This window comes from Acipenser ruthenus, chromosome 1, assembly GCF_902713425.1.
Source record: "Acipenser ruthenus chromosome 1, fAciRut3.2 maternal haplotype, whole genome shotgun sequence".
NCBI classification, from domain to species: Eukaryota; Metazoa; Chordata; class Actinopteri; order Acipenseriformes; family Acipenseridae; genus Acipenser; species Acipenser ruthenus.
Window position 1 is genome coordinate 63,495,563 of NC_081189.1, and position 132,136 is coordinate 63,627,698.

The 132,136-nt window shown below is 37.8% G+C and overlaps 1 protein-coding gene across 4 annotated transcripts; it reads right to left on the reverse strand.

Moving 5' to 3' along the window:
- Window positions 1–7,525: 7,525 nt before the first annotated feature.
- Window positions 7,526–109,224, reverse strand: LOC117421433 (storkhead-box protein 2-like). Of its 4 annotated transcripts, none has more exons than XM_034035864.3 (4): window positions 108,134–109,224; window positions 32,243–32,395; window positions 15,193–17,482; window positions 7,526–9,538 (listed from the first exon to the last, which is right to left on the reverse strand). In XM_034035864.3, the coding sequence occupies exons 1-4, from the start codon at window positions 108,474–108,476 to the stop codon at window positions 9,340–9,342; spliced, it is 2,985 nt and encodes a 994-aa protein (XP_033891755.3). In that variant the 5' UTR covers window positions 108,477–109,224; the 3' UTR covers window positions 7,526–9,339. The 4 variants fall into 4 exon arrangements, with proteins under 4 accessions (XP_033891755.3, XP_033891756.3, XP_058883378.1 ...); XM_034035865.3 differs by lacking the exon at window positions 108,134–109,224 and adding an exon at window positions 68,593–70,286; XM_059027395.1 differs by lacking the exon at window positions 108,134–109,224 and adding an exon at window positions 41,500–41,631.
- Window positions 109,225–132,136: the final 22,912 nt, after the last annotated feature.

The following is a 132,136-nucleotide window of genomic DNA, read 5'->3' on the forward strand; positions in this document are numbered from 1 at the left end:
ATTATTTACCGGGACAGGCCTCCACCCTGCCACAGTCACCTTCTTGTTTTAATAGTGTGTTGTTTGATAATTTGAACCAGCTTTGTGATTGTATGTGATGTGAAATGAATACAGTAATAAACAGACTAGAATTGTGTGCTTACTACATACTTGTATGTAATTGTAACTTTCCCCTGCCTTCCTCCTGAGACACCTTTGCAAACAAGCTGTCTGTAGCTCATATGGCTTTTCCAGTGAATACAATTTAAAATAAATAAATACATTTTTAAAAAGTGTGGTTTCAAACAGTACCCGGGCTCATTTTAACCCTCTGTTGTGCTCCTTATAATACAACATACAGGCTACATGCATCTCCCTGCTCTCTCCATGTAAACAGCACACTAGCATTTGTGATCATGACTGCTGAAGGAGCAGTTTGTGTCAAGATTCAATGACTTGTCAGTATGTGGCTCCCATAGTGTATTGTTCTTAATTGTTATTTTATTATATAACAATGTCGACCCAGGGGACTTTTTCGACCAGAAAAAAGAAACAAGGACCAGGGGTCACAAATGGAGATTAGATAAAGGGGCATTCAGAACAGAAAATAGGAGGCACTTTTTTACACAGAGAATTGTGAGGGTCTGGAACCAACTGCCCAGTAATGTTGTTGAAGCTGAAACCCTGGGATCATTCAAGAAGCTGCTTGATGAGATTCTGGGATCAATAAGCTACTAACAACCAAATGAGCAAGATGGGCCGAATGGCCTCCTCTCGTTTGTAAACTTTCTTATGTTATAATGTGTTTAAGACACTCCCAAAGATACCAAGATGTTTTTGAAAATGTGTGGTTATTTGTTGCCTCAGGGCAATGCCATGCTGTGTAGAGGATAAAGCCGTCGTCTTCTGCAGTGTTGCTTAGCGCTCTCATTAGCGCTGTTTTTTGCTAAACCCACAACTTTTTGTCCCAACAGCTTTTTTCTCCCCAAAATGTCACAGAGTTAGCCGTATTAATGGTGCAACAGGGGTTATCAGTTGCTGCTGAACAGCTTGGTGCTCAGTCTCCTTGACAAGCATATCTTGCTCTTCAGTATTTCTTTTTTGGCTTTATCAGCCTTATTCTTTTCAGTAGATCAGTTTTGACAATGTGCTTCCTTTGTCAACTAACACATACAGGGATTAGAAGATAAACTCATAATATCTATGACATGACAAGAAACCCTTGGGTCGAGTATCTTAAGTCTGATGACTAGTTTCACAGACCACGATTAGAACTAATTTGACCTAAAATAACATTTTTAGGTAATCCAAGAATAGTGCTAACCATACCTCTGTTCTCAGAACAAGTTAGAGTCCAAAGTGTATATTTAACCAAACAAACTATAACATACATTTGTGAGACAGTACTTTATCCACTTTTTACCTTAACATGATGTGTTAAATATATAACATAGCTTATGTATAATGTTGAAAAGTGTATGTGTGTGTGTGTGTGTATATATATATATGGATGCAAGTATAGCCTTTACTATATATATATATATATATATATATATATATATATATATATATATATATGGATGAAGGCTATACTTGCATCCTGAGTCATTAAAAAAAGTCATAATACCACAGTAGTGACGTAAAAAAGTGATAATTCCTCTAGAGGAAATATACTTCAACTTTGACCCATTCGACTCCTCGAGACCATCACTTTCAATTCAAACACAAAATGTCTCGTTTTCAATCATTCGACAACACCCACAGTACAGAAATGTTAATTAATGATCAACAAAATGAGAATATGTTACAAAAATGATGTAAAGCTGGTACATTTGTATCTCAGAGAATCTGGAGAGGAACGGGAAATTAAAACAAGGTAAAGGCAATCATCCAAGTAAAGCTGAAGCTCTAACGGATAACGACATAGAACGTCTGTACAGCACTGAAACACTACGTTTAAAAAAACAAAAACAAATGTACTGCTGAAGCTTCTTTAATATTAGGATCACAAGGGTATCCATGTATTATAAAAAATAATAGATGGGCCCCTTCAGTGAGTTACAGGAAAATAATTCCATCTCGGGTTTCTGTGACCTTCGGTCTCGTAATTTATGACGTCACAGAAACCCTAGATGAAATTATTTTCCTGTAACTCACTGAAGCACTTCTATTATATATATATATATATATATTGGGACTGCATGAGTTATGTAGTAATAACACATATGTTTAATTCAAAAAGCAAAAATGTACATGTTTCACTGTAATGTATCAGTTAATTGATTTTGCTTTCACCCTTAAATATTGCACTCTCATTCGTGACAGATTATCTTTTGTGATGCCCTGTGACAAAGACGGCCGGAGTGGGTGGCGTCAGACCAGAGCCAGGAAATAAAACGACAGAGAGGTGTGGTTTGGTGGAGCTGAGCGAATGGTTTCGCTCAGCATTTAATAAACAGAACAGAAAATAAAAAGGTTGTACAAACAACACAGGACACGGCACTTGAGCCAAAATAAATAGACGAACAAAACGATAAAGCAGTAAACGAACAGACAAACAAACATGGTGAGTGAAATAATACTTCTTCTTCTTCTTATTATCTTGGTTTATTTTCCTTTCTCCTCTCCACACCCGTTCTCCACTCACCGAACACACAACCCCGAGTGAGTGCTACGTGTCTCTATATATACTGTTGTGCTGGGATTCAATTACTAATTAATTATTCACTTGAATCCCAGCACGTGAATTCATTACGTGCAACCCCGTGCTCACATCTTGTTACATACTTTAAATGCACGTGAAGTGATGTGCAATCCCGTGCCTAAATACAATTACATTTTAAATCACACGTGAAACACAGACCCGTTTATATCCCGTGTACCAACTACAATACACCAACATTAACACAGCACACGCAACATACACAGAAACGCACACAGGGGCGGAGCACATTGCCACATGCCCCTATTTATTCCCTAAGGTTTCCTAATAAAGTGGAAACGCCCTATAATTTGTATTCAATTTTAATCCAGAAAGTTAACTAAGCTATTTCAGTTCATTTTTCTCTTACAGCTAACTAGGTAATCTTGCATCTTCGCTGTAGAAGATGTGTTTTTTTTAAAATGTACTATCAGGTACAACTACAATAGCAATGACCTTGATTTTAGAGAGTGCATTTCATGACAGGGTCATCACAAAGAGCTGTTCACCTTCAGTAAAGGCTGATCAGTGTGGCTGACATCAGCAAGGCACAGCACTAGTTCAACAGGAGAGCAGAAGGAAGAACAGATGACTGATGTGTTAGACAAAGAAAAAAAGGTATTGTATTGCATTAGATTTTCAAAAAGCACTTGACTTGAGATTAGTGGCTTAAATTTAAACGGAACAAGTTTATAAAGTGGTTCTAGCTAACAAAAGATTTCCACAAATCTTACCTATCCTGCACTTTCATTCAGTAAGAAGGTCTCATGTGTAATTGACTGTTGTAGGAAACATATATTTTAAGAAAATGGTTTTTGGTACTACAGCAGGTTAAAGAAATTACAACATTTGCTTTACTTAGTTTCGAGTTTTGTGTTAGGGGAAGCAACTGGTTGGTTACAGAAAATATGTAGTCGCAGGTGTACAATTCGGAGAGCATGGCAAGTAGGATAGCTACAGCTACTTTAAAAATCAGGAAACAGCCCAGCTAACACACAACGTTGTCACAACTTTGCAGTAAGGTTGTGCGTTGGCTGGGGCCAATGCAACATTGTGACAACATTAGAGATGTACTTGGTCCAAAATAAATGTTGTGGCAACGTTGCTAAAACTACACTTGATAACGTTGTAGAAACGTCATGTATCAACTAATACAAAACATTGTGGTTTGGTTGTGAAAAACGCAACGTTGTGACAACGTTAGATAAGAAACACAATTGTTTGCCTATCCCAGCGGCTAATAAAACTTTGTCGGGAAGCTGTGCATTATGAAAATAGCCTAATACATGGACAAGCCAAGCTGCAAGAGTAAGTCATATATATATATATAATTATACTGTTTTGTTTTTTTATAGAGGAGATTGAACTGCAGTGTACATGCATACTGCAGATTACTAACATGTATGTAACACGGCTGTCTGATACTTAAAAAAAAAAAAAAAGAGAATAGTGTGGACTGTTTCATTTTGGCACATGGGGCTATTCAACAATGCATTATACAATTCTGGTAATACTATATAATATATTGCCCGGATGCACTTGGAGTGATCATGGTTATGTGAATATGTGCACAATATCTGATCTGTTACTGAAACCCAAACATTTCTACAAATAACTCACATAATTTGAAACATATAACCAAACATGTTATTTTATTGTCTTAAAAAGTAACACAATCCCAAATAGGTATTTCACATACACTGCAACAACAGTAAACACAATTATTACCACACAAAAGGGACTTTCAAATATTATAGACATTACAAAAAAAAAAATCCCTGTTTTTTTTTTTTTTGTTTGTTTGTTTTTTGTTATGCTAAGCATGACAGATAAACATCATTTACAGTATGGTACATGGCCACAATTAAAAACAATGTTATTGTATGCAGTTATAAATCGGTTATGTTAAGGGAAGACATTTCATGGAGTGTCATTATTTCATATGAAATATTATACAATATAAACAAAGCATCCATCTGGATGGACTTTACAGCAACCAGAGACCAGGCTATTCAGTGCAAACATGTTTATACAAGGCAGTCTTGGCTGCAATACTCCCTTCTGACAGACCAAAAATCTGTTCGGATTTTGAACTCATTTGCAAACGCAAGAGGTAAAGGCAATCACTCCAAGCGTCTTTATTACAAGCAGGATCAAGATCCCTTGATTATGGTGTTACATAGAATTAAGAAAAATAAAACGAGAAATAAAATTGTTTTACTCGAACAAGAAATGAAAAGAATTATAGCATAGTAAAACAAGTGCTGTACTGTTTCTCCTTTCCGTCCACTGAAACATAATAAAGGACGAATGGTTGTGGAAAACTGTGTTCTCACTGCACTTTCAGCCAACCCACTTGTGACTGTGTCTAGCAATAAACAGTAAATCTCAATCAAATGCCAAGTATATAATTCTTCTCTTATCGTGATTTCAATCATTCCCAGTGAATCTGTGTTCTGCTACTTCGATATTGAGTTTTAATAATTTTCTGTACAGCAGTACAATATTTGAGTAGCTTTCAGGTTGTCTGACTTCTGACAGCTAAGTGACTGACCAGTCATGTGATGTTTTCACCTTTCCCCTCTATTGGTTCTTTCAGCACAGGTTACAGAACAATTTGAGTTGAAAAATTAGAGTTGCTTAATAGTCTTAAGATTGTTAAGCTTATTAAAGACCAGTAGAGTCCTCCCCCTTTAACACTCTGGGTAACAGTAAACAAAAAATGTGGTGGTTTTGCAAAGGGTGGTGGTTTATAGGAGAATTCTTAGAATGGGAGCACCATATATAGAGAAAATGAATCAAACCCTATATTAGTGCAACAAACCTCAGAACCACACAGAATGATTCTATACATTATAAATAATGGATAATGTTACCATGGTGAGGCCCACAGATGTGACATAATAACAGCAGACATATAGTGCACACGTTTAAAAATAATAATTATAATAATAATTGTGTGTGTGTGTGTGCCTTGGCTGGTGTGGATAGTAACAGAATGGAATTATTTGGTGCACCCGGAAAGTAGAGAGTCTAGTTAACAGTCTGGTTCCCAGCTGTCCAATTCTCAAATGTTTTACTGACAATTTTATTTTCAACAGTAAAGGATAACAACCTTTTTTATCACTGTAAATAAAAAGGGTATGTATTTATTTTTATATATATATATATATATATATATATATATACAGTACTGTGCAAAAGTTTTAGGCAGGTGTGAAAAAATGCTGTAAAGTAAGAATGCTTTCAAAAATAGACATGCTAACAGTTTATATTTATCAATTAACAAAATGCAAAGTGAGTGAACAGAAGAAAAATCTACATCAAATCAATATTTGGTGTGACCACCCTTTGCCTTCAAAACAGCATCAATTCTTCTAGGTACACTTGCACACAGTTTTTGAAGGAACTCGGCAGGTAGGTTGGCCCAAACATCTTGGAGAACTAACCACAGTTCTTCTGTGGATTTAGGCAGCCTCAGTTGCTTCTCTCTCTTCATGTAATCCCAGACAGACTCGATGATGTTGAGATCAGGGCTCTGTGGGGGCCATACCATCACTTCCAGGACTCCTTGTTCTTCTTTACGCTGAAGATAGTTCTAATGACTTTCGCTGTATGTTTGGGGTCGTTGTCATGCTGCAGAATAAATTTGGGGCCAATCAGATGCCTCCCTGATGGTATTGCATGATGGATAAGTATCTGCCTGTACTTCTCAGCATTGAGGAGACCATTGATTCTGACCAAATCCCCAACTCCATTTGCAGAAATGCAGCCCCAAACTTGCAAGGAACCTCCACCATGCTTCACTGTTGCCTGCAGACACTCATTCGTGTACCGCTCTCCAGCCGTTCGGCGAACAAACTGCCTTCTGCTACAGCCAGATATTTCAAATTTTGACTCTCAGTCCAGAGCACCTGCTGCCATTTTTCTGCACCCCAGTTCCTGTGTTTTCGTGCATAGTTGAGTCGCTTGGCCTTGTTTCCACGTCGGAGGTATGGCTTTTTGGCCGCAAGTCTTCCATGAGGCCACTTCTGACCAGACTTCTCCGGACAGTAGATGGGTGTACCAGGGTCCCACTGTTTTCTGCCAATTCTGAGCTGATGGCACTGCTGGACATCTTCCGTTTGCGAAGGGAACTAAGCATGTTGTGTCTTTCATCTGCTGCAGTAAGTTTCCTTGGCCGACCACTGCGTCTACGGTCCTCAACGTTGCCCATTTCTTTGTGCTTCTTCAAAAGAACTTGGACAGCACATCTGGAACCCCTGTCTGCCTTGAAATTTCTGCCTGGGAGAGACCTTGCTGATGCAGTATAACTATCTTGTGTCTTGTTGCTGTGCTCAGTCTTGCCATGGTGTATGACTTTTGACAGTAAACTGTCTTCAGCAACCTCACCTTGTTAGCTGAGTTTGGCTGTTCCTCACCCAGTTTTATTCCTCCTACACAGCTGTTTCTGTTTCAGTTAATGATTGTGTTTCAACCTACATATTGAACTGATGATCATTAGCACCTGTTTGTTTAATCATACACCTGACTATATGCCTACAAAATCCCTGACTTTGTGCAAGTGTACCTAGAAGAATTGATGCTGTTTTGAAGGCAAAGGGTGGTCACACCAAATATGGATTTGATTTAGATTTTTCTTCTGTTCACTCACTTTGCATTTAATTGATAAATATAATCTATTAACATGTCTATTTTTGAAAGCATTCTTACTTTACAGCATTTTTTCACACCTGCCTAAAACTTTTGCACAGTACTATATATATATATATATATATATATATATATATATATATATATATATATATATATATATATATATATATATATATATATATTTTTTTTTAAGGAAAACAAACAGGACACTACATCTTTATAGAGATGTACAGGGTGAGATATTTACTTATTTGTACACCAGTTCAAGTAGTTGCTGTGAGAATACAGCAAAACCTGACCCATAGTTTAGAGTTTATAACATGATTTAATTAAAACCTGTAGAATTCTCAACAAAACAAAGTTGTCACATACAGCACTGATTTAATGCTTTTGTTGAATAAGTCATCTGAAAAGATCAATCTCAAAACGCCAACATTCAGGAAGGAAACAGGCTGATATGGACATCTAGTTTTTTTAGACAAAGAACCTCATCTAGTTACAATATTACAAAAGCTGTGGAGGTAGTTATGTATGTATGTAATATAATACTACTAATAATAATGTAAAATCAGAACTGATTTGTAGTGTACCTTGTGTTTTGAATCTATACGGACCTGACACGCTCATCTCGAAGACAAATAGTTTTTGGACATTTCATAAACCAGTTGTAGACAACAGATGAAAACAGATAAGAGGATGACAATAGACATTTAGCACCTGAATGAAATGTAAATTCGTAAATCTGTCTCAGAGAAAAAGGTCTTGCTTTACTGTTATACATTGCCATGGCCAAAAGCCAACAGTAGCTATGATTGTCCAAAAATACAGATTTCCTTGTTTCCTTAGTTGTGATTGAAAAAAAAAAAAAACAGAGTTAGGTCAGGGGAAGTAATTTAATTTATAACATGCTGTGTGCTTTCGTAAATTAAGCCTTATTCCCTTCCAAAACAAAATAAAGAGGCCTGTCATAGAGATTACAGCCATTTTCATCTGTATAACAGCAGATAGGCACCCTGGAGCCCTGCAGCTGTCACAAGTCGTAATTGTAGGCTGGTTTGCCACCAGTTGTCATTTTGATTGGGTTGCTAGAGACAGCGAGTGGCGTTTTATATGGGGGAAAAGGGTTAATTATTTTGTAAAAGTCCCATAAAGTCAACTACCAAATAACTAGCTGTTTAGATACCAACCCGTCATTTACTGGCTTTGAACTCATTGTGAAGTCAGTAGACCAGTTGTCTAATGTTTATTTACATCAAAAGGAAGTGCCAAAATACCAGAATCCTATGTAAACATAACTTCTTAGAACCCAGTTCATTCAGCTGGATTTATATCAAGTAATTCAGACAACCTAAGCAGCAGCTGGGCTGCTTTTAGTAACATGCATATAAGCAAACCACTGATCAAACAAAAATGCCCCAGGGAGCTCATTTTAACTTTCAATGATGCATACAGATCTGTAATTTTGAGACAGCTATCTATGGGTGCTTTAACAACAGTGAAACCTCAGGAACAAAAATTCAGTGTTAAAGACGCATTTGCCTATACTGGTCAGGGACAGTACAGTATACACAGTTGGTGTATCTTGGTCAAACTAAACTGCTACATATAGTAACTATTTGAGACCTGAGATTGTTTTTCGTTTCCAACTGCAATTTAAAAAAGTATAATAAAATAAAAAGGAAGCTGATTTCAGGTCCCAAAAGGTTGTTGTACATCTGTTGTACATATAAAAAAAAAAAATGTTGGATCACAGTGGGTAGTGAATAAGAACATTTTTACATCAGCGTAAATGAGGCATGGTTTGTGAAAAACAGCTATGCTTCCATTTTATTTTTTGCTAAACCTAGGAACCACCATCAGTTTTAGTGAGTTTTAAGATTTTACCTATAACATGCTTTTCCCATACAAAAGACTTGAAGTCCTTAGTCATCTCTGGAGTAACAGTCTGAGCATTGTGCATGACTTAGCTTGGGTGCAACATGAATCTTGGCTGCTGTCAGCTTTTAAACACTGGTAATAGAAGCTAAACAGTTTGAAGGTTTCTGCAGTTTCTCAGGTTCAGTGGTGGGAGGGTCTGCAGTGGATCGGAAGTTAAAAGCTTTAGTGCTGCTGCTTACACCGTGACCAGGGCTCAAAGCTGGATTCTGACGCCTGTTGCTTTCGACAATACTTGAGGTGTTGGAAGCCAGACTTTCACGAGTGCTATAGGGAGATAGAAAGAAAGAAATAAAGAAAAAAAAACTAAAGAAACAACATATTTTATAATGGGCTTCCTGAATATGTACGCCATGTCATATCAGCAAAGCTTCTCAGTTCTGATTGTTCACATATGTTCCATGTAATGCTTTCCAGACAAAAGGGAGGTTTAAGTATTCTACTCATGCACAACAGAAACCTAACTCTTCCCTTCTGGCCAAAAATGTAATAATTACAGATTAGTGAAAATAAGAAACAGTAATAACCACAGTCAGACAGTCTGTATCTTTCAATCTCACAATCTGATTACTACCATAATAGGACATAATAGAGACTTTAAATGTTTTGACCTCTGTATTAATTGTAGGCTGAAACACCACAACGGCCTGTGGTATGAGGATCTGACTAGGCCAGAGATGAGTTCTGGGAGTCTGCAATGTGTGTGTGGAATGCTCTCTCCCTGGTTAATGTATGAGGTCGTCACCTTCTCCAAGGGAGCGTCCACGAGGCACTGCCATCTCTCTCTCTCTCAGCAGGACTGGGAATTACAAGCTGCGCAGTTTTGATAATTTACAACTGTATATTTGTGTGGTATTGCCGACTAAAACCCTGTTTCTTTAATTCTGAGAGGCAGAAGTCTGGCTACAGAACAGAATGAATTTGGAAATGCATTCAGTGACTTCAACCACGTGGCAAATCAAAACCGCTGCCAATGTCAGCAAATTTGGTTGTTTTGCCTTTAACCATAACTGTGCCTAACAAAACAGTTGTTTAGTCTTTTTGTTTACATTGGTCTTGAAGTCAATGTCAATAAATATAATACCACAGCTCATATTGGCTTGCATTCAATGTATTCTGTAATGTTCATACCTTAATTAAAAAATCTTTACACAAAAAATAACTTGGTTTACATACAAGCCAAAATTTGGTCAACTAAATTGGTCCAGATCATTTACATGTATTTGTTATAGACTGAGCCACTGACTATATAAAAAAAAAAATCATATCCCTAGTCTCCCCTATTAGAATTAAGCAGAATCTAATAATTTGATGATCAGAACTTTTCTGCACAGAAACTCAGTACTCCAGTTACACTACCTGCCCAGTTGCCTCATTTGTGACATTCAAGTCAGAAGACAGGATATTGTGTTTAACTACTGTATTATATGTGCTTCAACCAGACCAACCTGAAAAGTTTTCAGAGGCACTGTGATTTTCTGCCATGCCATACCAATACCTAGAGCTGTTTTTGGCTAATATAAAGCAGAACACAACAGCTTTTGTTAGTTTTTTGTCTGCATGGATGCAAGATAAACATGTTAGCATACACACTTGTTTGCAGAAGTGACCATGTTTTTTTGCATAGGAGAAACTAAAGCCTACACATTCTGCCATCTGTTACAGTCAATAAACTTTTTTTTTTTCTCATAAAAGAGCCTCGTTATTTTGATGGCTTCAATACATTTGTAATATATAATACCTAAGCTACACTGAAGAGCTACACTCATTTCCAGTGGGGTTCTGTATCCCCAAGTTTCATTTGTTTTGAGAAGTAAAGTACTGGTACTTCTCAAAACAAATGTACATTCTTACCTAAATAGTAAAGGCACTTTCCAACCAGCAAATGAACCAACTGAAGTGGTGTGTGAAACTATTAAAACCAGTGACGGATTTAAGATGGATGCACAAACTATGGCAGTGCATAAGTTCATTTTGAAATGCCTCACTCCCACCCAGTGGTAATTCAACAGGACCCTGCTAGAAATAAGTAGACTTTTGGGCTGTCTGAAACAGACAAAGGGAATCAAAGAAGGAGCAAAAAAAATAAGCATATGCAGTCTCACTTGATATAAAGCAAAGTAATGTACAAAAGTTGATGGGTTTAAGCTATGAAAAGCCAAAGCACACAAACTGTAAGCTCCCCCCCCCCCCCCCCCCCAAAAAAAAAAACGACACAGTGGTGATCTTCAGGTAGTAACATAGCAATGCAAAGGTAAGAGAAACCTACCGCAATCTAGAAATTAAATGATATCAAATTGAAGTCTAAGATTATTTTGCCAGGCAAAAATGGAAAAAGGCTACACTATGTTACCAACCAATTGGTAATTTTTATAAACATGGGTGGAAATAATACAAATGTGATAAATATAGCAAAATAAACATTTAAAAACATGATTATTACGCATTTATACTGAAGCCAACCGGGTGATCACTGAACACAAGACACCGAAAAATCCAATTAACCTGTAAGAGAAATAAACAGTTTACAAGCCAAACATTTAACATCTTAAAAGGTGCAAATATAAACCTTTAAAACACCCAGTATGTTTGAATCTCCATTCAAGATAAGACTAAATTGGAACATTTCTAGAAACCAAGCAATGACATCATCATTAGTGTCATGCGTCACCTGGGAAATAATGAACAGTTATGTGGAAGTTAAAATTAGAAGCTTATTTAGATATGTTCAGAAGTCATCTCAGTTTATAAATGAGATAATAGAATCACATACTACAATCTGGGAAATTTGTGAAGCTTTTTTGAGAATAGAGAAACATCCAAATAAAAATGAACATATCCAATAGACATGTATACATACTATATACTAGCTGCTTAAGGTCATATTGCTAAACCAACATTACAACCTATTGAAGTGGTCACTGCCCCTGGTACTAACCACTATAGCTTTGACTTTGGGATGATAAAGAAGGTCCTTTTCAGAGTTTAGAGCCTGGTTTAGAAATTGACCAAACCCAGACACACTTCAAAATGCAGATAAATTCAAGGAAAAAAAAAAAAAAAAAGATAATAACTATAACATTGGATTGGATTGAGTATCTACCTGCGGTAAAACATTGCTATTCGTGCTTTTTACATTCCTTGAAAGTTTGTGTGTTTAAACAGTATCTGTGAGTCAACCCTCATTCGAATGTACCTCTCAACCTCCTGACCGGGCAGAATAGCACACCCAGAATACAATGAGCTCCCAGAATAGAACGACAGAACTGATTTCTAGACACACCCAGCGGACACGCCACTGGACAGAAGGTGAGGCTTAGAAAATACCTTGTTTTTCATGTGTCAAAGATTCAAACAAATACATGACGGATTCCTAAATTATCTGCAGAAGGCAGTTTTTGTCACTGCTCCAACATGAATGTATGCAACATGCAATTCTCAAATGGAGGGAGATGATGATGGAAAATGTTCTGTGGTGGGGTGGGGGGTGGGGGTTGATGATGGAACTGGTCTTATCCTTCAGATGCAATAAGCTGAATAAAGGACTAAAGGCTGACTAATGTGATTCAGTAAATGTCGATACAACTCCAAACCTCCTACCGCCTCACCCTGCACACACATCTATATACTTGCATCTATATAGTCATGCATACAATTGCCACAAATAGCATTTACTACTGTTCCAGAGTGAATAACATTTGAGGTTAATTATAGTTTCACAGTAGTTTGTTTTATGGGGAGGAAAAACAACAACAAGTTTTAGTATTTACTGAACTATTTTAAAAGAAATATTTATTTTGCAAAGCACACAATTTAGGAATCATTTTTACTATGAGTGTAGTTTAGAATGGAAAAAGTTCAGGGGTTTTTAATATAGTGCCGCTTAATGTGAAATTATAGGTCTTCTGATGTGACCGCAGCAAAATTGCTCCCTGAAAACACTTATATATATATATTTAGTTTCGATTTCCTCAGTCTGACTTTAGGGTATTGAGTTACACAAGAGCCTGCATATTTAAACCATTCCATACTGGTTTTTAGTTAGTTTTCTTTTGGCTATACATCTATATTCTTCATTGTGAGGGGTGAAATCTTTAGTCACAGAGCCTTTTAGTTTGAATGAAAAAAAGGATAAACCTGCAAATAAATGGGGCAGTGGTTCTTTTATTCATGTACAGAGACATGAATAAAAATGCATCAGTAACACAAAACAAAATGTTGTTGCAATGTCCGACAAGGGATTTTCAAAGCTGAGGGACTTCAGTTATGGATAATGCTGAATACTGAGGTTTTAGAAACCTGGAATGTATTTTATTTTTATTAGCTGCAGCAGACAGAATGTGTTTTTACCATCTTGAAGGCAGATTTAAATATCTTCCTTGGTCTGCTGTGCTGAAATGCACTATGGAACCCACTAGAAATGTTCAGCTACATTTTTTTTTTTTTTACTGTGTTCAGAATTACCAGAGCCTTGGTTCAGATACCCCTTCTGTATTTTGGTTGTGGTTCATTGTTAATGCTAGTGCTCTATTCATAATTAAAGAGTCCTGTAATTCGTGAGCATCAAAAATCATAACAGAACAAGAATAAATGTATTTGGGGGTTTGTATAGCACACAGTGCTAATGTATCTACTTTATACTGTGTGATATTCCAAATGCTAGAATTGAAACAGAAAAAAAGTCCTCTGTACTACTTTAAAAACTAAACCCTCGGGCACTGCTTGGGTTAATATTTGCAAAGGAAGTAACCACTGGGCATGAAAAGAGAACAGCTCATGCAGGGAATAGTTGTTTCTAGAGGGAAGTGTAGTACATTATGGAAAGGTGTTTATCAGGTTTACTATAAATAGGTGAGACAAACACTGTACAGGTAATTGCTAAATGTAAAAACATAGTTTTAATAGGCAGCAATCAAACACACACTTCAAACATGTAACAGTTCACACAATCACAAACGACATGAATATGATTCTTAGATACATGCTAGTACTAGCAAAGTAATTACAGGTTTTTTTTTGTTTACATTTTCGGACAAATGTTAGTAGTTTCCTTTTACTTCCTTTTAAATAATAATAAAAAAGGTTTGGAGTCTCACTCCAAATGCATTTTCTTCACTAACAAACTGATCTGAGATCAATTTCCTCATACAACTATTCTTCACACAATATATGCCACACAGAACTGAAAGCATCTGCTGAGTTTTTTTCCCCCAGCACAACAATGCATATTTCATTGAATTAGAGCAGCCTGATGGGCAGGTCACAAAAACCTGATAATTTTTGTAATGCCACAACTTCTGTTAACTTTTCACTTTTTCTCCATAGCAAATAATGTGTTTATCTAGTTTGCTGTGAATGGTCTGCCATCAAAGATTTTATGCAATAGCATAAATACGTACTGTATGGAACCTATGCCATTCTGTATTGCAGCAGGAAGGGCACTGAATAAAATAAAAAAATACTAGGTTTACATGAATGGTTGAGTTGCTTTGGGTTCTATCTATAAAATGAATAATTAAAAAAATAATACAGTAAAAATGACCTTTTCCTCCTTATTAATGTACGTGACAACCAGAAATTGGGCTGCAGGGGATTGTATAGGGGGCTAGGGGTGTGGGTGCAAAGGAACCACCCATTTAAAAAATGGGATGTTCAACAATCTACATCAACATCTGTGCAGGGCACTTAATTCCTAACGCAGCAGCACTAATTAAAGGAGTTAGATTGTGGAGCTTACCACTTTATATAGGGCTATTTTAAATGTGCCCTATAGGGATAGCGCAGCCACTATAATTCTTCGAGTCCAACTGTTTTGTTTTATATAGAACATGAATTTTGAAGTGAAGCAGTTTCTAAGGAGGAAAGCGTTTTAGTGACAGACCCCCCTTTCATGTAAACATAGTTGACTGTACTCGTCTTACCGTGGAGAGTTAAATCCACTGTCTACCGTAATGCTGCTGCTGTCCATGCTGTCTAGACGGGCAGAATGTGCAGACTTTTGGCTGTTATTGTTGTCACTTTCCTTTGGGCTTAAAAGGGTGAGGTTCTTCTCAAACTTCCGCTGTAAATCTCTCTCTTTTTCTCGCTCAAGTAACCACTGCATTGTCCCGCCATCCTCCCTGGTCTTCTCCTCCTCTGTGTTTTTGTGTGTCGCCTCATCTGAGTCATCATCGTCCGACACGTTGTAATAGTCAAAATTGGCTTCCTGGCCCCCAGGTGGCTGCTTGGGTTCCTGTGGTGCTGAGGTGCTGGGTGAAACAGAGAGCTGACTAGGCTGCTCAAAGTGTTCACAGTTGTTGAGAACCTCTGCTGATTTCATGAGCTTGGATTTCCGCAATGTACCAGATTTCTGGTAGCTGCTTTCTACAAAACCGACACTCAATACATTGTGGGGAGGTTTGAACAAAGTGTCCTTGCTAAAAATCTCTTTCCTTTTGTCACTGGTGGTAGGATCAGCATTGTGTTGGTGTATCAAACGGCCATTTGGTATTGGTTCTGGCATCGGGCTGGGCACCGGTAAACTGATGCCGTTTTGTCCCTTTGTAGTAGTGACATCTTGGAACTCACAAGAGTCTCTGGGGGGGATGGGGGTCTGACGGTCAATTGGATAAACTTTTTTGACTCCATCTGACAAGGTCAAGGTGTCATGGTCATGTTTCCTTAAAGGAGAGGGAGCGGTGAGGACAGTTTCATTTGATGTATTGCACTGAAAGGAATTGTCTGCTGCTGGCTTTGGGGAGCAAGGTTTGAGCTTGCTGTTGGCCGGTAAACTGTCTCTGGTTTTGCTGTGTTCCAGCGGACTATAGACGGCAGGGTCTTCCATGTTCCCCTTAACTATATCAGGCACACATGCCTCAGCATTAATGTTAACAGCAGAAAGCAAAATTCTTTGATAGTGGTGAGCCTGGGAAGGTCTCAATGTGCCATCATCAACATGGTAATGATCCTGTCCCCGGTCATCTGGGCTGCAGCCTTCTAGGTCCTCTGCTGTGTCTACAGAAGCAGCCCCAAGCGGGCCCTTGGAGTTGTCCATCGAGCGCGACCTTTCCTTGGCTTTGCCAGACCTTTCATTCCGAGACTTTCTGTCCTGGGTGTGACTGTGGCTGCGATGGACCTTGGAGTGCGAGGTTCCCCTGGATGGTTCAGGGAAGGGCATTTCAGTCCTCCTTTTTGCAAGCTCTCCTGACACATCCCATTCAGGTGTGACTGGGAAGTGAGACTCAACAATATTGGGGTTGCTGTGCACAATAACATTCTCCCTGTTACGCTCCACTGAAAAACATCCTTCACGCGGGGACCTGACGAGGGAGGAGCTGTAAAATTCATAATCCCGTTCACCTGCTAGGTCCCAATGAGAGCCCTCTGAGGGATCTCCTTTGGATGCCCGGGTTTTACTGTGTGACCGGGATTTACCGTGGGCTTTCCGGTGGCCCCGGCTTCTCTTGCTTCTGCCGCTATGCTGAGCTGAGGATCCTGCTTTGCTTCTCTGCGCCTTCTCCTCCTCCAGTCTCTTCATCAGCGCTGTGTGCCTCATGACATTCTCCACAGTTAGGTCTGGGTTGATGCGACGGATGATCTCCATCTCCACATCCCTGGGAACTGTGGTAGGTGTATCCTCGTCTCTCAGGGGCCACTCCTCTGGGGGGAACTGCGCCGAAAAGGTGGCCAGGTGTTTCGTCTTGTCTTTTTTGAAACTCATCCTGAACAACTTTAGACCAAACTTCTTGGACTGCTTCTCCCCGCTGCTGCCGCCTTCCTTGTGTTTTCTCAGAGTGTCAGTCTTATACGAGAAGTTCATCGTGCTCTTGCTCTTTTCCGTAGCAGGTGGTTGATACACGGATGGGGGGCAGTAAGAGTCTTTGCAGTCCTTGGGGGACTTTCTCTGGAGGGTGGAGGCATGCATACTGTTCATGTCGTCCCGGTAACAGTTGTAGGAGTCGCAGAGGTTTTTGTGGTGGACCCGCTCCCTCACACAGCCTGAGGTGGATGGTGTAACGGTTCCAGATTGGGGAGAGGTACATTGTTGCGGTCGGTCAGGTATCCGCTCGTCCAAATGGTACCATTTACTATTGGTTCTTATAAGAGAAGGCGTTATAAAATAAGTCTGTGGAGTAACAATGAAGTAACCTTCTGGAGTCGGGTAAATCTTTCTTTCCCTGACTAGCATGTTCAGCGTATGTCGTAGAATTTCTGGGCTGGGCGTGGGTACACCTGAAACAAAGGGCAAAGTTGTTAGTCTAGTAATAATACAGTACAATACAGTAAATTTTAAATACCACCTTTGTACAAGTAACACAAGTCATTCATTAGCAATAACGATAAAAAAAATATATAATCCTAAAGTACTGAATAGCTTACTAGTATATATATTGATATAAAATGTGCCAACTTCTTTACAAGAATAAATGTAGCAGTGAACTTGTACTTTAACATATATCACAAACTGCAAAATGCCTGGACTTGGTAGCGAAATATGTGATTTGTGTTGTGACTATACTAACTGTTGGATAGTAGGCCATTAAAAAAAACAAGAGCAAAAATGTACAAATTAATTGCATGTCTAGTTTTACAGCCAAGATAAATAATGAAAATAGAACTGAGAAGTGATGGGATACAAGTATTTTTTTCTGTTATGTCAATGCTTTCGAGACAATATGTACCACACTATTTATAACATACAAATGTGAGCAGTAGTACAATTATGTACCTGAATTGACGGTTTGTAAAAATCTGTTCTGCGAACATAACGTTTTAATAAGCCACCGATACCGGCTTCCAGTTGATGTTTAGGAGCAGGGTTGGTTCAGATGTCTGTCAGTTGACTTTTAGTACATACTTAATTTTTTTGTGGCAATTCAGGATATGTGATAGATGCCTTTATTTTATCAAGGGATCGGGTGGGATTCATAAAGCCAGGCCACTCAGTGAGATTAACTTTGTTTAATTCAATTTAGAATATATCAAATTCTCTTTTGGCAGCTTAGTGTAATTAAGAATCCTGAACAGTCATGTTGTAGGGAATGAACAGACTCACTGCTACTACCATTCTTATAGATTTTGCCTCAGACCAATTCAAACCCCCCCTTAAACATTCCATTGTCCACTCTTGCCCAAACAAGCATGGGTGTAGTATTACTTGCCATTACATCATAATGTCCTACTAGCTATACAAGCATGATGCAACGCTGAAAATTAGACAGCGGCTTTTAGCAGACTGCTGTGGTAACTGTACGTATTATGTGTGAAGAGCAGTCTCAAAAGCGATGAACCAACTCTGATGTAGATTTTGATCACCCCAAACTTCCCTGGAGGAATTAGAGACCAAAATCATTGAGTAATGCTATGGCCCCCCAGAACAATGTGAACTTCTTAAAATGGCCATGGAGCTCTACATCCTATTAACAATGTTATGGCAGGTGCTCCTATTTTTTTTATTGTCCAACCTATTATTGTATAACTTGCTGATTAATGTAAGCACTTTGATCCTGCTCAAAATGTGTAGTTTTATCTTTATTATGACATATCCAAATTGAATGCACTTACTACATCGCTGTACCTAGCATGTGAAGATAGTGAAGTCACTGTAGTGTATAATAACCATTAGCATAGAATATGTGTTAATAGATGCAATAGATCTGCCATTTGCGGATTTTGCTGGTACTAATTTGACGAGTATACCGTTTTCAGAAAAATAAAAACACATTCAGAGTTTTCTATAATGTATACACAGATTAGGCTTAATAGAGAATTACCATGGGACTAGTCAGAAATTATGACAATAAGCAGAGTTGTCTCGTTCACTATCAACCTGGCAAAATAAGTATTTCTGGTAAAATAGTAAAAATAAATAAATAAATTCACTTTTTTATTATTGTTTGGTGTGCATATATTTAATTTCACTGATTCTTGAGAGTTTGGACAAAACATGCTTGGCAAATTTAAGTATCAATTATTCTTACAAGAATAATACTTGCTGCAGATAATTGTATTTAAGTTATAAATTGAAGTGTGCTCAACACAGTAATTAATGAATATTTACTGCTATATACACACACACACACACACACACACATATATAAACACACACACAGCTGTGCAAGTCTTTTTTGCATGTTTCTACTCTTTGCATTTGGCACGTCTCAGTCGCGCATTGTTTCTGACCCTGCCATGCCTTACATCAATTTAAAGGATTTTTAATGGCATTTCTATTGATATATATATATATATATATATATATATATATATATATATATATATATATATATATATATATATATATATATATATATCCAAAAACGTTTAAATTTTTTATGCTTCTCGTGCCCCACCTTGGATTGCTTCGCTCCCCCCCCCCCCCTAGGGGGCGTGCCTCCTCTGTTGAGAACCACTGGGTAAATATGATGTACTAGCCACCACAACACCTCACACCAGCTGCCCATGTATAGTTCACCCTGAGTTGCCATGATCACAAGTTCTTGAAGACCCTAATGAACGTGAACTAAATACAGCTAAACGACAAGCCTGGCCTCCCCCCACCCAAACCAAGCAGCATCAACAACAGTCAAATCTGCACAACAGCAGAAAACACCAGTGGAGGTCCGGAGTAAACCGCTGATGCTCACAATATCAATACACATTGTAACTCCTGAATGTGTCGAAGACTTTTGCACAGCAGTGCATTTATTTTTTACACTAGTTTGTCTCCACCAGAAAACCCCATTGTCCGGGTTAAAAACGGTATAATTAAGTGTTAAATACTTTATTACCATAGTTTTAAAAAAAGGAATAAATATAGCTGTTTTTAAAGGAAAACAACAACCATTTATCATTAGTATATCTTCAGTTTTACTAGATATTTTTTGCAACTTTCAAAAAATAACCTCATAACTAGGATCTGTGTCAACTCCATCAGATTAAAAAAAAAAAAATCTGTTTAAGATCAGACATAAATAGAGATAGATATGTTCCAAGGGTCCTTTCTGCACTTCCTGTGTTTTCTTTATACGACAGGACAGCACATGACCTTTTAAGTATTTTATTTATCTTTAAAAATAAACCATTTTTTTGTCAACATTGTCACAACCATAATATGTCAACATCTTTTCTACTAAAACATGATTTAAGATAAAAAATATATCATTTTATTTGCACTTTGTGTTACCTTGAAACTTTGATCAAACAAGATGGCTGCTTTGTCTGGTACTTTGATAAGATGTACAAATGTTTTATTTTGTCTACTCCGTAAGACATCAACTCCATCAGATTCCCAATGTACAAATGGCCTGACGGAGTTGGCATCTATATTTACTGAATTGATAAACACTTCCTGTAATCTATCCTTAATTTTAGTCATTTATTTACTTTAGCAGGTACAATACTGGAAATATACACTATTTAAATTATTTCAGTGAAATAACCCCTTTTTTGCAAATCTCTTATTTTTGTAATATTTGTATCTGGACCATCTCAAACCTGCACACAGAATTCCTTATAGAAAACCCAACTGTAAGACTCAGTTGATCTTCATTCTGTGCTCTAAAGTCCTTTTATGTAACAGCACTCAAAACCACAGACCGCCACACATTTTTGTGTCCGTACCATGAAAATGCAGCTTTAATGATCGAGGACCTCAAATCATCTGGATCTGTGCAATCAACTAGACTAGAAGACAGCTTTCATTTAGCGTGTTGCTCTCCAGCAAGTGAAGCATATCATCTTCAAACATGTCAATGTTACTTAAACAAAGAGACTATTGAAGACCCAGAATGTGACATAACACAAGTGACATGGAAACAGTGGGAGAATTGAGGGAATGACACCAGAAAGTGTATCGGTTAAACTCATTAAAATGGTGACACACAAGGGAAGCCTTTCAAAACATATCAGGGGGTATGAGAATAGCCTGAAAAATGAAACACCACACTCTCAGTGTAAAGAATACAGAAATTTGGTGCAAGACTGCAATGAAGATACTGTAATGATACATGTTGACTTTTCAGAATCATGGCAATGTAAATATAAATCTGAGATTTAGGCTGCTCATTTTGGACAAAACCTGCCTCAATTAAACTTGCACACAGGGATGTATTACACAAAGAATGAAAAGTCAGGTTTTTGTACAGTGAATCCAAACGTCAGGATGCAGCATCAATCTGGATGTATATGGAACTGGTATTGAAAAGCATCTGCGGTAAACATCCAAATATTGAAAACGGTACATTTCTGGTCATATGGTCCAAGTAAGCAATATAAGAATAAGAACAATGTCTGTCTTCTTTCTCTTGTTCCACCTACATTGGGATTTACAACAGCCACTTGGAATTTGTTCCAACCCCAAAAAGGAAAGGGAGTGCCCAATATATTTGGAGGAACCGTGAAAAGGACAGCTGACAGCCTTGTTCTTAAGAAGAATGCTGTGCCAAGAGGTAAAGTCTTCTTTGAAAAGGTCTTGATCAGTCTGCGATCTATCCAACTCTACTATGTTAAGGAAAGTCCCATTGATACCTTTGATTGGCTTCTGCCTTCAAATCTTAAAACTTTGCCATCAACCAAGAAAGTTCACCAAGTTGTTCCTGATGGAAATCTGTTACACCGCAGAATACTGTCATGTTTCTGCCACAAGCAATTTCTCTGCCATTGTTTCAATCCAGGTTGCACAAGTTTGCAAGCATACTCAGAGGACATCAGAATTAAACCAAGTGCTGGCACTCATTTATGTCAATCACTGGTGATTAACTAAAGTCATCATGGTAGATGTTGAACATCAAGACCTGAAAGTGGAATTTCTACACCCCCATGGCCCACATCTTACCTTTCAGCAAAGGAAAGGTAGAAGATGTTGTTTCTGTCCTCTCATAGACGTGCTTGTTGACTGGAAATGCCTCTCCTATTCTTGCAAGCAGCTTAAGAGAGATATATAGCATATCTACAGAAGTAATTGATTTTATAGAAGATGAACATCTTAATAGACTGCTACCTAGCTCTTAAATTTCACATTTTATACATTGTGTCTGCCACGTTCCTGGTCGAGCGTGCTTGTCACGTCAGGAACTTTCTCATGATCAGCACGGATAGTAACTACACAGAACCAAGGTTATCGATTTGAAACAGGACAGTACCTGTACTTTCATTACAAATTTTGTTTTCACAGGTATTATCGTGATCTTGTTCACAATGAAAATAATATCACACACAAACAAACAAAACAACACCTATCTCCCTTCAGAGAGCTTACTTCACTGTATGCAGCTTCCCTCTCTCATCCACTGGGTACCTAAGCTACTTACAAGTTTTTTAATCTTTTTTACCAATACTCTGTCTATTTTTCCAACTCGCAAGATTTTTTTATTTTTCCAACTCGCAAGAGTATTTTACCAATACTCTGTCTATCTTTCACCCTCCAAGTCTAACCGCCAACACCATGAGCCTCCCCCAGACAGACCCCGAACAAAATAATTAGTTTCCTTTTACTGTCAACCAGCACAGCCACTTACAAAACTAACACCTGTTAATCACTTGCAGCTGTGCTGGTTTACCTTAATTGAATCCCTAGCGCTCCTGGCACTTGTAGTTTTACCTGGCGGCAGCCATTTTTGTATGCCCTATTAACTACAACTCCTGCATGGTCCCTTGGGAGATGCAGTCTTTTGACGTTCAGTCCGGCACTTTCCAGTGCCCTGTTCTTTTATACCATAGTATGCTGGGACCCACATATTTACCGTTTGTGACCAGACCACGTCTATGGTCACAACACCTGGAACATGGCTTTGAGAGGTTTGTCCAGTTTTTGAGCTGTCATGTTTTTTTTTCCTCGTCTTTTGAGTTGTACAAGCCAGCAGAGACCAACACACTGATCTAGATCCATTGATGGATTTTTTTTTTCTCTGGAATTTTTGGGATACACCAAAGTTGATGCCTAGTTTAGCATTTTTCAAAAATGTATTCTTTTCTCTGTAGAAACAATAACTTTACTCTTCTTCCAAAACTAAAGCTTACCTTATTAAATATAAAGAAGTTTCTGAATCATAGTTGTGACCTTATGGAAGAAGAAATAACACTATTTGTAATGTCTGATTTTCTGTTTTCTTCATCTCATTTTTATAATCTTTATCTAAACTTTCTGAATAAACTACTGTTTTAAGTTTTAATGAGAAAGTCTTTGTGTTCCTGCATAGTCACCTCCATCAGACATTGTGTCAACTCCGTCAAGTACATGTCAACACAGTCATACTGATATTAAGCAGATTTTTAGACAAAATAGTTTTAAAATGTTCATTAAAATTCTGATGAACTGTTAAAATGGTTCTTTTTTTATATGTATTTTTCTGATATGATATAAAAAATAAAAAAAATAAAAAATATATTTATATCTTAAAGATAGAGTTTTGGATTCCATAAAAATTCAATACTGGGTGTATTTCGTATACATTTCTACAAGAAATATCCCACTTTTTTCCAGCTAAAAAAAGAAAAAAGCCCTCAAACTAACTGATTTAAATAAATAATAAAATGGCATGCTTTTTATATTGTCTGAAGGAGTTGACAAAATCTCTGTTATCAATTACATTAACCTTTTTTTATGAAAAAATACCATGGTCAGTTGGTTGAACTTTTACATAAATTATTAATTCATACTATTGTCTACTTAAAAAGCATGATCAAATTTGATAAATCTAAACTTGTTTTTAAGAAAAAAAACAAATCCCATTTTGTCCCTACTTTCAAGAATCACTGATTTATTACCATAAATCAGCACAAAACTATGTAAGCAAGAACCGGACTAAACCATGAGTTGATCTCGAGTCCGATTCTCCAGTACGGTATTAAACGCTACGTTATGTGGGCGCTAACTGTATACAGCACCTTTAAGCCTGTTTAAAGTGAACTAATACGGTTTAAAGGCATAGTGTGGACAGGGCCTTATATGCAACTTCAAAACCAGGATATGATTTGATGCAAAGAATGCTTATGATCTTTTCATAACAAAAAATAATAGCCTATAAGTATCCATTGCATTTTTGCAAACGATTTCTGAATGTTCAATTTCAAAGTAAATGGACGCACGACTAAAATACCATTGTTATTTTTCACAATCTAAATAGCGTATAGCACAGTTTTGCCATCCAAAGGAATATCACTGCGCTTACAAGCATCAGACATATCAGAGGTGCAAATAGTTTTGAAAATTGGTGCTACATTTTTTAAAGTTTATCACCAGACAGTCTACTGATGCAAAATGATCAAACCCAATGTTTTGTGGATGATTGTGGGTCATGTGCAGGAGCGCCCCCCTAAATATTTCACGTTACACAAAACTGAACCACACCAACATCCCATCTCATGCTGATAAGGACTCTGCATCACCACGCTGTGTTTCAGCCTATCAGAGTGCTGCATTTTTGTTCTTAAACTAGGGGGAAAACTAGCTCACAAATCATTTATGCTGGTTCTGTTCTAATCATTTTACTCTCACAATCACTACAACTAATCATTACTCATCCCCTAAGCATGGCATAAACATAAACTGACAAACCAGGCAGCTAAAAAAAAAATAATACATCAATAATAATAATAATAATAATAATAATAATAATAATAATACGCCTGTAATCGTATCAAGGGCTTCTGGTGGCAAGATTAATGACTAGACTGAAGGTACGATTACATGTTTTTTATTGTACACTTTGGTATACTTATTTGTTATAATTAGTTGTAGCTGTTTACAATAGGTTAAAAAAGTAGAACATGCTGTATGACCATTTCCCCAATTTGTTTTTAATGCTTTTGTTTTGTCCCTAAACTTTCTTTTGTTTTTGTGAAGTGCGTTTGGTTACTCTGGTAAATTGAACTTTCATATTTGTGTCGCGTTAAATACCTGTCTGTTCTTCCCACCACGGAGGGTGTGCGGATCAAATTGACAGGATACATTTGGCCAGTAATACTGTCGAGTTGCTGTAACGGTATTTGATGGATTTTCCTGTTTTCACCATTTTCTTCTAGGTACGCGTTTATATCGCATCTTTTTTTCTTGTGGCAGCATTTTCCAGATTTTCAACAAACACGTCTCTACTTCGCCAGTAATATTTTGAAAACTGGTCATCATTTTCAGTTAAGATGCCCACGCGACCTATACATAATAAACCTTATACTAACAGTACAATTCTAGATGCTTAAAATGTATTTTTCGCTTCAACCGATTGCACGAAATTACATGCAAGTCAAGACATTTTGCAAACCAAAGGTATGCACAGTGCATAACGTGCGTACGGCTGCGGACACTAATGGTCATTTGAGTAGTCCAGACCCAATTGTTGCTAAGAATAAAATAATAATTAAACATGTCTATTGGTGCCAGAATTTAATGTTGCTGGTGCTATATGAGGTTCCTTGGTGCTAGAATCTAGAGCCATAGCGCTAAATTTGCACCTCTGCACATGTATCCCTGTTTAAAACGGAAAATGTAGGAAGAGTAAGGCAGATACACAGCCGGAAGTATGACGTAATCCTCATAGTGTGTTTTTTTTATTTTTCCGTCTAAGTCATTCTGAAGAATATCACCAATATTCAGTGAATAACAATATCAAAAGAACTGATATTATGTTGAAAAATATAATTCAGCAATACGTTTAGCACAGGAGTCAACAATGGTAAGTAGTGTGTTTGTTGTAAACACTAAAGGGTGCCCTGTAACAGTTTAAGACTCACTTCATTTAACTTCCATTACTAAGAATGCTGTGTACTTATCTGCAGGTAACATTTTTTTTTTACCCAGGCATTTAGGATTACATCAAGTAACAAATAGCTCCTCTGCCCATTTAAAACACGTACATTCCTGATAGAATTCAAATAAAAATACACAGCTGAAATACATTACAATTTAACATCAGTATCAACCAAAGCTGTATTGCATCAGCCATTCAAATTGACTGTCAGTGAAGCACATCCATGCTTTTTTTGCTACATGACAGTTCATGAAAATCCCTCTCCACCAGTCCCCCTGCCACAGACAGGCTTCTCCTGCTGGAACAAGAAAAACCCAGACTGTGCTAGTCCTGGTTAAGCATCCTGGTTGGTTAAATGTTACTTGCCATTACATCATACTGTTGTAGTTGCCATGCCCATATGATGCCAGTCTACAATTTGTACTGCACTTAACAACATGATGTTTTATTTTCACCAGTAGTTTACATATTACTTTTATACACATGCTGAAATATTACACATTTCATCATGTAGATTTGCCATAAGACCACACCTGTTATTAAAATCAATATGATAAAGCATTTTAAGTTAAGTTAAGGTTGGTATTGTCCTGGAGAAAACACAAGGCACCAGTTTTTTTGTGAGCATGGCGCCAGAGTGGGGTTCTACATTTACTGATCAATGTTCATGGTTGTTCTTTTTAGTATCACTGTCTTGGGTAATGTTGTATATTGCGTGGCATTAATTAATATTAAATAGATGTGCAATTGCATATTAAATTAATGTTAAATTAATATCTAATAAATATGCAATAGCTGGTTTCTTGCTAAATGTTACCCAAAATGTAATTGCATATCACGTCCATTTATATTACGTTTTGTTACCCTTGAAAAAATGTAATCATTTCCCATTGTTTACATGTCCGTATTGAAAATACAGTTAATCTGACTTAAATATTAATAGAAAGTAACATGGAATAATTGAATGTAAATTTAACATCAATTATAATATCTATTAAATATTAATTTAACATTAATTTAATATGCAATTGCATATCTATTTAATATTAATTATGCCACACAATATAAAGCATTACCCTGTTTTGTTAAAATCTGATATTAGAATGTTCTATTCCTAATTAAATTTGTATTTTAATCAATATCATTAATGTTTAATAGAAAGAAATAAAAAATACACACACTCTTGATTTTCAATACAAATTGATTATAATCATTATTTATTTCACTTTCCATGCTTTCAGAGTATTACGGTATACTGTGTTACCCCACAGGCAAATTAAATTACCAGTGTACCATTTGGGTTTAAAAATATAGTTATCATTTTCTCCCACAATAAACTGTAAAAACAAACCATAGATATTTCCATATAAAAAATATATATGATTATGACAACTGGCAACATTTTTAACATATAATAATTTGTTTATCCACAAGATTATATAAATTAGAGACTTAACAAAAACATGACAACAGCGCTTGCTGACTAAAAAAACACCCTGTTGCGAGGTATTACAATTTATTGAACAACATACTTAATTAGAAAAATATCTGTTAAAAAATTGAAAGAATTGCATGTCCACATAGACAGGTTATGATGTATAATATAAAAAGCTTTGGACCCAGGCCTGGAGATCTTCTGCAACACCCTGACTGAACTAACAAGGATCACCCAGGACATAAACACGCCAGCTATCAGTATAGGGTCGCAATGTGCACAGGAAGCTGAGCGGACATGCTTACTAGGACAGGACAGCTGGGTTTCTAATAAAACATGCAGGCGCATCACTCACTCCAAGAAAGGCTTTACTGATGTATAACTCTTGTACTCTGTTTCATTGTTTAATGTAACTTATTAATATTTGATGCATTACACGAATATCCTCTTGGATTTTAAATGTAGAGCTACTGATTTTCCATTCTGGGGAATAGCAAATTCCGTTTTTCAAAAATGACCAATTCCTTTTTTCCCATTTTTTTAACAATGTATTGATATTTAAACATGGAATTTGAGCATAAATATAATGTGATAGTTAAAGTTAGTACATTTAGAAATATTACCACCATTGTTTTTTATTTTATTAAAGCCAAGATTTCCAATCAGACTCTTGTTGCTGTAATAGTAAGTAAAGCACCTGAAGACACTTACATGTCATAATGTTTATAAACATCACTTGGCTCATTGCTGGCATTAAAATAAGCAGGAATACTTAATAATATTACAACAGTTCAGAAAACAAATGTCCAGCTCTACTCCTATGTATAGTACCTATTTACACTAGGCATGTGGACTTACTCATTGCTACACAAGTTAATTGCTGTGTATCACTCGATTGTAATTTAAATAGTTCTGCCTTGTTATTTGCGAAATTTAACAAGATGGTGTCTCCAGACAGAATAGCCCTGAATATCAAAGTTTTTCTGACCGTCAAGGAGGGCTTTTGTGGCCAGGTTTTAACTTTCCGACTGTTTTTCTCGTTCAAAACAAAAATAAAATGTCCAGGAAGGATGAGAACAGTTACAAAACCCCAGTTCCGACAGTATGAGGAATGTTATGCAAATTAAGTGGGTATCTAATTAACATACCTCCCGTGCAAAAATCGAAAGTGTTGATGTGGTTGGAGTGAGGTTTTTTCCGTCTAAAATGGTTCCGCCTTTTTCAAAGAGTCCTAATGAAGATGGGAACCTATTTCAAACAGGCTCCATCTAAAATAAAAAGGCTCTGATGTGAGTGTAGTTACTCTAACTACTATGGTGATAGAGCCCAAAGTGCTGCTAGAGATTGCTGTGATTTTAGAGGATAACAGGGATAATGTAGCTGCTATGCCAAAAAGAAAAAAAACAAAAATTAATGAATACATAAATTAATTAATAAACAAATATATAAATATATTTCTATATATTTATTTATTTCTATATTTATTTATGTATTAATTTATTTATTTTTCATTTTGAAAAATGAGCTCTCTAACTTAAATGCTCTCTTTGTCCTGATGTACTTGCTTTATTATTATTTTCTATTAAATGTATTGTTAGGTTACGGATGTAACCCTGGTTCCCTGAAAGAGAAGACGACTACCAACAATACTTTTGGGATATGCCTGCCACAGGTCAGGTATTCACTGAGCATGTTATGTTAGAGCTGCCGACAGCCCCCTCCGGAGAGTGACGTCCTTGGTCTCGCCTCCCGAGGGAACAAATAGTCACTCCACGGAGCTCACTTCCTCTTTTGCATCAAACCCGCAGAGGCAACCGTTGCGACCTCGTAGGTTGGTGGTCGCCTTCTCTTTCAGGGAACCAGGGTTACATCCGTAACCTAATGTTCCCTTTCAATTTGAAGACGACTACCAACAATACTTTTGGGAAAAGAATACCAAAGCCATCACGAGGGAGCATGAGCGGAGACAGCAGATGAGGGACGTTTCAAGACCACAGATCCATGGTTAGCAGTACAAGCGTGCAACTTCAAGGACCCTTGTGCCTAATGAAGGCATAGAGGGATATACCACATTAAGTCGGTATCCTGGTGAAAGTATGTGGGGTAGCTCAGCTAGCTGCAGTACATATGTCGGGCCCATGTAGCCACTCCTCTGGTAGAGTGTGCGGCCACCTGCCCAGGTGGGGGTAGGCCAGCATTAGTATATGCAGTATGCCAACCAGGTAAGCCATAAGAAGCCTGCCGTGTCCTACTGGAGGGGCTCACACCAGGGCCGCAATGGTCGAGTCCACTGGTGGGAATTCTGCCAAACCCAGCGCCCCCACACCTTCTAAAGATGCCAGCAGGGTTGCTTGTTTCACCACAGTCGGCGCCAAGGCCAGGTGGTTCCAAAAGGACCATACCTCTTCCAGGGAAAAGACTTAGAGCAGCTGCAAAAACAAGGCGCTGGAGCCTAAGCGCAGGGAATGCTCTGCGAGGGTCGCTGGGATAGATGGAGGATGGAGGAGACCAGGGCTCCCAGCGCCACGGACGGTTCAGTCGAGCTAGCTGGAGAAGATGCACCGATGAACCTGGCGAGTCTACTGCGTAGGACCCGAGGCTAGAATGCCACACAGAAAGTTGAATCTCCCAAGGCAGAGGAGGCGTGCTGCATGCCCAGGCACCGGACGCAGAGGAGGTGCTTGTCCACTGGAGGAAGCTTCCCTCCGCAGGACGTGCAAGCATGAAACTTAGGCATGCTTGTCGTCAAGATCACACCACGTGCACGAGGTGTCAAGCACCGAGGCACGAGTGACTGAAAACACTGGAGCGCTCGGGCACAAAGGATGCCAGAGCACCGAGGTCACTGAGTGCAGCAAGGCTATGAGACCCAGAGGGCGTAGAAGCACCGAGGGGCAACAACCCCTGATGGTGTCTAAACTCTGGAGCGGCGAGGCACCGAGGGTGCCGAAGCACCGAAAGCACCATGTGCATCAAGGCTCTGAGGCCCCGAGGGTGCCGAGGCACAGAGGGCACGCAACACCGGGGCACAAGGTCCCGTGGGTGCCGAAGCACCGGGGGCACCTAACACCTGAGTATTGAAGTACTGGGGCGGAAAAGCACAGAGGGCACTGAAGCACTGAGGCTCTGAGGAAGCTGAGCAAAGCGGACACCGAGCACCGAGGGCGCAACCACAGAGGGTACTGAGGACAGGTGCCTAGCCTTAACTGCGTGCAGTCACACAACTCAGGGTAGTATGTAGCATACGCCAGGGTGGATACACAGGCTCGAGTGGCTGCGGTTAGGCAACAGGAGAGCAGTACAGAGAGAAGCACACAGTGCTGCACCGGGGCGCAGCGTGGGTGATAGCCTGGCCTGGACCGCGTGCAGTCACACTATCGGGGCAGCATGCAGCGTACACCGGAGTAGAGCACAGGCGCAAAGAGGTGTGGTAGGCGTGGGCTGAACTGCTAAGAAAAAAAGGTACTGTTTTTTTTTTGAAGGCCCAACGCACCGAGTGGGCGGGCCGAGGCAGCCGGTGAAGTCTACTCAGCAGCGGGGCAAGGTAGAACCAGGCCCTGGTGGAGAAAGCACACATTGTCTAGTTGTTATTATTATTTTTTTTTAAACTGGAAGAACAGTAGAAGAAAACACACACACACACACACACGCAAAGCTGTGAGGGTAGAACAGTCACCACATCAGGCAGGTAGACTGCGAAAAAGAGTAGTTTTTGTAGTATTTTTTTTAGGCCAAGCACACCGAGAGCTGGGCCCCGGTGGAGGAAATGACACGTTTCTCTCTTTTTTTTTTAGCTGCAAGTAGCAGGAGAAATACAAACACAACAGCAGATGCAGCGGAGTTAGAAAGCAGTCTGCGACGCAAAGCTATGCACAGTTAACATTAACAAAGCACAGTTGTGCAACGATTGTAGCTTAGTTCACAGAAGCTGAGTTACTGATTCCAGGGAAGTGGCAAGCTGATTTCCAGCAATATTTTCTTAAAAATAAAGCAGGGGAACTCCAGTAAACTCGAGTGACAGCTCTTTCATACAGACTCAGTCACAGCAAATGGACAGGTTAGTACCTTACCTTACCGCGGTGAGAAGCAAAAGAGGAAGTGAGCTCCATGGACCGAGGACGTCACTCCCCGTAGGGGCCTATCGGCAGCTCTGACATAAAATGCTCAGTGAAGTTTCGGATATTCTGGGCCATTGTCTTTATGAAACAAACAGTGTGTAGTGTAGTGTAGTGTAGTGACTACATCCTTTACACAGAAAAATAGCTTTGAGCTTGTTTCTTCATCGTCAGATAATATAATTTATTTAAGAAATAGTCAGTTTAACATTGCAAATTATAGCTTTATTAAATGCAGTGGAAATCAATAAACTAAATAATAATGAAATAGGCAATTAATTTAGCTTACTTACTTTGGGAAAGCCCCACCTTGAGTGCAGTACCTTGGGTCTAAGTTTTTCAGCATAGAAGAATGCAGTGCTTTGCCATTTTTTGTTGCCATCTTTTTTAACATGCATTGTGTGTGCTGTGCTCTATAATAGTACTATTATAATGGTACTATTATAATGCAGTATTCTACAGTAAATATTACAATTGACAATAGTATTTTGTTTTATAAAGACAACCCAACTTTTTTCAATAATGGTAACTATAATTGCTAATTCATTTTAAAATGTTTTGTGAGGGTTACTGCAGTTAATACCACAGTAAAGTGTTCATTATACTACATACAACTTACTGCAGTACTGTATTGTAGTAAAGTGCTTATATACTACAGTACAAATTCGTATTACATTTTTAAGTGAATTAAGACCCGTACCTGGAAAACAGGTTGCTAGGTGCTCCATCAGTGCCTCTTGTGTGACCGGTTTCCTTGCAGAGTTCATTGCAGAGACTGCCAAGCAAAGGATCTCCCCCAGTGGGATAAACTGTGACTGGCTGATCGGAGACATACTGATGGGTGACACATCACCTGCAGGGAAGCAAAGATATTTCTGTGTAAACGATAGCTGTTTAGGTGCCTGTCACACAAACTTGCCATTCTTAGCTGCTTCAGTCATTTGTGGTTTACAGCTTGTCTCATGCACTCAAGGGTCAAAAAGGAAAACAAAGGGGCTCCTGAGTGGCGCATCCAGTAAAGGCACTCCAACGTGCAGGATGCGCTGTATAGTCTGGACATCGTGAGTTCGAGTCCAGGCTATTCCACAGACGACCGTGGACGGGAGCTCCCAGGAGGCGGCGCACAATTGGCCGAGCGTCGCCCTGGGGGAGGGAGGGTTAGGTCGGCCAGGGTGTCCTCGGCTCACCGCGCACCAGCGACCCCTGCAGTCTGGCCTGGCGCCTGCGGGCTTGCCTATAAGCTGCCAGAGAGCTGCGTTGTCCTACGACGCTGTAGCTCTTGGTGCATGGTGAGTCCGCAGTGTGAAAAAAAGCGGTCGGCTGACGGCACACGCTTCGGAGGACAGTGAGTGTTTGTCTTCGCCCTCCCGAGTCAGCGCAGGGGTGGTAGCGGTGAGCTGAGCTTAAAAAAAAAATAATTGGCTATTCTAAATTGGGAGAAAATAATAAAAATAATTGGCAAAAAAAAAAAAAAAAAAGAAAAACATACATCCTAATACAACAGAATTATACAATTACTGTATAGCAATAATATAGTTGTAAGTGAAAAGACATGTTGACATGAAATTCAGCCTTACAGAGGGAAGTAAAAGGTAGTATTCATAAGTTTTTGCATATTGTATGTATGTTTTGTTACAATACTTTCCAGTTTTGCAAGTGTTTACTGTAAACTTTCATAAGCAAAAACACAATTTTCTTTTTACATAATTTGTTTCGCTTCCCCTTAGCAACACTTGTGGATAACCTCCTGGCGCTGCAGGGAGTTGCAGGAATGCTAACTGTAATTCACAGATTGACAACAAGGCTTGCTCCAAAGAGGGAGGAAGCTTGAGTGCCACCAGTTGAAACTACTTTTATTGAATGTGAAGAAACTGGCACTTTCAAATGATGTGCACTGAGGGGTGTGTTACGGAATGTAGTGTGTTCAGCGAACATTTTTGCTGATTCAGAATGGAATTTCCTCTGTTATATGCATTGCATTTAAATTGCTTTGTTTAGCTCTTTGTGAACAAACAGAGAAGTTTGACACTCACAATTCTGCTGAGGGGTGCATGTGGTTACTAGACTTCTGTTGCAAAATTCAAAAGGCTAGCACACTGCCATGCATGCTTTTATTTATTTTATTTTTACCCTTTAGACCCATAATGAAAATACCTATGGTTGTTCCTTGAAAAATGTATAACAAAAACACCAGTTTGACAGAAAAAAGACAAACAATCCTCCTTTTTAATCTTTGCTTTGCTTCCTGAGTTATAACAGTGCTTGAAGATATATTAATGCAGGTAATAGCAGGAGAATATCCCAGAGTGAAGCACTGGCATGCAGGTTTGTGGGTGGAGCTTTCTACTTCATCTTGTTTAAATGTACCTTTGGGAAATAAAAACACGATAAAGTAGAAACCTCAGAAGGATAAACTATAGAAATGTAGTAAAGAGACACAAAGGAATTAAATTGAAGTATAAAATGTAACCGGATTGTGGGACCCTGTTTTTATACACCCTCTATATGCTTGTATTATGTAGAAGCACATCACATTCAACACCGTATTATGTGTCTACAGCCATGCAAAATCAAAGTTATAATTTAAGCACAGGCAAATGAAAATCGCAGCAGCATACAAAAAAAGTGCAGCTGTTTTTTTTTTTAAGACAGATGTGCAAATAGGGTCTTTATTAATTGTTAATGTTTTCTAAAGCATACCTAAGTGTCATATGCACAGATCAATTCACGCATCATGTCAAATTTGGTTTGGTCTAAATAGTGGTTGCAAAAAAGACCCTAAATAGCATGCTGTCAAACACTATGACCAACGTGCCCCTCAATGGAAGTCATTGATGTGTATCACTGTGAATTGAAACCCAAATACCTTGGTAAATAGATACACATTAGTGCAGAGCCCCTGTTCCACGGCACATAACTCCAGATTTACGTTGTCTATGTTCTGTTATTCTCCCTTAGGGCTCTCTTTTTGTACTCCACGGTATTATTTGAAGTATCCTGGCATATTGTATAAGACGGCAGCAGATCTTGAAGTTAAGCACATAGAGGGGGTTCCCAAACTGGGGTCCGTCACACATACAAAAATGTTCTTTTCCAAACGCTGCTGTTAGGTGCTTGGGTTTATTTCGAATGTAACATTGATGGTAGCTCGTGCCCACTCTAACAGTACCATTATACAACAAAAGGGGGTGATAGTAAAGAGAACAAAATAGGCAACTATATTAACACCTGACATATTGGTACTAACTGATTTAACTGACAGATGGTAATTGCAAGCCCTGGCAGTTATCAATGCAGAAACCCATTTTTGAGGGATAATTAAGAACAAATATCCAAGTAAGGAATTCTACATTGGTAGCAGATGGATATTTTATTAAATCTTGTACCTGTTTTTGAAGAGGGGGTGATTATCTATTCAGAGCTATATTGACCAATATATTTAGTAAACAAGTGGTCCGAGTGGTGTACCAGGGGCTAAAGCACCACAAACCAACAAGGATGGTCCAAAACCTTTTCCAGAACACTATAGGCTATACTTTTTCTCTCTGAAGCTTTCCATTTTTTACATGGTAGTGATTGTGTTTCTCCATGTTTAAACCCACCCCTTGGACTATGAGTAAGAGTCCCCTACTGGGCTGAGTTGTTAAGGCTCGCTGTCCTGCACTGTGGGGTATCGTAACAATGTGAATCAGGCACCTCCCACAACAGAGTGCTCAGCTTAAGATTGAGGTGCAGCATTCTGTTGCAGGAGGAGCTTCAGTCGCACCACGACGACATCCCACAAAGTAGAGCATTCAGCCATAACAAAGCAGCACAATGGGCAAACTTAAATTGTGAGCTCAGATGATTGGATAACACTTTGGAAATGATAAGGTGAACACTATAAACCACCCCATACAGTACTACTGTATGCATACAGCATGTCTAAGAATTGCTAAGAAAAAGTTGTTTTCCAGCACTAGTTTAAAAGTAAATACTCTTCTGAAGCTTCCAAAGCAGAGTAAATCTTAACCCAATAACAGATTCTCCCCATTTTCAGAACAACCCATTGACACAAGTGTGAACAAATTGCCTCTTCTCTGCAAAACACCCTGAAATCACTACTTATGAAGTTGTCTGCTTTTATTTTTATACCAAGTAGAGCGTAAGCATTGCTGAGCAATATACATTTAAAATATCTATGTTTGTGGGAACTGGGGTCAAACCAGAGATCGATTCAGCTGTGTTCAAAAATGAAATACATGTACAGTAAGATACTTAGCATAGTTATACAGGGGGAACCTTTATCTGAATGTGCCACAAGGATATGACGTTCGTCAAAAGGTCCTTTGAATTGATGCATGTAGTATCCGTTTGGTTTCATTCCACAGTTTATAAATGGCCCAGGGTATGCAGATTAAAAATAAATCAAACCAAATAAATGATTTGCAAGCAAAAGTACAACAGATAAATAGCTTCTAGAGTTCAAAACCAACATTTTATGTCCAGATTGCAAAAGAAAAGAATACAATAAATTCATTGGGGTATTACTTTAAATCTTTATAGACAAATTAGGCTTTCAGGCAACATATATATATATATATATATATATATATATATATATATATATATATATATATATATATATATATATATATATATATATACAGACGTGCTCAAATTTGTTGGTACCCTTACAGCTCATTGAAATAATGCTTCATTCCTCCTGAAAAGTGATGAAATTAAAAGCTATTTTATCATGTATACTTGCATGCCTTTGGTATGTCATAGAATAAAGCAAAGAAGTTGTGAAAAGAGATGAATTATTGCTTATTCTACAAAGATATTCTAAAATGGCCTGGACACATTTGTTGGTACCCCTTAGAAAAGATAATAAATAATTGGATTATAGTGATATTTCAAACTAATTAGTTTCTTTAATTAGTATCACACATGTCTCCAATCTTGTAATCAGTCATTCAGCCTATTTAAATGGAGAAAAGTAGTCACTGTGCTGTTTGGTATCATTGTGTGCACCACACTGAACATGGACCAGAAAAAGCAAAGGAGAGAGTTGTCTGAGGAGATCAGAAAGAAAATAATAGACAGGCATGGTAAAGGTAAAGGCTACAAGACCATCTCCAAGCAACTTGATGTTCCTGTGACAACAGTTGCAAATATTATTAAGAAGTTTAAGGTCCATGGAACTGTAGCCAACCTCCCTGGGCGCGGCCGCAAGAGGAAAATTGACCCCAGAGTGAACAGAAGGATAGTGCGAATGGTAGAAAAAGAACCAAGGATAACTGCCAAAGAGATACAAGCTGAACTCCAAGGTGAAGGTACGTCAGTTTCTTATCGCACCATCCGTCGCTTTTTGAGCGAAAGTGGTCTCCATGGAAGAAGACCCAGGAGGACTCCACTTTTGACAGAAAAACATAAAAAAGCCAGACTGGAATTTGCTAAAATGCATATTGACAAGCCACAATCCTTCTGGGAGAATGTCCTTTGGACAGATGAGTCAAAACTGGAGCTTTTTGGCAAGTCACATCAGCTTTATGTTCACAGATGAAAAAATGAAGCTTTCAAAGAAAAGAACACCATACCTACAGTGAAACATGGAGGAGGCTCGGTTATGTTTTGGGGCTGCTTTGCTGCGCCTGGCACAGGGTGCCTTGAATCTGTGCAGGGCACAATGAAATCTCAAGACTATCAAGGCATTCTGGAGCGAAACGTACTGCCCAGTGTCAGAAAGCTCTGTCTCAGTCGCAGGTCATGGGTCCTCCAACAGGATAATGACCCAAAACACACAGCTAAAAGCACCCAAGAATGGATAAGAACAAAACATTGGACTATTCTGAAGTGGCCTTCTATGAGTCCTGATCTGAATCCTATCGAACATCTATGGAAAGAGCTGAAACTTGCAGTCTGGAGAAGGCACCCATCAAACCTGAGACAGCTGGAGCAGTTTGCTCAGGAAGAGTGGGCCAAACTACCTGTTAATAGGTGCAGAAGTCTCATTGAGAGCTACAGAAAATGTTTGATTGCAGTGATTGCCTCTAAAGGTTGTGCAACAAAATATTAGGTTAGCGGTCCCATCATTTTTGTCCATGCCATTTTCATTTGTTTTCTTATTTACAATATTATGTTGAATAAAAAATCAAAAGCAAAGTCTGATTTCTATTAAATATGGAATAAACAATGGTGGATGCCAATTACTTTTGTCAGTTTCAAGTTATTTCAGAGAAAATTGTGCATTCTTCGTTTTTTGTGGAGGGGTACCAACAAATTTGAGCACGTCTGTATATATATATATATATATATATATATATATATATATATATATATATATATATATATATATATATATATATATATATATACACATAGCATATAAAAATATACAGTGTACAACTCAAGTATAGAGTTACACCTATTTTCAATGTCTATAACTTGTTTTGTACATCTCCCATGCCTGGCTGAGAAAAATATAAAATAAGATTTCTGTAAACATCAGTAGCTACCTCCTAGTCTATTTGGAGAAGATCTGGAAGTAATTGTACAGTGGTACTGGCACAGTGGTTCATCTCCAAACTTGTTGTACGGACATTGAAATGCTTGAATGACACAGACCACTGAGGGACTTTAAGATCATTGAGCTTTGTGCACATCTTATCTTTTGTGAATTGGAAGACGCTAAGTAGTCTATAATGTAAAAGAAAAGCTCATATATAAAGCAACTTAATATGTCATGACCACAAGAAACACAATGACAATTATCAGTATATGCTTACTCCTCCGCCCTCTCCCCACACACACTTGAGTAAACATTTTACTCAGTCTAAATTGCTGCTGAGTCACCTGACCAAATGAAGTCTAAAAGAAGGTGAACGTAGGTGGGTTGGACAATGAAACTGTGGGCAGGCAAAATGCACTACAGAGGCTCACATGCATGGTTAGATGTTTGAATTTTATGTTTAGTTCAGAAATTCTAATAATTTCAGTGACAGTATTTAGAGTCGCACTTACAGGAAGTTATTCTACATACTGTAATCCAGTGGTTTTCAATCTTTTTTTAAAACTGTACCTCTTCTGTCTGGAAGTTTCAGTTCAAGTTCCCCTTTTACAATTTTCGCTCTACTGAATGGTACCACAGTTGTAATAAAAGGTAGGAAAATCTGATTAACAAATTCATGTTTCCCTGTTTACATATATAACTTATGTCACAACAGCTTGGGACTGACAAACTGCTGGTTTAGGACAGAACACCCAAGTTCTTGGATCAAAAACAGTACTTTGGAATCTCTTCGGAAACATACATATTTGCTTTCTATTCGGCAAAGTTATCAGAAATAATCCAAAATAGTCTATCACGTTTATCATGTTACCATTTACTCATCCCATCTCAGCATAATTATGTGCCGTTTAAAATGTTTACAACATCAAAAACATTAATCTCAAGAAAAAACTATACTAGCTAACAAGGATAAACTCTTTATGAAAGCCAACAAAAATGATTCAAGAGTCCCTCTGTATAACTTTCCGTCACTTTGCACTTCCTGTAATCTTTTGTGCTTTCTTTCTTCGTTTTTCTTTTACAAATAAGAAATGTCTCAATTTTTTGATTTGAGAAACAACACACAGGATAATCTGGATGTACAGTACTCTACCAAACACTGAAAACAAATTCAACCCGCCGCTACTGCTGTTACTAAAATGCAGCCTCACCTAATAAATAAAACAAAAACTGTCAAAGTATGAGTATTGTGATTATTACTTATGTTTACCAGAACATTTATACTTTTTCTTATATATATCTCATGGTCATCTAAATCCAATCAATGGCTCTACTTTTGAATTTCCAGCCGTGGTGGGCGAGGTATGTTATGGACATGCTTGTTTTTGTTTTAGTCCTGTATGTCATGGCACCTGGTGACACCTGATAACCTGACAGAACTGTTTAACCTTCTACTCTTGCTTAACCCCCTTGCTCCAGCGATGCCTTTCTTTTTTTTGCATTCCAACTGGTCACTCTTGTGGCATTCTCCTTTAGTAACTCCAGATTTCATTGGAATTTCCCTGCCAGGGTTATTGTAGTGTGCAAAAACTTCTAAGATGTCCTTAAAATCCAATCAATCTAATGGTTGATTGCACAAAAAATGTTTAATGATTCGTTAGTTTCATTAGTTTAGGCTTGTTTTTTGTTTTTAAAAGAGTAAGTAGCGAGGTTCTAAAAAATATAGCGTTAAGCGTCCCCAAGCGTTGCTACAACTGTTTTAAATAATGTACCTGTCATTTTTATTTTCATTGTTAACATCCTGACAACTTTTTACACTTATAACATTAAAGTCTGTTTCAAGGCTCTTTAAAAACGTCCTCTCTAGTGCACTGATAGTGTAAGGATTATTGCCCACATTGTCAAACAGGTAACACAGCTATCCATGATGTGGTGGAACAGAAAAGCCAGAGAACCTGTTCTTATGTTTTTATTTTATTTTATTTATCCTGCAGTGATTTAGAGAACGGATCTCAAACCCCAGTGCACTAGAGTGGACATTTTGAAAAAAGCTTTGTCAGGATGTTAACAGTGAAAAGAAAAACGACAGGTACGTTAAAGAGTTGTAGCAACATGTGGGGATGCGTAACGCTATACTTTGAGGATCCCTTGTGTTTGGTTTTTGTGGTCTATTTCAGATAGAACACACACAGCTGAAATGCTGCTGAAAGATATTTTAGTACGGTGATCATATGAAGGTGATGTGTAATTATGGTACAGAGATTGGGTGAATACTGCATTTATAGTTACTTGAATAGTTCAAATTGTAATAAACAGAAACAGAAGTTGAAAGATCACAGTAGAACAAATCACAACCGTACTGAACTGCAGGTACTGACCTGGGGCCAGATGGTTTATGATAATAGGGGTTATTTCTATGTAATACAGTAAACATGTCTGCAGTGACCTAACTGGGTCACAATTCATGGGGACTATGTTTATTCCATCCTTTTGGATTTCGGACTAGATTAATTCCATCCTTTTGGATTGCAATACACACGAAACTATTAAAAGGCCTATCCCATTAAAATAGCTCACTAAATGTTACTAAAGGTACACACAATATTTATATTCATAGTACCCCTTCATTTAAAGCATTTAGATATAGAAAAGCCTTTGCTGAAAGTCACACATATTTCATGTGAATGCCATCTGATCATGAGTGGTAGCAAACTGGCTGAATCTCATCAGAATCTGACAATCTGAGAATCTCATCATAGATTTGGGTTTGCTGCGAAGATGGCATGAGAATCATAAAACCAAACTACCAACACTGAGCAATATGTAAGCTCTCATGTTTTAAGTTGTTTCAATGAAGACATTTAAAGCGGCAGAGCACTGATCTGAAAGTATGACAAGTTTCCTGCTACAGTGGCACAACAACGTGAAACAGGAGAATAAACATCCAGAAACAGCTGAACATATTTTCAGCATAAACAAGCTAAACTCTGCAGACAAGCGCATAGTGATCACAAACAAATGTGGCCACAGTATAAATGTACATTTCCAACCACAGACAAATAATGTTTTAAAAAAAATAATAGAAAAAGCATTCCTCTGAATTGCTGAAACATCCACTCCATGCACTTTTTCTATCATTGGCTGGATGTAGATTTAGAAAAAACAAGAAAATGAAAACTACAGATTCTTCAAAAAAATTTAAATGGCAGCATACTGGTTAAGAAAGCAGCTGGTTATTTGAGATAATAATTATCTTTATTTCATAAACATGCACCCCAAAGCAGTGAGTAACTGTCTGTACAAGTACTGTCTGATAGTAAACCATTTTTAAAAAGCTGTCCTTTGTCCGAGAACCTACAAATCCACTCTCCCTCCACCAACCCCTTTATATTTTGTAATTCATTCAGCTAGAGCAATGTTACAGTTGCTTAATTTATGCAAAATAGAAATAAGATATTCAGTACCTTGGCCTTTTCACACACTCCTTTGCTAATCCCAGCAGATTCAAAAGCAGTTTTTTAGCTGCAGCCTTCAGACAAACTAAGCATTCACTCTGGGGTCTTACCCAGCATGCTCTACTCTACACAAAGACAACAGAGGTGTGACCAATCACATTGTGGCTCTGTATGCACTGTTTTTGAATGCTCCCTCCTAGAAGTAGTAATGCCCACTGACACACTAGCTAGTGGGCGGCCTGCTGAACTTGTTGTTATGGCAACGCATCCCAGTTGCTTTCTGCTGTGGCTTGTTACACTAGTTTTTCTTTCTTCACCACTCACTCAGCTAATTAAAAATTAAGGCCTTTGCATACTAAACTCAGCAAATGCTGCTCTTGTCATGTGCTAAAAAGTCTGACAAGCAAATGATATCTCAAGTGTGTGTACATATATTTGTTTGTGGGGCAGGGGAGTTGGGGGAAGGGGGGGGGGGGGGGGGTCTATTATTATTCAATTAGGTTGAGGCCCAGCATGTGGATTCAAAACAAACAAAAAGAAAAGACAGGGAAAACCAATTTCTTTCTTCTCATTATGAAATGGAAAATCCTCAAAATACACTTTATTAAACACAGTTTATTACACACTTTTATTATTATTATTATTATTATTATTATTATTATTATTATTATTATTATTATTATTATTATTATCTCATAAAAAGTGTGCTTTCCCAAGTTATGTCCCACAATTGCTCAGAGAGTCTGCTTAGAGCTTGTGTTGAAGCAAACAATACGACAAGTGTATTAGAGAGGCTAGTCGTTAGTTGGGGGAGGGGAGCCTTTTTCAGGACTGTTTCACAACCCAAATGTTTTCTTAATTACACAAGTTTATGCTGTTTCAAAAAGTTCAGCTTTTTAATGAACCATAAAAGAGACGATCTCAAGAGAACTATAGCCTGCAAACACACAAAGCTTTGTTCATCTATCAAGGTTGAGGCTATAGATAAGTTAATATATATGACACACACACACACACACACACACACACACACACAGAGTCACAGAAAAAAGTATTTGGGCAAAGAAAGTGATTTCTGTAATTTGTAATTGTTAACCTGAAAGATATAAATTGAAGTAGAGATTCAGCTTTATAATAAAACAACACATTATTACATAACATGCATAACATGAAAAATAACATGCAAAAACTAATTTCATACTTTTTCATAAGTATTTGGGCAATCAGCATATTTTGTATGAAACCCTTTCATTGCTAATTATTGACAATTACAGTCAACCCTCTTTATACCGCCAGGTAAGGGCCATGGGCAAAAACGGGCAATAAGTGAGGGTGGCGGTATAGTGAGGGTCAACAACAACAACAACAACAACAACAACAACAAAAAACCACACACACACACAACCTACTATGTTTGCAATAAATTCAAACATTTTATTTTGTTAGTTATACAATTATAGTATCTCCAGGCCATTTTAATAAAACATTCATCTTTTAGTCCTACAGTACTAGTTCTTAACACAACAGTAAGTATACTAGTGATGTTTTATCATCTCTTCCCATCTGTATTAAACATACATGGTTACTTTTGAGGAACAGTTTATACTTTAAAAAAAATAAAAATAAAAAATAAACACTCATTTAGTGTCAAATCACCCAAACAACAATTCCATAAAAACAAAAAAGTGTGCCATTTTTTTTTTTTTTTTACTGTTCTCGTCATTTGAACTTCACTGTTTGTGGCACGACTGTAAGCGTGCTGAACAATTCCATCTATTTATTTCACAACACAATTTAAGCTGAACAGCATTCTTTTTTAAGCAATTAAAAAAAAACGTTGAATATGTACAGGCAAACACTTTTTAAAACGAAAAGTAAAAAAAAAAAAAACACACTATTTAAGTGAGCCTTCATCTGTGCAAAACTTGCACGTAAACAAACAAATCTCTTACCGTACTTTTTTTTTTTTTTAACATTTACTGTGGTTTATAAGAGTCACTTATTTTAGACTGCGTCAAGCCTTTTTCGGGTTAAACAAATCAACCCGTTCCATCAAGGTAAGCCATTTGTTTTTATCAATTAGAATATCTTCAGCTGTCCTTCGAGTAACAGTATATGCCTCACTTAGGCGAGAAAACATTTGCGATGTCTTGCTTTCTTATTTTCAGATGCATACATGCAAATTTTTTTCATTTACTCTGGTATTAAATGTAGGGTCGACTCGCCATTTTGTACTTTCTGTTTTGTTTTAGGAGCGGGAGTGTTGATGACATTGGTATGAACGTTCGGTTAACAACAAACTAGGAAAGCGAGTCAAAGGTTAACTACATAACTTTGTTGTTTTAATTGGCCATGATTATTTCACTAGCGCTACAATGAGGGAAACTACGATGCTTATGTTTACGTTTGCTTGGCTGGGGAAGTTGGCGGGTGCCAGACAGCGTGATGGCGATATAACGGGTACAAATAGCACTGTTTTTATATTGATGACATTTGTTCAGGCAGTATGTGAGGGTGGCGTTATAAAGGGGGGCGGTATAACGTGGGACAACTGTATCATGATTGAAAACCAACATAATCACCAAGTGCTGAAAAATAAATTGGAAATTTGTGATTTAAAAAAAGCAACAAAATGTGTTAAAACTAAAGAGTACAGCAACAATCTCAAAATGGCAGTGATACAACTAAACGAAAAAGGTGAAAGTACCAGAAAAATAGCAGAAAGACTTGGTTTACCGAAAAGCACTGTTTGGGCTATTATTGACAAACACAGGAAAACAGGAACTACTGCAACTAGCTCCAGGTGTGAAAGACCAAGAAAGACTTCTGCAAAATTTGGAAGAAGAATCGTTCAAGCAGCCTGGCAAAATACTTGGATTACTGCAAAAGATTTGACACAAGAATTGAGAGAAAATGGTCAAAAAATTTGCGATCGCACAATTCAACAATACATTAACAAGATGAACGTCCATGCACGAAAACCAAGATGCGAACCTTTGTTAAACACAATACACAAAGAAAGTGATTGGAGTTTTCCATTGAACACTTGAAGAAGCCTGATGATTTCTTCAACCAAATTTTATGGTCAGACAAATCCAAAATATAACTTTTTTTCACCAAGAAAGCAACAATATGTTTGGAGGAAGAGAGGAGAAGAATTTAAAGAAAAGTTCATCATGCCCAGTGTTAAACATGGTGGAGGTTGTGTGATGGTATGGGCTTGTTTTTCTTCCTCCGGCACTGGTGACCTTTGTATTGTAGAAGGATCAATGAATGCTACAAAATATCAAGACATTTTGCACTCTCATTAAGGCTTATTGGACAGAAGTTTGTATTCCAGCAGGACAATGACCCTGAAAAAAATTTCTGAAAAAAAGGAAGATTACAGTTATGGATTGGCCATCTCAGTCCCCAGACTTGAATGTTGGATGTTGTGGATTGACTTGAAGGCTGCTGTTGCAAAAAGGAAACCAAAGTTGATTGCAGAACTCAAAGCTGTCTGTGTTGAAGAATGGGCAAAAATATCTCCGGAAAGATACCAGGAACTGCTTTCAAAATACAAAAAAAGACTGCAAGCTGTAAAGGAAGCAAAGGATGGACACACAAAATACTAATGTTAGGGTGCCCAAATACTTTTGTCAAAGTATTAAATTATTTTTTGCATGTTATTTTTCATTTTATGCATGCTATGTAATAATTTGTTGCTTTATTATAAAGCTGAATCGCTACTTTATCTTTCAATAGAACAATTAGAAATTATAGAAACCATTTTTTCAATACATTTGTAACACTTGAAATGTATTTGCTTACGATTGTAAGTCGCCCTGGATAAGGGCGTCTGCTAAGAAATAAATAATAATAATTTTATTTGTGCTCTCTCATTTTTTTTAAACTGCCCAAATACTTTTGTCTGCGACTGTGTGTGTGTGTGTGTGTATGTATGGATATTCGCTCATAATTTAAATATTCATTCGGATATTTGTTCATTTTTCAAACAGTAATAAAAGCCATTATATTGCTCTCAACGCAGACAGAGACAGCATAGCAGCAAGGCCAGTGGGCATGGCCACGGCCCTGTGTGTGTGCCTTTATTTTACAGCAAGACCTTACAATATGTAACATGTTAAAATAGAAAAATATCCCAGGAGTAAAGAATAAGTTGTGTAGGACTTACTTTACCCCTGTGAATTAACTACAAAACAAAGGATGCCAAATAGCAGTTCAAGTTAAACCTTGTTTTGTTTATTCCCGAAATAAATAGTACATAAAGACACTGCATTTTATTTTATTTATTTATGTTCATTCCTTGCCATTGCCATTTCTTCACAGTAAACAGTGGCCATAGACATGTTTTCATAAAGTAATAACACAAGGTTTACTTGTGCCTTTTTGTAGCTGGAAAAGCGAACAAAAACTGAAATTTAACTTTAAACACTTCAAATAAAACAAACGTGGAAATGGCATTGTAAAATGAAGGGGGGGGGGTGCTTCTCATTTATTAAATTCCACATGACAGAAAGTCGCAACAAAAAATATATAATATATACAATCTATATAAAAAATCACTACACAACATTTTCAGGAAGTTGGGTACTAGCAGCACAACGCGTTTTTGTCCCAGATGGTCTTCCATGGAGATCACTATGCATGCACTCGCATAATCTGGTTTGTTTACTTTTTGCTGTCTAAAACTTTAAAATAGAGGCTCAAGAGCTGCTGTGTTGATCCTGTGTTTTTTAATATATATATTTTTTTAAACTGTCCTGCAAATTCTGGTGAAGCGGTAAATAAGTGCAAGGTATTTTGGTCATTTGTAGCGAATACGAGCACCTGATCTTTGTATCTGAATACATGTAAAGAAATATTCGTTCGAATATTCAGGATATTTGTCCCAGCACTAATATATATATTAGTATATGAAAAAAGTAGTCTCTGTCTAGCCATCATCCACGTTGATGGACAAAAGACAAACCAAAGTCCACTTGTTTGTTGTTTGCAGAGACTGGGTGGGTCGCACACTCAGGATGGCTCAGTTGTATCACTAATTCATTTTAGATTATGTTCAAGAAAGTAAAAAGCAAGCTGCAATATTTTACATCTAAAAAACATTTTTTTTATTATTAAAATCACTTAACACAAGAAACACAACGCGTTTCGACATCAGGTGTAGAGATTTATGAAGACACGTATTGTCGAAACTCGACTCGTGTTTCGTGTTTTTAATAATAAAGAATTGTTTTTTAGATGTAAAACATTGCCTCTTGCTTACTTTCTTGAACATCAAGTCTAAAATGAAATAAGGATACAATTCAGCCATCCTGAGTGTGTGACCCACCCAGTCTCTGCAAACAACAAACAAGTGGACTTTGGTTTGTCTTTTACTCACCATGGTTGATGACTAGACAGAGACTACTTTTTTCATATTCTATGCTTTTTTTGGTCAGCACCTGCATTAAAGATTTATGAACTTGGGCTGTGCACAAATTACATTTTCACAAAAAAAAAAAATTATATAAATAAACTGGTGAGCAATTTTTTCCCATATCAACTGGATGATACAGGAAACACACCCTTATTAATACCAGCAACACAGCGCTACCCCAGTGCGAGCTGTCAAACAGCAACACATCTCCACAATTCTCTGGTGTGTACTTGATAAAGAAACCCCTCCAGAGCCCTCCGCATCCAGTGAAAATCAGGTAAATCCAAGACAAACGCACGTTTCCAACATCGAAACTACCTCCGCAACAGGCTCTCTGCTTTCAATCTTCAGGCCAAACTGCATTTTCCATTAGGGAATCACCGTAAACATTTATAAATCGGCCACCTGAAAAATCTCACATCCACAGACAAAGATGCTTTGTAATACACTCTGATCCTGGCTCAAGCTAAGCTACTTCTCACAAAAAGGTACACAGAAATGTCAGCAAACACAAACACCCTCAGAACAAACTAGCGAACAAAAAAATCGCAAAATATATAACAAATGTTAAAACGCATCATTTTAACACGCTCCCTAAACTTCCACCTTGAAAAACAGAAACCTGAAGCAAAAAAACAACAGTACTGGCACTCTGTATTGTCTCACATAATGCAAACCTTATTTTAAATTTTGTTCAAGTTATCAAAGTTGTTACTATTTGAAATAAAATTCTTTATGCAGTTCACTCTCTATCTAATAACTCACTGACATAAACTAAGTAGAGCAAGCCCCCCACAACAAGCAACACAGAACTTTAGAACTCTGGCAGGAAAAAAAAATGCTCACCAAAGATTATAAAAAATACTGCATGGTGTAGTGTGTGATACACCTCTCGGGCTTCGCCTCGGGGGTTTATGTAGCATCCCAGTTCTCATATCACACACTACCCCATGCATTATTTTTTATAATCTCTGGTGAGCATTTTTTTTCCGGCCAGATTTTCGGGCAAAAGCCCTTCTTCAGCTTTTTCTTTTTAAACAGCTGAAGTAGGGCTTTTGCCCAAAACGTCCTGAAAATAAAAGATTTCTTAAGATCTTTTAAACCTTTTGTGTACATTTAAAAAAAACTAAAAACTTTTCTTTCATATGCCTATATATATATATATATATATATATATATATATATATATATATATATATATATATATTAGCTCAAAGAGCCAGCTGCCCAACGTTTCGATATGTTGTACATATCTTTCTCAAGGGAGCCTGTGTTTGAATTCAAACATTGGAGGTATTTATAGGTTTTTGACGGCATGACAACTACTTGTTATTGTTTACATTCAAATTCATGATTTATTCTTACATGATGTAATGGTGTTCTATATATTGTGACATCATTTTTACTTTTATCTTTTAATCTGTATTAATTCTAATTAACACTACTTTATATAAACTTATATTTTTATTATATCATGCAATGCTGGCACTGAGGATCAGTCTAGATTTGGCCTCCCCAGCGCATCAGCATGCACAACTTTTGAATGAATTTTGTTTATTTATTTAAATGTTATATATTTATTGAAGTTAATTAGTTCATTCTTTTCTGTTGAGTCCCGCTGGCATAATCGTGTTCAGTCTATTTATCCATTTACTTTCTTTTATTCTTCTATATGTCGCATTGTCTAATTTGAGCTGTTCTAATACTACAAACTTTACATCATTTATGTCATGTCCCTGACTGGTGAAGTGCTGTACTATTGGTTCATTCATTTTTTTATTTCTAATTAATGAAAGGTGGTTCTGAATTCTTTTATATAAAGTAGTTCCAGTCTCTCCAACATATTTGATTTCATCACATTTTACACAGGCTATTCCATAAACAACATTGCTATTTTTACAGTAGGTATTAGTTTTTAGTGGATATGTGGTGTTCTTATGTTTAATTATATTTTTACGTTTGTCTGTGTATTTACACACTTTACATCTACTAGTGCATATGTTCGTAGAACCTATTTTGTCAATTATTCTTTTATGTTTACTGTGAACTAAAATATCACCTAAATTAGCTTCTCTTTTGAATGCTACAACTGGGGCCTTAAGAAATACTTTTTTTAATTTTTCTGAATTATGTAGAATCTGCAAGTGTTTCCAAACTATCTTAGAAATATTGGGCAAAAGTTTAGAGTAAGTCATTATTAATGGGACTCTTTTGACCTTTTTATCTCTATTTTTATAATCTAGTAGATCATCTCTTTTTAGTTTATCCACTTTTCTTAACCCCGTCTCTATAATTCTTTCTTTGTATCCTCTTTTTTTAAGATTTGTTTTACATAGTCACTTTCTTTTGAGCATATTCTTCGTATTCTTATTCCTAGACGCTTTGGGATTGCCCTTTTAGTGTGTATCGGATGTGCAGAGGACATGTGTAAATACTGGTGCATGTCAGTAGGTTTACAGAAGAGGTCAGTCTCAATTGAACCTTCTTCAAGTTTTACTATGGTATCTAAAAATTCTATTTCTTTCCTTGTCCATCGAATGTCCACCTTAATATTACTGTGTATTTCTATATATATATATATATATATATATATATATATATATATATATATATATATATATATATATATATAAGCTCAAAGCCAGCTGCCCAATGATTTGATATGTTGTACATATCTTTCTCAAGAGAGCATGTGTTTGAATCAAAACATTGGAGGTATTTATAGGTCTTTGACGGCATGACAACGACTTGTTTTCGTTTATATTCAAATCCATGACTTATTCTTACATGATGTAATGGTGTTCTGTATGCAGTATATACTCTTCATTTAATTACATTTCTAACAGCAAATCCTTTAAATGTTTTCATTTTACCATGTTAAGAATAAAATGTAATCTTATATTTTAAACACAGTATGTATCAGAGAAAACAGACCTGCTCATATATTTACATGTTATGCTGTTCTGGCATCTAATTAGTAACTAGAAATTAAAAGATCACTGAATAATATATTGTCTGCAATGTACAATACCAATATTGTAAACATTTCTAAATTAAAACCTGAAAGGATTTTACGAAACATTAAAATCAAGTTTTGCTTTGGGTCATATTGCTCGTCAAATATTTTTCCCTAATTCTGCTCACTACCAAGACAATGGTTGGAATTGTTGATAGATTATTATCATAACTGCAAGACAAAAAATGGATACAGACATTGCAAACAATAAGAAACCCGGCTGAAACAATGGTCATCAGATCCTCCCTACACAGTACTGCAGCACAGCTCAGCAGGTGCCTGGTAAAACTGACAATTACAGTATTTTCTGCAATGTTATTAACCCTTGTGCCAAGTGCTAGGAGTAAAAATGCAGTATGTACCTCTAGGCTCATACATGTGTGCTTTTCAAGCACTTTTAAATGAGACTTGTGCACCCTACATGCTAATGGTACACTGTAATTAACTACTATCTGTTCTTTGAAGTGAAAAACTATACCTTAAGTATCAAAGATCTTAAGAGGGTGTTGGGAATTTGTGTTGCTATCCAGAGTTAGTCAAGAAAATCATTATTGCTGGTTTTTTTTTTTTAAAGTTCAAAATATTTTTTGTGGCTTATTTTGCTGGCAATGCAATGAAAGTGCCATTTTGGAGGAAGCCAAAACACTAGGTCGCTGAAACATGCTGTTTAGATTACTATAGAAACGCTGTAACATCCTTAGAATTACTGTATTGAATATGCATAAATTTACTGCAGTGTAGTAAGGTAAGAAATGCATTTTGTTCAATGTTAATTGGAAAAATAAATAATTGTAACACAGCAGGGAGGGGGTTAATATCCTCCCTGCAGAAAACATGTGCGTATGCACATTTTGTTAATTTGCTTATTATTTAATTGTTTTTCTGTTAATTGTTTTATTGTTAATGATCACCTGCACCTGGCTATGATTGTAAATTAGAGCCAGGTGCAGAGTTTATAAGAAGAGCAGTCAGTCTGCTCTGGGCTGCTGAGTAGAAGGAGGCAGAAAGAGGTACTCTGCTTCCCAGCAGTCGTGAGGTAAAGTGTGTTGTATTAAACCTGTGTGGTTTTGTTTACGGTTTGGTGGGGAAACAGCCTAGCTGTCCCACTTGTAGTCAGGGTGTTCCTGTGTGTTAGTTAGTGCTCGTAAAAGAGCTAGGTGTTTATTTTGTTTTGTATTGTTTATTAAAAATTGCGCAACTGCGCTTTCAAGAATCCATTTCTGTGTGTTGGGTCGGTGATTTAAAGGGGCAACGAACCGCGGAGAGGGCTAGTCGTTTACATATGGTGGCAGCGAGTGTGGGCGCCCCTGGAGACCCAAGAATGGATTTTAAAGAATTAATTGAAAGGATTATTAAAAACACTGCTGCTCAAGAGGAGCAGACAAGAAAGATGGAGAGGCAGACACAGGAGCTTGGCGTGGCCCCGTTGTTTATACAGGAGCGGGAGCCAACCGAACTGGAGCGGCTGCTACAAAAGTGAGAGCTGCCGTCCCGAGAGCCAGAGGGGGTGGAGCTGCCATCCCAAGAGCCAGAGGGGGTGGAGCCGCCGCTTCCGGAGCCCAGCGGGGAGGAGCCGCCGCTTCCGGAGCCCAGCGGGGAGGAGCCGCCGCTTCCGGAGCCCAGCGGGGAGGAGGTGAAGAGCATACCTCCACCACAGCCCCGACCAGCACCCCTACGGTCCAGTCCGACGTCGCTGCATCCGGTCCCTCGCCCCTTGCTCCTGGACACCCTGTCGGTTGGCCTGGACCTTCCTTCACTAGACCTAGAGCCCAGGAGTCGGCAGAAGCGGTCACAGTTCTCCACCTGGTCCCCTGCTCCGCTCCTCCCAGACACTAAGATGTCGCTGCGCCGCTCCCAGACGTCGCTTACGCTCCCCCTGGTCACTGCGTCGCTCCCCCTTGGTGACCGGACGTCGCTACACTGGGTCCCAGTTGCAGACCTCTGCCCGCTGCTGCAGCCTCCAGTGCCCCGGTTGTCGTTCCGGTCGCCCCTGTCGAACCGTTGGGGTCCCTCGTCGCCGATGCGCGGTCCTTACCTGGCTGGGCCGGGACGTGGCCCGATCCACCCTCAAGTCCGCCCGTGGAAGAGGGCGAAAATTGACATTTGTGGACTCGAGGGTGGGTGGTTGTGTTTTAGGGGAGGGGGTGGCCTTGGAATGGCCGATCAGTGTTGCACACTTGAGGGGGAGGATGTGTAACACAGCAGGGAGGGGGTTAATATCCTCCCTGCAGAAAACATGTGCATATGCACATTTTGTTAATTTGCTTATTGTTTAATTGTTTTTCTGTTAATTGTTTTATTGTTAATTATCACCTGCACCTGGCTATGACTGTAAATTAGAGCCAGGTGCAGGGTTTATAAGAAGAGCAGTCAGTCTGCTCTGGGCTGCTGAGTAGAAGGAGGCAGAAAGAGGTGCTCTGCTTCCCAGCAGTCGTGAGGTAAAGTGTGTTGTATTAACCCTTTGCAGTCCATTTATTAAATGCGCGTCAGGCACGCCAGGTCTAATTTATTTTCACACGCGCAGTTAATTTTAGACGCGCTGTTTAAAAGTATTTTTTTTCCCCACAGTCAAACGGGTTTAAAAGGCCCTGCATATCAACAAAGCACTCACTAGGCATCTCCAGCCCCGCCCCACCCTATTGTTCGCTATAGCTTTCACATATGCTAATAAATAAATTAATAATAATAATAATAATAATAATAATAGTCGTACATACCGATCGATCATGTCCTGATCACTTGTTTTATCACCAAACTCCTCAATAATGCGATCCAAGTCATTATTTTATTACTATAACATCTCAAAAAAGCTCTGCAAATGTCTGTGTTATTCTCTGTGCGCTGGTGCAGTACCATTCAGCTTGTTTCCTTATGACCGCCCCTATGTAATGCAAGGGGCATGTATGCCTATTCATGAGATACGCCTTTTTGTTATTTATTTTTTTTATCGGCTTGTCTCGGCGCCTGTCGCTCCCACTTGGCCATTGAATGGTTTTCTCGGCTTTTTCCGCTGAAAAAGCGACTAGAAACCCATTTTTTGCAGTTGTTTTGATGGTGTCGGACAGGGTCCGATATTGGACCGGATAGGAATAATTGCAATGTCAGACCCGGTCCGACAATGGACCGCAAAGGGTTAAACCTGTGTGGTTTTGTTTACTGTTTGGTGGGGAAACAGCCTAGCTGTCCCACTTGTAGTCAGGGTGTTCCTGTGTGTTAGTTAGTGTTCGTAAAAGAGCTAGGTGTTTATTTTGTTTTGTATTGTTTATTAAAAATTGCGCAACCGCGCTTTCAAGAATCCATTTCTGTGTGTTGGGTTGGTGTTTTAAAGGGGCAACGAACCGCGGAGAGGGCTAGTCGTTTACATAATATACCAACATGTTTAGATAAGAATTGTTTGTCAGGGGTCTCCCGAGTGGCGCATCAGGTATAGGCGCTCCGCATGGAGTGCAGGATGCGCCCTATAGCCTGGAGGTTGCCAGTTCGAGTACAGGCTATTCCACTGCCGACCATGGATGGGAGTTCCCAGGGGGTGGCACACAATTGGCCGAGCACCACCCGGGGTGGGAGGGTAGGTCTTAGGTCAGCCAGAGTGTCCTCGGCTCACCGCGCACCAGTGACCCCTGTAGACTGGCCGGGCGCCTGCGGGCTTGCTTGTAAGCTGCCCAGGGCTGCATTGTCCTCCTGTAGCTCTGGGTTGGCTGCATGGTGACCTGCAGAGTGAAAAGAAGCGGTCGGCTGACGGCACACGTTTCGGAAGACAGCGTATGTTCATCTTCACCGCTCCCGAGTCAGCGAGGGGGTGGTAGCGGTGAGCTGAGCCTAAAACACAATTGGCTATTTCAAATTGGGAGAAAAATAGGGTAAAACTACTAAATTAAAATAATAATAATAATAATAATAATAATAATAATAATAATTTGTCAAAGAATCTCAATATGAAAATGTATATTTGTCATGAGTGTGTGTGTATTAACTGGGATCACATCCTTGTGTAACATGAAAGTTAAAACATCATTAATTATCAGTTTGTCGCCATTGTGGTGCTTACTGTGACTCATTTTGCTTGTTCGAACTTTGAATAACACCTTGGTGCCAATAAGCACTACAATGCCCCCAGAAAGTGACGTTACTACAATATTATAGTCTATAGGTTTTTAGATGATCATATGAACCGTGCTTTGTCTTGAAGTTTATGAAGTCTTGAAAACTCCAATTCAAAAGTCTGAAATCCCCAGAACTTAGATACACATCTCATCTCAAACATCTAGACTGGTCCATTATGGATTCCCTAAAATAAAAACAAATTCTAGCCAGATAAGTTCAAAGAAAACAATGCACTGAAAAACAAAGACGCAACAATAGATAGGGTGCAATGAATTACAAGGTTCTGGTAACTGGAGTACTTTGTGATTAAGTCACCTGAACTCTTGAGATGCACATTTTCACAACAGCCGCATTTAGTGATTTGTTGTTAGGTATAATATATGGAATGCCTTTGTTAAAATGAATAGGTTTGCATTTTAAAAATCTATTCATTTTAAAGCAGGTAGCCTTTCATACTTGTTTTATATACTGGTATGTCAAAAGATTTAGATCAAAGGCCGTTTTCTTTGTTGTATTTTGTTTTTCTATTTCAACAATGACTGTTTCTCTGGCTTTTGAGAATCAGTCAGTGCCACCAGAAGTTTGAAAGACGCACTAAAAATTGTAAAAAAATGCATTGCGAAAGTAATAATTACTTAACGTGACCAAGCATCAAGAATTTATGACTTTTTGACAATAACTATGATTGGGCTTATATGATTACTTTATAAACATAACTTTATATGGTATTATAACCTTAGGGATTATTAAACTATATAAAGTGAGCAAGCTGAAATACTTCTAAATGAAAAACAAACTGTGGTATGCATATTTCCTCTACTGTAAGATCTATTTCCTTCATACACTACTAAAATGTATAATTTAATTCCACGAATACACTACCACATGTAATCAAGAGCATATGGAAAATCGATAAAAACGTCAAAGTCCTCAAAGGTTTTCAAACATGATGTTCAAACTCTAACCAAAAGACAGCCGGCATTCATTATTACATAGGCTCATATTCTGTATCGTATGCAAACCAAAAATAACATCATCTTTCATTTTTTATCAGCATTTTCTCTATGACAGAGCACAAAAGTCTCCAGTGCTGACTGAGTTACAAAACAAATACTCAACTGAAAGTCAAAGATAATTTAGAGAAATTATCTGTGATTCCTTTATACATAAATCAACAAAACTAAATCTTCTAATTACAATTTCCAGCGTCCCAAGGTTCAAAAGGGGAAAAAAGCATCTGGCGAAGCTCACTTCAGATTCCACCGAGATAAACGTAACTTTATAAAACTTTATTGTGATTAGAGCTACATGACTTATGTTAGAGAAGGATTTGAAAAAAACAGCCTCCTTGATATTTGAAAGCTGAAAATTTACCTTAGTCCTCTTTAATTGCAAAACATTTGCTAACTATTAGGCCTCTTGCCCTGAGCTAAACATACCAATCTGAATTGTATTTCGCGGGCCTCACTTGAAGGCTTGAGTTGGGTTTTCAGCGTGCAATAAATACAGGAGTGACAAGGGCATTCTCGCTAACAAATTGGGTCATAATTTCAAAGCAATAAAACACAACAAAGACCAGCAAAGTGAGCTTAATGTTTACAGCCGAGTAATGCAGCATTAAATGAGGTAGGAGCCCTTCCTTTTTTGGTACACTTTTCTAACACTGGGGCGGATCTTTGTGCTTCCGCACACGAGGCACGTCAACTCCAGGGGATGTTGTTTCTAATTTAATAAATCTTGCTCCCTCATTAATCAAACCAAGCCCTGACACTGCATCTCTCTTCACACACATAGCAAAGCTATACACTTAACTCCTGTTTCTTTTTCTTTAGCAGATTACAACGTGATCATTCGTGAATTTACATCAGCTCTGACAAATGACCAATTCTGGATTAATTATCTTAACCAAATCCAACAAAATCATACTGCCAGCAATGGCTGCCTGCACCACCTTGTTCTCTTGCTTATTTAATGGAATGCATACTAAGTACAACACATCTGACTCAGTATTATCCATATTTAATAAGGCTGTGCTTTCACAGTATGTGCTGTCATAACTTGTTTTCACAGACTGTGGCTAACTGCATTTACTACTATCTTAATCTTAAATCTTCCCGGTCTGCTACGTATGTATTAATAAATATTATTAGTTATTACTTTAATATTAACATATGCTTTAGTTCCTAAGCACATAGTTACCGGGCTATTAGTTTATGTACCAATACAATAATTGAAATACAAATGATGTAGTAAGATACGCAAGTTTGAAAATCGTGTAGGGTGCTGTATGATACATGCAACAAGAGACCAGAGTGGCTGCCCAAGAGTGGACTTACAGGCCACTCTGACCTTGAACAGGTGAAAACCTGCTTGAATTTTACACAGAACCTTATCCTATATATCTTTATAATATACTGTATAGTTAAAAATAATAAATATTACTAACTTAAATGTGACATCAGTTCCAACTGACACAAGCCATCTGATGCAAACGGATACATCTGACAGAATGAAATTTAAGATAGCCATATCACAGCAACATCATGGTCTATGATATATTACCTATCAGTATTTGTTAGTTGAACATGTGCAATATGAAAATATGCAGACCTCTTAAAATCAAAACACTGACAGCTATATACATTCCCAATAACAACAACAACTCTGCACAAACCTAAATCTAATCAGCACATTCAAGCAATTTACTCAAGGTCATTCACCAAGGTGAATGACCTTGAGTAAATTATTAAATATTCTATCTAATCCCTGTTCTGTCAATTGTGCTATCCTTGTTCTTGGCATGTTCATCCATCTCATTTGAGCTACTACTAACTGCAAGTTAATCCAGTGCTCGTAAATAGAAACGATATTGGGTAGTGCAGAAAAATCCATAATAAACCATTTTCTGCAGAAACAGGAACACTTATATCTTTTGAAAAAAAAGGTATGATGGAAGTAAAGTGGTTCTTTCGCAGTTGGTTCTTTCAAGAATGAATATGGATCAGGAAGCATTTCCTTAGTTATGTGCTTCTGTTTATTAAGAAGACTAACAATATACATATTTCTTAACAGGGTGAAAGACTAATAGCAATAGTAATTCAGATGCCCATTCCCAAAGGCCCATCATGCACTTGTTTCCAATTCATAAACAGGTAAAAATGCACTTTATCTCCTGTACTTTATCTCACCAATTCACTGAGCTTCAAGCTATATACGGATCATCAATATATGCTATTCAATTCACTGTCGTAGTTGCTGTGAAATATAACACATCATTTAAAATTGTTTGTATTTAATGTATAAATTCTCCAAACATTTTGGCCCCATTAGAGCAACTGTATGTATTTATGTAAGCTACGGAAAGCTAAGCATAACATACAAGACATGCACCTAAAAATAAATCAGACAAACATGCAGACAAACCAGCTACGACATAAATATGCAGAGCAATGTATTACTTACGTCTAATTTGCATGGCTTGTGCTAAAAAAGATGTTTCCCGCTAAACCAGCAAACGAATAATGGCAGGCACTACACACCACCCCCCCTCCCCCCCCCAAAAAAATATCACTACTCACACAATGAAGCTTCAGAGGGAAGACACAGCTAGCCTGATTTATTCGACAGCACACGCTTTTAAAATGTAAACCGTAAGAAGGTAGATCTGAGCCTTAGCCATGTTCTCCCCAGTGACCTGCATAATCAGCTACCTGCATATCTTCATCAGCCTAACATGAAATCAAAATGTATACATTATTTTCCGTGCCCTTTTTTGGTACCTTTTTCTCCGATTGCTGTTCTGCACTAAAGCGCGAGAAACATTGTAAGAATAAGGACACAAGTTTCTAATAATTAATAAAACATTTTCTGTAAAACATGGTTTCCAGTTGCTTTATACTCGGACTGAGCTAACTCTTTTCTTTATTCCAGCCCAAAATAAACTGAAATAAAAAGGATTATCCTGTTGAAGACTCCAGCAACTGCAGTTGAGCTGGTGACCAGGTAAAGCTGGGAATCCTGCCATATATTTACTGGTTACATACTGTATACCCAGCCAGTATATCAAAACGTACACAGGTTTACAACAATTAGATTGATTAAAGAGTGTAAACAACAATAAATAGATTTTTGGTATTACAGTAAAGGGACTTTAATTTTGTTGTATGTACTAAGGGAAAATATGTTAATGAAGAGAGTCGCAATATACTAATTTAAATATCTGTTGTGTCATCTTAGCGAGATCTCTACCATTGCGAGAGTCGTGCAACATTTTTTTCAATAAATAGTGGAAATTCAGTTGTGGTTTGCTACAGCAGAGGGTGCAACAGAGGACAACGATGAAGAAGGGAGGCAGAGATGTGCTCAAGTGATCTGCATTATTTTTTTTAATAAACAGTGATGTTTAACTAACTATTAGATTGCTTACAAGTAAAAAAATATGTATCACTTGAGCACGTCTCTGCCTCCCTTCTTCATAGCTGTCCTCTGTTGGGTGCGGTGGTACAGGTAGCTCCGCTTCAATCCCCTCTATGATGTCCACAGGCATCCTGACATGTATGGGTATATTATGGAGTATACAGCACACCACAATTATACTACATACTGTGCTGGGCCTGTATTGGAGTACTCCTCCACTACAAACTGGTAGTGGACAAAAAAAATGGAAACACCTGGATAAATGAGGGACACCAAGCATATTGAAAGCAAGGGCTGTGGCTCATGCGTTAATTAAGCAAATAACATCCCAGCATGCTTAGAGTCATGTATAAAAATGCTGGCCAGGCCTGGTTGCCTATAATTATGCCTAGCATGGTTGCAAGAGGAGACCTCAGTGACTTTGAAAGAGGGGTGATTGTTGGGGCGCATTTGGCAGGAGCTTCAATGACCAAGACAGCTCAACTTGCTGATGTTTCACGAGCAACGGTGTCTAAGGTGATGTCGGTATGGAACTCCGAGGGAAAGACATGATCAGCAAAGGGCAACAGTGGGCGGAAGCGCATACTCCAGGATCGTGATATCCGTGCATTAATTTGAAGTGCAAGGCAAAACAGACGAGCGACTGCAGATCAATTGACTGCAAATTTCAACCTGGCGCGCAAGCAGCCAGTTTCATCAAAAACGGTCTGCCAAGAACTCCACAGAGCGGGATACCATAGTGGCCCAATGCTCTATTAAGTGACTTTACATTGGTGTTTCCATTTTTTTGTCTACTACCTGTATATCTGCCTCGTTAAAGCACTCCTCCCTAGGTTGAATTTAGTACAGGCGTCAGTATCCATGCCTTTAAAAGGTAGCCATTGTCTCCTTAAAACAAATAAATGTAAATCATAATCAATAATATTGAGAATCCTCATTTTTATAGCACCTTTTATGCAACACAGTAACACATACAAATACATAAGCTCAAGGCATCGTACAAGTTAAAGCAAAGCAATTGCATAATTACATAATTATGCTGAAATGCCAGTCTAAAAAAATATGTCTAGTCTTGTTTTAAAAATAGGTGTTTTAGTCACCGTCATAAACACATTATTTGAATTCAGTCATACTTACCTAACAGCCAGACATCTCAGTTTTCCTTTTCCATAAGTATGTTATAAATGTGGCTTTTTAAAAAAGAACAAAGCCAGGATGTCACAGAAATTTGTTTTCAAGGCTTGTAAGTACACGCTGCTTTTAGACGCACGAAAAAAAGCGGACTGGGAATGCCAGCAACACCTGCCACAGTGCCCTGAATGGACCCAGAGGCAAGATAATGCAGGGATAGCTCCGCATTCATTTTCTCCTTCCAGCGAAGAAGCTAGTCACATGACTTTTTACATCACTTTCATTGGCTGATTTATTCTATGATGTAATGTAACTTCTACAAAATTGATACAGTTCTTTGCAACAAAGTGGCCTGAAACGTGTGGCTTGCACATCACGTTTTACAAAAAAGATCCCTTTCTACATTTTTCTAGCAACATGTAGACTAGTGTCCCCTCGGCTTAAGCTTCTTGAACCACCATTACCAAATAAATAGGATAACAGGCTCACAAGCCCCATTGTTTTGCTGTTTCTGTTATTGTTTTGTTTTGACTTTATTTTTACTTTGCAGAGGAAGCCCATCTGCAAGACAACTTTCCCTCTGTCTGTTCACTTCCTGGGTTAAAGGTAACCCACATGGCCTCACATTGTTTACCTACTGTATAGTATGCACAACATACAGTAGAAAGCTCAAGTGGGGTCTCATTACCTGTAATACAGGAAGACATATATTTGACCTGGTTTAATAAAACCCGATTAGCACTAATCTTGGACTGCCTTAACTATGATAACATTTGGCATTCCAAGATTAGAACTAAGCATGTTTTGTGAAACCAGCTATTAGTGTTGCGACAGGAAAATTGAGTCAAAGTAAAAAAAATAAAGACTGGTGAAGAAAAAGGCTGACAGCAACACAGTAAGACTTGAACATTAGCTATATGCTAAGTATTGGTTTTCACACCTTTCTACAGTTTCCAGATGTACAAAAAATATCTCCCTAGTGATATATATGCATACCATTTATTATTCTTTTAAATTAGTGACTAATAAGGTCTTATGTCATACCTACAACGTTCCTGCGTCACGCTAAATTTGTTGTACTTTTCCAAAGTCCCCACACAGCACAGACTTTCTGAGGGCATGTAAGCGTCCTCTGATCTCACAAGCCTAAAGCCAGAATCGGGGTCCCCAGCAAAGTTTGGCCTTTTTGCACAGCCTGGACATGAACCAGCGGCAGTGCTTTAACTGGATGAGCCACTCAGGGACCAGACCACATTTTAATCTAAATGAATACACTCAAGTCAATGAATAAATCAAGATCATTTTTTTAAAAATACAAATCTACCTATGCCTTAAGGCATAACCTTGGTATTCCAGTTGCTGACTGTTTGATGGCTGACATGCTAAACAATTTAAAAAAAGGCAGTACTTGAAAGTAATGGATTCTGGGATTCAACATTCATATGTATATTATACTAAAGTGTAGGTGACGTTAAGTATAATGCTCCTGTTTTTTTATTCTCTGATTTCTCTGATTTCTTTTACATGTCAAAAGTTGGGTTCTGTATTAAAAGGAGAGCTTATCAAAATCATTTCTTACCTCTTATTGCCCCAACCCCTCCATTTTCTTCTGTTTGGAATATGCAGATATTTCAAAAGACGCTAGACAATGCTAGATCAAAGGTCGCTTCTGCTTCCTGGTAGCTAATCCCTTCAGACTCACTCCAATCAAACCATGTGACCAACTGTACAGCAAATATAAAACAGTTCACCTATATATCTATATCTGAAATATTAACATGTCCTGGAACATGTTAAAACCTGCAAAAAACCAATCACAACAGAAGAGAGTAATAATGTTAATAAATCTAATAAAATGTAAGGAAATTGATCTAAAAGCATTGGCTAGATAAAATACAAATAGTGAGCAGAAGTGCATGACAGACATGATTTATGTAATTATTTCAAGCAATAACCCCCTTTAAGAATTCAGTATTAGACTGCATTGTGTATGTACTCCATGCGGTCTAAAGTATAGTCACTATGTGCCACTTTAGAGATGTTAATAAGCTCCTTCTCCCCGGCTTTGTGTCTGCGGGTAATCTGTAAATGCTGTATGCAAAGATGGGTTAGTGATGTCAACAGCTGGGATGTCCACAATGTAGTTATTTTTAGCTGGTACAGTAGAATGCAGCCCACAGCAGCTTAAAGGCATCGCCACTGCCCCTGTAATGTGTTTTTACAACTGTTACAACAGATCAGAGCTACAGATCATGTTCTTATTCACACGTTTTCTTTCAGCTAGTGAGGTTTCAAGTGCAGAAAGCCTAGTTTAGTTTGTTGTAACATGCTAGAATGATGCACAAAAGTGAGCTGGGAAAAGATTTTTTAAATATAGCAATAATTGTTAAGTACAGTATGTGAATTTAAAACTTATTTTTCAAAATTATATTAAGTCCCTTTTTTTTGTTGCTATCTGCAAGGATTCTGAGGGCTATGCAGAGTTCTGAGAGATGGCTTTGGGTTGTTCTGTTCAAACTGTCTTTGTCTTTGACTTCTTTATTCCTATTAGAATCACCAAATACACACAGTAAAGGCTAGATAAACTAAACGGTCTGTATACTGGTAGGATCAAGAGCTATCTGGTGCATATCTGCTGCAAATCCGGTTTCCTTCCGTACATTTCTTCCATTGCTAGCAATGCAGTAGATGGCTCTGACCACGCTACAGACTTGTTGACATGGCCATTATTAAACGTCTCAGGAGATAATAGGATCAAGAAAGTTATAGAAACTAAAAACATTCACAGTTCCCCCAAAAAAATCATAACAAATGTTAATGTAAAAAATGTAATATAGTGTTTATTTTCTCTGCGGAATCTCTTTTGGGTTTTAAGGTTTATGTATGGGGAGTTGCTACTAAAGGGAGCTTTCACAAAACCTAAAGAAAAGTGCAAGACAAATACAAGTAAAGCCACACATTGGAGGTGATTGTACAACAACTGTGCTCATTATTATTACTGAGAACAAGTGGTTTCGGGTTTGCATGTTGTTAACCTCAATGCATTAGACAATGGTTGCAGTTTTATTTTTTTTTCCCACTGCCTTTTCCTGACACAGGTGCTTGTTCGATCCTATATTTCCCTCACAGTCCAACACTCAGAAACATGAGGGTGCGGAAATGGATTCTTACACCTGGAGGTGGTTGTGCTGGTAGGGTGTCCTGGCCAAATGGCTGCTCTCTTCAAAGTATTGTCAGCAGCTGTAATTGTGGGGTTAAAGCCAGGGAGTGTACTTAGATTTCACGCAGAGTGACAATTAAATCAACCCAGTGAGTACACCGGGGGCTAAACTGTTACCCCATAGGTGATTTACTGTATTCGCCCCATTTTTCTGATGTAAAAACAGGTTTTGTTCACAGTTACAAACTTATACCCTATTACCTGTATGTGATTAATGATCGATATAGGTGGCATTCATTTAACCACTTTGTCAATACTCGGAATGTGTCTTGCTTTTCTGTGGGTTAAGTGTACAGTTATGGTTTAAATGTCTGTCACGACAGCCCAGACATTTTTATATTTTTGTTTCTGTATAGCAATATTTATTTATTTACAAAAAGCACTGTAACTTCTGAAAGAACCCAACTGTATGTAAAAGGGATGTTTTTTGGTTTTTTTTGATTATCTCATTTCAGCCTTTATATACTTCATTTTAATGCTTTAGTTGTATATGGCTTGTTGTCTTTGACTGTTTAGTGCTTTGTGTAAGCCTATCTGATGTGGTGACTTGAGACCTTTAGTGTCAGTCATTAACCTTTCCAGTTAAACCTGTTTGCAACAAATAAGGCAAACAAGCAAGCAAGCAAGCAAACACCAGTATGAGATAATAATGCACACCAGGTTTTCCAGCAGTGATGCAGTGAGGCAACTGATTCAGCCTCGACCATAAAGAAAATAAATAGACCAGCATGGGTGGGAGATAATACAATACCACTCCTGACTATTCATAAAAAAAAAACTATGCACTACTACACAACACAGTAGAACCAGAGGTAAGTGCACATGCTGACAAAGTGTCATCCACAGTAATCACGGAAGAAGATAACTTGTTAGCATCACTGGACTACTGTTTTTTTAGTCGTATTCAAATTAAAAGCTGCAATAATTCTGCTTTGTTTAGGACTGAAGCACATCAACACCTGCAGCAAAATACACTTCACTCCTACTGTCCATAACAGTGACCCTTTTTTTGGACACCTCTCCCTTACTGTGATGCATTCCCACCATTACGGTTAAAATATATCAGATAAAAGTCAAATGCAATCAGAAATCTCTAGGAGTGTATAATAAAAGTTAGTGACGCATAAAGGTCCTGATTATTTAAATGAGGACCCTCAACAGTAAATCATCATGACCTACAATGACTGGTCACAAAACTGGAAAGATAAGTATAATTAGAAAAATGTGTTTTTCTGCAATATAAGCTGCGTGCCGTGTGCAGCTATTCAGCAACAATCATGTTCACCAGAGGCCTGACAGTGGGTTAAATAATGGCAACTTAACTTGCGATAGAGATTGATATTGAAACACACATAAAAGTGATATTAAAACAGCCAAAAAAATTAAAAGCAATAAGCAGTGGCACCTTATAAGCAACCTTTACTGTACGAGAGATCTCAAGATATTGGTTTACTCCCCATTACCAAGCAACATTTTAGAAGCTTGCCTTGTTTTGCTCCAGCGTTTAGGTCCTTCCTGCACTAAACTGTACTTACACACCCCTCTAACCCATTGCCGGTTCATTTTCTAAATCTATGTCTCATGTGCTGCTTATAAAGACAGTTTGATTCCTACTGGTTCTACAGGATACTAGGAACATTATGAACCATGAACAACTGACATCATTGCTTTGATTAGATTTAATACAGAAACCTACTTAAAAACAAACTTAATCCAAATCATACGAGTAAAACTGCACTGTATGTATCAAAACAATACCATTGATTCTGCTGTTGGCAGGGAAGGGGGTGATCTGGGGACCAGCCACAAAGCAGGCCTGGGGGGTTATAATTTCAGAGCACCCTTGAAATCCCCAGTATCAACCAGTTCATTAAACTGTACCAACTAATCACAAGTACATCAACATTAAAAGGCTGTATATAAAACTTTTAAGCCCATGTTAAAGAAATAACAGCTATGGTGAAGGTAGCGCAGTCGGTTCATTCACTAGCTTCCTAAGCCTTTCACTTTAAGAGGATTGACATCTGGCTCAGGTAAGATGTAAAATGAGCTAAGTGGTTTCAGCTCCGCGACAAGTGGACATTTGTTCACATCACAAAACCACCACACAATCTGGTGATGTCAAGGACAAGGTAGCAGAGGGTGTTCAAGGCACGATTTAGATGCTCTTCCTGGTACTCTCCTGGAATTTTTCAACACCATGTCTATGCCATTGTCTCTCACAAATACAAAATATATATAGAACAGTACATTAGTAATGTGATATTTTTTTCTTGTAAAACGTTATCAGTCCCCCTTTTACATGGCTTTGCTTCCTGAAAATATAGCTTGAATGCGAGTTACCCATTTGACTCAGTGACAAATATGAATGCAGGTTTCAAGTGAAGGTATCAAGTTAGTTACTATAGCGTAATACCTTTACACAATGTAAACTTTATGCATAATAACTTTACAGTGTAAACTTTACATGTCAACAAGGCCACAGCTAAGTGCACTGATTGCTTAAGTATGGAAGAATGTAGCAAACAGACACCAAGGAATTCTATTTCCATTTAAAAGTGTACATTATTGTGGGACACAACTTTAAGTCTGTAACTATAGTATATAAAATCTTGATAACCCAATTACATTAAGTTAAAATAAGGGGGTTATGGATTATGGTTCAATATTGCCATTTGATGCTTCTCAAAGAAAAAAAAAACATTATTGCAAAATTAAACATCAGAAACTCTTTTGTGTGCATTTGAAAGCATGAAAGTAATTTGATGGACCACACAGAAAAAATACAAATAGTTCAAATATTTAACCAAAACTAGTATTTGAAACATACATTTGCAATGACACATCTTCAACGACACACATTTTATTGCATGAATATAATGTTGTGTTATCCCTCTAAACATATTTAGATTTCAGAGAGGAGCTGGTGAAATAATATTCCTTTTTTTAATAAAATATTTAATCTTTAGACATCACAGCCTTCTTACAGTGCAATAGGGAATGAAATAGACACAGGCTTGCTCGTCCTTTGCTTACAAATCGCTTCTTTCCAAATCTGTGCCTGAATGTATATTCATCACGCATAATGGCCACATCATTTAACCTCTGAACCCGGGGGTTGCTAGGAAGCATGAATAAACCCTGAACCAATGCAGATTTGGCGGTGCATACTGTGAGGCCATTCAACAACCTCTCTGTGGATTCTTCAGGCTTAAAATATTCAGGATTTATTCTCTTTTTCCTTTTCTTTTTTCTTTTTTAAATAAACCGATTGTCTCAATCCTAATCTCTTGCAGCCCGTCTCTCCTGCCCTGATTTCCAGCTGCTATCCTGCCACAGACCATACACTATTTTAATTTTATTTTGCCCCTGAAATGTCAGGAAGGTCAGGAAAATAAGCACTAAGGTTTCACCCGACACTTAAAAAGCACTTATGAAACTGAAATAAAATATCTCTGTTTTAATGAAAAGTGCTCTGGGGTTGCATACTGCTGGGGTATCATCCTGCATATGATTGAAAAAACCTGGAAGGTTATGGTTGCACTTTGTTACCTGCCTTCTCAAGCCTTTTCCCTAAAAACATCCAAGCCTGAAAAAAAACAGTCCTTTCTTTTACAAAGCATACAGCTCCTCCATCTCACCCTTTTCATTTAGAGAAGCAACTCTGACCATACTAATGACAGTAAGACCTAAACCATTAGGCAAGCAGACACCGAAAGTTCTGAAAAGCCCCCTTGAGTTTGAAGGCGCTGTGCCCTATTTTACACTTGCTTTTCTTTCAGAGAGTCTGTATTCATTCACAGCAGGGTTTTGGAAGCATACAAACTACACTTTTTCAAGATTTCTAAAAGATCTATTATAAAAATATATATATATATATATATGACTGAAATGCGATTGACAGCTGTTAAGTAAATGGACTGATTTTATGAGTCCAATTTAAAGCTATTTCAAAACAATGACATTATAGAATTCAGTATACTAAAACTATAAGCATGGTTCAAATGCTATTAAACCTGTGTTACAACAAGAGAATATGATACTGTGTTTTCATTGAGATACTTTAAAAAACGACGAGACAGAGCGTAAAAAGATTGGGAGAGATTGAGGAGTCTATAAACTGTAACTACCTTTCCTGGAATACAAAGACTTAAGCCTTTTAAAAGTATACATGTTTCCCTAAAAGAGGCACTGCTCTACCCAGTAAAGAGGCTGTTCTGAAGACTAATCACCACCTGGTCATTTGAGTATGTGGATACATGATACCTGCGCTTCATCTGATTAGCGTGTTTGAACACAGAAAATGTGAATACTGTTGTTACATATGTAGGTAAATTATACTGCCTTGTAAAGCTGTCAGGAAAAACATCACACTATCGGAACACATTACGAGACGCCATTAACAAAGTACAGCGAATCATCACTGTAATGAACACAGTTATGTAAAATCAACATGACTGAGGATTGTAAAAATTAGAGAGTAATAGGTATGAGACCTGTGCCTGGTGTTAAAGCGCCGAGTCCCCAAAGGGAGTTAGGCTTTAGGAACAAAGACTTTGCACCTCAGACCCATCTGCAAGTGGATATTGTAAATTGATTTTTTCACCATAAATGCAGCAGCAAACAAAAGAAAAAACAGCTTTTCTTCACCAACCTGACTTATAAATTATCCATGCAAAATAACTACATTTAAAAAAAATATCAATTCATTGCTTTAGTTTTAAAGAAACCAAACTTGCCACTAAGGAAGACAGATTTTTTTTTTCTAAAAGGGTAACATTTCACCTTTTTTCTAAATGTTTGGCATGGCACACAGAAAATAAGCATGCGGTCGCGTATTAATGTTTATTAGTCATAAGGATTAAAAGCTGCCAGTTTTTTGTGCTGAGAGGGACCATAATATCAATGTACTCACTGGCTAAAGCTATATTTCTGTGGCACCTTAACACATTTTTCTGTAATAATTATACTATCAGATTTACAGACATGCTATTTTTTATCCATCTTTGTAGTGTGACTATTACACAGCTGTGCTTGGTGAGAAAAGGGGCCTTCCCTTAACCATCTGCTTAGCAGTTTAAAAGGACATAAACAAAGACTGGCAAGCCAATAGAGGAAGAAAGGTATCATTAAACTGCATTGATATTTGACACCATTTAAATAAATATCCCACACAACATTAGCATGGCTTGTGAGGGATTTAGCACTAACAATGTTTTTGGGTACCTACACACAAGGAAACTTCCTGCCTTCCCAGTCTAATTTCTTTCACTCTCTTTTTTGATTATGGTATGTATAAATATTTCTAGGTAAATGAGCACCCTATTATTAATCAGAATATTCCCATTATCTCTACCCAGGAAAGACAAACCCAGAAGCCTGCTGCTAGCCAGTTAACGATCAATGCATAAATTAATGCAAGAGGGACGAAAGAATGGATGCGCTACAGAATTGGTTTCAGAACCCCTAGAGATGAATTTTGTCTTCTGCAAAGAAAACACTGGATGATAAAGGTTGTAATAATGGATCTTATTGACAAATGTGCTACAAATACCACGCTGAAAGGTCCTGCTGGGAAACTTGCTGGGTCTAAAATGGAGGATGTATGTTTCTTTTTTTTTGTTGCACTGCTTACTTAATTACTGATGCTATTAGCCACATTTAGAAAATTGATCCCTTCCTTTTCTCATTGTGTCTCTGAGACCACCACACACAATTCTACTTAAATAAAGACACCACCTTCAACACATACAAGCATAGCTATCCCATGAAGCAGAATAACATCGAACCAACCTGATGTCATGTATCCTCGAGATGCCTGGGATATAAAAGCCGGTGGGAAATGTTTGTGCAGACGATAGTCCTTCTCGCTGCGGGACCTCATGCGGTCAGAGGCCCGGTCAGAGAAATCAGAGCTAGGCCAGGCTCGGCGCAGGGTTGTACTCCGCGTCTTCTTCATTGTGACAGAGAGGGGCTACCTGCAGCTTAATCCCTTCGCAGTATTATCTGGGCCCCACAGCTTTATGCTATGTTTGCCCTGGAAGATCAGAATAGCGGCATGGCAGGAGGGAAATCAAACCGGCACTCACACACACACACACACACACACACGCACACGCACACACACACACACACTACAAACACGCTACGGCTGCTGGTGCTGCAGTTGCCTTAGACACAGAGAGAGCCGGCTTTGGGTCCCCTTCCTTTTCCTCAAGTGATCCAATTTTACACACGTCCCACAATGCATTACACTTCATTTGCAATCAGTCCAGCTTGTAGTTTCCAGATTCATGTGCAAGAGGCAAAAAGAGGTGGGGGGGGGGGGGGGGGTCCAGAGATTTGCAGCGTGAAAAGCCCTGGGATTCAAACAATAGCCCGATTCAGCACGGGAGCGCTTAGCCAACTGTGAGCTGCAACACAAAAGGCCCAAACAAATTTAAAAAAAAACTCAGCCTTTTGGCTTTGACCTAAAACTGGGCTCTCCAGGCCACTGAAGGGAGGCAGTGTCAATCTCTGTCGCTGTCGGATCAAGGATAAGGCTTCTTTCTGGATGCAGCGGGGTAAAAAAATAAAAATCCTCTTCTTCACCTATCAAAATCCAATCAAAGAATCAATGATGCACGCTGAGCCAAGACAAATTAGTCAGGAGACAATCTTCGTTTAACTGCCATGCAGCTGCTGCTCTTTGCACACACACACAGGATGTATGTGTACGTGTGTGTGTGTGCGTTGGTGAGTGTGAGAGAGAGGCTCAGAAAACATGTCCTGGAAGCAATTTATTCCTGTGAGATCCAGAGCTAATGAAGTCTGGGAGCCATGGCTGAGTGTTTTCTCTGTTGTCATTCGCCCTCCTCTCCTTTCAAGCTATTTCTCAGACACTGGCTCTTGCTTCTGCAGGCACAAGGAAGGGCTGGATTTGAAGTGGTTACAAATGTTTGGATTCGCTCAGCCGATAGGCTCCTCCGCTGCTTGCTTCTACTGCCTCTGCTGCTTCTTTTTTCCTGAATGACTCCCCTGCTTCAGAATATAGCGAGCAGCTAGTGAAAGGGGGCAGGAAATGAGTCAGCCACCCAGTCCCATGCTAATCAAGAAGCTGTCTTATGTTAGACACACTGATCCTGTCAGGCTTTGCAATTTTATGTAAAACACCCTTAGGCTCACTCAACCCTTGGCTTGTGCCCCAGCCTATAAGCAGCACTGGTATATTTACATACAAAGCTGTACACCTTTTGAAAAGTCCTGCCTCCAGTTTCAAAACAAACCCTCTTATCTCCTCATTCAGAGAGGCCACAGCTTTCAGTCCTGTTTCTATTTTGTAGATAAATACAATCCGTTTTCACACAGTCCCCAACGAAGAAAGGCAAAGTAAGGGTCACCCGGTGTAGCAGCTGCAAAAGAATTCCACTAGAAGTCAATTAAACTGCTCCCTCCACGACAGCAAACCAGAAATAGTTACTGGCTCTGCTATAGCCAAGGTCTGCATACTCTCTGCAGATCAAGTCTCCATACAGCTGTTACCATCCTCATAGCCATTCCGCGACAACAATGCACCATAGTGAGAAAGTGGGAACAGATGTGTTTCAGGCTAGGCCACATACTAGCAATTTAAATAAAAGGGGGGGTGGGAGGATTAGGATTATCCTGGACTGCCCAGTCTGAATGTGACTTAAAATGTGAAGTTTATACAAATAACATGTGTCAAACGGAAACAAAAAAATCATATAAAATGTAATACATACCACGGTACAGTAAAATAGTTATGTGGCTGCACGGTGAGTCCGCAGTGTGAAAAAAAAGCTTGTGTTGTAAACAGCGGCTATCCACGCAAGTGATGTAAGACCCGGTCACAGCGCCTTTGAAATGTTCTTGTACCTCTCTCCTGCTCTGTGCCTCTCTACCATTTTATCCCTGACTTGTTTCAAAAGCTCCTTGGTCTCCATGGTTGCTTTGTTGGATCACTATGTGAGTTGCAGCTTGAAAGTCTTTATATACCTGAGGGAAATTATCTACAAGTTAAACCACTTTGAGTACACACAGGCTGAAACCATTTCACTAATTTTGTGACATTTCAGACAAATCATTTGCACCTTAGCTGATTTAGGGCTGCAGTAGCAAAGGGGTTGAGTACTTATGCAACAAAGATTAATCTGTTTTTCTCTGTAAATCTTACTTATTTATATTCTATATGCATTTTTTAACTTTATCAATGTGGAGTAGTTTGTGTAGATTGCAGGGGGGGGTGAATACTTCTGCAAACCACTGTGTGTATATATATATATATATATATACTGTATATACAGACTGCTTAGGATCTTTCAATCCATCAGAGATCTCGCTTTGCCTACTGTATTCCATGAGACATTACATAAAAACCTTCCGGTAATTAATTTCATCAGTCGTACCATATTGAGTTTTTACCTACCTGCTTCATTCTAAATACCAGTATATTTGACGTACCCCGCTTAAAAAAAAAAATAAAAAAATAAAAACATGCCTGAGGCACCTCTCCATTTAACTGCAAAATCAAAACTCTTAGTAAAAAACCAAATCAAATATGTGGGGGAGATCAAATGTTACATATACTGACACTCACATGCAAGGTAGCCACATTCATTCAGTCCTGCTTGTATACAGTTTACTACACGGGTGAACTGCGTAGGCCTCTTTTTTGTAGCACACAGTAATTGAGTGGCTGATCTGAGAGTTGAATCCAGGATTCCCTATCCTTATTTGTAACTTTAAGGCCACACTGTGACCATCTTCAGGCAGTGTCTTGTGAATCGTGACCTGTAATGATCCATGCTGATCAGGCATTGCTCTTCATTGAATCAAGTGTTTATGATTCACTGAGCAAAGTAAACGTTTATCAAAGAGTTACAAATTTAGAATGCAGCGGAACGTTTTTTCAGCTTTAAGAGGTCAGGGCTCACCGAGCTTTGATAAAGTAGGCCCCAACCCCCGTAGGCATTTTCCCACCAATTTCTTCTTCACAATGGACTAAGTTTAAGTGTGGGTGTAGTGTGACTATCCATTCTACAATTGTTACGAATAGGTAAAACTTTCCAGCATTTTCAGCACTCATTTAAAACTGGTCAATAGCAGAATGTACAATTTGGCTACCAAAAAACAACCCAAGAGTCCTACAGAAGCCTGTTCAATATAAACAGATGCTCTCTATTTTATTTATTTTCAATTTCACTTCTCATATATTGGGTGGGAGAGGTTTATCTGCTGTTCAGTTTCAGTACTTTATAAATTAGTCGTATTCTGTTTCTAAAATTAATAAATTAACTCTAAACTTCGTACACACAAAAACAACACATTTGATTAAAGCGATAAGCACTCAAAAGTGTTACTTTCGAAATTCAAAGCTTCAATGACAAATGTTCCAACTAGTCTTTTTAATTCCTTAAAAGAGTTACTTCAGTCAAAACGTTTCTGATTGAATTTTACAACGTTTCTTTTAGTAAATTGCTGTAGATCATTCAATCCCTCCCTTTGATATTTAACTGGTTTTCAGAAACATTTTTAACAGGCAAGTTTAAGATTTTCAGTGGTGTAAACTACAGACAAAAAGCAGGCTTGCACACAAACATATTTGTTGTACTGAAAACTGTGCTCCTTGTACAGTGTTAGAAGATAGAACCTGGAGTATATACTGTACTCCACTCCCTCCCTGCTCTGCCCCAATACTTGCTGGAGGGTAGTGTATAATTTTGTATTTTCTAATTTAAAATTAAGTAACAGTATCACTGGTTTAATTAGTTGTAGTCGAAACAGACAGGTGGCATTAAATAACGTCATAGGAAGTTGTTTTTATAAAAAAAGAAATGGAATAAAGTCAATAGAAATGTTGTATAAAACATCTTATTTTGATTTACATTTACTGCAGTTAAGCTTACCAGATATTTAAATGGACATAGTTTATCATGAATTATAATATTTATGTTTTATTGTAAGATTGCAGATTAACTATTGTCGGACCTATTTTTCTTTTGATAAGCCCAGTTATTTATTTAAGGTATGACTTTATTCACAGGGGTTGGGCACTTAATGGAGGTAATGTTGACACCAGAGATGATAAGGTTAGAGCCCATGAGGGATATTACACGTTGTTGAAAACGCAAGAGCCACTGGCGCGTTATTCCACCCCCCCCCCCCCCCCCAAACTACTCTCTGCAGTTTCTGTTTTTCAATTGCAACAAGTCCTTTCAGATTTCTTCAATTAAAAAAAAAAAGTCTACAGAAAGTGGTAACCAAGGGGCGAAAGCAGGGGATGGGTATTTATGTGGGATAATTCAAAGCACTTACATATAACAAAAAACAATCGCAGTTTAAAATAACCTGGTACAATTGCAATCATCTTAATGTTGCATTAACCTACTTCACATAAAACAAAAATAAAAAAAAAATAAAAAAAATCCAACTGCAATCTTTATAAATCCACCCACATGCTACATTCGAAGTTCAGAAAAGCGGTTTCTTTTTACTGCAAAAAACGGAATGTAAGCATGGTGGTAATTTCCAAGCAGGATTCCGGTGCCTACTAAAATAGTTTCAGATCATATTTCTCCAGGTCATGTTTTGTCATGGTAGTGAGTGATGATAGGAGTGTTATGCTTTTGCACACATACTTTATTTCACAGGCAAAGATGTCCATGAGCCTGCCGCTAATGAACATCATTTAACAACAATCCAATAAGAGAAAGCATTCTGGATTATTTAACATGAGTTAAATAATCCAATGCCCATTCTTCTCTGGTGTTGCCAATTTACAATTTGAAGTCCAACTGTAAAAACAAAGTTTACTCTCTTTAGGGACAGCAACAGGTACTTTGGAAACCAACCTGAAACTATACATACATATATGACCTAAATGGATATTGACCATAGGTCCCCTGGTCCTAATCTGAAGGCTTTGCCTATTTTGACTGCATGGCAGCTGGTCAAATATAAGATAACAAAGCATTTTTAACACAGTTTAACAAGATGAAGTAAAGAAATGGAAACTCAATCAAAATGATGACAGATTTTACATACCAGGGAGGAAGGAACATCATGTTTTGTTTTCCATAAAACTGGAGACTTTGAATAAGTAGTAGATTTTGCTGCCTACCCAATCAATCAGTAGCTATTGCAGTCATCATTTTTGTATACGGTGTTCAGTTGAGTAAATATAATATAAAATAATTTTATTGAACTAAAAACATGTAACTTCACTTCCCCTTTCTTCTTGTCTTGGACTCAAATGTAAGAGTTGTAGCCAAACAGTCCAATTCAGAGTTACTAATTAAGGTAACAACTAAGACTATCATTCCATTTAGTTGATTCCATAAAAGAGTAAATACAAAATTACTCAAACAATTGCCAAGCTCATTCCTGATGTCTGCGTATTCAAATACCAAGCTGTATAACTATTTATGCCCCCCCCACCCCCCCATGAAACACTGCTGCGTTTTAACTGCTGTTTGAACATAATACATTCAAACCCACAGTAAAAACATACAGTGGTTACACTTTAACTGCAGATAAACTGTGCAAAAGCAAAAGCAACAGTAATTATTATATTGCAGTATACCTGTCTGTTTTTGTATATAAATTGTGTATCTAGGCAACTACATATTTGAAAGAGAACCCTATCTTTGTCTATCTTGAAGTCCAAAACAAATCCTTAAAATTTAAATACGTATATGTGCTGTATATTTTAATTAAAATAATTTATGTCACAAAGGTATACTGTCGACATACTAAAGCATAAACCACCAAAAAGACAATGACCAGCTTGTACCACACCTGCTATGAGATTCACATCTCTTTGTGGTAAACAATGCAGTTAGTGTAGAGTGGAGGAATATCATATATAATATTAAAAAAAAACAAAAAACATTATATAGACACATTCCCTGATATACTGCTCATTTGGCTTATTGTTGCAGGCAAGTTCTGTCAAACTCGTTCGCATTTATGAGTGGTGTGTACTCCAAAACGTTAAGGCTGGTTCATACTTCAGACTCTGACATCATTTCTGGCAGGACTCGAGGGTCTGCGACCCTGTGCAATAAATCGGAATTACGTCATCTACATGCTTCTTTTTTGGAAAGTCGTACAGCCTTTTCTCACTCATCTGCAAACTGAAATCGCCTGGGTCAGATTATGTAGAAATATGTCAACATTTGCTGCATAGTCGTATACTGGTAACCATCATGGAGCAAAACTTTGAGGAATTTTTAATATAATAAGTTCATAAATATCCACATTTATATTATTATTTATTTCTTAGCAGACGCTCGTATCCAAGGCGACTTACAATTGTTACAAAATATCACAGTACAAAGTATCACATTACAAAATATCACTTCGTAAAATATCACGTTTCAGAATATCACATTACAGATAAGAGCAGTTGTAAAAGTACAATAAATTCAGTAGCCAAATATCAAATTCAGATAAGAGCAAAAAAATAGAGAATAAAGTAAGTAATTACATGTAAGAGCAGGTTCAACTTAGAGCAGTTAACTTATAATAAAAATATTTGCTTATTTGAGTAAAGTCCAGTATGAGCATGTAGTAAGTATGATGAATGGATGAGAATGATTTCAATAAGAGCAATTACAAAAAACGTGAATACGGATACCTATAAGAATAAAGTCAAATACAAGATACAGGAAGTAGTTATGATTAAGAGCAGTAGTAGAATACGGCAAGGTATGGAGCAGTCCAGTGCAAGTACAAGCTGATGCAAGTACTGGTACAACTGGGTGCCATATAGTACAATATAGTCGAGAGTTGTGAGGTTTACAGATGCTGTCTGAACCGGTGTGTCTTGAGGAGGCGCCTGCAGATGGTCAGGGACTGAGCAGTCCTGATATCCGTGGGTCGGTCATTCCACCACTGAGAGACAAGTGTGGAGAAGGATCAGGCTCTGGAAGCGGGGGAGCGGAGGGGGGAACAGCTAATCTGCCAGTGGTGGAGGAGCGGAGGGGGCAAGAGGGGGTGTAGGGAGAAATGATAGTCGAGATAGGAGGGAGCAGAAAGGTCAAGACAGCAATAGGTGAGTACAAGAGTTTTGAATTGGATCTGAACAGCGATAGGGAGCCAGTGCAGAGAGCAGAGCAGCGGTGTAGCGTGGGAGAAACTAAGAAGTGAAAAGTCAAGGCGAGCAGCAGAGTTTTGGATGAGCTAACGGATGGCAGAGGCAGGGAGGCTGGCCAGGAGGGAGTTGCAAGGCTGGACAGTACCAGGGCCTGAACTAGAAGCTGTGTGTAGCAGTCGGTGAGGAAGGGGCGAATTCTGCGTATGTTGCTGAGGAAGAAGCAAGAGGAGTGTGCCAGAGTAGAGATGTGCAGAGAGTAAGAGAGGGAGGGGTCGAGGGTGACACCTAGTCTCTTGGTGGATGAGAGAGGGTGGTGGATTCAAGAAGAATAGAGATAGAGAGATCAGCAGTGGGGGAAGGGGAGGGGGGAAGAAAAGGAGGTCTGACTTGGAGAGGTTGAGTTTGAGATGATGCGAGCATCCAGGAGATGGCCGAGAGGCAGATTGAGATACGGGAGGAAATGTCGGGGTCAGAGGGGGGAAAGGAGAGGAAGATCTGGGCATCATCAGCATAGAGATGATACGAGAAGCCATGGGAGGAGATGAGGGGACCCAGGGAGTGGGTGTGGAGAGAAAACAGAAGGGGTCCCAGGACTGAGCTTTGGGGGACACCTGTCGAAAGAGAGCAAGAGGCAGAGGGTGAGCCACGCCAGGACACCCAGTACGTGCGATCAGCAATGGTCAAACCTTTTATCTGACATTCTAAAATACCTAAAATATCTCTCGCTGTCACATACCCACATTTCTCTAATTAATGTATAAAATTCTCCCTTTCGGATTCTCTGTTGGTTGAGAGGACGGATGTACCAACAATGTCGCTCTTGATTTTTTTTTTTAAAACCTCTTGTATAAGAGGTACAAACTCAGCACACCTCCTAAAATGTCAATTTTTCCAGTTATGCAAATGCAGTCTGTATTTAAAGTATGAGCGACAGCTGCACAGTAAAAAGGGCTGTGACACGATGCGTCCTTCATACAGCAAATAGTGAAACTGCAGAGCTTTTATAGCTGTCTGCACCTGATGTATCGCATTCATCTGCGACAGAAGTATGAGCCAACCCTTACAGTGTTGAGTTTTATTGTAAAATGTCAATAACTGTATATTTTCAAGTAGCAAAGCTACAGATCAAATATACACTAGACTGCTGCTCCTCAGCACCAATCATTCCATGTATTGTTGGTCACAAAGTCTGACTCCATCAAAAATCAACCAAAATATATTCAACACAAATAAACGGGACCAGTGTTGCTAATGACCCTAAGATATAACAACAATGAACCTCCAAACACAATTGCATTTTAAACCGTAAATTCAAGTAAATTATTAACATGTTATGGTATTACGTGTATTTCATGTTTAATGATTAAAACTAAGTTACTGTTTTTAATGCTGCAGCTTGAAAGGGATCTTCAGAAAAACTCCTGTAAGACACTTGTAGGAGATATCTAGACTGAAACCAACTGGTAACAATCAAATTCTAAAATAGTAATGACAATCATACTTTAGCCAATTACCTATATAACACATATATTTTCATTACAATTTTAACCCTGGGTGGGCCACAGCCCCAAACTCCCCACTTACAGTGTTTCACCCTGAGCCTAAGTTTTTTTTCCATCTGTGAGTTAGCTTTCTTTTCAGCTACAGTTCTTTAATTACATTTGCACTTGGGACTGGTGACGGGGGTCAGGTTTTGAACTATGTAGCAATCTTTTCTGATTTTATCACTTGTGCTTCCTGTTTTGTTAGTAATGTGATCCCACAGTCTTTATAATTAATGTATGTCTGTACATTGTTATGATACATATGGGACAGTGTTCACCTCAGTAACATATCAGAGCTATGTGGTCTATAGTTTAATGCAGTATTTGAACCCCAGGTCCAGTTTTTTCCAAAAACTACAATAATCCACACAGCTCAAGTATATGGAAACAACAAAAGCACTGGCTCTTAGTGTCTCACTAGCCTCCTAGATGAGGCTTAATGTAAAAGAGGGGCCCATGTCTAGCCTGTCAATCATATATATATCCTCCATTTTCAAAATACATTATAAATTAAAAGCTTTAGTGTCTATTTTAAAGACTTGTTCCTTGAGGTGCTATTGCATGGAAGGCAGGGTCCTAGTCATGCTAAGTTGCCAGTTTCCCACAGGCTGAGGAGTAATGGTCTGAGTTTGGCTGGTTCACATTTACATTCCTTTATCTGACCCTTGTGGTCATGCGTCCCGTCAAGGCCCGATAGAGACAAGTCAAGCTGAACTCCCGTCTCTAGAGTTCCGAAGCTTGGCAACATCCACTGCTGAGGTTCATCGAGTGAAAATTGGAGAAGTGTGTTGCAGCACTGAGATGACACTCAAATTGAACATTTCAAATTGAGGAGAAAAAAAAAGAGTGGGCACTAAAGAAAATGTAGGCCTAAATTTAATAATATTCATCTACAAATACAGCAGGAGTGACTGTAAACAAATAGGCTTTCAATAAGGGCGTCTGCTAAGAAATAAATAATAATAATAATAATAATAATAATAATAATAATAATAATAATAATAATAATAATGATGCCAACATAAAAAGATGTAAAAAAAATAGCAAATTACAATGCAGCAGCTCAGCCTATCAGTGCCCATTGTCCATACAAATGTTTAAGCAAAGTTTAATCAAATGCAGGCAAGAGGTTTTGCAAAGCCTTCATGCCAAGCCTCAACCAAAAGTAGTTCACCTTTGAGCAGTTCTCAGTATATGCCTAAAATACGTACAGGTGCTTCCACTTTATCAGTGCAGTGAGATGAGTAAGTCCAGACTGACTAAAACTCAGTGGAGCGCTTGTTAAGCTACCATGCACTAAACCAACCTCCCAATACAGAGTGGTCAAAGGGAATCTTTAATCTGATCCTTATTAAAATCCTGGCTTGGCTACAGTCAAGCAATCAAAGACATGCCCGTTTAATGCACTGTGAAGAGCTAATGGGAAATCTAAAACAGACTTTATTAAAAGCACTCACCAGTCCTGCAGATGTGTTTTACATTTTGGGATGCGCAAGTATTAGAAGAGTTATATGTACAGTACATCGCCTGACAAATTCGTCAATGGTGATAAAAGTGGTCTGTTTAGTCTGGAAGTACTCTGTTTATATTGAGGCCCACGGAAGCCTGTTAAAGGGTCACAGGCTTTGAACACAATCCAAATCATCTTTTATCAAAATTAAATAAAAGCAACAGCAAGGCCATCCATTCTGTTAAACACTCAATACACAGCTGTACTAAAAGAAACTTTGTCTTTCTATAGTCTATAGATTAACAACATTACAAAAGCTTTAAGAAAAATGTTTGTTTTTTGGTGTCCATTCTGTATAACCTAAAATAGGGTATACATATTTCCATGGATAACCCACTGTCAGTTCTGTTTTTTTATATAAAAAAACTACTCCATGACAGAACCTGCTTCTTTCATGAACCTAGTCACACAGCTTTGTGATTTGAGCAATGCTTCTACTGCGCAACCAGCAAGACAATTGAGCAGTCATAAGTAACTGCAATGCACTCATTTTTTAAACTATATTGAAATCAAAAGCTGTAAAGGAGTCTCTGTTAATTTACAGCATCCTCCCCTCACATATGGATTTTGCTTAAAAGCAGCTAAATGAGCTAAAACCTGATAGGTGTAACATACAAAATGGATTTAACCTAAGATTTTAAAGGATACATTTATAAGACATTTTGTTTTATGAGACTGCAATCAGGTGTGGAGGCAGCAGAATTTTAATGTATACAAGCTTCACTCATGGGGTTACTTATACATTAGGGAAATGTAGAGAAGGAAGGAAAAATCACTGTTGTGACACACAGGAAGCGTGTGAGCTACTCCTATGAATTTGATACTGTCAACTGTTATTTGGTATCATAGATCTCTCATCAGTCAATTCGGCTTCAATTGTAGAACCTATCACCAAAATGACAATTGTATATAGAAATCTAATGTAAGTGCCTTTCTCTACATAATATATGTCTTTAGTAATCCAAGGCATTTTGCAACATTTTTGTCTTAACTTTCTTAACCCCTACATGTCGGAGCTTAAGCACTGATGCTCTTTCTCTTCTGGGATGTTTCACGGCAATAATAAGCCATGTGGAAATCAAATCAGTCTTTCTGAGCCTTGTCATTGAATCAGGCTAGCACTAGGAACAAAACAAATTGTATCTCTACCTGCCAATTTTGATGATACACTTAAAAAAACAGACAGGAAACGTGTCTACCAGCGCGTATTTTGAAGTGGAAGAGGACGAGTTCGAGAGGAGACTTGTACTTGACAGTACGTACACCACACTACATCACTTGTATTTATTTATTTGTTTGTTTGTTTGTTTGTTTGTTTGTTGGCTTATAGTGGTGGCCACATGTATTACATCACCCCATTATCTTTACAATTACTGCTTTATAATCTCCATATACAGTAGTTTGTTTTTCTAGACTTTGTTATTATTGTTGATTTGCTGTTCGTGGTTTGTATATAAAAAATGATTTTTCACTTTAATAAACAAAAAAAACAAAAAAAGCTGTGTTTATTCATATATTTCACGGTTAAAAGGTTTTACATACGATTTGGCAATGTGATATTTTGCTTAGTCTGGACTATTTCCATAAAATAGTTGACAGTGCCTGTAAATAGGGCCGTTTTGTCATACAGACCATGACTCAGACAAAATCTTGTAGCTCCTCAACGGTAGAAGCTAGTTAAAAAAATGTTATTTGAAATCTTCATAATATTTCGCAACTGTAACTAATATTTTTTCTATATCTAACTTAGAAAGGGGTCAAAATCATAACATTGCAATTATTACAACATGTACCTTGAAATCACACAGAATTTTCAACTTTCTGAATTATCAAAAAACAAAGCAGAGAAACCCCTTGAAACCCTTTAGTTCTCTTAATATCATGGTGTAACTAAATATACCTTAACAAGATTGAAATTAACTACAATATAAAAAAAAACAACAACAGCACCAGTATCTTGAATAATAATAATAATAATAATAATAATAATAATAATAATAATAATAATAATAATAATAATATATTTATTTTTTTAAATGAACAGACTAAATTGGTATGTACTGTAATAGGTTGCCAAACCCCAACAGCATCTTGGCAACAGAAGTACTAATCAAATAGTATAATTATTCTTTAATCAGCTAGCAAAATACTAGTTGCTGGGCTACCTCTTTTGTTTCCAAGGCAGTGGGTGTGTAACTTGTAGCAGCCTGGTACCAAGTAAACACTCCAGTTCTGTTTGGCTACCTGCCATTCACATATTAATAGCAAATGCACGCCTATACAGGACCAGTTTTGCATTGATCATACCCAGTCAAAGAGCCCATGACAAGCCACTCTACTTACAAAAGCTCTCATTAACAATTCCCAGTACTAAATTTCACCTGCTTAGGCTCTGATTATGATGGTTCAAGACTACAGTCAAATAGTTGCTGTAAAACCTGTACTAAAGTTTTATAAACTAGCTGGGTTTATAACAAAAAAAGATGCTACTTGGAATGCCAAAACATTTGCATGTCAAGCTTTTGTCTAGTTCTTTGCATCTTTCTGTCTCTGTTCAGGTTTAATGGACTCAGCAGTTGCTAAATTTGTAACATTGGAGGTGTTGTGATTGAACTAATATGAGTTTGATTTATTTTTTCTTTGTATGTATTGTGTTTCGAATAACACAGTGGGGTGCTGAAGTTGTATGATATTACATTTTGTAACATGATGTGACAATGAACATTCAAAATCGCTGTAAATAAAATAACTGCTCACGGCAAATTTTAAAAGGTTGTATCTGTTGATAATGCTGCATAATGCTTTGAGGCTGATGTGTGGTATTTGAAATCTGCAGCAATCGTTTACTCATTTTCAACACCTTGGAGCAAAGAAGATTCTTTGCTAAGTAAAATCTAAAAACATTGCACTACTGGAAAAAAAAAGCGTTGATTATTCTTAGGTGTCAGAAGCAGACTGTCTTTGGCGCACAGCTGACAGAATGATAATGAGTCTTGGGGAGATGTGTCAAGATCTTCAGTGGCTTTGCACTCTTTGCATACTTTAAAATCGAATAACAGTGTACTGAAAGTTCATATACGTTACTACTAATACTATGTGAAAAAAGTAAAAATCACTAGTGTTGTGAGGGAATTTGAAGAAAAGTTTTACCATGAAATAATAACCACCTTATAAACCTTAGCATCGACTGTAGTTGACTTAGCATTGTAAAGAAGTCATCAGCAATGATACCACTGATATAAGTACAATCCTGAGTATTTACCTAACAGAAATGCCAGCCAAGTGGTCAAATCTAGGCACAAATCTGTTTTAATGTTCATTTTAAAGCACAGAACATACTGCGTAACAGATCTACAGAAGTTTCCATATATATTCTTCAAATTATCATCTGCTTGTAGGTTTCGTGCTTTATTGTTGGGGTTAGTAGCTGCACGCCAACTTTTGCCAACATCAGTGGCGGGCCGACTAATCTGATGAACAGGAGCAACGACATCATTGTTAAGAGGACTATTTTTGGGGCGTTTCGTTGTTTTGGGGTGTAAAAAAAAATATCCTTGCTCATAGATGTCGCATCCTAAAATATATCATTTACAGACTTTATTTACTCATTTAAGAGAAACTGATTGAAAGAACTATGTGTCAGACTAATTAGACTTACTTCCATAGTGCCCACTAATATTATACATATTAGTAGGATTCTGTTTTTCACCTAAATGACAGTTACTAGCTGATTATATTAGCTATATATTATAGGCGTTGTTCAAGTATTGTCCGCTAGGGTGAGCACTCTCCTTATATACAGCCTATTTCCACAATTACACACCTGATGTTAAAAAGAAATGCTGGTTTAAAAGGCAGTACATTTTTAAATAAATAAAGTAATTGATTTATTTATGGATTTATTATCAATATTTTGATATGACATTTAAACGCTGGTTTAATTAAAGAAATAATAACCTAAATGCATATATATATATATATATATATATATATATATATATATTCCAGTTAGATTAAAATCTGTTTAACATTGTGGCGCACTGGATAGCATAACATTTTAAGATTAAGATTATTACTACCAAGCTTGTCCATCGCTGAAAACTTTTAAAATGTAGCAAATTATTTTATATTGCAAGACCACATGTAGAACCAATATTACGATACACCACTATAGACCGAGCATCCATAGACCGAGCATCCAGCCATCAAACTACGGGCTCTCCAGCATGTGTGTTAGCAGGGCTTATCCTAGATGCAACCAAAATGCTTCTAATGTTCCAATATGCCAGTTTTACATTTTACATTGCTAAAACTACACGCTGTACAGTAAGGCTCACCATGCAGATAAAAATAACATGCTGTATTTCTGCAATGAACTCCAGAATCATTCATATTTCAGACCCTGTGAATCAAGTGCAAAGCTTGCCCTTATTTTTCTTAATTTAGAACACTAAAATGGTTTAATTTAATTAAAAACAATGGAGTACAAACTTTAGTTGTCTGCTGTGTAGCAGAGTACAAAATGCTGCAGTTTTTATACAGCACTGTTTGTTTTTTTAAGATTTGCTCAGTCACACATTGAACTATGATGTAGGCATAACACATTTATCTTAGTTTATTACAACAGTCAGTAACTCACTCTAGTTTGTACAAAGGTTTTGAACATGATTTAATAGTTTACATATTCTTCATTTATGAAAGGGCGCTAAACTTTATGGTGTGCGATAATTACAATTACTGTGCACGTTAATGATTTCAGTATTATTGCAATTTTATTCATTAACACGCGAAATAGTGGGCATGTTTTGGTGCACACTAATTTTATTGTGCCATGTTACGGTAATCAGAATGAATATGTGATTTATATGGTAATGCATGATAATGTATTTAAATGAGCATGCAGCTCAGAATAATAAGATTCACATGGTAATTACTAAAGAAAATGTCTATATAAATGTACGTAGGCCAATATACTCAAATACACTACTCAAAACACATTACCTCCACTGCACGATTCCTAGTCAATAAGTATGCAGGCACGGTTTCAATCAGTTAATCAACATATTACTTAATGTATTTTATAGTACAGAAATAGGCAGATATACCTAGAAGCAGCTTTCCTAGAACACTGACGAAAAAAATTCAATATCACAAATGTAATGCAATGGAGGGAATAGAAGAGTATTTTATTTCAATGGAAATCTCAAACAGTAAAACAAAAAAAGATGTCAAAGTATATAATGCTAAGTCTCAATATTTAACTTATATTCCAAAATACAACGCTTTTAACAGCACTGAAAAAAAGACACTTTTGTTGATGCAGAATCCAGTGTAAGAAAATTGACACTTCTGCATTTCTCTCTTTAATTTTTTCCCGCATTCTGCTAGTCCACTCTTTTGTCCAGTCATATATGGTGCACCCTCTGTTGTAATCCCAAGGTATTTCTGCACTTTCCATGGCTTGGCAAAAAAAAAGTAATTTCCTTTGGTTGTGTTGTTCATGGCATCCACAGCACTTTCATTTTTTCGTCTCTTTTTCAGAAAAACCTATAGTTGAGATTCCTTAGCTTCTCTCATTTCCAGTAAATATGTTGCTTTGTGCATAGTGACGTTGTATGTTATAATCTTTCATAACTGCAACCTTTGCACTGCAAATCAGACATATTGCCTTGCCGTCAAAATTATTAATTGAACGAATAATCATCTGGCTAACGATTTTGGAATCTTCTGTGTTCTGCCTCCACCTCTCGCTTCTGTGACATCTCCAACTACTTTTTGGCTACTGATTTTAAATTTTACACAAAGTAAAATAAATAGTTTAAACAAGCCTTCACTTCGCTATCCTAATCAAAATGATGTGTGTGAGGAAACGGATCATGTGTGCTATTTGATTGGCTATTTTACTACCTCTGTGAGCTGTGATTGGCTTAATGGGAATGTCACTCATACAATGCAGACTGCACATGTTGAACATGTGTGTTTGTGGCAAAGTGGTTAACAGTGTGCAGGTGCAGGAATGCAGCAGTGATCAATGAACAGACAGACAATGATAATCCAGGTGCAATAATATTTTATTTTGTAATCCAATTGGTCTGATGACCCAAAAACAGTAAATAATAACAATGTTAACAGGCAATACAGCGGTGTGTATTGCTTTGTTTTAATCCACGGGTTGGTCCCAAAATAATAATAGTCCCGATCTTTTTACACCCACACGTAACACAAACACAAGTCCACAGTGTGTGTTCTAGTGCTTGTGGTGCAAATACAGTTTTTCGTGCAAACAAGGTGAAATGTTGTCCGGGTTTAGTGCTGGCCTTTAGCGAAAGCTCCGGATCGTGTTAGCCGTCTAAATAACACCAAACAGTATATTTATGAACGACAAAACAAACAAAACACTCACGATAACAACACAGGTTTCTCCTTCTGGTTCAGCTTAACCATAACAAGGAACAGATCACTTCACTACGTCCCCTTTTGTACCGTCAGTCATGACCCCTTGGTTAACTAGTGCAACCACTCCTCCAATCCGCAGCTGCCACGTCGTTTCCCTTCCGGGTCGATGATTTAGTGTATGGTAGCTCCGCCCCCTTTCTAGATGACCGACTTCCTTCTAACCCTGGGAATGAATTGTCTGGCCATCCAGTCCAGGGCACTCTGTTCCCTTTACACAGCGCCCTCACAGGTCGGGAGAGAGATTTATCACCAAGAATCATTCTGTCTCTGTCACAGTGTTATATTAAAGACGTGGGTTGTTTTAAAGAAGAATTCCAAAATGATACAGTACATCAATGCAATTTTAGAAACTAATGGACGGGCCCTATGCATTAAAGGAGCATGGAAAAAGGCCCTTTTTTTACATCAGACAAGGAATACATGTTAAAATTAAAAGGTAAGCAGTGCAGTTTCGCTTTACGTTGCCTCTGCCTGTCCCTTGCTGCGCACTAACTCCAAATTTAATGCCCTTTTGTAAATGAGGCCCATAGTTTGGAACAAGAACAAGCCCCAGACATAGTACTGTGGGCCCTGTGTACTCATGCTAAATATATAGGTATTCTGTTGAATTTGTAGCAGGCGTGTGACTCAGATATTATTGAGTTCAGATATGGCATCACTGCTACATTAGAAAGTGTGTGTGCACGCGTGCATGTGTGTGTGTGTGTGTGTGTGTGTGTACATTTTGTAGAAGTAAATCTGCCTCCGTCTGTCATAGAAGCTGTAACTTGCAAATCAATCAAACCGCAGATCTTTCCTATTTGAAAAACAAATGCAGATGGCATGATTTATGAGGGAAGGTTAAAAGAATTAGATCTATTTAACCTAGGAAAAAAGCAAAGATTTCACAGTTTATAAAACCCTAAATGGCATAGATAAAGTTAACCCAGGCCACTGCTTCAAATTTAACACAGCAAATAAAACGAGCGGGTATAAATGAAGCTGAATAAAAGTAAGTTTAGAACAAAAGGTAAAAAGCACATTTTTTACAAAGAGTTATAAATGCATAGAAATGTTGCAGGATCTAAAACACTGGGAACATCTAAAAATGACTAGATTATGTCCTATCAAATTACATTCCCCTAGTAGAGGCAAATGGTATCCTAAGAAGGAATGAGCTTCAATGGGCCGACCAGCCTTTTCTCTTTCCCAAACTTTTCTTCTGTTCTTGTTTTCTTATTTCAATAATCTTGATGAAATACGCCCAACAAGATACACACTGTTAATCTTTTAATTTGTGTGATTAAACCTATGGCTCAAGTGACAAAATGACAAACCAGTCTACATCCACGCTGCTGTTTTTAATAAACATTTACAATTCTGTCCTTGCATTTTCAGCAAAGTCTACTTTCTGCCCAGTTCAAAGCACTTTAGAAAATGTTTGTTTAAGTTACCCACAGAGAAGCAGAGTGTTGGCACGAGGTTATGTCTTGGTATCATAGAAACAGTTTTCTATGCCAGCTGACCTGCAACCTACCCACCACTGCATTTTTTGGGTCTACTGCATACTTGAGTGGGAGCCCCTGGCTGTACTCCTTCAATGTTTTAATGCTGTTCATAAACTACACTCCCCGCATAGCTCAGATTTACCAAGAAGTCATAATTTTTATTTATGAAAGTTTATTATAACTGCGCCAAGCCCAAAACCAAGTTATTTAATTATGGTCAGTGGTTAGATGGAGTATTTTAGCATTTATGAGGAAAAGCCAGCAAGCGAAGTAGGAAAACAATACAGGACAAAAACAGTATCCAATATACAGTAAACAAGTATTGTGACTTGCAAATCTGTGGAAGTTAAGTTGGATTCACACCTTGGAGTTCAACGGAATGTCTAAGGATCAACATTTGGCTGCACTTTGTAATACACTAATGGCAGCAATTAATTCATATGTATAGTAACCTTTACTTTCTCACTCTCTGTGTACTGCCTTATTCAATTAACAGACACAGCTTTACATATATATATTTCATATGGTAGCGCTTACAAGAAAGGTCTTAATTAATACACAATTACTACCAGGGGTTACTACTTTTAGGTTTCTATTTTTCAGATTATTATCTGAAAAATAGAAACCTTTACCTTATCTTTAGAAAACATTATCCGGAATGTTGAATTATATGGAAGCATTATACAACTGTAAGTCTTAAAGGTTTCCAGCAGGTGGCAGCAGACCACAAAAAAATCAATTGAGGAAGTGCAGCTGCTCTGGTCAGATTTAAATCAACAGTGTCAGGAGGCAAGACTAGGGCAGCATAATACTCACTTTTAAATGAGAAGTTCAGACAGGTCTTGGTGGAAAAAAAATACTGGAAGTAGGTTAACTAATTTAAATAGCTCACATGTTTACTGCAATTGAATACAATAGTTATGACACCCTTATGAAAAAACGAATTTTCTTAAACACAAATAAATATGTTATTAAAGTAGGCTAAACTTTTAAAATCAATGTTGCCATTGCCCATGTATATCTAAAACAATTGGCTTAAAATGTGGTGGTATCCTTCTTGTTTTTAATTCCTATACTGTGAATAGTTTGCTTGGGAGGATGGACTGCAGTTTAAAAATTACACAACAGCAGTAAAAAGGTATAAAGTCAATATTCAGTTTTCGGACCATATATATATATACAGACGTGCTCAAATTTGTTGGTACCCTTACAGCTCATTGAAATAATGCTTCATTCCTCCTGAAAAGTGATGAAATTAAAAGCTATTTTATCATGTATACTTGCATGCCTTTGGTATGTCATAGAATAAAGCAAAGAAGCTGTGAAAAGAGATGAATTATTGCTTATTCTACAAAGATATTCTAAAATGGCCTGGACACATTTGTTGGTACCCCTTAGAAAAGATAATAAATAATTGGATTATAGTGATATTTCAAACTAATTTGTTTCTTTAATTAGTATCACACATGTCTCCAATCTTGTAATCAGTCATTCAGCCTATTTAAAATGGAGAAAAGTAGTCACTGTGCTGTTTGGTATCATTGTGTGCACCACACTGAACATGGACCAGAGAAAGCAAAGGAGAGAGTTGTCTGAGGAGATCAGAAAGAAAATAATAGACAAGCATGGTAAAGGTAAAGGCTACAAGACCATCTCCAAGCAGCTTGATGTTCCTGTGGCAACAGTTGCAAATATTATTAAGAAGTTTAAGGTCCATGGAACTGTAGCCAACCTCCCTGGGCGGGGCCGCAAGAGGAAAATCGACCCCAGAGTGAACAGAAGGATAGTGCGAATGGTAGAAAAAGAACCAAGGATAACTGCCAAAGAGATACAAGCTGAACTCCAAGGTGAAGGTACGTCAGTTTCTGAGCGCACCATCCGTCGCTTTTTGAGCGAAAGTGGGCTCCATGGAAAAAGACCCAGGAGGATTCCACATTTGACAGAAAAACATAAAAAAGCCAGACTGGAATTTGCTAAAATGCATATTGACAAGCCACAATCCTTCTGGGAGAATGTCCTTTGGACAGATGAGTCAAAACTGGAGCTTTTTGGCAAGTCACATCAGCTCTATGTTCACAGACGAAAAAATGAAGCTTTCAAAGAAAAGAACACCATACCTACAGTGAAACATGGAGGAGGCTCGGTTATGTTTTGGGGCTGCTTTGCTGCGCCGGGCACAGGGTGCCTTGAATCTGTGCAGGGCACAATGAAATCTCAAGACTATCAAGGCATTCTGGAGCGAAACGTACTGCCCAGTGTCAGAAAGCTCTGTCTCAGTCGCAGGTCATGGGTCCTCCAACAGGATAATGACCCAAAACACACAGCTAAAAGCACCCAAGAATGGATAAGAACAAAACATTGGACTATTCTGAAGTGGCCTTCTATGAGTCCTGATCTGAATCCTATCGAACATCTATGGAAAGAGCTGAAACTTGCAGTCTGGAGAAGGCACCCATCAAACCTGAGACAGCTGGAGCAGTTTGCTCAGGAAGAGTGGGCCAAACTACCTGTTAACAGGTGCAGAAGTCTCACTGAGAGCTACAGAAAACGTTTGATTGCAGTGATTGCCTCTAAAGGTTGTGCAACAAAATATTAGGTTAGCGGTCCCATCATTTTTGTCCATGCCATTTTCATTTGTTTTCTTATTTACAATATTATGTTGAATAAAAAATCAAAAGCAAAGTCTGATTTCTATTAAATATGGAATAAACAATGGTGGATGCCAATTACTTTTGTCAGTTTCAAGTTATTTCAGAGAAAATTGTGCATTCTTTGTTTTTTGTGGAGGGGTACCAACAAATTTGAGCACATCTGTATATATATATATATATATATATATATATATATATATATATATATATATATATATATATATATATAGATATATATATATATTTGTTTTAGATAGCGTTACAAGAAAAATGGAGTTCAGCTTTATGAATCATGAAGTACAACTGTGTTAACTATACTGAGATGTAGTTAATTTTAGTTTGTGCTTTTTGTTTTTGTTTTTTGGAAAGTCTTGGCTACAATTGCATGCATTGTTTTTATCCTTCATATTCTAATTTACTCTAATGTTAAATATTTCCACAAGAGGGTGCTATTTCTATTTTCCAATTCAAATAAACCCTGTTGCAACTTTTGTACATCAGATGAACACAGTTAGAAAGTAGCATGGACACTTGTGGAAATCAATGTGGTGAAAGCATGGCGCAATAATAACCTATTTCATCCGCATTACTTGTATAATTGGGGCAGCAGTGTGGAGTAGTGGTTAGGGCTCTGGACTCTTGACCGGAGGGTCATGGGTTTAATCCCAGGTGGGGGACGCTGCTGCTATACCCTTGAGCAAGCTACTTTACCTAGATTGCTCCAGTAAAAACCCAACAGTATAAATGGGTAATTGTATGTAAAAATAATGTGTAAAAAATAATGTAATTGTATGTAAAAATAATGTGATATCTTGTAACAATTGTAAGAAATAAATAATAATAATAATTTCATACAAAGCTGCTGCTAACATGCCTCTTGTGAACAACTTCAAGTATGTGTTAGCAGACACACCTTGGGAGTTTCAGGGTGTCTTGCCAGCAAGCAACAACTTGTACACATCACAAGGTCAATATTTAGCATACAGGTTTCACATCTGAAGTAGGGATTTGGTGATAGCTTTGTGGTCCACTGCCAACCCTGAGTGCTCAAACAGCAGAAAGTTGAAACTTTGGTTCATTTTAAAAGCTGCCCTTACTATTGTTATACATTCTACCATGGAGTGTTTTATAAGTATGGTTATGGTAAGACAAATTAATAGCAGCAATGGAGTCATGGTAACATATGCGTACTATAACCTTTCATTTTCTCACTGTGTATCTGCATTCAGTTTTGTATGCAGATGGAGCAGCCTCACATTACTTTCTTAAGTGAGGACATCAAACTTGGGCACTTGGCATTTCAATTTCAACAATAATACAAAAATATATATAAAAAAAAAAACCTTCCAGGAGACATTATCTCAAAAGGCTAGATTCTCAAAGCTAATAACTCAAAATCGTCATTAGCGCAATTTTTAGCTGGAAGGAAAAAAAACACAACAACATTACAATTCTAAAACTTAACACTACGTACAAATTAACTACGTACAACTTAAAAGTTTTCGTTATTTATATCTGGTTTGGTAATTTTATTGGTGTTTCTCCTCTCTGATGAATAGCTTTATAGTTATGGTACTGGTACAGTACTCTGGAAATGCAAATCAATTTAATTTCCCACTCTCCAAGAACAAACCACCATAAATAACATTTAAACGCCTAACACTTTTTTGTGGTGTGTTGGTCTTTTAATGTGTCTTATGTAATCTCCTTCCAAACATGACTAATGATTCTAAATATAAGATACAATTAGTTTTAATTGAGGTATTTATCATAATCTTACAGAGATTTTTGTACATAGATGTCAAAGGTGTTTAATCATCATTAAAATAATTAGACACCAGGGGTAGCATGCCAGTTGTTAGATGAGTGTATGCATGTTTTCACAAGAACAGCAGAGCAGCAGCTTCTCATGGCTCTGTTCAATTAATAAACGACCCGATGTACAAGCACAAGATGTTATTTATAGGAATTTACTCCCACCTTTCACTTCCAGAGCTTGGCAACTCTATGAAATCAAGCCACCCTGTCCCTAATCCAACCCGACCCTAACCTTAAGCAACCCCTGCCCTAAAACCTAACCTCAAACCCAACACCTAACCTTAAACCTATCCATTAAGAATCATCTGATGCCCACAGGACACTTTCTAGGGGATATTCCTGTGTGCTGCCTGTGCCCTCACAATGCTTCCAGTTTATACAGGACAGCTTCCTGTCTTGTATTTGTGATACACGCTGCACAAAGTGAAGCCTGAAAAGGCACTCCTGAATAGACAGACAATCGGTTACTTGACGTTTTGCTTACTTCATCCACCATGGAGCTGCTTCGTGGTTAGGGAAACAATGTGATGAATTAAAGTGACTGCATGATAAATCAAGTTTAAAAGTCATTTTGGGCTGGCAATGCTATTAAAAAGCACATTAACAGAATGCTAATGCAGAAACACATTCACATAAACTGACATGATCATAAAGGCAATTGCCTAATATTTACGGACTAATCAATGACACCCCTCCTTGCCTGTTGGTGGGTTGAAAATAATTAAAAACAAAAACACAAAATGTTGAACACATAAGCCTTTGTGCTCAACATAAACTATTCAGAATTGCAACCCACCAATAACACAACGGGTCATACGTGTGAAATATACTTAAACACAACTTACATAGAAGGATCGTCATCAAAAACATATCTGGAGAAGTTAGCAAAACTGTAGCGGAATATGGGCTGGATCCCATGGAAATGGTCATTAAAGCAGTGCTAATCCCAAACTGAATTTAATTAGCTGGGAATCAGTTGTTTGTCGGTAAGGCATTAAAGCACCAGTTTGAAAAGGCGCATTGTTAGTTTAGGAAAGGCAAGCGATGCTGATGTTTTTGAGAAATACCACTCTTGATATAAGGTTACTAAAAAAAATGTCAGAAATCAAACCAGCACTTTAAATAATCCACTCGCAAGTTTTAATCGACGAGACCCAAGTCATTTTTTGAAACTAGCCTAGTTGCTTCCTACTGGCAAGGTGTGTACTGTAGCTCCTGTAAACAATGGCTGAAAATAAGTTTGAATCTTACAGAAACATATACAGTAGTATATTTCTTAAAATATCTAGGTTAACAAGAATAATGAAAGTATAGCAAATACTTTGAAGTCATTATTTGTTAAGGGTCTTTTAAGGGCTCCTCATTAGTAAATAATTGATTTCCTCACCAAAAAATGTATATACAAAGTAAAACCATGTACAGTGTAGCCGATGCACCTACTTGACTGTGTTTTATTCAAATTTTGTTTCAGTTTTAGGATATAATTGATAGAACAAGATCAAACGTATGTTGCTGATGGAGAGAGACTAACGGTACCACTGCTGAGGGCTTGATTAACTCCAAATAAAACTTTACATTGTCGATTGTAATGTTAAATATTAAGGTAATTTAGGAAGTAAACAAATATTTAATAATTGCTGAAAGTTAATTACTTGAGATAACATTTTCCACAAGTTAACATGTCTTTTTTTTATAGTCTTTTTCAGAAAGGTGTAACCTCTACAGTGTAAGCACCTGAGATTATTCTATGAATATTATAGAGGTGGCGGTAGAACTACAAATTCTTCCCATGCTGAATTAATGAATACATTTGTTAGAATGTGTAAATATATTTTTACTGTGGGGGCATTTAATAGTGATAAACCGTAACAGTACGGCTCATTTGTATCATATTCATGGTAAAGTAAAGTACTGTACATATAAAAATGTAAGTGTGACAGATGGACAGATCCCGACACCCTACATTTATCTCTAGACTTGTGGGAAAGAATGTGGTAACTACGTTTGATCTCATTTAGATAAGCGTTTCTCTAAAGCCCCTTTCATATTGGCATGCTCTACCCAGGGTTGACCTGGGTGATAGACGCAAGCACACAATGCACGTATCAATGCCCCAGAAGCAGCTTGTCACAGGCGCTTCCATCCAAGCTTCTCTGGATTGAATCATCGGCCCAAATGTTGATTAGAGCAAATGTGTCTTCATCCCTGCTGCAGTCCGGATCATGGTGTGTCTCAAGCAACAAAAATATGGCTAAACAGAATACACAGAAATGTTTCTTACAGAAGTGAAACCTTCACACAAACATACAAACTAAAAGTAGGGTTTATTACAACCAAGTTGCTGGCTCCTTTTCTTCAAAACACAGCTCTGTCTCACATCAGCTGAAAGACAGAAGAGTGACTCCAGGTCCCCATGTCCCCATGTCCCCCGTCCAATAATGAACACACAACACGTCAAAAGTGTGCCGAAAAGTTCATTACAAGAGTCCTGCAAAAACAATAATCCTTTTAAATATAACAGTTTCATCACTGCTCCCACATGTAAGAAACAGATGCCTACTAATAGGCTTTTATAAAGAAAGAAAAAACACCTATTCTACAGAACAGGCTCTGCGACTATAGATTTCAACTGGAGTTTCTCTGATCTGAAAGCTGATAGGTATGACTTTGTTACCTTACACCACATTTGTACAAACCATACCTGCTGCACAACACATTCCAATGCTGCTCCCTTCAGCAGCCTTGGATGCCAAACAAAAGATATGTATTGTTGAGAAGTCAAAAGGAAAAATGTACAGTATGTAATTCAAAATCCTAAATAAACCGGAACATATTCTTCTGGTTTATGTATAAAGTGTAAAAACATCCCTGTACTGGGGACAGAAGATTTTTACAGCTGTACCAGTATACAACAATTCTGTTCTTCCTCAGGCTTCTCCGTTTATAAGATATTTTCACATGGTACTGCTTGTATTCCTGGTGTATTTTTATTTGTTTTGCAAAGTTTCTGTACAGGTTTGTGCTCCTCAAATGTTCATTTGAGGGTCTTTATATGCACCTACAACATGTTTCTTAAAAATCGCCCATGAGCCAAAGCTTTATGAATAGAATCACACCTAGGGCTAGATGGAGATGTAATACCTGCACCACAGAAACAAAGCTTCAGTTGTTTTAATTATCTCTAAATCATGGACAATGCAATTGTTATACACCTAGGCCTCCACACAAAACAACAGAGATTAAATGTTTTCCCGTGCATGGAAGTCTCAAATTCTGCAGCCATCATCAATGACTGCTAAAACAAAAAGTCATTTGCATGGTGTCCATTCACTGCACGATTCAATTAGTACGTGCATTTTTTAATTTGTGCACATGTTTGGAGACAAACAAGAGGGATGGAAATAAATACTGCTAGACAGTGTAATTAGAAAACAATCAAGTCAGTAAAATACATAGGATGCCTTGGCTGTAAATACAGTCACCAGTACCATGAAAATGTAAATCACCCTGACCTACATCCACTACAAGTCCCTGTATTGGAGGCTGTGTGGTCCGATGGTTAAAGAAAATGGCTTGTAACCAGGAGGTCCCCGGTTCAAATTCCACCTCAGCCACTGACTCATTGTGTGACCCTGAGCAAGTCATTTAACCTCCTTGTGCTCCATCTTTTGAGTGAGACATAGTGACTGTGCAGCTGATGCATAGTTCACACACCCTAGTCTCTGTAAGTCACCTTGGATAAAGGCGTCTGCTAAATACACAAATAATGTAGAAAAAGAGCAAATCATTCAGATAAGAGCTCATGGTAGAGTTAAATTAAAGGGACTTTAACAGCAAGATTAAAATGAGGCATCGCTATCCTAAAGAACACTGAAAAAATTTCATTTTAACTCATAAAGCGTATAATGGACTGAGAAAAAACAGCAGCAAATCTGAATCACCCACCCTTGCAAATGTGATTTTAATCTCCATAGGACTTCCTGGTTAAATAAAGGTAAATACAGAAACATAGTAGAAGGCAAATAGAAGAAAAATGGACTCAAGCAGTACAGTTCTTTGCAGAAGACACTAAACATCTTACCCAAACATTAGGCCTACATACCGGTATCTCTTTGATTCTCTAATTATGAAAAAGCTCATTTGATGGTGGTTTTGTCATGAGAACAGAAATAATTTAAAGAAAAAAGGTTTGCTTTAGGCCATTAAAATATATACACACTATTGATTTTAAACTAAAGTATGTTTTCCCCTTTATTAGCAGTCAACTTGAGATAAGATTTATTATTAGAAATTCACACAATATAAAGGGGCTGATGTAAGGATAGATGCAAAGTGATTTGCGGCTGCAAAACACCCATATTGCGGCCAAAATCAGTGTTTTGCACGTGCAAATCATGTTTAGCGGCCATAAAGTGGGACTGTAAGGCGTTACATCTCACTCTGCAGGTCATCCTAGATCTAACAGTTGAATTTCAATTATCATGATTGCAGCTCATTATTGTGCATGTTGAGCCATTTGCATTGCTCTTAAGCTTACAAAGGCTGCAGTGCAAAATAATTGCCTGGCTGCTAGGCAATTTGGATTTTGCAGCTGCAATTGTTTTGCACTACGCCTATCCTTACATCAGCCGCAAAATATCATATTTTGCTAAATCATCAAAACTGGTTGTGGGCGTTTCCACCTGCAAGATCTTTTATTGTCTTGTCAGACCTAAAATGTATCAATAGCATCACTCATAATGTGAGTATATTCCATGGAGTATAATACTTGGCTCCGACAGCAGAAAATATATGGTCTCATCAGCCTTCTTCACATAAAGATGACAGGAAATATCTTCACAGTTTGTTGAGCCTCACTATGTATTAGACAGGATTTATAAACCCTCATGACAGCGGATACACTCCTACAGCTTGCGAAGGCACAGCCATGGAATCCATAAGGCATGCAGTGAATTTGAAAACGCATAGATCTGTATTGTTTACAACAGAACCCAAGCATGCTTTGTTGATATTAACCCCTCAGGTGATGAAGGAATGTACAGCAACTGTTAAAACTGTGGTCTACTGCTGAGAGGGTTGTTTTTGCTGTCCGTGGAAAGTACTAGATAGACAGCACTGGGGAATGAAGTCCTCTCTATGTTTGCACAGAGCAGGGATACCACAAAAAGAGACAAAGTGAGCTTCCCCAAACGCCCCTAGTCAGTCCGACAGAAACCTCCCTTTTAGTAGGTGAGTGAGCAGTTAATTCCTGACCTGTCTTTCAGTCTAGTTTAAACTGAATTGTGGGCTTGAAATAGACTGCATTCAGCCAGGTGTCCAGTGGTGAAAGGTGAGTACATCGATTGAACCGCTGCCTGGCCCCCACTACATTTAGTTGTAAAATAAATCAGAAAAAAATGAAATTCCTGTTACTCATGGAATTGCAAAGCAATGCTCTACTTTAAAGATACAAGCTGATAAGCAAAGTTAGGCTTTTTGAGTGATCTAACATCATTCTGCTTCCTCATTATGAAGTCTATAAACATCATTTTCCAGTGTCCATTGTGCTAATGACAAAAGACCTCACCAAGCCTTTTTATTAGAGACATATTACACAGACAGCAAAAAGGAATTTCTTACTGTTTTTGCACTTACATGCAACCACTTGATGGACAAAACCAAACAAGAAAAAGTGTCCCAGAGCACTGTTACCTTGTAGTTACTGCATTATTTAGTAATTGCAACTCACATGTTACAAATCTAAACAAATCAAAATCATACCAAAACAGTATCTGAGACAATTGTTTACTGGAATAAAAGATCTAAACAATGATGCGCCTCTGTCTCTTTTTCCTTTTGTTTTCATCTAACGCTTTTCAAACTGATTTTCAAAGGGGGTTGGAACACATTATTCCCACCACCTGCTATATGGTATAGGCACAGTGGGCAGTAAATCTGAGGGCTGGAGCTTTCACTGGAGGCTTTATCACTGCCCCTCACTTTCTCTTCCCCCATCTAATACTCATCATTGTGAGCTGCAACAGCAAGGCTATAAAAAGCCTGCTGTCCAAGTTCAAAGGCCCATTTGTTTTCACTAAAGAAACTCTAGGTGGTCCGACATTAACAAGAGCATATTCAATTTCCCTCAATTATCTGCCGATCTCACACCCTTTCCTCCCAGTTCTGAGAAAAAACTGGGCTGGATTTTCCTTGACAACAAAACCTTCCTGAAATCGATGGCCTGTTTCCTTCCCAATGGAAACTTTCCAGCACAACACACTTCCACAGGGAAGCTGCAGAGCTTGAACTGAAACACCAAACCCTGCTTTGAAACTCAGAAGTTTAAATAGTTGGCAGAATTATTTTTTGAATGCATACAAAATGAAGTTGTGCATTACTGCCAGGCATTACTTTGTGAGTGTTCTTTTTAGCTCAGTTATGCCATTTACAAGGCTAAAGAAGTTTTCTAAGGAATGTGTGTCAAATTCTTGTGCAAGTTCAGAGCATAACCAGGGACCAGGGAAGAGGGAGTGGCATTTGGTTAGTTATGAGTGTTTTCAAAGGTAACGCAGATAATTAAGTAAATTGTCCACTTATCAATGTCAAAGATTTTGCTGAAATAGCTACAGTACATAAAACACAATATTAGGGTTTAGGATTGACCAGTACAAACAAGGTACTTATCGAGGTGATAGAATTGAAACAAAGTTTGAATCATATCAGAAAATTATTCATTTTCTACTAACCTAAGGCACTCACAAGTACCAGAAACACTAGGCTATTGTTATCATTACAACATTTTTTTTTTTTTTTTAAGAATGATTCAGTCTGTATCAACAGTATGGGCTTAACACTGCATGTGGCACATCTGGGCTTAAGACCAAATAGCTATGGTTCAGTTTCACTTGTTTTTATATGTCTTTTTCTTGTTTAGCTTTATTGAAGGTGTTGGCTTTTGTACTGGTTTAAGACACAGACTGTTCTCAAAGTTTAAACAGCAGTAATGCATTGATTTTGAATTAAATCAGTAACCAATTCATATCTACACAGCTGCCCTCATATGCAACATCTGCTTCGTAGCACTGAAGCAAATAGTATGTAATTATTTAAAGACCATGCTGTTACTTACAAGCTAGCAGCCATTGGAAAGGCAGTATTTTTTTACTTTGTATGTTTGCCAGCTTTTAAAAATATTTAGACTCTACCCAAGTTACTGTGTTCTTTTTTTTTCTTTTGCTGGCTGTATTTTTTGACACCCCTGCAATCATTTAAGAAGCTATAGGTTATACAGTATATTAGGTAAGGCTATTACCTGAAGGATTTAATTAGATATAAATTTAATTTTAAAAAAAGTTATAGGTTAATAATAAACATAATTATACTGAGAAAAGATCAAATCTGAAGTTATTGGTAGTAAGTTAAATCCACAAAAAAATATCAGGGTTGGTTTGTTTGAGATGAGTTATCACTCCAAAATTGAATGATAAAGATGGTAACCACTAAAAATAAGCTTAAAGGGTATGAATTTCTTCAATGGTTCTGGGTGTCCTATCAATAACAGATAAGATTCCTGTTGCATACCAATTTGACCATTCTAGACTATACACCTTGGCCTGTGACTTAGAGTTCGACTAAAGTTCAGATGCGACTAACGCAATCAGGCTCAGTTGTAAATCCTGAAAACCTGGAAGTGGGATTCTTATTTCAATCCCTGAATAACCGTTTCAGCTGGAAACAAGTCTTTCCAGAAAGTCCCACACATGTTGAATTCTGGTAAGCATGATGGCCAGTTCATGCACTCAATCCCATATTTTATTATTATTATTATTTATTTCTTAGCAGACGCCCTTATCCAGGGCGACTTACAATGGTTACAAGATATCACATTATTTTGACATACAATTACCCATTTATACAGTTGGGTTTTTACTGGAGCAATCTAGGTAAAGTACCTTGCTCAAGGGTACAGCAGTATTTAGTTTTAAGGCTTGAAAATACAAATCTATAGGCATGTCTGTATACAACAAATTGAATGTATTAACCAAAAACAACTCAACTGAGATCGAAAATCAGATCCAAAGGCTTATCAATGTTGAGAATTTTTAAGAGTTTTGCCAAAGTAAGTTAATTTTGTTTAGTTCCTAAATTCAACTTTTTGTTATCAGAGCCCAAGGGTTTCTGACTGCACTCAACAATATAAAGCAATAATACCTTTTAGGCTTGTCCCATCATGATGTCTGTCATGTTTTGTCACTGGAGTAAGTTATTATTACAATACAACTGGTGATATTTCAAAAAACATCACTTAACAAAGAGAAGTTCCCCCCAGATATGAAGCAAAGATAAACACAGAGAGACTGTCAGTGCATGCTGTTTGCATGGTCTTCAGAAGATGTCACTGAAAATGGATTCATTAAGTTAGCATGCTCTGATCCTTGCTAACTGAACATGTTGTGAGAAATAATTGTTCACACAGACACTTAAACACTAGAAGGTCATACTTGATTTGTTCAGTCCTCTTAGATTATTATTCTTAATTCCTGAACAATTTGTGAAAGCAAATGAACAGTAAAGGGATTCTCGAAGCCCGCAGGTGCCCGGCCAGACTACAGGGGTCGCTGGTGCGCGGTGAGCCAAGGACACCCTGGCCGACCTAACCCTCCCTCCCCCCGGACGACGCTCGGCCAATTGAGCGCCGCCCCCTGGAGCTCCCGTCCACGGTCGGCTGTGGAATAGCCTGGACTCGAACCGGCGACGTCCAGACTATAGAGCTCATCCTGCACTCTAGCGAGTGCTTTTACTGGATGCGCCACTCGGGAGCCCCTACTAAAACACATTTTTCATCAGTACTGTGTGTCATGTGTCACATAATGCCATACATGCATTTTGATCTTTTTATTGAAAACAATCACAATGTTTTAGTCATTTCCGCCTCTTCCATTTTTTATATACTCAACAAATCTATTCTTCATCCTTTAGAACTGGAAACCTCAGCAAAGAACTGTTACCTTTCTAGACAGACCATTTTGCTGGTACAACCCCTATATAGACAGCCTAGTCAGTGAACACATCCTTATTAACCATTTGTATCTCACCATTTTGCACAATAAAATATTTTTTTTGTGCTCGACAAACAAACGGCAACATAAAATCTCTCGATAGATAGATAGATAGATAGATAGATAGATAGATAGATAGATAGATATAGAAGCTATTACTAAAGGTACCTAATTACTGCTTCTACCCCCTGTGTCTTGATAACTGGCCAGATACGTTGCAACATTAAATGAAATGCAGATTGTAAAGTTCCTAATACTGCAACCACAGCTGTTGTTTAGAAGCACAAAAAGCATTAAAAAATAATAGTTCAGAAATGCCAGGACTTCAAAACGCTGCTTAATCACAAAGGAACGTGTGCGGGCTATACTTTTCTTATTAGTAATTCTGCCTAGTCTCGCTCATCGCATATGGAGAATAAAACTGGGTAGTAGCCATGGCTTTTAGGGCTCATACAAAAGTCTCAATACAAAATGATCAGACCCAAGAAATTTTAAAGCAGTTTGAAGGTCATAAACACACCGAAGCACTGTTCTAAACTACGCAGTGTTGGGGAACTAGTTACAGTTCTAGTTACAAATAGTTACTTCTCATGCAAATTTTACATTTTACAGAGGTATTTTTTTTCAGTCTGTTCAAGCTGCAGCTTGAAATATTCTTTGAAGATCCAGTTCTTGAACCTAATCGTTTCTTCCTGTGACACCATTTTCTGTGTTACATAAAATAACTTCCCCCTGCTCAAGATCTAAACATGGACCGATCACAGAGTAGCATTCTTAACTCTCCCATTGATTAAAGTTTGTTCTATTTTTTGTTTTCAGAAAATGGATCTGACAAACATGGTAAGTGTTTCAAGTATTGCTTTGCAAGTCTAGTGCCGTTCTTGGAGCCAAAGTATGACACTTCACTAGATCTGAAAATATGTGTTATAGCTCTGTTAAGTGTTGTTAAAATAATTAAAAAGGAGTTTAATGGCAAATGATGTCATCTTAAACATACTGTTCACAATTACCAGATTCTTATTTGCTTGCCAGTGTAAATAACTTCAAGCATTCTATACATAGTCTTTATGTGCCACATGGGGTGAGGCCTTTACTAGCAACCAACTTCTAATTACTCTTTGACATAAAAAGACTATGTATATTAGTTATAATAGTATTAAGCTATTGAATATGTAGCATTTATGAAAAACATTCCTGCAGAGTCATTTCATGTAACGTTTGCAAAAGTGGCGGCTCACGGATCACTCTGAAAACATTTACAGGGGTCCATGAGAAACAGAAAATTGTATATTTCACCTCTTTACTATGTCCATTGCTAAAGATACTGCCAATTGTATATTTGAGATAACTGGGCTTCTGGGGTAAGACTGCATTGCGTTTTTATAATATATTATTCTCAACCTTGACTTTGACTCGTGAAAACGTGACACCTGCACCCGACGACCGAAATTGAAACCCAAGTCAACAAGTTACCATTAAATAAGTTTTAAGTGCGTATTTTGTTTTTGTATCATTTGCAAAGCTTGAGAAAGGACAATATTATATATATATATATATATATATATATATATTATATAATATATATATATATATATATATATATATATATATATATATATATATATATATATATATATATATATATATATATATATACAAATACAGTAACCCATATGTAATACCTTAACTGAATTGCAAATAGGGACTGAAAAAATGTAATTTGGCAGAGTAGGCTACCTGTACAAGCCAGCACGAACCACATAAGACCAGAGTTACAATGAAGTAGATTCAGAGTGATACTTTAAAATAATCTACAGCTGCAGTATTTAACTCTATATTATCATATATATATATATATATATATATATATATATATATATATATATATATATATATATATACTGTGTGTCCTTTATCATTCTTGATTGTTGTTTCGGCCTAATTCAATTTGTACCACTGTGTCTCCTTAACGCTGAATTTCTGAAAAGAGGGGAAAGCATATTAGCGATGCGCTGTCCTCTGAAGCCTGGAGAGGTGAAGAGCATTGTGCGCTGACTCCTTGCAACGTTGATATTGTTCTCCACCTCGGATTAGTGCTGGAATGGTTTGTAAGCATGGCAATAATGATGAATGCAGAACCAGAAGCATGACTAGGATATACGGCATTACACAGGTAATAAATATAATAGAATAAACTGGCAGTGCTAAAAAGTTTGAACGTTCCCTACATTTCCTATTGGTGTGTTAATTAAAATTAAATAGTCTTACAATATATTTTCAACATGTCAATCAAGCCCTCAACAAGTAGACATCTTTAAAACAAATCAATTTAATAGCTGGCACAAAAGTAAAAAGGAAACAAAAATTAAGCTTTTCATTCAGGTTTATATGTGCTGGAATTGACCACTTTTCTTTTGAAAGTCAAGGATGCATGCTATACTTAATTTTTGTTTAAACAAACCACAGAAATGCCAAGTTGCTGATAAAGACTGTTGCCAAGACCTTACCATTACCATGGCAACAAGGAGGGTCACACAAAGGTATATAGGAGCTTGGCAAACTCTTCTTGGGAGGTTTTATTACCATGAAAACCAATATGCATTCACTGGGAGTGGGGTGGGGTGAACACATTCTCTCCATGGAATCAAAACCAAATTTTCTGATCAGAAGACAATGTAAAAGTTATAGGTAGCTGTAAATTAATTAAAAAGAACTCCTGAAGAGCAGCATTCGTACACAAATGACCAGAAAATGACAGAGAGTGGGCAGTAATAATTATAGAAATATCCTTTCTCAGAGTACTGAAGCAGCTTTTGATTTACCTCAATCTTCATGAGATTGCCTTTTCACTGTTACGCATGGCATCCTACAGACAATGGGAAACTCTACAGTAACACAGCCTTACGCGAAATGGAATTTACAACTGGTAACAAATGCTACTTCATCTCTTTAGAGAGAGCATTAGCATGCAAGAGTAACTAAAGCCTGAAGCGGGGCACAGAGGTAAGAAGGCACTGTCTGTTTCAAACATATACTACTGTATACTGTATATACCCCAGTTATGGAATAAACTAAAAACTCCATAGTAAAACATACTGTACACAATAGGTTACCTTGGGTTACAACAGATTGTAAGCTGCATAGAGATATAGTTGATCTGTTCCACAGGCCACTAACAAAGTCATAATAATAAACATTTCTGCTCTGATTGATGTGAATAAAAGCAAGTTCAACTATGCCTTCAGAGAAGCCTATGCATTTTTGTCAGGAATAGTTGTTGGACTACCTGTGTGATTCAAGAGTTTAGAAGAAAAGGATTTCTGAGTTTCCACACAAACAAGGTTTAGAATGATGTAATATCTCTTCAGGGTATATGATCTTTTCAAAGTTTCTTTCATACAGAAAGAACCAATGAACCAATGTGTTAATGATCTGGCCAGTAGAAAGGTTGTGCGAGTAGCGGCCTGCACACATCCCCGTCTGCTATCTCTGGTAACACACTCTCCTGCCAAATAGGACTGAATTACAAATACAACACATTTTGAACAGGCCTTGTATTTAAAAATAAATAAATAAATAAAGCATTTCATTCTTTACTTATCCATTAGTTTTGTTTATCAACAGGGATGTTTAATGACATCTGACAGAAGAACCTGCCTTTGAAAGTAACATTATTTGGGTAACAGGTTTGTCAATTATACTATCCATAAGATTGAAGTATGTACTGTATATATTTATACAAAAATGTAAAGATTATATTTGTCTAATGATAGATAGACATAAGTACAAATTGTAACATACAGACAGATGGTCATATAGGCAGACACCCCCCCCTCCACCACGACTATGATACACATGGTTCACCCTCCTCCACAATACACCCGCCTGTTCAAACAAAAATGTCCATTTACTTTGGTCTATTTACACAAAAAATGCTAACAATGGTGTACTGGTACATGTCTACGAACCAAAACAGCATTAGCTTGCTTATATTGTCAATAAAGAAAATGCTGAGGAATTTAGGGGCAATATTGACTCTAACATCCTGATTTTGATTTAAAAAACCTAACCTTAAATCATTACCTTACCAGGGGCAAGCGCTAGCTTTAACAAAGCCAGACATTTTTATATGAATCATTTTATCTTAATGATACCGTATGAATACTTTCGTTTCTAGTTCACAGATAAAAAATATATTAGGATTTTTTTGTAGCTTTTATGTGGTAATTGTTATCACCTTAAACCAAGAACTTAGCACTTTGTAATATGAAATAATTGCTCTTGTAAAGCTGACGGCATACTTTTAAAGACAATACTCTACCATCAATAAAACTCTGAAGAGTCTGTGTTTGTGTCGCTGCTTGTATTTCAGTGACCGTTTAACTCCTTCAAAAGGGGAAACATCAAAAGGGTGTAAAACATATATCTCTTGGCTGTCAGTATTCCCACGGCATACATTGATCCTAAAGCAGTGCCATTTACATTTTTGAACATTTTAATCTGAGAATGCTTTCCTCTCAAAAAACACCAAATCCAAAAGTTGCTTATATTGGGACTGTCAGTTAGCACCATAACAAAGAGAACATTATTTTCATTTTAGTTTCCAAGGTACCCCCTGTTTGTTTAAATTTGCCACCTTTGCCCTTGTTAATACCATAGACAACACAATTGCTACAGGTGCATGGTTGTATGGAGTGCTGTGAACTCAGTGTGCTTTAACTAGATCAAAACACAACCGATTTAAACATTTTGAACCTCTAATAATTATGTGGTGGGTTGAATTGGGCTAGCCCTGGTTGGTATGTCCAGAGTGTATGTGTTACCATGTTATACACAGTGGTTATAAAGTCACTTGGGGACTAAACAAATATACTGGAGAAAAGTTAAAGTATTAGTGACAGCTGTACTCCATAGGGTTACAACAAGCTCCTACTGTGTCCATGAGGGATACTGTGCTTCCATAATTGAATAATATAAAACCATTCCCCTAAAAGCCACAGTGGTATTTGGTTGTAACAATGTGGAACCCATCATGTTGCAACTCTACACACGTTGTTGATTCGTACCGAACCAAAAGCTCCATAGACATCCATGCCAATTTCACATTTTATTTATTGCTTAAAAATCACAGTTCATTCCTGTTTTTGTTTGTTTCAGTCTTGTATCAAACATATCAGCCAGCTTGACTCTTTCCTCTTTTGTTATAGATTAGAATCGCTCTATGTAAAAGCTTCAGTGTCTCCCACAATAACCATTGTTTCCTGTTTAAGAAACAGTTCCAGCTCCAGGCAACCGCTTTCAGCAGGTAGATACCTGAAACTGTCCCATTTAAACCATTTATTCCACACCAACAAATGCCAAATTCAAAAGCAAAAAACACATGACTTTCCTCTTGTCTGAACTCATTAAAAAAAAAAAAGTCCATATTTTATTACAGTGACACTCAGGTGGATACTTCATAGTACAGTGAAGTCCACTGTTTACTGTTTACATAACCCTCTTTAAACAAAGAATTCAAAGGTTGAGCTATGCATTAACTCAAGCTTCTTCTAGGCAACAGTGCTTGAACTGTTTGCTCGCAAAGGTAGTGCTTTGTACATTGCTTCAAACTCTATAAAAAGCAAGGCCCTTTTCATTTCAAGAGCCTGGTCTCACTGGAGTTCATTAGTCCCCATACCAAATACACCCATCTAAAGTTCACTGAATCTCTTTGCCACATACTGTTTAGAATCTTTTTTGTTATAATTACTCAGGAATTTTATGCATGCATCACTTGATAACCAAAAGTTACAAAGAAATCCCAAATGACCATCCTGAAAAGATCGGCAGCAGGGAGTTCACTATTGTTGCTCCACCAACAGAGTAAGAAAAGCCAGTAGCCCCTCTACCAAAAAAGTCATTGAGCTGCACTGAATGTCTGGTGGTGAGCCTGTTGTTTGAATCTCCAAGGGATACCACAAAGTGTAACGATGCTGTGGCACTCCATTAGTGCATACACATTAAAAGCACCTAGTCCTTTAACTCAACGGAAAGCTATTTCTCTACAAAACTCTTGGGTCCTGTATTTCTTAATTTAGTAGGTCATTATCTTTGCTAAGCTGGTAGCCCTGTTAGATCTGATTGAAGTACCACCAACTCATCACCTTGTAGAAGGGTCATTCCATTAAAATGTAATGTTTGTTACACTGACACCAATGTTACAACTAATGGCAAGTCCACAAATTATGTGATGATCCTAATACAGAGTCCACTATTGTGGGCTTACCAGTAGTTTGATACTGATAACTAATGTAATTATAACCAGCTGTATCCGCCAGAGGCATAGTACAAGACTCCATACAACATATTAACACATATTATTTCCAAAGGCATAAACATTTCATGTAACTTTAACACACTTGCAAAAAAGTAAGGAAAGTGATAATGACGACCCCTGAATGGTATTTTGTGGAGGAAACTTGTCTACTACAGTTAAAGAGTCAAACCCCTTTCACACTGGCATGATCTACTCGGGTCAGAACCTACCCGGGCAGGACCTGGTGTCATGCCGGTCGGGTATGCGATTTCACACTACTTTTGATAAAGCAGGGTTGACCTGGGTTACAGATGCAAGTACACAATGCGCGTATCAATGCCCCGGAAGCAGCTTGTTACTGTCAACCCACATCCTGAGGTGGGTCACTGGGACCCACGCTAACCCGGGTCCAACCCAGGTACGTGGTTTCACACTACACAGGAGTTTGACCTGGTTAGCCAGGACCCGAATCTAGACCCAGGAAGAAGTGCCAGTGTGAAAGGGGCTTAAGATTATATGTAAAGGCAGAATTAATCACTGCTAAATGCACTGAACCACTGATAAGGTTGCATACTGTATGATCAGGGCAGGAAACAACAGGGAGGATATCCAGGTCAAACTTTGAACGAAGCATTCAGAGGCTTTTGCTTCATAGTTCTTTGACACCCCACCCTCCCCCCCAGTGAAATACAGAATTGTGTGTAATACTGAAAAACCTGTTAGTTAACTACCTGCTATTAGTGCTCTAAGAGGTTTGCTGTCTTATCCATCATGACTGATACTGACTTGAATCAGGGAGGTAAGGCTTTTATATGTCAGGGATGCCATTTACTTAACAAGTTAATTGTGTTCCATACTGCTGATGTTTAAAACATGTTGTGTATGCTTTCCTATATTATTCAAAGCATGTGTTTAAACACAATACTGGTTGCCACATTTGTTAAATGCCAATAAGGAGCTAAGTAATTACCACATATCAATATGCCTGCTTTACAGATTCAAAGACATACTGCCTTCAACTAAATGTTCAGATACCATTAAATATTACTTTGCATTGTCTTTTTTGTTGTTGTCTCCATTAAAAGATTATTTCGATTTCAAGTATCTGCCACAACGACCAAATGTTGCCCTGCAACACTGTACTGACACATCACATCTTGAATGAACAAGATTTTATTCAAAGAAGACAGAGCATTACTCTCGTTGCCTATTGCAACAGTTTACACAAATTGATCCACTGTGGTAAGGTAACTACTGCCATGTAATATTGTACATTACTGATTCGAGTTTTAACAAACATTTCTTGGGCAGCGCTGTGTAGGTGACAAAGTTAAGGTTTCTAGTGTGGATCACTAACTCAGACGTTAGCACATACTATTCCAAATTCCAGAGACCAACACATCTAATAAAAAGTGTAGTTAAATGCTTGTAATCCTCACCTAGATATTTGATCTCGAAGCCTCTGGGCGGTTTAAGCGATCTCCTCATCCAGCCCTCCCTCAACACCTCCAGGTGATCATCTTTGCCCTGGATTAGCAGGATGTGCTCATCGATCCAACCCAAGAAAAACGTTTCCGTGACAGCATCGGTAACTTTTTTGTTCCAGAAATGTTGCATGTTTTCTGCTTTGAAGTCCGCAAAAATCTCGTAGCCTGTGTGGTGGTGCTGGAGTTTCTCACTCACGACAGGCAAGTCATCAGCACCAGTCCGAGACAACACTATAGCCAAGGAATGTGGGGCTATCTGCAAAAACGGATCTATTTTCTTAAGCATCGCAGACATAATTATAGGATGTTTATTGCATTAGAGTAAATCGTATTTATTCCAATGGTTTATTAGTCACCCCGTGTCATTTCCAAAGCAAATGCATGATGCTAATAATCCCGATCAGAGTGTTTCAGTGTATTCAGCAGGTAGCACAAACGCGTTGCTTTGTTAGATATTACCCTGAATTATTCCATGGATTTTCTTTTGTATCGCTAAGTCAAGTTACCAAAAATAAACCGGCCACTCTCGTTTGGCTAAATATGACAATATGACATGATTATCAATGTGCACCCTTGTTATTTCAGTCCTTCAAATACTTCTGATTCTTTCTCACCTTTTCATGCGGCAAAATGCATTTCATGTCAGTGACCTGCTTCTTAGGCACCTTTGTAAAGCAGGTAGTTTTGTATTAGGAGTAATGGTTAGCAGTATGCGATGACTGCATCGGTTTCTGTTGGCTGTATTTCCCATGCATTCATTTGAAATTCGTCGTCTTCCTTTGCAACAATCGTACTGGTCAGGCTTTATAGCATTCCTTTACTGAAATGCTGGTCGGTGAACTTTAATAACAAAACTCTGAAAGCACGAATTTACAGCTGCTAAACCGCTCGCCACCGTTCTCTTGTTTCCAGTGTCGATCCATGTAACCTTTTCACTGTACAGTAGCCCCCATATCGGCGACTTTGGAACTGCACTTCTGCAGGTTCATCCACTGAGAAATACAGGCTGACTCAGATGTATTGAATGACTCCACCTACAGGCAGAAAGGCAGCAAACATCGCGAGTTCAGCAGGCAGAGCGCAACAGATGAAGGAATCCACTTCATTTTAAATCTGGCCAGATGTGATTCGTGCTGGCTTGTTCAAATTACATTTCTTCAGCCCTGTTTACAATTCAGTTAAGGTATTCCAGTACATATGGTTTACTATATTTGTACACACACACACACACACATTATATATATATATATATATATATATATATATATATATATATATATATATATATATATATATATATACACATATACATATACATATATATATATATATATATATATATATATATATATATATATATATATATATATATATATATATATAACATAATAATAATAAACTTTAATGCCAGTAAAAACATGGTCTGAATGCTTATATTGTGCATGTATTATAAATTACTATGGGAAACAACAAATCAACAACTTTGTATATTGGGGAGACTATTTAACAAGCCATTCATTACTATTTGATCTAAATTAACCTCAATTGGAATCTTCTTTATTGTAATTTTAAGTAAGTGTATATACTGTACATACTAAATAACACCATAGTACATACTGTAAGATTTATGCCAGGGAATCATAATAGGATTTCATTAAAAAAAAACAGGTTGTAATGTACCGAGGAGTTTACAAATAATTGTGATACACGTCCCGCTGTGTCCAAAAATGCTCTCAAGAGAGAGTTAGTTGCTCTGTCATGCGGTATTTTTTATGTTCTTTGTTGTACTCTGCTGTGCACTGGCACGGAATCTTCATGTTAGAACAATCCCACACCCTGACGATCTGCTAATGATACAGGAACTTTGGTTGATATCCAAACACACAGACAGGCCTGTGTGGCGATGAGTACATAATATTTTTGTACAAAACTCAACATTTTTCCATTAAACATTATCAAAGCTTTTACTTTGTGCAAGAGAACAGAGCAGGGTTATTCAAAGTTGTATTTTATTAAACAGAATTAGGCTTTATGTTCAAATCTCTCAACTTCTATTATTGTAAGCACTGATTTTTATGGCTACTGCTTGCCATGTCCCAATTGCAATGGCGATTCACCCGCTAAAATTCTCAACAATGCACCATTTTACATAGATTATTAAGAATGATGCTAGCAGCCCCCTACTATAAATTATCCCCTTGTGTTCCATTGTAACCCAGTTTTACTATTCAGAAATAGGATTCCAGGGTGAGCTTATAAATGAGATGTCCATATCAAATCACCTATGCTTGTATATATTATAATAAACATAAAAAAAAAACCTTAATACAGTGTGTCACGCTGATTTTTTTTTGTGATTGACCCAGAGAAATGGACAGTTCTGGGCACCTCGTTACAAAAGGGATATTGCTGCTATAGAAAGAGTGCAAAGAAGAGCAACCAGAATTATCCCCGGTTTAAAAGGCATGTCGTATGCAGACATGCTAAAATAATTTAATCTATTCAGTCTTGAACAAAGAAGACTATGCAGCAATCTGATTCAAGCATTCAAAATTCAAAAAGGTATTGACAATGTCGACCCAGGGGACTTTTTCGACCTGAAAAAAAGAAACATGGACCAGGGGTCACAAATGGAGATTAGATAAAACAGAACCGAAAATATGAGGCACTTTTTTACACAGAGAATTGTGAGGGTATGGAACCAACTCCCCAGTACTGTTGTTGAAGCTGACACCCTGGGATCCTTCAAGAAGCTGCTTGATGAGATTCTGGGATCAATAAGCTACTAACAACCAAACGAGCAAGAAGGGCTGAATATACAACAGGACTTTTATTGTACCTTGAGACCCAGAAAAATCTTTACCTTTGTTTATGGTCATTTGTTTTAATTGAGAGCTGATCCACAAGAAGAAAGAAACCTGCACACTGTATATGTAGACCCTTTTAAAGTTTCTCTTAAGTTTATAAAGAAATTATCACTCACTCAAACTCTTGTTCAAATGATGGTAGTTTTGCATTTATTCGGTATACGTTCAGATAAATGCACACAGAAGCAATCAAAATGTGTTAACCAGTGCAAGCTATTCCTAAAAGTAGCCCAGCCTGGAAAGTCTTTGTATGTACTTGTCGGGCACCTGCAATGGGACCAAACAAAGATTCCTAACTAGGAAAGAATCTGATTACAACCACTCTGGCATGACTCACCCACCACTCCAAAGCTAACTACTCAAATTGAAAATATTGCTGATATATATACTCTACATATCTTGATGTTAAAATGCTGGCCATGGAATGTATTTGTGTTGCTCAATAATTACCACAGCACTGAATAGTTTATAGCCCTTATAATTTGGACAGATTCATTATATCAATCAATCAATCAATCAGTCAATCTTTATTTTATATAGCGCCTTTCATAGTGGACCACCATCACAAAGTGCTTTACAAGATACAGTAAAAAAACAATGCATAATACATTAAGTACAGTAAAAAAAAAAAAAAAAAAACCAGAATGCATAATTCATAATACATTAAATACAAGGCTAGGATGTGAAAATTCTAGAACATTGTGGATGCAGATATCAGGCTTAAAGAGCATGGAAAACAAGAGAGAACAAGTGGGTCTTGAGAGTTAATTTAAAGGTAGCGACGGTGGGAGCATCACGCACCAAAGCTGGGAGAGAGTTCCAGAGAGTCGGAGCCATGAGGCTAAACGAGTGTTCTCCAAGTGTGGTGTATTTTTACTTGGGGATAACAAGCAAGCCAGAGTCGGAGGACCTCAGCTTGCGGGCATTTATCCACATGAAATTAATAGGTTTGACCTGTAGGAAAGAACACCACTTTTCTCCAACATAATCTTCCCTGTACATCAGAAATGTCAAATCCCACGATTCCAACCATTAATTCTAAAAGTGCATTTCCTACAGACACTACTTTAGTAACAGTTTTACAAAGGCTTTGCAACAAAGGCCAATCAGAAGCCAACTGGAATGAATTGCAGGAGCTTGTTAAAAGTTGTCATTATGGGTTGCAAATGACTACAATAAGGCAGAATCTGATGAAATATTACACAGTGCAGTATAAAAGCTAAGCAACTATAGCAATAAAAGGTACTGTTAAACAGTTTTCAATTGCAAAAAAAGGCCCCACACTATATTAACAGTATCATTATTTTTGTCCAACAACTGTATATCCTAATGTATAAAAAATGTATTCTATACAAATTCACAGTATGAAAGATGTATTGTATTTATATGTAATCAAACAGCATATAGTTTGCATTACACTGGATCAGGGCACTTTTCCTAACAGTACTGTGGTTTTGAAAAGTTGTCCTGACCAAAATTATTAGCATTTCTCTTTGTGATATTATCTTCCGAACCTATGTCAGCAGTTGAGTAAATGAGGTAGTTTACATACTCTAATCATGCTACACAAGTATGACCAGGTAAGGAATGTCATTTCACATTGTTGCTAAGGGGTTTATCAGGTTTTGCATGTTCTCCCTAGGGAGACATATCATTTTTCTGCAATGAATATGCGAAACCTCTCATTTTCTAACATGCTGTTGGTGCAAATTAAGCCTTTTCTTATGTTCACAAGTTCTTACTTTAATCCTGATTGGTCAACACCTGATATTAAAAGTGTAAGTAACCTTCCATTTTTATTATGTTTCATTTCTAAAGGCTCAGCTAGTTGACACATTTGGGTCTGGCGATCATCCACGGATTAAAACATTTTGTGCTGATGGTTTGGGGAGTCCTTTGGGGCACTGTAACTGGTCCATTGTTGCATCCCAATACATTGCAATATTAAAAAGATGGACTACTACAAATAGCAGTTGTCACCTCAAACCACGCTACAAAAAGACCTCTGCTTTGGACAGTACTCCAGTTCAACACATATGATACTGATATAAAGTACAAGGACCTCAGAAGGTTATTTCCCAAGTTTTAAAAAGCAGCTTAACTTGAGACTGCTGAAGGAGAGTGGAACAATACACCTCCAGAATGCACAGCTACAATAATTGTCAGGGTGCCACAATGAGTGACTGCTCTGGAAGCGAAGGGTGAAGTTCCACGTTGTTCTTGGGTGGCCTCATTTTCTTTGTAAACAGCCAAATATATAGTATTATGTGCTGATATATGCAGTGTCCATTTAATTTATGAGTGTCTGTGTATTATATTAGAATGTATATCCCATTGGCAGTCAGTTTACTTGCAATACAATCTTCACTTAGCACTGATCTGCAAAACTACTTAGTTCCCTTAATGCTAATATCAACCATCATTACTATCTCACTAAACTTTACAATGACAAGTTAACTAGGTGTACTGTCAGAAACACCTTCTTCATCAGTGACTGTGTTTGCATATGTCTGATTAAACTCATTCAGAAACAATATTGCTCACTTCCAGTTATAATGTATAAAAGCAGGTGATTGCTGAGTCGAGCAGGATTCCATGTGGATGACACCAGTGTTGTGTATATGTCTGTTGTGGTGGGAATATTAAGATGCTTAAGATGCTTAATACAATATTCTCACGATTAGCAAGGAGGTATGTGGAGGGAGTTACAATGCCTTCCAGGCAGGTCCACACCCAGCTCTAACATTTCCACCATAACAACAGACAGGTCAATAGTCTGACTCACAGCCGTTAGCAAATCAAGATAAAAGTGGCGTGGTGAACACATTAATGATATGATCTTAATGGGCTCAGATACCATGACCCCTTACTTTACAGTTTCACACAAGTTTATTTTGTTTAGTTTTTACTGTAAAATAATACTAAAGTATGAACATTGACTATACATTTGAATCCTATAAACACCATACCAAAAGTGGCTCTCGGTTACTTTGATTTACACATGTTAATATCATCAGTAGTTTAAGCATGGTCACTGGATATTGGCAGTCTGCACTCATTTCTTCACAAATGTGGACAAGAGCAAATAACATTCACAAGCATGACAAAAATAACTACTAGCATTCTGTTAATTCATGTCCTGTCTTTCCTTGATTTTTCCCATTCTCGGTTTGTCCAGTCCTATCTTATGGACTTTGCTGGTCCTAAAGAGGTTATTTTGTAAATTAATTTTCCCCTAAAAACACTTGTTCAGATATAGGGGACATGTTTTATTAGCTTGTGTTTGTGATCTGGAACTTTTTTTAATGAAATATAGCAAACAAATAATAATAATAATGATAATAATGTAAGTAAAAACACACTAAAAATGTTTTTTAAAAAAAGACAGAAAAAAGGACTGCTGATGCCATTTAGTTTAGATCTATGAATCCTTAATAGCAGCTAGTCTTTTTTTTAGAAACTTTTCAGTTGGTCTAAGCTTTCTGTATGTGGCTATTGATTGCATTACAAATTCCTGCTACAGAAAACACAGTATGCAATATCATTAACTCCTGGAGGAAGTCAGTAATAGTGGCTTTGCAGTCTGACCTTGTCTAGATTTGTTATCTATTGTACCAACAGCTGTTGCTCATATATTTGTCAAATGCTGCCGAAGGGCAAACACAACTCTTTTTTTCTTGTTGCTTCTTCTCAAGTTCAGATCACATACTGACAGAGTTTTCTCAGGATGTGTCTGGCTTTTCAGACATGCAGACATAATAGCACACCTCATCAATAAACTGGTAACTTAAATGCCAAATGGCAAACCAAGGTCTGGTCTTGCTATTAGAGGCATATTGAAGGATGATACATATAGGGAAGCATTGTGTATTGGTTGCAGGTGATTGCTGTGCAGATAGAACAGGCAACAGTCGCAGTTATAGTAACAAGATCAGACTGAGGTATGCAGACTTTATAGTGCAGCTGGAAATGCATTCAAATTAAGCTTGAAAATTTCACAAACACAATTTGATCACTGACTAGGACCCAGATTAAATCTAAATTATAGGGTGGTGTGATTTTGTCAAACACAACCACCAGACATCAAGACATCCAACAAATTTGAGCCACTTCAAAATTTAGATGATCAAAACCAACATCAAGAGAACGAAGGGAACAACATCCAGGACCCTATTAACAGTGGTGGCCAGACAGCAAAAAGAAGGGAGGTCATGATTGTTGGGGACTCCATATTGACAAACACAGCAAGTTCAGTTTGCAATCTGGACCCCCTGACTACAACAGTGTGCTGCCTTCCAAGAGCCTTTGTCACACACATCACTGAGAACGTGGACAGGCTCCTAGAATGAACAGTAGACAACCTGGTAGTAGTAGTCCACATCGGTACAAACAACACTGGAAGAGACAGGCCAAAATCCCTGCAAAACAAATTCAGAGAGCTAGGAAAAAAATTAAAAGACAACCAAAACTGTGGTATTTTCTGGGATACTGATGGTACCTTGCAAAGGAGCATACAGACAGCTGGAAATAATTAACCAAACGCATGGTTGAAATCGTGGTGCACACAGGAAGGCTTCACCTTCCTTGAACATTGGACCACATTCTACAACAAGGACAATCTATATAGGTGGGACGGACTGCACTTAAATAAAAAGGGAAACAATCTACTCAGAGAAAGGATCTTAAGGAGGTTCAGAAGCATTTAAACTAGAAAGGAAGGGGGGAGAAATCAACAAAAAAACAGAAGGGAGACTACATCAAAACAAGGGCGTTTTACAGTGCGTTTAAAAGGGACCAAGAACAAAGTACACGGAAAGAGATGTTGGAACTGCAAACACAAGTCAAAAAGGAAGTTAGAAAGGCCAAGAGAGAGATAGAAATGAGCATTGCTAAGGGCTAAAACCAATTCCAAAAAGTTTTTCCAATATTATAAACAGCAAGAGAACATTCAAAGAGGAGGTAAAATGTCTAAGTGATATAAATGGCAAAATCATAGATGAAGAGAAAAAAATAGCAAATATATTAAATGATTACTTTTCACAAGTTTTTACAAAGGAGGATACGGGCAACATGCCCCACATGTCGACCTGTTCCTATCCAGTTTTAAATAACTTTAGCATAACAGAGGCAGAAATGTTAAATGGACTAGGAGCTCTAAAATAAACAAATCCCCTGGGCCGGATGAGATCCTCCCAATAGTACTCAAAGAAATGAAAGAAGTTATTTACAAACCGCTAACCAAGATCACGCAACAGTCCCTTGACACAGGGGTTGTACCAACAGACTGGAGAATTGCAAACGTAATACCGATCCACAAAAAGGGAGACAAAACTGAACCAGGTAACTACAGACCAATAAGCCTGACTTCGATTATATGTAAACTTATGGAAACTGTAATAAGATCCAAAATGGAAAATTACCTATATGGTAACAGTATCCTGGGAGACAGTCAGCATGGTTTTAGGAAAAGAAGATTGTGTCTAACTAACCTGCTTGACTTTTTTGAGAAAGCAACATTGACAATGGATAACTGCAAAGGCATGGTTTATTTAGATTTCCAGAAAGCTTTTGACAAAGTCCCGCATAAAAGATTAATTCTCAAACTGAACGCAGTAGGGATTCAAGGAAATGCATGCACATGGATTAGGGAGTGGTTAACATGTAGAAAACAGAACGTACTGATTAGAGGAGAAACCTCAAAATGGAGCGAGGTAACCAGTGGTGTAGCACAGGGATCAGTATTAGGTCCTTTGCTATTCTTAATCTACATTAATGATTTAGATTCTGGTATAGTAAGCAAACTTGTTAAATTTGCATACAACACAAAAATAGGAGGAGTGGCAAACACCGTTGCAGCAGCAAAGGTCATTCAAAATGATCTAGACAGCATTCAGAACTGGGCAGACACATGGCAAATGACATTTGATAGAGAAAAGTGTAAGGTACTGCACACAGGCAATAAAAATGTGTATTATAAATACCATTTGGGAGATACTGAAATTGAAGAAGGAATCTATGAAAAAGACCTAGGAGTTTATGTCTTGTCTTCATCTAGACAATGTGGGGAAGCTATAAAAAAGGCCAACAAGATGCTTGGATATATTGTGAAAAGTGTTGAATTTAAATCAAGGGAAGTAATGTTAAAACTGTACAATGCATTAGTAAGACCTCATCTAGAATATTGTGTTCAGTTCTGGTCACATTACTACAAAAAGGATATTGCTGCTCTAGAAAGAGTGCAAAGAAGAGCGACCAGAATTATTCTGGGTTTAAAAGGCATGTCATATGCAGACATGCTTAAAGAATTGAATCTATTCAGTCTTGGACAAAGAAGACTACACAGCAATCTGATTCAAGCATTCAAAATTCTTAAAGGTATTGACAATGTCAACCCAGGGGACTTTTTCGACCTGAAAAAAGAAACAAGGACCAGGGGTCACAAATGGAGATTAGATAAAGGGGTATTCAGAACAGAAAACAGAAGGCACTTTTTTACACAGAAAATTGTGAGGGTCTGGAACCAACTGCCCAGTAATGTTGTTGAAGCTGACACCCTGGGATCCTTCAAGAAGCTGCTTGATGAGATTCTAGGATCAATAAGCTACTAACAACCAAACGAGCAAGATGGGCCAAATGGCCTCCTCTCGTTTGTAAACTTTCTTATGAATCTTAGTCAACACTCTCCCTCCGGACCTGCGAGGGCACGGTATAACAGGAAGAGCATGCCCCAGAATGGATGGTTTGACAGTTCACTCCAGGGTCAGTCGGAAATCGGCCATCCAGAAAGGGGGCGACGCCACCATACCAGAAGTCAAGTAGGCGATGTGTCAGTCATGGATTGGAGGAGACGTGATTGCACTCGCTACTGAAGGGGACGTGACTGAAGGTATATCAGGGGATGCAGCTGAACGATCTGTTCCTTTGTTATGGTTGTGAAAGACCCGTGAAGGACAGTAAACGATGAAAGTAACCGTGAGTTTTTGTTGTGTTGTATCTGTCCCCTGGACTGCACTTCTGTTACTGTATAAATCATCTCTTGCACAAGGGGTTGGGGTTTGAGATCATGTCTTATTTATTTCAGGACTCGATCCCCTGGTTTTGACTGGCTTTACACATTGCCGTTTACAGTCTTATTTAAAGCAACAAATAAAGCTTTGTTGTCACCATTGGAACTGTTAAGCACTGCATCACCTCTACACTACACACCACTTTGCCACAGGCTGTTATAAGCATTAAGGTGTGCTATTAAAGTGCACTAATTTGAATGTCATTCCTGTTTAATTTGTTACCTGTTTAGTATCCTGGTATGGGTGTTGTGTATCGCTCTCTATTGCTATTCTGCTTAGGTTGTTATTCTTCGTGCATATGAACTATTCCAGCAAAAAATACTTCTGAAAAGATTGCCGATGGTGGGTAAACTTAGTGTTGTGCTGTCCACTGAAGCCGATAGATGAAGTATTTCCCCCATTGTAGAGTAACACCTTGCCAATAGAAACTAATAACTTCTACCAGGTTTAACCCAGGCAAAGTTTGTGTGTACTATAAATAGTCAGACTTTTGTAACTCAGATGGAACCTTTCAATGAAAACACAGATTTTACAGAAATATACAGACGTGCTCAAATTTGTTGGTACCCTTACAGCTCATTGAAATAATGCTTCATTCCTCCTGAAAAGTGATGAAATTAAAAGCTATTTTATCATGTATACTTGCATGCGTTTGGTATGTCATAGAATAAAGCAAAGAAGCTGTGAAAAGAGATGAATTATTGCTTATTCTACAAAGATATTCTAAAATGGCCTGGACACATTTGTTGGTACCCCTTAGAAAAGATAATAAATAATTGGATTATAGTGATATTTCAAACTAATTAGTTTCTTTAATTAGTATCACACATGTCTCCAATCTTGTAATCAGTCATTCAGCCTATTTAAATGGAGAAAAGTAGTCACTGTGTTGTTTGGTATCATTGTGTACACCACACTGAACATGGACCAGAGAAAGCAAAGGAGAGAGTTGTCTGAGGAGATCAGAAAGAAAATAATAGACAAGCATGGTAAAGGTAAAGGCTACAAGACCATCTCCAAGCAGCTTGATGTTCCTGTGGCAACAGTTGCAAATATTATTAAGAAGTTTAAGGTCCATGGAACTGTAGCCAACCTCCCTGGGTGCGGCCGCAAGAGGAAAATCGACCCCAGATTGAACAGAAGGATAGTGCAAATGGTAGAAAAAGAACCAAGGATAACTGCCAAAGAGATACAAGCTGAACTCCAAGGTGAAGGTACGTCAGTTTCTGATCGCACCATCCGTCGCTTTTTGAGCGAAAGTGGGCTCCATGGAAGAAGACCCAGGAGGACTCCACTTTTGAAAGAAAAACATAAAAAGCCAGACTGGAATTTGCTAAAATGCATATTGACAGGCCACAATCCTTCTGGGAGAATGTCCTTTGGACTGATGAGTCAAAACTGGAGCTTTTTGGCAAGTCGCATCAGCTCTATGTTCACAGACGAAAAAATGAAGCTTTCAAAGAAAAGAACACCATACCTACAGTGAAACATGGAGGAGGCTCGGTTATGTTTTGGGGCTGCTTTGCTGCGCCTGGCACAGGGTGCCTTGAATATGTGCAGGGCACAATGAAATCTCAAGACTATCAAGGCATTCTGGAGCGAAACGTACTGCCCAGTGTCAGAAAGCTCTGTCTCAGTCGCAGGTCATGGGTCCTCCAACAGGATAATGACCCAAAACACACAGCTAAAAGCACCCAAGAATGGATAAGAACAAAACATTGGACTATTCTGAAGTGGCCTTCTATGAGTCCTGATCTGAATCCTATCAAACATCTATGGAAAGAGCTGAAACTTGCAGTCTGGAGAAGGCACCCATCAAACCTGAGACAGCTGGAGCAGTTTGCTCAGGAAGAGTGGGCCAAACTACCTGTTAACAGGTGCAGAAGTCTCATTGAGAGCTACAGAAAACGTTTGATTGCAGTGATTGCCTCTAAAGGTTGTGCAACAAAATATTAGGTTAGCGGTCCCATCATTTTTGTCCATGCCATTTTCATTTGTTTTCTTATTTACAATATTATGTTGAATAAAAAATCAAAAGCAAAGTCTGATTTCTATTAAATATGGAATAAACAATGGTGGATGCCAATTACTTTGGTCAGTTTCAAGTTATTTCAGAGAAAATTGTGCATGCTTCGTTTTTTGTGGAGGGGTACCAACAAATTTGAGCACGTCTGTAGGTAAACCTTGGTTTTATTTCTGGGACAGCTGTACCAGGAGGGGTGGGTGGCTGGAGACGCAGCTCTGCTTAACTAAAAAAAAAGTGCAAAAGAAATCTGATCAAAATAACATGCAGAATAGTTAAAACCAAAATCTAATGCAATACAAAATAAAACTCAACTAAATAAACATTATTATAAAAATAGTGTACTGCGATTTTGGCATGGGTGTAGTACCACCCCAGGCCACCAGGAGGTACAGCCTTCAAGAAGAGCTGTAGACAAAAAGTAGATTTAAAACGACACACATTATTTATATATATATATATAAGATTATTTGACAGTTTACAATGTTTAAAATTAAAGATAAAAGAAATAACTAAGCAGGCAAGAAAGTTACACAATTTCAATAAAATACAACAGCAAGTAACAATTCAATAGGCCGGACCGAGAGGAGGAATCGCAAGGACAGCGCAGCGGACCAGCAATTACACAGACAGGTCGGCCGCCCTGCAGTGAATGGGTTAACCTAAACAGCAATGCAGAAACACAAAGGTATTAAGGAAAACTTCTAATCCCGTTTCTATACGACCAGAAATCAAACACAATCAATAGTCTCACTTTCTTTCCATAGACTCCAATACGTGCCGCAGTCCCGCTCTCTCACCAGGTTGCAACTCCAAAAATCTCTCTCGAGTCTTAGCAACAGCACATGTATAGCGAAAAGACAAACAAGTAAATTAGGTGTCAATTACATGATTTAAGATATCAACCAGATAGTTTAAGTAGAAAGAATTAAGAACGTGCAGTGTCTAAAAAGGTACCAGGTGCGTCAATTAGAAGCAATGACATAATATTACCGCATCAGATGAAAGGTAAGCTACCGATAGTTATTATTATTATTATTATTATTATTATTATTCATTTCTTAGCAGACGCCCTTATGCAGGGCGACTTACAATTGTTACAAGATATCACATTATACATTATTTTACATTATACAGTTATCACATTATTTTTACATACAATTGCCCATTTATACAGTTGGGTTTTTACTGGAGCAATCTAGGTAAAGTACCTTGCTCAAGGGTACAACAGCAGTGTCCCCCACTGGGGATTGAACCCACAACCCTCCGGTCAAGAGTCCAGTGCCCTAACCACTACTCCACACTGCTGCCCTGCTAGTTAAAACAGCATCAATCTATTCTAAATGACAACAGCATTCAACTATTGTATAATTAATTAAACAATGCATTATCAACATATTTAAAGTGCCGTGCAATAATGGATTTATTAAAGCAGACCCAATACTAGTTAAAAATATATATACAAAAAGTAGGGAATATATGACTAGAATACACATTTGTTACAGAAGTCTCTGCAACACTTAAATGATTTCCGACCTTATTTTTGCTGTAGGTACCACTGCGTCTTAAATTACATCTTTTTAAATCCTGATGCGTTAAAGGCGCTAAATTAATAATGGATTACTTCAGGACTCAGAGGAAGTAATAAATCATTCAGGTGTTATTCCTGTGGTATTCAGCCAGAATTAATTATGAATTTGCAGCCATTGTTTTAAAGTGTTAACAGAATGGTGTAATCTACCACTGGCTTGAATATAGTCGAGAACAGCATCTTGTTTCCCAAGCTGTGTGTTGGATGCACAGAGGGAACATTTAGTACGGAGATCTTTTCATATTTGACAACTACAAAAATGGCAACAGTGGCAGTCACATGATACTGCTATGGAATTTAATTTGAACTAGAGATGACTCTTTTTTTCCACCCACTCCAAGACAGTATACATTTGTTGTACTAGATAATCAACATGCAGAGCGGTTTTTAACATCCTGACACAACATGACTGTACACATTGCAAACTGAACCATCAGGTTTAAATACATACCATATCTATTTTATATGTGAGACTTACCTCGTACCCACCTACACATAAATCTTTTCAGTGCAAAACACTATTTTTAAATGTCATAATAATAGTAGTCTTTATTTTAATTATATACATAAAAAATCTCACCACTGGTCAAGTACCTACAAGTTATTTTATGGCTCCTTTCACATAAGCACCTTTACTATCAGCATTAAGTTGGTTTTATTCCTGTGCAATTTATGTCGTTTTCAAAAGCATTTCACTCATTATAAAGTGTAAAGTGAAAATTTCTAATTTCTATAAATAAAAATTCAACAGGACTTCAGTGGAGGCATGGCTTCTGTTGTGGGGCAGCTGTCAGGAAATCTGGTAAATTGGCAGAATGTTTTGATCTTGATGAGCAACTTGGTATGGCTTCAGAAATATCAGTTATCTAAACTAGTGCATATTACTTCTTGTTTAGATTCTTTCCTGTACAGTGCTCCTTCTTTATTTCTCATTTACATAATAAAAACCATGAAATATTGAAAACAGTGAATTAATGGAATCGAATGGTGAAATCCATGTCAAGGGAGAATTTTCTATTTCAGCCATGCTTGTGTTTTTAACTTCTGAGTTTTTAAAAGTCACCAGGATATGATCACTGGAACAGAACATGATAATATTCAAAGTGATTCAAGTCAACAAGAAGACCATTCATACCTGTACCAAGGGGGCAAGGGGGAAGTACGTTTTTAGGGCAAAGTTTGCAAACTTCCCCCTAACTGACATTTCCTCTGACATTTCCAACTTCGGAAGTTTACAGAGTAGGGGCATGTCATATTTAATTAGGGATGGTACTTTCTCCCTGGTAGTTGATCGAAGAAATTGGCCCAACTTTATAACATTAGGGGGAGTTAGAAAATAAATAAGCCAGACTCCTACAAAGATCTAACCAAACTCATCAATTTTTTGTTAAATATCATAAAAATATAACACTGCCAATGCAGAGGTAGAAAATGCGAACAGCAATGTATGTAATGAAGAAAGAAAAAAACTGCATATTTTAAACTTTGCTGAACTTACCTGCAGCTGCCCGCTATTTTAAAAGTTGACCGACTTTGGGGAAGTTAGTATGGGTAAGTTTAAGAGAAGATAAGAGCGGAAAGCTATGAGCAGGAAGTTTTAGTACTACGCTGCAGGGAAGGTAGTATAATCAACTTGCCTCCAAGTGGCTCTTACACAGGTGACTTTTGTCGACAGCAACAAGGCGACGACAGCTGTTGCCTGGTCAACACCCCGGTAACACCCTGGCAACGTGTCTCCCACTTTAGGAAGATGTTCTGTTTTTCAGGTGATACAAGGCCAACATTTTCAATACCAGCCAACTATATTTGATAGTAGTATCACATGATAATAAAATGGCAATGTGGACGCATGATTTGGAAGTGACTATAATAGATTATTTTGCATTTTTTTGTTGGTTTGAGAATACATATAAAAAAATAAAAGGTTCCCGTGGAGGCCATCTGTTACTTTGTGTTTCAATTATTATTATTTTTTTTTTACAATATATTAAAATAAAAGACAACAAAAAAATTTATTTTTTGCTCACAAGATAAAAATGATTGTGTTTTTGTAATGGTTGCGTTTTTGTAAAAGTTTATAAAAAAAAAAAACGACTACTTCTTCACCATATTTTAGAAAACCGTCATAAGGTTGTTTTTTGTGCAAGTTTAAAAACAAATGATACAATAATATTTGAACCCAGGGCTGAACCCAAAACGTTCTTTTGTTTCTGCTGTCCTCCTCTTCCTCATCTAACATTGCTGTTAAAACAGCGGCAGCAGCCTTCCTTCGCAGCATGTTTACGTCTCGTGATAAAAACGTGCATTATGATTGGGTTGCATTACGCTGTTGCCAGCTTGTCGACCGCATGCTTGTCTCTCGTGTGACCACCGCAAACTGCAAGGCAACATGCAGGCAACAAATGTGTTCCTCTTGTTGCTGTCGACAAAAGTCACCCATGTAACCAGGCCTTAAGGTTTAAGTACTTACAGGAAACTGTCAGTTTGGTTTATTAACAGTGCATGGTGTGATAACAAGTTTTTATCACACTGGTGAGTTTTTTACGTCAGGCCATCCCCACATGTGTGTAAAATGCAGTGTAATGGCGAGTGCAGATGGAACCTTTGCAGCCCGTCTATGTTGCGTTTTGGAGCTGTCAGGACGCACCCTGAACTCTGCAAGCCCGAGCTCCTGCTTGCACCATGCAGAAATGTGCTGGGACAGTGCACAGGGATTTCACGGGAGCTGCCCACGTGTCAGTATACGTGAGTGAGCACCTGGACTTGTTGTTGCAGAGACTGGCTCCCCCATAGGAGTATATGGGTGCAACTTTGCACCAGAGCTGACCTCTCTAACGTGGGAAGGGGCCAAGGGGGAGGAGGGCTGGAACGGCCACTGATTGGCGGAGGACACGGGTGAGTTTCAGCAATGTAGGGGACTGTGGGCCATTTAAAGGACAGCCTGCATGCTGTTTGGAGGTGGGATATAGTAGGAGTATATGAGAATCTGCGTATTGCTGTTGTGCTGCCAATAAAGAGAGAACTGCAGTTTAAATCGCTAACCTGCTACAAGCTCTTCTTTCCTTGTTAGTGTTATCACATACTGAAGCAGTAACATGTGAAAAAGAAGCACACATATTACTAAACTCAACGGCAAAGGAGATGTTTCTTTAGGAGGCAGAATGTGGATTATATTGTAACATCACAATAGTAACCAATATTATCACATACAGTATATATTTTTTCTCCACTGTAGATGATAAAAGGCATGCGCTGCTTTAGATCTTTAGACAAATCATTCAAACAATAAAAATGTTGAAATGCTTGTCAACCTCAAGTTTATTTTATGTGAGCAATTACAATAAACAGCCACAGATGAAAGAATGTTCATACAAGCAAAAAAAAAAAAAGAAAAAACCCAACTAAGCCAACATTCATGTTTTCCTCCTCCACTCACATATTTTGATTGTTTGAATAGCTTTGCTGAAATAGTCTGGATTCTTTACCAGCTGATATAAATACAAAGAGCCCCCCAGACGGGCAGGCAGTGACAGGCCACCTGGGCCTCAAACAATGGCTGGAAATGGTCCAACAGGTTTCAGCAAAGAATTTGATGAAGGCGATGTATGGAGAGATGATGCTGCCGATCCTAGATGCCATGAAGGTCTCACCTCCATGTTCCAAACGTCTGTGGGAAAGAGCTCTGCTGAGTATACATAGAAAAGGCTGCAGTGTGGTTCCAAATTGTTCTATCACTGTCAGTACTGTGCTCAAGATCTGAAAGATAAACATACATTTCATTATTTATTTTATCTAGGGAATAACAGCTGAGAAATCATTATTATTATTATTATTATTATTATTATTATTATTATTATTATTATTATTTATTTCTTAGCAGACGCCCTTATCCAGGGCGACTTACAATCGTAAGCAAATACATTTCAAGTATCACAGTACAAGTAATAATACAATTAAGAGCAAGATAAATACAATGACTTGGTTCAAGCAATTACAAATGTGACAAAATACAATTCAATAATACAGCAGATAACTGTCAGTGATAGTTACATCAGGATATGAATAAATACAAAATACTACAGATTAAACACTTGGCAGATTACAGTACTCTGAAGTACAGGATTAAATGCAGGGGGCAGATAAGAGGAAGTAAAGCGCATTTAAGGAAGGGTGATAAGTGTCCCAGGGGAAAAACAGAGGAGTTCTACAGGTGCTGTCTGAAGAGGTGAGTCTTGAGGAGGCGCTGGAATGTGGTCAGGGACTGGGCAGTCCTGACATCTGTAGGAAGGTCATTCCACCACTGCGGAGCGAGGGTGGAGAAGGAGCGGGCTCTGGAGGCAGGGGAGCGTAGAGGAGGTAGAGCCAGTCTTCTAGTGCAGGCGGAGCGGAGAGGTTGAGTGGGGGTGTAGGGAGAGATGAGGGTCTGGAGGTAGCTGGGTGCAGTCTGGTCAAGGCATCATTAACTTGTTTCAACAAACAGAAATCACAAAGCACCCAATCACAGGAAACCATACACTTTTTGTATATCTTTATACGTGTTACTGCTACTGCTTATCGTTTAAAGACTGCAGTATCATGCATTCTTTTTATGTAAGGCCAGTATGATGCTAAGAGACAGACCTGTTAAGACGTGGCTCTATAGAGATAGAGACATGTCATGACAAAAGATTATTTTATATTGTTTTATAGTGCTTTATCATGCATTCTTTGTATGTAGGGCCCACAATGCCAAAGAGATCTAAAATGCTTTCTGAAATACAGTATGATGTATTGAAAATGTAAATGCAACAAGGGAAAAAAATACAGTACAAAGTTAGTTAAATGGCAGTGGACTAATATTGTGTAATGCTTGTGTTAAATCTTAACCTAACGCATCAATTATGTGTATTTTCTTTCTTATATATACATATACAGTGGTTTGCAGAAGTATTCACCCCCCTGCAAAGTTTTCACATTTTGTTGAATTACAAACAAACTTTTTTATTCAAAGCTGTAGTGGTTAAACTGAACACTGTTATATGAGGAGGAGGTTAAATGTCCAAAGAAAATGTACAAAATTAAATATACTGGTTGCATAAGTATTCAGCCCCTTAAGTCAGGACTTGGTAGAAGCACCTTTTTGGATTGGTCTCTACTAGCTTTGCACAGTAGGATGGTGAACTTTTTGTCCATTCTTCACAGGAACATTGCTCCAGTTCTGATAAATTTGTTGGGGATCATCAATGAACTTCAATTTTCAAGTCTTGCCATAAATTTTCGATTGGATTCAAGTCAGGATTTTGACTGGGCCACTCAAGAACATTAATTTTCTTCTTGTTCAACCACTCCAGTGTGGCTTTGGCTTTGTGCTTCGGGTCATTGTCCAGCTGAAATGTGAATTTCCTCCCCAGTTTCAGTGTCTTGGCTGACTCAAACAGGTTTTCCTCAAGGATTCACCTGTACTTTGCACCATCCATTCTCCCCTCTATCCTGACAAGCTTCCCAGTCCCTGCTGAAGAGAAGCGTCCCCATAACATGATGCTGCCACCACCATGCTTGACAGTTGGGATGGTGTTGACTGGGTGATGTGCAGTGTTGGGCTTGCACCAGACGTAACGCTTCGAATTTAAACCAAAAAGTTCAATCTTTGTCTCTTCTGACCACAAAACCTTTTTCCACATGTCTGCAGTATCATCTACATGCTTTTTAGCAAACTCCATCCGTGCTTCAAGATGTTATTGCCGGCTTTTTGAGTAATGGCTTCTTTCTTGCCACCCGTCCATACAGACCAGCTTTGTGTAGGGACCAGATTATTGTTGATGTGTGAACACTGACTCCCATCTCAGACACAGAACTTTGCAGATCTCTCAAGGTCATTGTTGGCTTCAGATTGACATCACAAACCAGTTTCTTGCTTGCCCGGCTGCTCAGTTTGGGAGGGCGACCTGATCTGGGTAGTGTCTGGGTGGTATGATGCATCTTCCACTTCTTAATGATGGACTTCACTGTGCTGAGAGAGATAATCAGCGCCTTTGAAATTTTCTTGTACCCTTCTCCTGCTCTGTGCCTCTCTACCACTTTATTCCTAACTTGTTTCAAAAGCTCCTTGGTCTTCATGGTTGCTTTGTTGGATCACTATGCGAGTTGCAGCTTGAAAGGCTTTATATACCTGAGGGAAATCATCTACAAGTTAAACCACTTTGAGTACACACAGGCTGAAACCATTTCACTAATTTTGTGACCTTTCAAACAAATCATTTGCACCTGAGCTGATTTAGGGCTGCAGTAGCAAAGGGGTTGAATACTTCTGCAACTGAGATTAATCTGTTTTTCCCTGTAAATCTTCCTTATTTATATTCTATATGCATTTTTTAACTTTATCAATGTGGAGTAGTTTGTGTAGATTCTACATGTAAAGTCCAATTTGAAAGGGTTGCGGAGTGAAAACTTTGCAGGGGGGTGAATAATTCTGCAAACCACTGTGTATATGTGTGTATATATATATATATATATATATATATATATATATATATATATATATATATATATAATGTGTTTTATTATTTTATTTTAATATCATTGTTTAAATGTTGCCATGGAGCTGCTCTGTTTTTGTTCCCAAGGAAATGCATCTTAAAACTTCCTACACACTCCAACACAAACAGCAACAGTTTAAACAACAATAAAACATTACTGGCTGAATCAAAACAAATATTTGCTTCTTCAATGGGCACTAGAATCAAATCTCTTAAGTGTGTCCTGCGTGTCCTTTCATTAACAATGACAGAGAAAAAAAACTATACTGGTGACTAATGGCAACAAAAAAATGGAAACGACATGTAAATGATGTTTCACGTGGCTCAACACTAGCATGAGCAATTTGGAAATGAAACATCAGAAATGCAGCAATGACATTGCAGTGGAAGGTAAAGAATTTTCAAAATGGAATGTCTGGAATGGGAAAGATAACGCAATGCTCCATGAAGTATACTTTAGAATGGCCCAGGCTAAAGTGTAGGTGGCAATCTCTGTAGCTTCTGAAATGAAGCAGGTGATGTAGGGCTATTCTTGTACACATTATAATATAGTGAATCTAAAATGCATAAAACCCTTTATTGTTATCATAATTTTATCATATCTCATAACCTTTAACTGTCAGATTCCATTCAACTTACCAGATGATGAAGTTGATGATGCTCAGATTAATAAGAATAATCATTTATAAAGTGGTCTGATACTGTGGTCATACCTATTACAGAGTTAAAGTAAAAAATAAACAATCCGATTTTTCATTAAGTCCAAAGACTCAGCATCAATCAAAATATCTTACTTATCACACCACCTTACACTCTATGGGTGTTGAAATCTCATCAAATTATACTGTCTTTTATTTCAAGTAACAAGAGCTTGTTTTCGATTGGTCAACCCTTTTATATTTCTAGTTTGATTATATTTAAGAAGGTTTTATTGGTTAATCGCATGTGTGGTTGATATGTAAAACAAATATTCCAGGAAATTTCTATAAAAACAACCGCCGTTCTGTCTTTAGAAAAAGCACTGAAATGTTCCTTTACACTGAAACGGTTGTTTAAACTATAGATGCCCAAATAACAGAGAAAATTAAAGAAATGTCTCTGTATAACACATTGCCTTCTCTTAGCATTAGTGCTATTGTCCACTTTACGTAATGCCTTCTCTCTGGAGATAGGGGGTTGTCTTTACTCTCAATGTATTGAGTTGTGCAGATCTACCAAGAGATGGCACTGAAGAGCATGAAGCGCTTCATTTGTTTCGGCTCAGTGAATCCTTTTCTGAAATAAATGATTCAGAAAAGGATTCACTGAGCCGAAACAAATGAAGCGCTGAGGCTTCACTTTTCCCATCACTACAAACTGTGGCCTTTGTATTCATCAACCTGATCAGTTGCAGCTGATTAGCATTTTCTCATTATCATTAATATTAATTACACAATAAATTATCCACTTTAGGAGGCCTTTACCAAGATGGCCTCCTGGTACCTTCAGTTTTACTAAGATGGGGGGGGGGGGGGGGAGTGGAAAGTTGCTTCTTGTTACCTAGCACTCCTTTTTGTTCCTTCACGTATACATGGGAATGCATTCTGAGGGGTTGAACAGTTTAATTACAGATTAACTACTTTCAATTGAATACCACTTTACAATGGGTAGGGTATGTGGCTTATCTGATTAACAAACCCTTTAAATGTTGACACCTTCAGAACTGCCAGCTTAGGTGCTTTCCTAGATGATGATTTTAAATCAAATATTACTCAGAGAATAATTTGAAAGCACCGATAGACAGGAATCCATATGAAAATAACTGTTATTTAGAAGTAAAAGGAAATATGAAACAGGAGAATATTACAGAAAGGGTGAATATAACAGCTTTGACGACCTTTCCAAAATAAAGGTTATTCCTTTTCATTACAGCAGAGTGTAAAATTGGGTCCAGTGAACTTGAAGTTCAATCGGCAGATCTTCCAGTTCTCTTTATATTAGCACAACATCAACTAGACTAATTAGGAAATGAAAGCTTGATTAGAGTAACACTGTTTGTGCTGATGAATACACAGAAGTACCCAGACACAAAACAGGATATACAGACAAGAGAACTTGTAATATTCAAATAATGGTACTGTAAAACATCTGAAACCTGAAATAGAGCTGTAAAGGCTGACCTGTTGCAGTGCCTACATAATGGAAAAGACTAGCCTGTACTGCGGTAGAGAAGTGAGAAGGCAACATTTGAGCACGTTAGCACACATTTTTATCTCAAAGACGGCATCAAAAAAGGTTGCAAAAAGGTCTTGATTTGTATACGTGGGAATGCATTTGGAGAGCTGAAGAGCGTGTTTACAGATTAGTACTTTCATGTGTATACTCTTAAAAATGGATAATGTATGTGGCTGCTTAAGCATCCTTTTATGTTGACACCTTCAGACTCTCAGCCCTTGCATTAGGATTGGCATTTGAAAACACTGATAGACAGGAAGGCATGAACATTGTACATATTCAAACATTGCACCAAGCAGGATTCATCCGCTTTAGATCCTAACAGTGATATCTAGCGGTGGACTGGCATTATCCTTTAAATTATCCTTGAAAAGTATGGCAGGAAAAATTAATTGTTGCAGGGAATCCTAAAACGGTATGCTGTTGTAATCCAGGTTCTCTTTAAAAAAAAATAAAAAAAATAAAAAATGGCAAAAGTAACATTTGTACATGCACACACAATTCTATCTCAGAAACATCTAAGACATCATTAGACCTGTATCAGAAGAGCTTGCAAAAAAGCCTTGATCTGCCAGGGTACCAACAAGCAGTCCCTCAACCACTGATTTAAAGCAGCTACCAGCACTGATGAAGCCTGCTGAAATTACAATACAGTTCTAACTTAATTGCCAGTGATGTATTATTACATGATTCTTGAGGCGCGGTGTACAGTACACATCATCAAAAGAACATACTTGTTTTCTCCTCAGCACTTTGTGAGTTTCTTTGCTGATGTGTAAAATCTCATCTGAACATCTGTTTACACTAACTTGGCTCTATTTTATGTTGTTGCTGTACATCTTTGTTTGCAAGATGTGTAAGTTAAACTACCCAATTTATCTTAATTAATTTCTCTAATTTAAAAAATAATAATTCCAGACAACATAGTTAGAAGCTAAATAGGCTGCAGTAAGTAACCTCTAAAAAAAGAAAAATAGGTTTGCTGATCGTGCAATGCAATTTTTCTTGGCAGTTGTTCAAATGATTGCTTCTGCGTCATCTACCCAGCCTGAAACAGTAGCAACCTTGGAGACTCAGGTACTAACCTGTAATTTAGGGCGTCACAAACAAGGTACAATTCATCACCACAAGCAACTTTGGGCAGCTTTTTCTGGCAAAATATCAAGCAACTTGTTTTAGGTGACATTTTTAAGCAAGTTATCTAAACAATCTACATTTGAGACACTTAGTGAACAATTCCTATCCCCCACAACATGTTGCTTGAAAAGTTACCAGAAAAAAGTTGTTTTATGTTACAAGAGTTTTTGTATTATTTATGCCTGAGCAGACATTAAATTTAGTAGACTATGACAGGGGAAGACCTGTCGCTGGCTTCTCAGAGCATACGTGTCAATGCAGGATATGCTCAGCCGCTTCGCAGAAGACGCGTTGCCAGGCAGCCGGTTGTTTGGGAGGCACGGTCAGGGCCAGAATGACTGAGCCTCCCTGATTGGCTGGGGGGGTCTGGGGCTCATAAAAGCGCGCAACAAACCAAGCACACTCTCTTCCGCATTCTGCCTGCTACTGCTAGATGGATGTAAACAAATAAACCAAGAACAGCGCATGATTTCTTCCTGTCTGAAGAGCTGACCAACAAAATAAACTAACCCTATTTCATCCTGGTAGTTTGGGGTTTACC

Bases quoted from the DNA above. Each gene is read 5' to 3' on its own strand.
- LOC117421433 (XM_034035864.3), bottom strand. From the start codon at position 108,476: ATGTCTGCGATGCTTAAGAAAATAGATCCGTTTTTGCAGATAGCCCCA. The intron at 32,396-108,133 runs GTGAGGATTACA...GCTTCCCTGCAG, and splicing joins CTTCGAGATCAAATATCTAG to GTGATGTGTCACCCATCAGT. The intron at 17,483-32,242 runs GTACGGGTCTTA...CCTTTGTTTCAG, and splicing joins CCTAGCAACCTGTTTTCCAG to GTGTACCCACGCCCAGCCCA.